Source organism: Dipodomys merriami, unplaced genomic scaffold (genome assembly GCF_024711535.1).
Source record: "Dipodomys merriami isolate MVZ:Mamm:240054 unplaced genomic scaffold, mDipMer1.0.p SCAF_187, whole genome shotgun sequence".
Lineage (NCBI taxonomy): Eukaryota > Metazoa > Chordata > Mammalia > Rodentia > Heteromyidae > Dipodomys > Dipodomys merriami.
In genome coordinates this window covers 305,903-450,081 of record NW_027203237.1, presented here as the reverse complement: position 1 = coordinate 450,081, position 144,179 = coordinate 305,903, and the positions used below count along the sequence as shown (strand labels likewise).

General features: G+C 42.8%; 1 pseudogene; it reads left to right on the top strand.

The window, feature by feature from the left end:
* The first annotated feature begins 113,966 nt into the window (after positions 1-113,966).
* LOC138830258 (insulin-like growth factor-binding protein 3 pseudogene) lies at positions 113,967-114,823 on the top strand (annotated as a pseudogene).
* Positions 114,824-144,179: the final 29,356 nt, after the last annotated feature.

The following is a 144,179-nucleotide window of genomic DNA, read 5'->3' as shown; positions in this document are numbered from 1 at the left end:
AGTTTGTTTCTGCTTTTTCTTGTTGTTGTTGTTGTCTGTTGTAGCATTTAAAGTCTGGACCTGAGTGCTGTCCCTGAGCTCTTCAGCTCTAGTCTTGTGCTCTACCACTTTAGCCACAACACCACTTCAGGTTTCCCTGAGGTTCATTGGAGTTCAGTGTCGCAAGGACTTTCCTGCCCAGACTAGCTTTGAATCATGATCTTCAGATCTCATCCTCCTGAGTAGCTAGGATTACAGGCATGAGCCACAAGCACCAAACTTCCACTTCAGGTTTCTTAGTGGTCAATTGGAGATAATAGTCTCATGGGACCTATTGTGTCTGAGATAGTTTGGAACCGAGATCCTCACATCTCATCTTCCTGAGATGGCAGGATGACAGACCTTAGCTATAGACACCTAGGCTGGGGCACTCTGCTGCAAGGGGGTCCTTGTATCCACGAGGTGGAGGGCTATCCATGAGCCCAGAGGTAAAGGTCAGTGCCTAGGCCCCAAGTTCAAGGTTCATGACTGAGAAAACCAAAACAAAACAATTGTCGGCATGAGACAACTCACTAGACTTCAATAATACATAATTTTGTCCATGCCATGGGGACACATCTGAGCCACAATATTCTTTTTTAATCAAACTTCTTTTTTTCTTTATTATGAAAATACCCTACAGAGGGGTTACAATTACATCGGCAAAGTATTGAACACATTTTTTAGTAAACATTGTTGCCTCCTCCTTTGTTTCCCCTTCCTATCCCTTCCCCCTCACTCCTCCCCCCCAACCAAAGTTGTAAAGTTCGTTTTTAGATGTAATGAATTGTACATCTCATTGTGGCAATGTGTCCACATGTTTCCCTATTTAAACGATTTGCTTTTTCCCTTCCCCTCCACAAATTATACCAACATCAAATACAGTGAAAATAGGGGTTATACTGTGGGGGAGAGACCTACAAAGCAACAAATAAATCATCTTACAAATATGTTAGAAACAACTGCATGAAAGAAAAAATATTTGAATCCTTATGGTGTTGTTCATTTCGCCTAAGAGCAACATATATAACATTTTCTGCTTGTCTCAGGCATATACTAGTTATTGCAAAGAAGTAAAAGCATGGGACCTATGTTTCTTTGAGCCTGTCTTACTTCACTTAATATAATTTTTTCCAAGTCTTTCCATTTCCTAACAAATATGGCAATGTCATTTTTTTCTTTTGGAGGCATAGATTTCCATATTATATATATATATATATATATATATATATATATATATATATATATATATATGTCACATTTTTTGTCTGCAAAATCATCTCAGTTGTGGAGCTCTTACAAGGACCAGATGAATGAATGCACCCTGTGAAGGACACAGCACGTGAAACTCTTCGCATGACTCAGCACACAGCACCCAATGCAGGATTCAGCACAGTGCACCCTGTAAAGGACTCAGCACACTGCACCCTGTAAAGGACTCAGCACAGATCACCTTATGAAGGGCTCAGCACATAGCTCTATTCCACAAATTGTCATTAGAATTAGGGTGGTTTCATCTGTATCACTCTTCTTTGAGGAACATTTCAAAAACCACAAAAGATCACATCTAATGGTTTAGAGGGGTGTATTTTTTAGGGGGGTTACCCATGGGGCTTGAACTCAAAGCATGTGGATACTGTTCTAATACCATTTGCTCAGGGCTAGAGCTCTGCCACTAGGAGCCACATTTTAAAGAGTCTCACAGACTTCCTGCCAGGGCTGGGTTTTAAAGCCCCTAAACAACTAGGATGATGGGGTTAAGCCAGCCATCAGCGTCTGGTTCCCTGCAGCTGGGTTGCAGTGGTTTACATATGGCTAAGTCAGGTTAGGTGGCAGCTGTCAGCGCCAGACTCCTAGCTTGCTCTGTGATGATGTATTTGAAGTTCTGTCCTTATATCATTGCAGGTAGAATGTTCTACCTTGTTTTTGGTGGCAGTCCTGGGGCTTGAGTAAAGGCTTAGAAAATGTTCCTAAATATTGGTGCTCCAGGCTCACATTCAATTGATTGAAAAACAGCAGAACTTCTGGATTTTCTGTTTAAGTGGCACTGAGAAATCCAACCCAGGGCTTCTTGCTTGCTAGGCAAGCACTCACCCAACGAGCCCCAGGAGTGAACGAGGTATAAATAGATAGAGCTTCCTGTATATAAGTATTATATACACAAAAAGAGAGATGTCTGTATATTATTGAATTATAGATAATATTACTACCAAATATTAGGTTTTAAATTATGTCTCCATTTAATGATGTTTCCAGTTGAACAATTAATAAAGCATTAATTAATAATTACTCAATATCCTGTTATTATTTATCATATATGTACATACATCCATACATATAATTACATATTTTATAAATGAGACAAATTAAATTATGCAGCGTGTGTTACAACCAATTATTAGGTATTTAATTATGTCTCCATGTAATTTTTATTCTCTTAATGCTCAAAAAATATTAATTAAACTCAATGCAAGTCCTATAATTATTGCATCTAATTTTATGCCAGAATGATTCACTACTAATTCAATCTTTCTTCCACCTATGTCATTTCTTTCCTTTATGACATCCTATTTCATAGCATGTAGATTTGCATATAATTTATACATCCTACCTGTCACCGAGCACTTTCAAAGAAGAGGAAAACGTGTCACACTCGGCTTCTCACTCCATGATTACATTTTTGGCAGTGCTTGGATCTAAACTCAGGGCCTAGAAGGCTCAGTTCATGAATGGATGACTGCCAACACAGCAGCCTCTAGCCAATTCAGCTGCCAGGCAGTTCCCAGGCCCTGAGATCGAGCCCTGTATGTTGACTCCATATTGCACTTAGTGTAGTTATTCATTTTATTTTTGTTTTATTCATTTACTTACCATTTATTTTATTGACTGTTATTAAACATGAAACATTTACTACATTTATTACATAGGATATGGATTTGCCTATGTATGAAACTTCACACCTGACAACCAGGAATTTCACAGAAAAGGAAAACATGTGTCACCATAGGTTTCTTACTCCACCATTCAATTTTTGTGAGTGCTGGCATCTGAACTCATAGGCCCAATTCATGAATGGGTGAATGTCAGCACACCAGCCTGGGGCATATAGAGCTTACAAGAAGTTGCCAGCACTTGAGATCAAGCCCCAGGGTTTGACAAAATAAGAACAGATTGACATGCAGATGGTAGTACACAAATAAATATAGATCTTTAAAGAGTGCCAGATATGTCTATACATTCTTCAGTTATATATACTACATTCCTAACAATTGTTGGGTATTTATTATGCCTCCATGTAATTAATATTTTCATTTTCATCCTTAATGAAATATTAATTAAATCAACTACTGTCCTGAAACTATTGCATCCATGTAATTAATAGTATTCTTTTAATGTGTCAAAATATATCCATTAAATTCCATTGGCCTACTAAACTCACTCTGTTTAATTTTATAGTAGTATCATTCAGGAACAACTAATTCAACCTTGACATTCATAACCTTCAATCAGTATTCCTATGTATAGGAACCAGATTATTAGGATCTCCCTGCATTGGTAGGGGTCAGAACCGGGCTTCGAACACAGGGCCTATGTGCTGTGTTGGCCTATGGCTTCCTTGGTAGCCTGCCAGCCTACAGCAATGCCAGGTTAGTAACACTTTTCAGCCATGTCATTCAGACCCAGTATGGTTACCTTGCAAAGAAAACAAGTGTAAAACCTGCAGCCATCGGCAAGTTGCTGATTTTTTGTTGTTGTTTAGTTTTTTTTGTAAAAATAACGTACAGTCGGGTTAGAATTATATGGGCAAGATAATGAGTACATTTCTCATTAAACATTGTTGCCTCCTCTTATGTTTGCCTTTCCCATCCCTTTCCATATACTCCCTGCCCCCCCACCAATGTTGAAAAGTTCTTTTTTCTACATAATGACTTGTACATCTCATTGTTGCATTAGTTCCAGCTGTATCCCTATTTAAACGATTTGTTTTTTCCCTTCCCCTCCACAAATTATACCACCATCAAATACAGTGAAAGCACGGGTTATACCGTGGGGAAGGGACATACAAAGCAACATAGAAGTCATCTTATAAATATGTTAGAAACAATTGAATGAAATTTAAAAAAAACCTTTTGAAGAGTTACCTTGGGGTTCATTTCTCTAACATCAACTTATCTGACCTTTTCTGCTTGACTCAGACATATACTAGTTATTGCAAATAAGGGAAATCTTATCTGTGTCATTTTATTTATTTTTATTCTTGTCAGTCTTTGGGGCTTAGGAACCCAGGTTCGGCTGTGAGTCCAGTGGCTTCAACCCAGCCTGCAGTGATCAAAGCTGAGGCAGAGTTGCCATGATCTGAGTACAACCCCTGTGCTTGACAAAATAAAAATAAATAAATAAATAAATACATACATACATACATACATACATTAAAAATATTTAAAAAATTATGAGGCTCTGTGGTTTGGAATTGACGCCATTTTTTTTCTGCCAGGCCTGGGATTTGAACTCAGGGTCTGAGAAATCTGAAGCATCGTGGGGGAAAGGGAAGCTCACCATGCTGGAAGAAAAGAAAGTCAGGCCTGTTCCCAGGGCCTGAATTCAAGTCCTAGCACTTGAAAAAATATATTTGTATATAATTTAAATACATGATTTATATTTACAGGTTTAGTGCATATTGTGGTTCATGTAGTTATTGATTTTATTTTGTGTTTTACTTATTTCTTATTTATTTTAGTCAGTATGATTACACATATAATATTCTTTACATCCTATTACATAAACATAGATTTCCCTATGTATTATCCATCATTCCTGAGACCCAGGACTTTCGCCAATAAGGGAAACAAGTAGGACAATTATATTCTTCCACCAGGTTTAAGTTTTTGGCAGTTCTGTGATTTGAACTCTGGGCCTACAAGACCCACTTCATAAATGGATCATTGTTAGCACACCAGTCTGATGCAAGTGAAGTTGGCTGGCAAATTTGAGGACCTGAGATCAAGCCATAGGGGTGGTCAATATATAAACAGATAGATGTGTAGATTGCACTGTGTGTGTGTTTACATATGTATATGCATCTATAAATAAATGTATACCGAGACAGATAGGCATTTGTGTAGATTCTATTGAATAACTCTCTATATAATGTGATGTCTATATCTTATTTTTATATATTCTATTGCTACCAATTATTTGGTCTAAAATTATGCATCCATTAATTAATCATGGAAGAAGACTTAATAAAGTATTAATTCAATTAATCAATGACCTATATTTATTGTGTACAATCTTATACTAGATTGACTAGCTAATTAGTAATTGAATTAGCACATGTCAAACCTTCTATTAGTCTTCCTATATATAGGAATAGATAAGAATGAGTTTCCTTGCATCTTCTGCCATGTGTAGGTGGCAATCCCAGGATCAAATTCAGGGCCTAGGTGTCTGGGTTGGGCTTAGGCTTCACTGACAGCCCCCAGCCTTCGGTCATGCAAGGTCATGTACAATTTTCAAGCTGAGTCATTGAGACCCAGGATGGTCACAGTGCAAAGGAAACAAAGGTAAAATGGTTGTGTAAAACTTCCTGGTTTTTTCCTCCTCCATTTTTGTTGCTTTGATGGTTTTTTTCCAGTGCTAGGAGTTGAACTCGGGTACTAGGATCCCTGGATCATCTGTGGTTGTAAATACTGCACCCCAGCCTAGGGTAATCATGGTTTAAGACACAATAAAGTGCTTCCTTCAGGAAAAGGATCTCAGGAACAATGTCTAGGCTCACAGTTCAAGCCTCAGGATCTGCCACACAAAAAAAGAGCCATAAGTCTGTTTGTCTGTGTATGTATGCATGTATTTCTATCGGTGAACATCCAGAGTCGCTATGAAGAAAGACACCCAGCTAGGAAATTTGCTTTGAATAGAATGATTTCATAGCACAGAGAGTGTGTTCAAGACAGTGTGTGTTCCTGGGATCCCTTCACTGTTTCCAGTGTAGCCTGAGGGTTTCTGCACACCTCAGGCTATTGGAACAGGCAGAAAAAAAAATCCTCACTCCTATACATCTGTGTAACAAACAATTGGAGCAATTAGTGAGGATGAGTGTGGGAAGGCTCTGAAGAGCAGGAGAAAAAGGTCTCTTTGTACCCCTAGCTCTCTCTCTCCCCAGTGCTCTGTTTTGACAGGAAGCCTTCATTTGTGCCATCTCCCATGGCAGGCCAAGTTATCTGCACTCATCTTGTCTTTGTTATACTATGTTCCAGTGTTGAATAAAACTACTACAATTAATTCCAGAGTCCTTCTGGCAGACAACTAGGGAGCTGAACCTAATAAGATTCCTAATTGGCAAAGGTGCCTCCCTAGGTTTCCGGGAGCTTGTTAAATCTAAGTACTTGTGCAAAATCACAATGCTTCCTGTCATCTAGGACTGGTGAAGCTCATCATGTATTTGCTCTCTCTGAGTTGGGCCCTGGGTATGTAGATTTCAGGTTAAACACAGGGCCAGGGTGCTGACCTTGGGCTCAGAGGAGAAGCTCTTTGCTTTACCATTTGGTGTCACTGCTTCATTTCTTGTATCTTTGTGTGTGTGTGTGTGTGTGTGTGTGTGTGTGTGTGTGTGTGTGTGTGTGTGTGTGTGAATGTGTGTGTGCATGCGTGCATGTGCATACACCAGCCCTGGAGCTTTAATTCAGGACCTGAGCACTGTACCTTAGTTTCTCTTGTACATGGACAGCACTCTACCACTTGAACCACACAGCCAATTCAGGGTTTTTTTCTAGGGATGTGGTACTGAGGATTCAAACCCAGGGTTTCATACAAACACTCTACCCCTAAGACACATTCCCAGCACTCCACTTCAGGTTTCTTGATTTCTTTTCTTGTATTTAGAGGAGTTGAAGCCTGGGTCTGGGTGCTGTCTCTTGAGCTCTTCAGCTCAAATCTAGGACATTTGAGCTACAGCGCCCCTTCAGGCTTTCTGGTGTTTCTTTGGAGATAACCATCTCAAGGAATCTCCTGCCGAGGCTGGCTTTGGACCCTGATTCTCAGCTGTCAGGCTCCTGAATAGCTAGGATGAGAGGTGTGAGTCACTGGTGCCCAGCTTCCACTTTAAGTTTCTTAAGTAGTGAATAGGAGATAATAGTCTCATGGGACCTTTTGTTTCTGGGATAGTTTTGAACCCAAATCCTCAGCTTCCTGAGCAGGCAGGATGATAGACCTCAGCTAAAAACACCTAAGCCGTGATACTTTGCTGCAAGCGGGTCTTTGGCTCCGCGTGGTAGAGTGCTAGCCATGAGCCCAAGAGGAAAGTCAGCACCTAGGCTCTGGGTTGAAGATTCATGATGGAGAAAACTAAACCAAACCAATTGTTGACAGGAGACAAGTCACTAGATTTCAGTACATATATAAATTTGGCCTTGCCTTGGGGACATACCTGAGCCTCAACTTTCTCATCTGCACAATCATCTTACTTGGGGAGCTCTAACAATGAAAGAATACACCCCATGAAGGACTCAGCACACAGGACCCTGTGAAGGACTGAGCACCAGCACCCCAGGAAGAGCTCATCACATAGCTCTATCCCACAAGCTGTCATTAGAATTCGGGTGCTTTCATCAGTATCAACATTCTTTCAGAAAAACGTCACAAATCAAAAAAGTTCACATCTAATGGTTTAGAGGGGTGGCTAATGGGAGGTAGGGTCCTCAGCCTTGGGGATTGCATGCACAGGTTGAGGGTACTCTCCTAAGACCTTTTCCTCAAGGCTAGAACTCTACGACTTTCAGCGTCAGGTCAGAGTCTCGCAGACTTCCTGCCAGGGCTGAGTATTAAACCACCACTTTCAGAACTCATCCCTGAGCAGATAGCTGTGAGCTAGCAGCGTCTGGTTCCATGGAGTTGTTTTGCAGCTTATCACATGGATATATTTGCATATGGATTATACATCATACTGGGACACAGGACTTTTACAGAGAAGGAAAAAAATGTGTCAAAATTGGTTCTTACTGCACATATAAACTTTTGGCAATGTTGGGATTTGAACTCACAGCCCACAATGCATAATTTATGAATGGGTCAGTTGTAGAACAAAAGCCTTTGGCAAAATGAGCTGCCAGCCAGTTCTGAGGATATATATATATATATATATATATAATATAAATAAATAGATTGTTAGATATAGGCATAGATATAGATATAGAAAGATAGATATAGATAGATAGATAGATCGATTGATCAATATATAGATAGATAGATAGATGTTTAGTTTGGTATATATATGTGAGAGACAATGTGAGGATATTAAATTATATAAATTATGAATTATTAGTTATTAAATTAGGTCTCCATTTAATGCAATATCATGGTTAAATACTTACTAAAGTATCAATGTAAAATAAGTCAGTATTCTAATTAGGAGAACCAAACCAGGGTGTTAGAATAGAAGACATAATCCAATAATTTTTGTGTGGCATTCTATAAGAGAATCATGAACTAACTGTCAATTTATTTGTAACTTTTATAAATTCCATTAAGCATTACCATGGATAGGAATGATTTTCTTTTCTTTTTTTATTGTTAATAAAATTTTTATTGTGAAGATACCATACAGAGGGGTTACACTTACCAGAGCAAGGTAATGAATACATTACTTACCAAGCATTGTTGCCTCCTCCTTTGTTTCCCCATACCATCCCTGCCCTCCCATCTTCTCTCCCTGCCCAACCTTTCCCCAGCCAAAGTTGTAAAGTTCATCTTTCAGCATAACATCTTGTACATCTAATTATTTCAGTGGGTCAACCTCATCCCTAATTAAACAATTTGTTTTTTTCCTTCCCCTCCTCAAATTATACCAATATCAAATACAGTGAAAACAGGGGTTATACTGTGGGGGAGAGACATACAAAGCAACAAAGTTATCATCTTATGAATAAGTTAGAAAAAATAGCAAGAAAGAAAAACCACTTGAGTCATTATCTTGGAGTTCATTTTGCCTAACATCAACTTATCTGACCATTTCTGCTTGTCTCAGACATATACTAGTTATTGCAAATAAGGGTAACCATGGGACCTATGTTTCTTTGGGCCTGGCTTACTTCACTTCATATAATAGTTTCCATTTCCTAAAAAAAAAGGGGATATGTCATTCTTTTTGGTGTAGGCATAGAATTATATTGTGTAAATGTACCACATTTTTTGATCCATTCATCTACTGAGGGGCATCTAGGTTGGTTCCATATTCATAGTTGTGCTGATAGCTTTAGTATGGTCTTATTTTGGATCATTTGTATAAGTGCACAAAAGTGGGATTGCTAGGTCATATTGGAGCTCTATGTGGAGTGTTTAGAGGAACCTCCATACTACTTTAAAAGTGGTTGAACAAGTATACGCTCCCACTAACAATGCAGTAGGTACCCTTCTGTCCACATCCCCTACAGTATCTGTTGTTATTAGAGTTCTTGATTATAGCCATTCTAACTGGGGTGAGGTGGTATCTCAATGTTGTTTCGATTTGCATTTCTTTTATGGCTAGGGAAGTTGAGCATTTCTTTATATGTCTATTGGCCATCCTTCATTCCACTTTAGAGAAGTTCCTCTATAAGTCTTTATCCCACTTATTTATTGGGCAGTTATTTCTTTGAGGATTTGTTGTTGGGGGATTTAATTTTTTGAGTTCCAGGTATACTTTAGATGAGACCCTTGTTAATTGTATGGCTAGTAAAGATCTTCTCCCAATCCGTGGTCTTTCTATTGGTCCTTTTTTATTTTTTGTTTTTGTGAACACACTGTACAGAGGTGTTAAATTACATGGGCAGGTTAATGCATACATTTCTTATCCAGCATTGCAGCCTACTCCTTTGTTTACCCTTCATATCCCTTCCTTTCCTTTTATTATATCATATCACATAAGGTATATTTTATACATCAAACTGAGGTCAAGGACTTTCGCAGAGAAGGAAAACAATGTGTCAAAATTGGCTTCTTACTACAAAGAATAAATTTTTGGGGGCTGAGAAGGTGGCTCAGTGGTAGAGCGCTTGCCTTGCATGCCTGAGGCCCTGGGTTTGATTCCTCAGCACCACATAAGCAAAAAGAAAAAAGCCGGAAGTGGTGCTGTAACTCAAGTGGTAGAGCGCTAGTCCTGAGCTGAAGAGCTGAGGGACAGCGCCCAGACCCAGAGTTCAGGCCCCACGACCGGACCAAAAAAAAAAAAAAAGAATAAATTTTTGGCCATCCTGGGATTTCAACTCACAGACTACCATGCCCAATCCATAAATGGGGTCACAGTCTTAGCAGACCAGACTCTGGCAAACTGAGCTGCCAGGAAGTTCTGAGGACCTATAATCTGAGGACCTATGGGACTAGTGTGGCCTGATCATAGGTATGATGATATAGGTTGATAGATATGTAGATTGAGATATATATATATATGTATATGTATAAATATATATATACATATAGAGAGAGAAAGAGGGACTGTGAGGATATTAAATTATATATATATATATAATTACCAATTATTAGTTATTAAATTATGCTTCCATTTAATGAAGCATTAATTAAAAATTAGTCAATATCCTTAATCATATCATGATGCTAGAATCTAAGGTATAAATCCAATAATTATTTTTTTTGACATTCTAAAATAGAATCATGGAGCAACTGCACATTTAATTATTACTTTTATAACATTCCATTAGCATTCACATGAACAAGAATGAGTTTTTCAGGATCTCCCTCCATTTGTGGGTGGCAGACCTAGCATTCAAACTCCAAGCCTGAGTAGTTTAATTTGAATGCAAACCATTGGAATGACACCGTGAAGATTTCAGATTGTTATGATTAAAAAAAGAACAAGAAGAAAAGAAATCAAGGTGTCAATGGTACCTGCCTATAATCCTAGCTCCTTAGGAGGCTGAGATATAAAGAATGCCAATTTGAATTCAGTCAGGGCGGGAAAGTTCATAATACCCTTCTTTCTAAGAGGTCACATGAAAAAGAAAAACCATGAATGGGTCTCAGGCTCAAGGGCAGAGTGCTACACTTGAGCAAAAGGAGCTCATGGACAGAGCCTAGGCTCATAGTACAACCACAGACCTGCCAAAAAAAAGAGGAGGCAATAACTCCTTTTTTCTTTGTATGGATGATGAGCATTCAGCAGGTTGCCCATGCCCAGACACCCAAACTGGGCAAGCTGGGACCAGCCCTCAGAGAGTACTAAGTCTGAGCCAGCAACTTGAACAAAGCATCCTTCTCTGCCATTTAAAGAACTGAAGCCTTATGTTCTGGCCGAGGACACCTAGAAGCCAGAAACTGCCTCCAGGGAGACCACAGTTCTAGGCTATAGTTGTTGTCCAAGGTTTTGGCTTCTTATTCTCTATCCCTCTGTATGATATGAGCCTAGTCCTCCGGGGCCTGGTCGCTATCACTCATTTATCATTCATCATTGCCAAGTCACAGGCTGGTCCCAAATATTGGCAAAGATATGAAATAGTCAATGATTTCTACAATGAAAGAGGTAAGCTAATATACCTCACCCTCATAACTTCCATTAGAAGTGAGCCTTGGGTTGTGTATGTGGCTTAGTGGTAGAGTGCTTACATAGCACACATGCATGAAGCCTTGGGTTCTATTCTTCAGTACCACAGAAACAGAAAAAGCCAAAAGTGGCACTGGGGCTTAAATGGTAAAGTGCTAGCCTTGAGCAAAAGAAGCTCAGGAACATGCCCATACCCTGAGTTCAAGCCCCATGACTGGCAAAAAAAAAGAGTCAGCGTGGTGATATATATTGTTCTGGGACTCAGAGGAGGGCCGCGATTATAGGTAAGAGGTAGGGTAGAGGACAGGTGCTAGTAGCTCACCCCTATAATCTTAGCTACTTAGGAGGCTAAGACCTGAGGATGACAATTGTAAGCAGGAATGTCTATATGAGACATTTTTCTCCAATTAAACACCCAAAAAGCCAGAAGTAGAGCTGTGGTTCAAGTAGTAGAGCGCTAACCTTGAGCACAAAAGCTCAGGGATAGAATACCATCCAGGCCATGAATTCAAACCCCAGGAATGGCACACACATGCACACACACACACACACAGACATACAACCTCACAAACACACACACACACACACACACACACACACACACACACACACACACACACACACACACACACACACACACACACACACACATCAAGATAAAGCATTTGCCAGTCAGCCTGCACAAGTTTCATCTCTAGAAAATTAATACTAAAACAAAAAGAGGGAGATTGGAAGGAAAGACTTGCTTCACGAGGTGATATAACCAGTGCCAAAATTCCACAGGTGTTCTAAGATGTGAAAGAGGACAGAGAGCTTCAAGCAGAAAGTCCAGAATGGGCAACGGTCCTGAGGTGTGGTTTAGAGCACGTGGTGTGGGTGGAATGAAGGTTCTGGGGCTTCAAACAAGTCTGGCAGGACATTCAAGGCTGTGTCAAGGTTTGTACTTGAGTCACAGGTAGGGCACAGGTTGGGGTCACAGAATGAGATCCAGGGGAAAGATTAGCTTGTCTTTTCACCATGGACCCCAGCCATTTCCTGTGGCTGGAAGCCTATTTTTTCATAGCTCCTGACCCTCAGGACTCCTTTGCATGGAGGAGTCATGGCAAATGCAGGGAAGAACACTTACTTAAGAAAAGCTTCTAGGGGCTGGGAAGGTGGCTCAATGGTAGAGCACTTGCTTTGCATGCCTGAGGCTCTGGGTTCAATTCCTCAGAACCACATATGCAAAAAAGAAAAAAGCTGGAAGTGGCACTGTGGCTCAAGTGGTAGAGCGCTAGCCTTGAGCTGAAGAGCTGAGGGACAGTGCCCAGTCCCAGAGTTCAGGCCCCACGACTGGACCCCCTCCCCAAATAAAGAAAAGCTTCTAGCCTAATACCACCAGTGGCTCAACCCCTGTAATTCCTAGCTACTCAGGAGACTGAGATCAGAGGGAGGAAAGTCACTGAGATTCTTCTTGCCGAAGAACTACCAAAAGCCAGAAATGGCGCTGTGGCTCAAGTAATAGAGTGCCAGCATTGAGGGAAAAAGCTAAGAGACCAAAGTCCAGACCCCTCAATTCAAGCCCCAGTACTGGCACCAAAAAAAATAAAGAAATGCTTTCAGGAGCTCCTAGTCCACTGTAGTGAAACTCCAGATCAGCCCGGCACCAGTGGCTCACACCTGTCCTCCTAGCTCCTCAGGAGGCTGAGACCTGAGGATCGCGGTTCAAAGCCAGCCCAGTCCGGAAAGTCTGGGAGACTCTGATCTCCATGGAACCTCCAGAAAACTGGAAGTGGCGCTGTGGCTCAATTGGTAAGCTGAAGAGCTGGGGGACAGCACCCAGGCCCAGAGTTCAAGCACCATGACCAACACCGGGCCTGCTTGGACCTCACTCTGTGGCAGAGTACTTTCCAGTGGACTCCTGAGGGTTTCCTGATGTACTTGCTGGATTCTGAGGCCTCTGGGATGCTTATCTTTTCAAAGATCTCTGTCAAGCGGCTGACCAGCTTTGTGGCACTCAATTCCCCACTCAGGTGTGAACAAGGTTGATGTGAGCTGAACGCCTGGCTCAAGGGGCATACTCTCCACCCACTGGGGCCAGACAGGATGGTCCACCATATCTGGCCCCCAAGTTTCATGTTGCAGAGTAAGAATCCTTGAGGCATCCCAGGTATCTGAATCCCAGAGTCCAGTACAGATGCTAGGAATTGTCTCTGCTCACAGCTGGCAGGCTGGGGATGGCGAGGTCACAATCTCTGCTCCCCACGACATTCTTGACTGTGGTGGCCACCCTAGAGATAGCCGGAGGCTAATCAGTAACTGCTGAAGAAAGGCAGTCAGGGCACGACATTCATAGCAGGAGATCATCTGGCTAGGGAACTCTGCCTGTGCTGCTTTGAACATCATTGTTTGGCAGCAGAAATGGTCTGTCTAATTTGACCCATAATCCCAGGTGTTAGTGGAAATTGCCAACTTCAAGAAAAAACCTTGGAAAAGATGGCATTTAACTTGTCCCAATCAAAATTAAAGGGATCCAAAGTCAGTGGACCCTTTTCCTTCCAGAGAGCCTACAGCAGGTTACAGAAACTGGCATTCAGAGAGCCCTAGCTAACTGCCATGTCCTGATACTGAGCAGGCTCCAGCAGAGAGAACATACTTGCCTACCACTGCCCAGCTGGAAACGGCCCCGCCGGGACACAGATTGGAATCTGCAGGACTCCAGGGAGAACTGCACAACAGTGCACTGACCCTGAAGGGAATCCACGCAACAGTGGGGGCATGGAGCCCCCTGCCCAGATGCCCACAGACACCATCAATGCCCTGGGTAAGGTTCCCCTCTCATCCTTTGTCATAGTGAGCCATCTGCCATATCACACCGTTCACCACTTCCCAGACCCTCTTAGCTTCACAGCCCCTTTCCTCCTCCCCGCATCTCATTCCCTAATTATATTTGGCAGACACATTCCCAATACTTGAATTAGCTTCAACTGTTCACAAGAGAGCAGAGTGTCTGGGTGGAAGAGTGCAGCTGTGGTCACACTCATGAGCATTCTGGCTGAAGACAGAAGGACAGGTGTCCACTCTGGTCTGTGCTCCCACAGGCCTCTTAGTGGAGACCTACACAGGCCCAGCAGCTACAGTTGGCTACAGGAAAGGAGAAGAGGGAGGTGGAAGGAAGTGGAAAGGGAAGCTACTGAAACCTTCTCCAAATATGTAGTGAAATGATGAAGGAGAAAACAGAAATTGTGGCTGGGCTTGTACTGGGCATTCATGAAAAAAGAACAACAAATACACACATACACACAAATAAAATGCTTTGGCTCTTTTTAGAGATGGTGAGTTAAATATATTTTCATTGTTCTCATCTCCCTACTCTCCCAACACACAAACACACACACACACACACACACACACACACACACACACACACACACACACACACACACACACACACACACACACACACACACATCCAAACCGGTGACAGAAGACTCATCCATGAAGCACTTGCAATGTACCACCTGATCATTCTCCTTCTCCTGAGCACAGTAAGGCTGTACAAGGAGAAATATGATTCTCTCTCTCTCTCTCTCTCTCTCTCTCTCTCTCTCTCTCTCTCTCTCTCTCTCTCTCTCTCTCTCTCTCTCTCTCTCTCTCTCTCTCTCTCTCTCTCTTTCTCTTTCTCTCTTTCTCGCACACACAGACTCAGAGCATTGTCTCTCCCGAGTTAGTTGGTGCCTCATCAGGGAAATGTACAAGCTTGAGCATGGGGGTTCCCTGGTTAGAACCAGGGGATCCTACCAAGGGGAACATTTCTCTAATAACACAGAACCACCCTGCCTCTCCCTTTCTCCAGGGACAGACCCTTCCCATTGAGAACAACCAGCCTTGAGTCCCCATTCACTAAAACCCTATGCTAGGACTCTGGGTGAAGGAGTCCTGAGACAGGTGGCTCCTCAGATCCAGGAGAGAAAACAAAGAAGGGGGTCCCCTGATACCTCTAGAGGGGTGTCTGACCTGGGGTGGGGGCATGGTTGGGGAATTTGATGGGTTCCTAAAGGCTATATACATGAATGGACTCCCTACTTCCAGCCTAGATGCTTCTGGGTGACTTGGTGGATTCTTGAGGAGGACGAGGAGACCAGATGGACCAGGAGCACTAGCAGAGCTGGCAGAGCTGGAAAATGTAATTACCCTGGGAAAACTGTTAACAGCTGGGGTGGGGGGGACAGGACAGATGTATGTTTGTTGGAGGAACACACTTCCCAAATATTCATCTCCTATCTGACCCCCAGTGCCCTCAACTCCCTACTTGGCTCTTCTGGGACCTCCTCAGGTGAAAGTGTGACTGAGAACAGAGGTCAGACAAGGGCTCCCACAGCAATAAGGGGGCCTATCTTCTGCATCCAACACCCTCCACCCCCAGAAAAAAAGGAAAAGACCTGAGAGGTGCTGCTACCCACCTCTGACTAAAGCCATCAGGTTCCCACCAGGGAGAGGAAGGGTGCAGATATGCGGCTGTGTGGCTCCCATTGCTCTAGGCCAGGGGCTCTGTGGTGTCCCCTCCTCACCCATTTCTTCATCTCCCCTTGTCCTGGGGACACTGGCCACTAGGGATGGGGGTGGGATCCCAGTGTCGACACCCCCACCCCAGCAACTCAGTCTCATATGGCAGAGCCAGGGAAGACTGTGGGGCACGAGGGAGGTGCGGGTGGGACAGGAGAGGGGAGGCGGGAGGCACAGGTCTGGGTCCACTGGGGGGGGTGACAGGGAGTCACGAGGTACAAGTGTCACGGGGTGTGGGGCCCAAGTGGCAGCCACTTATGTGTGCTGCTGGAGAGAAGCTGTAGGCGGCGGCTCCTGGTGCTTGCAGGCCCTGGAGTCTGAGGACTTGGGGCCGGGATCAAGTCAGGGCCGCAAGCAGGTTAGGGCTGCACCATTTCTGCCAGGCAACTGAGGGAGGCACCAAGGATCCGAGCTGGCAGCACCATGTGTGAAATGTGCCCCTGCTGGGAGAGGGTGGGGCCTCTGAGGGTGCCTGGCAAGGCTGTGAGCTTCTTCTGCTCCTCCTCCTCAGCTGCTGCTGCTGCCTGTTCCTCAGCAGCCTCTGCCACCACCTCAGCGGCCTCCTCCCCAGGAGACACTGCTTCCACCACCACCCCCACCTCAGCAGCTGCTGTCTCCATTGCTGCACCTCAGCCACCACTGCCTTGCTCCCTCCGCTTTTTCCCTTTGAAAACAAATTATTCTTTGTGATAAGCATAATATGAGCCTCTTCCCTGGCCACCAATGGGACATTAGATGTCCCTTGAATTTGGGCCGCCTCCTGGCAGCCTCTGCCCTACCCTGACTGCAATCGCAGCACTGACTGGGCCCTGAACCTTTCAGGCCATGGAATCTTCCAGGCCATGGCAATTGCAGCCTCTCCTCAGCATAGCATTCCCCACCAACTCCAGTTCCTTCCCCAGGGGAAACTAATCTCCCCTCAGCCCAACCGCTGGAGGAGACTCTCCTCCATCCCCCTCCACTCCACAAACTAAGCTGGTGCATGGTGACCCTCGTGTGTGTGTGTGTGTATGTGTGTGTGTGTGTGTATGTGTGTGTGTGTTTGTGATTGTGTTTGTGTGTGTGTGATTGTTGGGTATAACTACCACTCAAGGACTCAGAAGATAGCACCCTTTGAAATGACTCAGTACACATCACACTTCGAAAAACATCACAAAGCACCCTGTGTAAAGGACTCAGCACAGAGTTAACTTTGAAGGATTCAGCAGATAGTACCCTGTGTAGAGTACTCAGCACACAGCACTTTTTGAAGTAGGGAGACCATAGCCCTTACTGTAAAGGACTCAGTGCATGACATGTTTTGAAAACTCAGCATGTAGCACTCTTTCCCAGGTACTCATTACATAACACCCTGGTTTAGGACTCCACACAGAGCACCCATTGGAAGGCTGAGTACGTAGCACACTGTGTAAAACACTCAGTGCACTGCACGCTTTGAAAAACTCAGCATAAAGCACAATTTTGAAGGACTCAGCACAATCACATTGTGGAAGGTCTCAGCACACAGCACCATTTGAAGGACAGTAAAGAGCACCATGTGTAAAGGACTCGGCACACAGCACTCGAAAAACTCATCTCATCCCTCTCTTCCCAAGAGTACAGCACATAGTAGCACCCTTTGGGATGAATTAGCACACCACACTTTTTGAAGGACTCAGCATACAGTACATTGTGTAATGAACTCTTCACACAGTACCCTTTGGAAAACCCAGAATAGTCCAACCTTCTTAGGGACTCAGCACATAGCACCCTTTGTGATGACTCAGCAAACAGCACCTTTTTGAGGACTCAACACAAAACCCCCATGTGGGAAGGACCCAGAAAACAGCACCCCGTGAAGGAATCAGCACATAGCTGTATGTCACAAGTTCAGCTGTCATTAGAATTACAGTGCTTTCTTCAGTATCATAATTCTTCAGAAACACTTCACAAATCCTACTAGTTCACATTTAGCTAACCTGTCTTTTATGGAGGAGGGTCAGCTGGGGGTCTTGAACTCAAAGCTTGGGGGCCCTGACTCTGAGCTCTTTGTTCAATGCTAAAGCTCTACAATTTTGAGACACAGCTCCAATTTTGTTTTTTTGGGGTTGTTTTTGACAGACCTTACAGTGATCAGAAAAGCCAAGTAGGGGTGTCCGTGGGCAAAGGCTCTTAGCTTGGCCTGGAGCTGACCTCTCCCTTCCTTGTGCCCCTCAGCCGGGCGTCTTGGAGCTCTCTTGGCCTAGGGTGGAAGAGACCTGCTCTGGCATCAGCATTCAAGGTGAGAAAAAATCAGCTTTGCCCTTGTCACTTTCCCAAATTGAACTGTAGAGGACGATGGCAGGGGGTTGGGGGGGGGGGGTAAGGGGGACGATGTCCCATGTCTGGCCACCAGGGGGCAGGAGTTTCCCACCATAGGGATTGTACTTGTGAGTTGTGTTGACTCTTGCTTCCCTGGGGCCCCCATCATGCTTCAAAGCCACCCTGGACAGGAAAGTCCTTGAGAGTCTTACCTACATTTAACCATAGAAAAGCGAGTGGGGCTGTGGCTCAAGTGGCAGAGCGCTAGGCTTGAGCAAGAAAACTCAGGGATATAGTGTAGGCCCTGAGTTCCCTCTCTCTGTCTCTCTCTGTCTCTCTCTGTCTCTCTCTGTCTCTGTCTCTGTCTCTGTCTCTCTCTCTCTCTCTCTCTCTCTCTCACACACACACACACACACACACACACACACACACACACACACCACATGCATGCAAAATCAAAGATTTCTACACAGCAATCTTTAGGTATTCTCTACCTTTTCCTCACTAAGCCTGGTGCTTGTTGGCCTAAGAGTTTGATGCATACACCACCACCTGGCATCTTTGATTTTAGGGAACAGAATGGATGAATGAATAGAAGGTCAGCCTTCCCCCATCTCAGCTCCTTGGTTGGGTCAAGGTCTATCCAGGCCCTTTGGGGCTCCTTTTACAGACTGGCCAAGAAGCCTTCAAATGGTATCACATGCTGGGCACTTGTAGCTCACTCCTGTCATCCAAGCTACTCAGGAAGCTGAGATCTGGAGCATTATGGTTCCAAGCCAGCATGGGCAGGAAAGTGTGTGAAACTCTTATCTTCGATAAACCATCAGAAACAACAAGTAGCCCTGTGGCTCAAGTGATGAGTGCCAGCCTCAAGAAAAAGAGCTCAGGGACAATGCTCACAGCCAACAACAATAAGGAGAGGTATTGCATGTTGGCTTTGGGATTAGCATGGGCCAAATGTAATTGGAATTTTCAAGTGCTCCAAGACACAGCAGTACCTCCTTTAGTCCCATGGTCCTCCATCTAGTCTCACCCCCTGGCCTTGGCTGGACGGGAGGGCTTCAAGGAGGATGATCCCAGAGCAATCACTCCGCTTCCTTCTGCCCTGCTCACCCTGCTGTTTCTGCTCTTTGTCATAGACCTCCTTCCTGGAATCCATCTCTGAGGTCATCATCGCCAACATAGTGGTGATTGGTGGTGGTTCAGGCTAACAAGCGCAGTCAGAGGTGGAAGTGGGTCTAGGACTAAGACCTTCCACCCTAAGTGTGGGCTGAGGCCAGGACTGACGTTTATTTCATCCTGAGCCTTGCAGGGATGGGGAGTCAGTGTAGACTCAACATTGAGTCAGGTAATATTGGAATCTGGAGAACCACTTGTGTGGGGAAGGATGTGGGGCTCAGGAGGGCACTGTTGTTTGTACTCCTCCCTTAGGACTCCCCTCTCCCTCTCTCATCCCTCAATGGTAGAAGAGAAACTTCAACTAAGGGTGTAGGAAGAGGGGGCAGAGGAATATTTCTGTGTGAACCAGACTTGGGCTTCATAGTCATCCTAGCCCCTACTTCTTATTTATCAGTGGAATGGCCATATGGGTTTGGGAGGACAGGGGATCATCCTAGCTCAGAATGTGTCTTAGTTGTAGAGTGATTGCCTAGCATGCCTGAAGCCCTGGGTTTGATTCCACACAGAAAAAGCTGGAAGGAGAAGTGGCGCTCAACTGGTAGAGCAACAGCCTTGATCAAAAAGAGCTCAGGGACAGTGGCCAGCCACTGAGTTCAAGCCCCAGGACTGGAAGAACAAATCTTTGTTGGAGGATTTTTTCCCTTTGAAAACAAATTATTCTTTGTGATAAGCATAATATGGACCTCTTCCCTGGCCATCAATGGGACATTAGCTGTCCCTTGAATTTGGGCCACCTCCTGGCAGCCTCTGCCCTACCCCACCCGCAGTTTACCCTTCCCATCACCTGGCAGATGGAGGCCTGAGAGAAGGCCAACTGGCAACCTACTTCAGTGGCTGCTGAGGCTTTTGAGAGCCATTATGTCACATGAGTCTACAGAAGAAAGGGAGGGAGGAATCCTTGCCCAAGCCCTCGAGTTGGAGGCTGCTCTGGGTGTGGGGCATTTGCCACAGATAGTGCTCCGTGGGGGAATCCTCTATGTGGTCGGGAACCTCGACATCTCCTTTGGCAGTTTCCAAGCTGTCTTGAAGTTGCAATTCTTCAAAACCTTTCTGCTCCATCTTCATTTTGCCCACTCCAAAGCCTGAGGTGTCTGAAGGGGTGGTGGTGGCAGGGGGCTCAGGCTGTGCAGGCATCTGGAGCATTCTGTCAGCACCTTCCCCTGTGAGGAGCAACAGCAGCTCTCGCAGCTCTCTCTTCTCCTCCATCTTCTGGGAGAGCCGGCACATATGCTTGGCTTTCTCCAAACACAGCTCATCCAGGACTAACATGTGCTCTTTACACACCATGAAGGACTCCTCTATGGTGCAAATGTGTGCTAACAGCTGGCTGCACCAATGGTGGAGTTAATCCGCTGGACTATGGAAATCCACCTCATCATGCAGGTCATGGACTCAACAGGTTTTCCTCTCGGATGCCCACGTGTCCCACTTCCAATCCTCATGCCTGCTGTGGAAACAGCTCATGGGGCGGGAGGCTTGTGGCTCCACCTCTATCTTGCACTGAGTTGCTGTGTTGGCAGGGCGCCTGCAGTGGGGCTGCCGCTCCTGCAGCAAGAGTTTCCCCCTGTGGATCTCAGCCTCTGAGAGTGCTCGCAGAGCCATGTCACTCTAGGTTTGGAGCATGTCTCCATCTTCTGTGATGGTCATGTTGGGAGAAGTCACCTCCTTAACTTTTGCTTCTCCAGGGCTCACAGCTTCCCCTCCCCAGGGAAAGCCAGGAAGCTCAGCTGGGCCTGCAGGCTCTCCTCCTGTGGTCTGGTCACTTCCAGGCACTTAAAAGTGTCCTGCCACTTTGGGGGCACACCTGGTCCCCCAGTTGGTTGGGTCCTGCACTTGCTTCAGTTGCTCCAGCAGCTGGATCTGCCTCTGCAGGGTCTATTGCAGGGACTCCTCAGAGTTCAGCCACTCATTGGAGGCAATGTGCTGCTCACAGTTGGCTCTGAGCTCCTGCAGCTGGGCCAGGGACTGCTCCTGCCACTCCTGCAACTCCCAAGCTGCTTGGCTTTCTCTCTCTCTTTCAGCCACCTCTTTACATTCGTCTATCTTCTCCTCTGAGTGGACTAGCTATTTCCACAGATGTTTCTTCACCTGCTGCTCTGAGTCCAGGATGCTGGTGAGCTCCTCCTTCTCACCGCTTACCCTGTGGAGAGCATCCCACAGCAGAGCCAGCTGTTCCTCTTGCTATGGGTTGCACACACATGTGCATCGTGTGGTCTCGAGGATCTCCTGACAATCCTTGCCCTTTTCCTCCAGTCTCTGTAGTTGCTCCTGCTGCTCCGCATTCTGGAGACAGAGCCTCTGGTTTTCCTTGACCTGGATGTGAAGTTGTTTCTCCAGGTTTTTCAACTCAATTTGCTTGTGGTAGGCCTGGGCCTGCAACTGCTGCTCAGCCTGAGATGGCTCTGCCAGCTTCATCCTCAGTTCCCCCAGTTCATTCTCTAGGTCCAGCACCTGCCTCATCCTTCACTCCTTCTCTTTTGTCCGTTGGTTCACCTGGTCGGTGAGCCAAGGAAGCTCCGCCTTCCATGCAGAACTGTCAATGCTCAGGTCCTCCATGAAGGTGTCTCTCTCCAGATTTGCTTAGTTCACCATCCAGCTCAGGTAGCCCAATAATCTCGTCAGTACCCACACCCCACCAGCACTTGTTGGAACTTGCAGATTCTGTATTTCCTGTTACTCTTCTGTGTCCAGAGCACTTCCAGCTTCTCGTGAAATTCTGTGTTCACTTGCTCCAGGTCATCGAAACTTCTGGTCTTTTCCTCAAGCTGAAGTGTAACATCTTTCAGCTGTTTGAAGAACATTTCTATCAACTTGGCAAAAACTCAACAGAGAAATCGCAGATCTAAACACCTGCATAGATGAAATAGATTTAATAGACATCTATCAAATATTTCACCCAGAAACATCAGAATACACGGTTTTCTCAGCAACACATGGAACATTTTCCAAAATAGATCACCTTTTAGGCCACAAAGCAAACTTGTCCAAATTCAGAAAGATTGAAGTCATTCCTTGCATTCTTTCAGACCACAATGGAATAAAATTAGAGCTCAACACCAAAAGCCATCAAAGAATGTCCTGTAACACATGGAGGTTGAACAACACACTGCTGAATCACGAGTGGGTCATGGAAGAGATTAGAAAGAAAATGCAAAAGTTCATGATATTCAACAAAATTGATCACACAAATTATCACCTCATCTGGGACACATCAAAGGCAGTACTCAGAGTCAAGTTTAGAGCTCTGCGTTCCTACATCAACAAATTGGAGAGATCTGAAATCAACAATTTAATGAGATATGTGAGCCTCATTGAAAAAGAGCAGCAAGAAAAACCGCAATCCAGTTGATGGAAAGAAATAACTAAAATTAAATCAGAATTAAATGAATTAGTATCCAAATAAACCATAGAAAGAATCAAAAAAACCGAGTTGGTTCTTAGAAAAAATTAACAAAATTAACAGACCCTTAGCAAATCTTATCAGTAAAAGAAGAGAACACACACAAATGAATAAACTCAGAGATGAGAATGGGTACATCAGCACAGAAACAACCAAGATTCAAAACATTATCAGGGAATACTTCTCAAAACTTTATGCTAATAAATTTGACAACTTAGCAGAAATGGACCTTTTCCTAGCAAATACTGACATGCCAAAACTAAACCAAGATGAGTCAAACCATTTTAACAGGCCCATAGGAAGCATTGAAATAGAAACAGAAATAAGACACCTCCCATCTAAGAAAAGCCCAGGAACAGATGGATTAACAGCAGAATTCTACAAGGCATTAAAAGCAGAGCTCACACCAATACTCCTCCAACTCTTCAATGAAATTGAAAGAGAAAGTTCACTACCGAACTCATTCTATGAAGCTATCATAACCCTCATCCAAAACCAGGCAGGGACTCATCAAAGAAAGAGAAGTATAGACTCATTTCATTCATGAAAAACTTCTCAACAAAATTTTGGCCAATCGACTTCAACAATTTATCCAAAAAATCATAAACCATGATCAAACAGGATTATTTCAGGGATGCAAAACTGGTTCAATATACGGAAATCAAATTCATTACATCATATAATTCATCACATCAACAGGAGCAGGGATAAGAACCACATGGTTATCTCAATAGATGCAGAAAAAGCATTTGACAAGATTCAACACCCCTTTATGATGAAAGTTCTGGAAAAATTAGGAATTCATGAAACATTCCTCAATACAATAAAGGCTGTATATGACAAACCTACAGCCAGCATTTTAATTAATTGTGAAAAACTAAGGCCATTTTCTCTTAACTCAGGAATGAGACAAGGTTGTCCACTCTCTCCACTTCTCTTCAATTAGTATTAGAATGCCTAGCTGCAGCAATAAGACAAGATGCAAACATAAAGAGGATCCAAATAGGGAAAGAAGAAGTAAAACGCTACCTCATTGCAGATGACATGATCTTGTATTTAAAGAATGCCACAGACCCCATTCCCAAATTACTCCAGCGGATTCAAAACTAACCCTCAAAAATCAATGGCTTTTCTGTATGCCAACAATGAGAAAAGTGTGGCTGAAATTAGGAAAGCAACTCCATTCATAATAGCCACTCAAAATTAAAGTACTTAGGAATTAACTTAAGCAAGAAGTGAAGGACCTCTATAATGAAAATTTTAAAAACCTGAAAAAGGAAATCAAAACAGAACTTCAAAATGGCAAAAATTCCCATGGTCCTGGATTGGGAAGATCAACATCGTGAAAATGGCAATACTTCCCAAGGCTATCTGCAAATTCAATGTGATACCTATCAATATTCCAACCTCATTCTTCAAGGAAATAGAAGATGCAATACAAAAATTCATATGGAATAATTAAAGACCCCAAATGGCAAAAACAATTCTCAACAGAAAGAACAGTGCTGGAGGCATACCAATGCCAAATTTCAAACTCTACTACGAAGCCATAGAAATCAAAACAGCTTGGTACTTGCACAAGAACAGAACTCAAGACCAATGGAATAGAATTGAAAACCCAGAAATGAATGCACAGACCTGTGGCCATCTAATCTTTGATAAGGGAGCTCAAAAAATATAGTGGAAGAAGATATCCTCTTCAGTAAATGGTGCCGGCAAAATTGGTTAACTACTTGTAGAAAACTAAAGCTAGATCCTTATATATCACCCTGCACCAGAATCAATTCCAAATGGATCAAAGACTTCAGAGTCAAAGCAGACACTCTGAAAACATTACAGGATAGAATAGGAGAAACCCTAGGTCTCCTTGGCACAGGGCGAAATTTTCTTAATAAAGACCCAGAAACACAACAAATCAAAGCAAGTTTGGACAAATGTGGTCGCATGAAATTGCAGATCTTCTGCATAGCAAAGGACATAGCAATCAAGATTAATAGGAAGCCCACTCATTGTGAGAAGATCTTCACTAGCCATACACCCGACAAGGGTCTCATATCTAAAATGTACCTGGAACTCAAAAACTTAAATCCCCCAAAAACAAATCTTGAAAAAACAACTGCCCAATAAATAAGTGGGCTAAAGACTTAAAGAGAAACTTCTCTGAAGAGGAAAGAAGGATGTCCAATAAACACATGAAGAAATGCTCAACCTCCCTTGACATAAAAGAAATGCAAATCAAAAAAACATTGAGATACCACCTTACCACAGTTAGAATGGCAGTAATCAAGAACTCTAATAACAACAGATGCTGGAGGGGATGTGGACAGAAGGGAATCTTACTGCATTGTTGTTGGGTTTGTGAACATGTTCAAGCACTTTGGAAAGTAGTATGTATTTTCCTCAAAAGACACATAGAACTCACCTATGACCCAGCAATCCCACTTTGGGGCATGTACCCAAATATTCAAAACAAGACCACACTAAAGCTACCAGCACAGCTACGTTTATTGCTGCATTATTTACCATAGCTATGATATGGAATCAGCCCAGATGCCCCTCAGTTGATGAATAGATCAATAAAATGTGTTACATATGCACAATGTAATTCTATGCCTCCATCAGACAGAATGACAGTGCCCCATTTGTTAGGAAATATATTAAGTGAAGTAAGTCAAGCCCAAAGAAGCATAGGTCCCATGGTTTCTCTTATCTGCAATAATAAGTATATATCTGAGTCAAGCAGAAAAGGTCAGATAAGTTGATGTTAGGGAAATGAACTCTAAGATATGTATTCAAATGTTTTTTTTTTCTTTCATGCTATTGTTTCTAACACATTTATAAGATTATTTCTTTGTTGCTTTGTATGTCCCTTCCCACGGTATAACCCCTGATTTCACTGTATTTGATATCCGTGTACTTTGTGGAGGGGAAAGAAAAAAGAAATCGTTCAAATACGGATATAGGTGGACCCACTGCAACAATGAGATGTACAAGTCCTTATGTTGAAAACATACTTAACAATGTTGGTGCAGGGGGAGGATTTGGTGGAGTGGCAGGGGGGACGATGGGAAAGTATGGGAAGGGGAAACAAAGGAGGAGGCTACAATGCTTGATAAGAAATGTACTCATTATTTTGCCGATGCAATTGTAACCCCTGTGCACAGTATTTTCACAATAAAAATATTATACAGCAAAAAATTAATAATATAGGACATTTACTCATTTTTCATTAATACTTTTTAGTGTTGAAACATGATACTTAATTAAATGGAAGCACTGTCATGGTCTTCACATGTTTAGAGTCTCTCCCAAGTATGAGCTTTGTCTTCTGTGTCTTCAGACACCTTCCTATAGAGAGTTCTTTAAATGATTTATACTCAGAAGAAAATTGAGGGATAAAATTGTGAGGGTGGGGCTAGAAATGTGGCTTAGTGGTAGAGAACTAGCTCAGCATGCATGAATGCCTGGATTTGAATCCTCAGTGCCACACACAAAGGAAAAGCCAGAAACTGTGGATTGGCTCAAGTGGTAGGGTGCCAGCCTTGAGAAAAAGATGTGGGGAAACCTGGTACATTTGTTAGAGTTACACCAGGGTTAGGCTTTTCTCGTCCTCTTCAAACAATGACTAATTAACCTTCATCTCTCAGGTGAAGGGAGCCTCAGGCTATCTTTAGGTTAACAATAGAGAACCAATTTATTGGGGGAGAAGGGATGAACAGAATACAAAAACCCTGCTTTCTGATCTTAGCAAGTGGGTTTTTGATTCTCTGTCAGATTTGAAGGCCCTTCTTCTACTCTGCCAGTCCATTCTCCTTCCTTCATTCTCCATATAATTAATTCAAATACTCAGTCCAAGGATAGGCAGGGCCCTTTCTCTACTATCTCCAAGCACCTGAGTTAGAACCTGTCTCTTCCCTCTTGGCTTTGGTGTCTTCAGCTGCCTGAGAAGTGCGACCGAGACAGTCTTCCTGCTCTTTGTTTGTGTGAAGGCGATGCTGGGTCCCGGCAAACTGCAGAAGACCTCATGACTGGGACTTGTTCCCTTCTCTCTCATGAATTCCAAGACCATATTCATCTATCTATCTATCTATCTATCTATCTATCTATCTATCTATCTATCTATCTATCTATCTATCTATCTATCTATCTATCTATCTATCTATCTATCTATCTATCTATCTATCTATCTATCTATCTATCTATCTATCTATCTATCCATCTCTCTACCTACATACCTACTTACCTACCTAGCTATCTCTTTGCCAGTTCTTGAGTTGATCTCAAGGCCTGGGCACTGTCTCTAGCACTGCGCTACTTGAGTCATAGCATGAATATTTGTGTTTTGTGTGTGAGAGGTACTGAGGAATCAAACCCAGGGCTTCGTGCATGCTAGGCAAGCACTCTCTCACTAATCCACATTCCCAGCCCCCTCATATTTTCCTTAGTGGAAGTTTTTACATAAGTATGCCACCATCTTACAACTCCAAGTTTAATTTTCTGAATATTTCAATGAAACCTAACCTTCTCTTACCCTACCTGATTTGTGACTGTACCGGCATTGGCCTCATAATGAAATATAAATAAAGGCTGCTGAGAGTTTAAGTGCATCATATAAGGACACAAGCCTGGAACCCTAGAAGAGAAAATCGATGGGCGTGAAATGAAGAGAATGATGTGGTATGTGCAACAAGCATATCTGAAAAATCAATCAGTAAATAAAAGCAGAAGCATTGCATGTGATCTGTTTGCCCTCAGGGAGGTAATATACACACATAAGTAGTTAGAGCACTGATACATAACATGACATTCTCTTTTTTAATTTTTATGGCCATCCCAGGGCCTAAAGTCAAGGCCTCATGTATTCCTCAGATGTTTTGCTCAAGGCTGAGGCTATACCACCGCCACAGCTCCACTTCCAGCCATCTGGTCATTAATTGGATATAAGTACCACCCAGGCTTGCCTGGTCTGGCCTGTATTTCCTGCTCGGCTGTCTCAAAGCTGAAGCTCTACTATCTGGGACACTGCTCCACTTTTAGTTTAGTGGAGATAAGAATCTCACAGACTTTTCTGCTTGGGATGGCTTTGGGTGGCGATCTCCTGAAGATATTTCAAGCACCTTTCCTTAGGGATTCGCCAAGGAGCCACTCTACACAAAACCTTAGTCTAAATCTCGGGAGGTACTAGAGAAAAACAGAAACATGAAGATGTTTCTAGTGTATTATAGATATTTAAGATTGGAGACACATAACACTCATAACTATTACATCATTTTATAGGCAAAAGGACCAATGAAGACAATAGGAGAATCACTGCAGCTTTTGGTCCTCTTATCCAGAGACAGTAAATTCACTGCAGCTCAAAGCTAAGTGACAGAGCTGGCATGAACTGTGGGCCTTAGCTCCCAAATCCTGACACTCATTTCTCACTTTTGGCTTCTAACCTGTTACCAGAGAGGAAGATGCGGATAGCGAATCCTTCTCAGAAAAACCAGCTATAAAGAACATTGGGTAGTTTACTTATAAATTCAAACCATTGGAATGACCCTGTGAAGAAGTCAGATTGTCCAGATTAAAAAATGAAGAAGAAAAGAAAGGCAGGTGCCACTTCTGCTGACTATAATCCCAGCTCCTCAGATGGATGAGATGTAGAGATTATCAGTTTGAATCCAGCCCAGGCAGGAAAGTCCTTGACATGCTTATTTCTAAGAAATCACAGAAAAAAAATCAGAAGTGGGACTGTGATTCAAGGGTAATGAGCTACCCTGGAGCAAAAGGAGCACAGGGACAACCCCTAGGCTCATAGTTCAACCCCAGGACATGCCCCACCAAAAGATCCTGTTCCTCCAAGTCTTTGTGTATGTATGGATGAATTCCTATAGGGGAATCTCCAGAGTAGCTGTTGTGAATGGCACCAAGCTAGGAAATTTGTTTTCAATACAATGATTTTATAGCACAGAGATGGCTTTCATGACAATGTATGTTCTGGGGCTCCCCTCACGGGGCCCAGTGTAGCTTGAGGGTTTCTCTGCACCCCAGGCCTGTTGGAAGAAGCCTCTCACATTGTCTAAACAGGCAGGCTAAAGGCCTCACTCCTGTACAGCTATGTAACAAACAATTCCATCCAGGCCAATTAGTGTTGATGAGTGTGGGCGGGCTCTGAAGGTAAGGAGAAAAAGGCCTCTTTGTACTCCAAGCTCTCTCTCACCCCAGTGCTCTGATTTGACAGGAAGCCTTCATCTGTGTCACCTCCCGTGGCAGGCCAAGTTCCCTGCACTTATTCTGTATTTGTGAGACTATGTTCTGGTGTTCATATACAATGCTAAATGTAATTCAGGAGTCCTTCAGGAACACAACTAGGGCACTGAACTTAAGGAAATGTTTCATTGCAGATGATGATGAGCCTATGATGCCTCTCCTAGGTTTCTTGAAGCTTGGGAAATCCAAGCACATGTCAGATATCAAAATACTTCCTGTCATATGGGGCTGGTGAAGCTCATCTGGTTTTGAAACCTTTGAAATCTCCTACTTGACATCTCTCGTGGTTGGCTAGGTTTGATTGTGAACACAGGGCTTGGGGGCTGACCATGAGATCAAAGCAGAAGTCTAGTGCTTTACCATTTTGTGTCACAGCCTCACTTCTGCTTTGTGTGTGTGTGTGTGTGTGTGTGTGTGTGTGTGTGTGTGTGTGTGTGTGTGTGTGTGTGTGTGTGTGTGTGAATACATTAGTCCTGGAGCTTGAACTCAGGACTTGAACACTGTACCTAGTTTCTCTTGTATAAGGATGGACCTTGCCCACTTGAGACACAGAGCCAGTTCAGGCTTTTTCCTGGTAATGTGGTACTGAGAAATCAAGCCCAGGTTTCATATATACAAAGCACTGTACCCCTAAGGCACATTCTCAGCCCTCTACTTCAGGTTTTTTAGTTTGTGTTTGTCTTTTTGTTGTTGTTGTTGTTGTTGGTTGTAGGAGTTGTATTCTGGGCCTGGGTGCTGTCCCTGAGTTCTTCAGCTAAAGTCTTGTGCCTTACCATTTGAGCCAGAGGCCACTTCAGGTTTTCTGGTGGTTCATTGGCACTAAATATCTCAAGGACTTTCTTGCCCAGGCTAGCTTTGAACCATGATCTTCAGATCTTATCCTCCTGAGTAGCTAGGATAACTGGTATGAGCCACAAGCACCCAGCTTCCACTTCAGTTTTCTTAGTGGTGAATTGGAGATATAATCTCATGGGACCTTTTTTGTTTGGAATAGTTTGGAACCCTGATCCTCAAATCTCAGCTTACTGAGAAGGCAGGATGATAGACCTCAGCTATCCACCCCTAGGCCATGGCACTCTGCTGCAAGGGGGTCCTAGGCTCCACGTGGTGGAGTGCTATCCATGAGCCCAAGAGGTAAGGGTCAGTGCTGAGGCTGCAATTTCAAGATTCATGTCTGAGAAAAAACAAAACGAAACATTTGTCTGCAGGAGAGAACTCACCCACTCTTTGGTAATACAAAATTTTGTCCCTGCTATGGGGACATATCTGAGCCTCAATATTCTTGTCTGCATAATCATCTCAATTGTAGAGCACTTACAAGGACCAGATTAAAGAATGCACCCCGTGAAGGACACAGTACATGACACTCTTTGAAGGATAAGCACACAGCAACACATGAAAGACTCAGCACACAGCACCCAATGCAGGACTCAGCACACTGTACCCTATGAAGGATTCAGGACATAGCTCTATTAAACAAGCTGTCATTAGAATTAGGGTGCTTTCATCAGTATCACCATTCTTTGAGGAACATTTCATAAACCATACAAGTTCAAATCTACTGGTGTAGTGGGGTAGTTTTTTGGGAGGATTACCAGTGGGGCTTGTACTCAATGCATGGGGATACTGTTCTAATACCATTTGCTCAAAGCTAGAGATCTACCACTTTGAGCCACATTTCCAGGAGTCTCAAAGACTTCCTGTCAGGGCTGGTTTTTAAAGCCCCCTAGCAGCCAGGATGACAGAGGTAAACCAGCAGCGTCTGTTTTCTTGGAGCTGGGTTGCAGCTGTTTACATCTGGCTAAGTCAGGTTAGGTGGCAGCTGTCAGCGCCAGACTCCTAGCTTGCTCTGTGGTGATGTATTTGAACTCCTGACCTTCTATACTTGCAGTTAGAACATTCTACCTTTTTTTTTGCAGCAGTCCTGGGCCTTTAGTAAGGGCTTAGACACTAACCCTAAGCATTTGTGCTCAAGGCTAGCACTCAATTGATTGAATGACAGCAGAACTTCTGGATTTTCTGTTTATGTGGAACTGAGGAATTGAACCCAGGGCTTCCTGCTTACTAGGAAAGCACTCAACTACCGAGCGCCAGGAGTGAACTAGGTATAAATAGATAGAGATTGCTGTATATAAATATTATGTACACAAAAACAGAGATATCCCTATATTATTAACTTATAGATATTACTGCCAATTACTAGATATTAAATTATGTCTCCACTTAATGATGTGTTCCAGTAGAACAATTAATAAAGCATTAATTATAATTACTCAGTATCCTGTTATTATCATATGTGTACATATATACATACATATATTTACATATTTTATAGAATAAGACAGATATCTATATATAATTAAATTATGCATCATGTGTTACTACCAAATAATAGGTATTTAATTAGGACTCCATGCAATTTTTATTCTCTTAATGCTTAATAAAATATTAATAAAACTTAATACACATCCTATGATTATTGCATCTAATTTTATTTACAAAGATACACGAATTCAACCTTTCATCATTTGTTGTAGTGACAATTATTCCACCTATGACATCCTATTACATAGCATATAGATTTGCACCCGAATTATACATCCTACCTGACACCGAGCACTTTCAAAGAGAAAGAAAACGTGTCATTCTCGGCTTCTCACTCCAAGATTACATTTTTGGCAGTGCTGGGATCTAAACTCAGGGCCTAGAATTTCATGAATGGTTGATTTTCAGTGCAGCAGCCTCTAGCCAATTCAGCTGCCAGGCAGTTCCCAGGCCCTGAGATCGAGCTCTATATGCTGACGCCATATTGTGCTTAGTGTAGTTATTCATTTAATTTTTTGTTTTATTCATCTATTTACCCTTTATTTTATTGACTGTTATTATACATGGAATATTTATTACATTTATTACAGAGGATACAGATTTGCCTATGTAAGATACTTCACACCTGACACCCAGGAGTTTCACAAGAAAGGAAAATGTGTCACCATGGGCTTCTTACTCCAAGATTCAATTTTTGTGAGCTCTGGCATCTGAACTCACAGCCTACAAGGCTCAATAAATAAATGGGTGATTGTCAGCACGCCAGCCTGGTGCACACTGAGCTGACAAGTAGTTCCCATCACCTAAGATCGAGCCCGAGGAGTTGACAAAACAAGAACAGATTGACATGAAGATGGTAGTACACAAATAAAGATAGATCTTTATAGAGTGCCAGAGATGTCTATACAATATTCAGTGATATATGCTACATTCCTACCAAATCTTAGGTATTTATTATGCCTCCATGTAATTAATATTGTTCTCATCCTTAATGAATTATTAATTAAATCAATCACTGTCCTGGAATTATTGTGTCCATTTAATTAATAGTATTGTTTTAATGTGCCAAAAATATTCATTAAAATCCATTGGCCTCCTAAAATCACTCTAATTTTATAGTGGTATCATTCAGGAACAACTAATTCAACCTTGACATTCACAACCTTCCAATGGTATTACTATGAATAGGAATGAGACCCTTAGGATCTCCCTCCATTGGTAGAGGTCAGGACCTGGCTTCAAACCCAGGGCCTATGTTCTTATTTTGGCCTGTGGCTTCCCTGGAAATCCGCAAGCCTTCAGAAATGCCAGGTTACCAACACTTTTCAGCCAGGTTATTCAAACCCAGAAAGGTCACCTTGCAAAGAAAGCAAATGTAAAACCTGCAGCTATCTACAAGTTGCTGGTTTTTTTTTTTTGTTTTTTTTTTTTGTTTTTTGTTTTTTTTTTTTTTTTTTTTTTGCCTGTGTCGTTTTATACTTTTTTCCTGTCAGCCTTTGGGGCCTAGGATGCAGGTTTGGCTGTGGGTCCAGTGGCTGCACCCTAGCCTAGAGTGATCGAAGCTGAGGCAGTTTTGCCACGACCTGAGTTCAAGCCCTGTCCTTGACAAAATAAAAACATACATACATACATACATACATACATACATACATACATACATACATACATACATACATACATATATTCATACATTAAAAATATTTTTATAATTTTGAGGCTCTTGGCTTGGAATTCATGCCATTTTTTTCTGTCAGAACTGGGATTTGAACTCAGGGTCTGGGTAAATCTGCAGCATAGTGGGGGAAAGGGAAGCTCACCATGCTGGAAGTCAAGAAAGTCACGCCTGTTTCCAGGGCCTGAGTTCAAGTCCTAGCATTCATATACATTTTAAATCTATGGTTTATATTTACATGCACATGTTTACTGCATATTACAGTTAGTGTAGTTATTCGTTTTATTTTGTGTTTTATTTATTTATTATGTATTTTAGTTAGTATAATTACACATATAATAACATTTTTACATCCTATTACAGAGGATATAGATTTGCCAATATATTATACATCATTCCTGAGACCCAGGATTTTCACCAATAAGGAAAATAAGTGAGACTGTTGGCTTCTTCCACCAGGATTAAGTTTTAGGCAGTTCTATGATTTGAACTCAGGGCCTAGAAGGCCCACTTCATTAATGGTCAATATTAGCCCACCAGTCTGATGCAAGTGAAGTTGTTGGGCTAATTTGAGGACCTGAGATCAAGCCCTAGGAGTGGCCAATATATAAACATATAGATGTGTAGATTGAAGTGTGTGTGTGTATTTACATATGTATATGCATCTATAAATGTATACAAAGACAGATAGGTATTTATGTAGATTATATTGTAAAACACTATATAAAGATTGATGTCTATATCTTATTTTTATATATTCTATTACTACAAATTATTTGGTCTAAAATTATGCCTCCATTAATTAATCACAATAGAAGACAATAAAGTATTAAATTAATCAATGGCCTGTATTTATTGCAGACAATCTTATACTAGAATGACTAGCTAATTGGTAATTCAATTAGGACATTTTAAACATTCTATTAGTGTTCCTTAACATAGGAATGAGTATCTTAGGATCTTCAGCAGTGAGTAAGTGCCAGTCCCAGGATCCAACTCAGGGCCTAGGTGTGTGGGTTGGGCTCAGGCTTCAATGACAGCCCACCAGCCTTCAGCTATGCAAGGTCACGTTCAATTTTCAATTTTCAAGCTGAGTCACTGAGACCCAGGATGATCAAGTGCAAAGGAAACAAAGGTAAAACGGTTGTGTAAAACTTCCTGGTTTTTTCCTTCTCTGTTTGTGTTGGTTTGATGGTTTTTTGCCAGTGCTGGGAGTTGAACTCGGGCCCTAGGATCCCTGGATCATCTGTGGGTGTAAAAGCTGCACCCTATCCTAGGGTAATCATGGTTTAAGACACAATAAAATGCTTCCTTGAGCAAACTCAGTTCAAGGAAAATGTCTAGGCTAACGTTCAAGCCTCAGGATCTGTCACACAAAAATAGAGCCAATAATTCCATGTGTCTGTGTATGCATGCATATATTTCTATTGGTGAACATCCAGTCTCTATGAAGAAAGGCACCCAGCTAGGAAATTTGCTTTGAATAGAATGATTTCATAGGCCAGAGAGTGCTTTCAAGACAGTGTATGTTCAGAGGCTCTCCTCACTGTTCCCAGTGAAGCCGAGGGTTACCCCAGGCTGCTGGAGGATATCTGCCTCATTGTTGGAACAGGCAGACAAAAAGCCTCACTCCTGTACTGCTGCGAAACAAACAATTCATCCAGGGGCAATTAATGAGGATGAATGTGGGTGGGCTCTGAAGTCCAGGAGAAAAGGGCCTCTTTGTAACTCAAGCTCTTTCTCTCCCAGTGCTCTCTTTTGACAGGAAACCTTCATTTGTTCCACCTCCCGTGGCAGGCCAAGTTCCCTGCACTTATCCTGTCTTTGTTAGACTATGTCCCTGTGTTGAAACAAATTGCTAAAATTAAATCAAGAGTCCTTCTGGCAGACAACTAGGGAGCTGAACCTAATGAAATGATTCATTATTGGCAATGGTGCATTCCTAGTTTTCCAGAAGCTTGCTAAATCTAAGTACATGTGTAATATCACAACATTTCTGGTCATCTAGGGCTGGTGAAGCTCATCAGGTTTTGAAAACTTTGACCTCTCCTAGTTGGGCCCTGGGTGGCTAGGTTTTGCGGTCGAACACAGGACCAGGGTGCTAATCATGAGCTCAGAGCAGAAGCACTTTGCTTAACCATTTGGAGTCACAGCTTCTCTTCTGTTATCTTCATGTGTGTGTGTGTGTGTTTGTGTGTGTGTGTGTGTGTGTGTGTGTGTGTGTGTGTGCCTACGCGCATACAGCAGTCCTGGAGATTGAACTCAGGACCTGAGCACTATACCTGAGTTTCTCCTGTACGAAGATAGCACTCTCCCACTTGAGTCACAGAGACACTTCAGGCTTTTTTTCTAGGGATGTGGTACTGAGGATTCAAACACAGGGTTTCATATATGCAAAGCACTCTACCCCTACGACACATTCTCAGCACTCCACTTCAGGTTTCTTGCTTTCTTTTCTTGTAAGTTGGAGGAGTTGAAATCTGGGCCTGGGTGCTGTCTCTGAGCACTTCAGCTCAAGTCTAGCACTCTACCCCTTGAGCTACAGCACCCCTTCAGGCTTTCTGGTGGTTCACTGTAGATAACCATCTCAAGGAATTTCCTGCTCAGGCTGGTTTGGACCCTGATCCTCAGCTCTCTGCCTCCTGAGCAGCTAGGATGACAGGAGTGAGTCTGTGGCACCTGGCTTCCATTTCAAATTGCTAAATGGTGAGTAGGAGATAATAGTCTCATGGGACCTTTTGTGTCCGGGATAGTTTGAACCCAAATTGTCAGATCTCAGCTTCCTGAGTAGGCAGGATGACAGACCACAGCTACAGATGCTTAGGGTCCTTGACTCCACGTGATAGGTCACTAGCCATGAACCCAACAAGGAAAGGTCAGTGCCCTGCGTTCAATATTTATGACCAAGAAAACTTAACCAAACCGATTGTCAGTAGGAGACAAGTCACTAGATTTCAGTACTTACATAATTTTGGCCCTGACATGGGGACATATCTGAGCCTCAACTTTCTCATTTGCACAATCATCTTACTTGTGGAGCTTTTACAAGGACCAGATGAAAGAATGCACCCCATGAAGGACTCAGCACACAACAGCTCAAGAAGGACTCATCACATAGCTGTATCCCACAAGCTGTCATTAGAATTAGGGTGTTTTCATCAGTATTACCATTTTTCCAGAAACACGTCACAAACTGCACAAAGTTCACATCTAATGGTTGAAAGGGGTGGGGTTGTTTTAGGGGGGAGTTAGCCATGGGGATTGCACTCAAAGTTTGGGGCTACTGTCCTAAGACCTTTAGCTCAAGGCTAGAGCTCTAAAACTTTGAGCCACAGCTCAGTTTCACAGACTTCCTGCCAGGACTGGGTTCTAAAGCCACCAGTGTCAGATCTCATCCCTGGACTATCTTGGATGATAGGGGTGAGTGGCCAGCAGCATCTGATTCCATGGAGCTGGGTTGCAGCAGTTTACCTCTGGCTAAGTCAGATTAGATAGCAGCTGTCAGCACCAGACTCCCAGCTTGCTCTGTGATGAGATATTTGCAGTCCTATCCTTATATCTTTGCGGTCAGACCATTCTTTTATTTTTTTTATTTTTGGTGCCAGTCTTGGGTCTTGTGTAAGGGTCTAGACACAGTCTCTAAGCTTTTATGCTCAAAGCTAGTGCTCACTGCTTGAGCGACAGCACAAATTCCGGATTTTTCTGTGCATGTGGTAGCGAGGAATTGAACCCAGGGCTTTGTATGCACTAGGGGAGCAGGCTACCACTGAGCCCCAGGAGTGACAAGTGTATAAACAGATAAATGTGTAGATTGGTAGATAGATAGATATATAGATAGATGTATATGTATAAACTAAGAGAGATGTCTATATTATGAAATTGCAAATACAATATTACTACTAATTATTGGCAACTAAATTATTCCTTCCTTTTTTAATTATCATGATTGAATACATAATAAAGTATTAATCGAAAATTATTCAATGTAGTATAATTGTGTAAAATTTTATAGTATGAAAACAATACAGTACTAATTTAATTGTTACTTTTATAACATTCCATTTGTATGGATATATCATCAGAATGGGTTTCTCAGAACCTCCCACCATTCATTAGTGGAAGTCCCGGGATTAGACCTCCAGGCCCAAGTTGCTGGTTTTGGCTAGGGCTTCCCTAATAGCCCCCCAAACATCAGCAATGCAAGGTCACGAGTAATGCAAAGGCACTTTCTGGGCCTTGTCATTTAGAACCAGGATGGTCACAATACAAAGGGGAAAAAAAGCAATATCAACTTGAACTTTATCCTTCACCTTGTTTTTTTCCTTTTTTCTTTTTTTTGCCGCCCCAATATTTGAACTTGGGTCCTAAAATCCCAGGGTTGATTGTGGGAGAGGTGCCAAGACCTAAGTTCAAGCCACGTGCTTTGCCGATAAATGAATAAATAATAAGAATAAAGCTCTGGCTTGGAATTTACACCAGTTTTCTAGCAGGCCTGGGATTTGAACTTGGGAACTGGTTAACTCTGTGACATTGTGGGTGAAGGGGAAGCTCACTGTCCTTGAAGACAAGAAATTAAGACCAGTTCCTAGAGCCTGAATTCAAGACTTAGCACTGAAAAAAATAATATTCGTATATGAGATCTATTTACATACATGAGTTTACTGCATATGATGTTTATTACTCTTATTTATGTAGTATTATTACACGTATTTCACTTCATTTATTACATCATATCACATAGATTATATTTGCATATGTATTATACATCGTACTGAGACCCAGGACATTCGCAGAGAAGGAAAAAAATGTGTCAAAATTGTCTTCTTACTCCACAAATGAACTTTTGGCCATGCTGGGATTTGAACTCAGTGCCTACAATGCCCAATCCATAAATGGGGTCACATTCTTAACACACCAGCCTCCAGGAAACTGAGCTGCCAGGAAATTCTGTGGACCTTTGATCAAGCCACAGTAGTGCCCAATATATACATTTATAGATATGTATATGTGTATGTGTCTCCCTCTCAGTATAAAGATATATATATATATATACATACATACATACATATATATATATGCATATATATATATAAAGAAAGAGAGAGAGGGAATGTGAGGATATTAAATTATATATATATATACATATTATTACCAATTATTAGTTATTACATTATGCCACTATTTAATGAAGTATCATGGTTGAATACTTAAAAAAGCAATCATTAAAAGTTTGTTAATATCCGTCCATTAGGGGAATCATACCATGGTGCTAAAATGGAAGATATAAATCCAATAATATTTGTGTGGCATTCTAAAATAGAATCATGAATCAACTGCAAATTTAATTATTACTTTTATAACATTCCATTAGTATTCACATGAATAGGAATGAGTTTGTCAGGATCTCCCTCCATTTGTGGTTGGCAGTCCTAGCATTCGAACTCCAAGCCTGTGTAGTTTACTATGAATGCAAACCATTGGAATGACTCCTTGAAGATTTCAGATTGTCACAACTAAAAAAAAAAAAAGAAGAAAAGAAATCCAGGTGTCAATGGCTCCTGCCTGGAATCCTAGCTCCTCAGGAGGCTGAGAATGTACAGAATGCCATTTTGAATTCAGCCAGGGCAGGAAAGTCGGTAACACTCTTATTTCTAACAGATCAATAGAAAAAAAAAACATGAGGGGGATTGTGGCTCCAGTTTCAGAGTGCTACCCTTGAGCAAAATGAGCTCAGAGACAGGGCCTAGGCTCATAGTACAAACAGGGAACTTCCCCCCTCCCCAAAAAGGAGACAATCACTCTATGTCTCTGTGTATGGATGGATGATGTATGGATGATGGGTATTCAGCAGGTTGCCCATGCTCAGCCCACCCAACTTGGGCAAGCTGGGACAAGCCCTCAGAGTTCCTAGGCTGTACGAGTCTTTGAAGGTTCTGTATCCATATTATCTATCCCTATGTACTATGTGAGCCTAGACCTCTAGGGCCTGGTGGCTCTCACTCATTCATCTTTCCTCACTGCAGAGTCACAAACTGGTCCAAAATCTTGGCAAAGATATGAAATAGTCAGCGATTTCTATGCCAATTATGGTAAGCCAATAAATCCTACCATCATAACTCCTGTTACAAGTCAGCCTTGGGCTGCAAATGTGGATTAGCAGTAAAGTGGTTACCTAGCATGCATGAAGCCCTGGGTTCGATTCCTCAGTAATACAGAAACAGAAAAAGCCAAAAGTGTCACTGTGGCTAGCCTTGAGCAAAAGAAGCTAAGGAACATGCCCAGACCTGTGTTCAAGCCCGATGACCAGCAAAAAAAAAAAAAAAAGTGAGCCTGGTGAGACATATTCTTCTGGGTCTCAGGAGGGCCATGGTGAAAGGTAAGAGGTAGAGGGCAGCTGCTGTTGGCTCACCCCTGTAATCTCAGCTCTTCAGGAGGCTGAGATCTGAGGATCACAATTACAAGCAAGAAAGTTTTTATGAGACACTTTTCTCCAATTAAACACCCAAAAACCAGAAGTACAGCTGTGGTTCAAGTAGTAGACTGCTGAACTTGAGCAGAAAAGCTAACAGATAGCATCCAGGCCATGAATTCAAACCCCAGAACTCACACACACACACACACACACACACACACACACACACACACACACACACACACACACACACACACACACACACACACACACCCCAAGATGGAGAATTTACCAGTAAACCTGCACAAGTTCTACCTCTAGAGAGAGAAAAGAAGGAAAGATTTGCTCCAGGAGGTGATATAACCAGTGCCAAAATTCCACAGGAGTTCTAAGTCTTGGAACAGGACCGAGAGCCTCAGGCAGAAGGTACAGAATGGGCAAAGGTCCTGAGGTGTGGTGTAGAGCAGGTGGTGTTGGTGGAATGAAGGTTGTGTGGCTTCAGATAAGTCTTGCAGGACATTCAAGGCTGAGTCAAGGTTTGTACTTGAGGGTGGAGTCCCAGAATGGGACCCAGGGGGAAGATTAGCTTTTCTTTTCACCATGGAGCCCATCCATTTCCTGTGGCTGGAAGCCTACTTTTAACAGCACCCTTAGGCCTCCTTTGCATTGAGGGAAAATGCTGGCATGAACACTTGCTTAAGAAAAGCTTCTGGGCTGAGAAGGTATCTCAGTGGTAGAGCACTTGCCTTGCATGCCTGAGGCTCTGTGTTCGATTCCTCAGCACCACATAAACAAAAAGAATAAAACCAGAAGAGGCGTTGTGGCTCAAGTGTTAGAGCTCTAGTCTTGAGCTGAAGAGCTGAGGGATAGTGCCCAGGCCCGGAGTTCAGGCCCATGACCGGACCCACCCTGACCCCCCCCCCAAAAAAAAAAGAAGAAAAGCTTCTAACCCAAAGCCATCAGTGGCTCAACCCCTTAAATCTTAGCTACTCAGGAGACTGGGATCAGAGACCGCATACCAAAGCCAGCTCAGGGAAGGAAAGTTAGTGAAAATCTTCTTGCCAGTGATCTACTAAAAGCCAGAAATGGTGCTGTGGCTCAAGTGGTAGAGTGCCAGGTTTGAGGGAAAAAGTTAAGTGACTGGAGACCAGACCCTGAGTTCAAGGCCAATAATTGCATTAAAAAAAAGCTTTCAGGAGCTCCTTGTCCACTGTGATGAATGGCCAGATGAGCTGGGTGTCGGTGGCTCATGCCTGTCCCCCTAGCTCCTCAGGAGGCTGAGATCTGAGGAGCATGAATCAAAGCCATCCCAGGCAGGAAAGTCCATGAGACTCTTATCTCCAAGGAAGCACAAGAAAACTGGAAGTGACGCTCTAGCTCAAGCAATAAGCTGAAGAGCTGAGGGGACTGCACCCAGGCCCAGAGTTCCAGTCCCATGACCAACTGCCCTGGCCTGCTTGGAACTCACTTTTTGGCTTTAGTCAGCCTACTTTCCTGTGGGCCCCCGAGTTTCTCCCAATGTCTAGGTGTCCTACAAGTTTTGAGAGCAGGCCATTTGGAGGCCTTTGCCTACAGAGTGGGCCACATTATCAGAAAAGTGTCTAGCCTTGGGGAACGGAGGTCATCTGCCAGGTCATCAGTGGCATCTGTCATGGGTGCAGTGTGGATCTGAGCAGTAAATCAACTTCTCAGACCACGGTTTGGGCCAAGGAGGGCCAGAAGCTGCAAGATGGCATTGCTGGTAACGCCTGCTCATGTGGTATCACAAGAGTGCAAATCTGTCAGGCACACCCCGAGAGGGTGTTGAGTTGGGCTCATGAAAGACTTGTGTGCTCACAAATCCGCAGGTAGCTGGCTGCTGCTTGTAGCAGTTGCTATCCCAGGAGTCCCAGGGCTCAGAGCCCTGCTTTCCGCACCAGTGCTCGGGGGCAGATGAAGGTCTGCAATCATTGACCTACTACAAAGGAGCATCCGTAGTGTCTTTTCCCTTGGCCCTGTGGCCCCGTGCATGGATGGAGCGGCAGGTTCCATCAAACTTACTGCCATGGCCATTCCCCTCAGCCCAAGAAGGACTTAGGGAGAAACCACTTGAACTGGTTTAAGAGTTTACTACTACTATGCCTCAGGACTGCCCCCAGTTCTGGCTGAGCTCATCATTACCACTTTATGTGTGTGCGTGCATCCTGGTATTAGGGCTTGAACTCAGGGCCCGGGCTCTGTCACTCAGATTTTTCGTTCAAGGCTAGCACTCTACCACTTGAGTAACAGCTTTTCTTTCATCTTTTGGGTGGTTATTGGGAGAGGAGAGTCTCACACACTTTTCTTGCTGGGCTGCCTCTGAATGGCAATCCTCAGATCTCAGCCTTCTGAGTAGCTAGGAATATGAGAGCATGACTTATTAGCACCTGGCCACACTGTCCTTCTTGGCTAAAGACAGAGTGCCTCTCTCTCAGTCTAGCACCCATGTACAGTTACCCCTCTTACCCCAACCTACTCCTCCAGGCTTCACAAGAATCATACCTTCCCCTGAAATAGGATCAGGTTTGAGCTTTTTGTTCTCCACACAGTCAGGGGCTGCAGGGAGTTGATGTGTACTGTAGTTCAAGTGGTAGAGCACCAACTTTGTACAAACCAGCCAAAGGATATCACCTAGGCTCTGAGTTCAAGCCGGTAACCTCACACATACACCCGCACACACACAAACTCGCACGCACACACACACACAACACACACACACACACACACACACACACACACACACACACACAAATATCCTTAGCAGGGCCCAATGGCTCATACCAGCAATTCTAGCTACTTCAGAATCTGAGCTCTTAGGATGACATCTTGAAGCCATCCCAGGCAATAAAATCCATGAGACTCTTCTCTCCACTAAACTACTAAAAAAGATGAAAGTTGGGCTGTGGTTCAAGTGGTAGAGTGTCAGCTTTGAGCAAAGGAAGCTCAGAGACCATGGCTAGGCCCTGAATTCCAGCTCTAAGAATTTTTAAGACACCCTTTGCCCCCACTCCACCCCTAATCAGGCCATAAATCCAGATTTTGGTCACCCTGGATCTCACTTCCATTCCTGCTGCTTTCACAGAACTGCCACAAGTGGCCAGTGTGTGCCCAGCACTGGATTAAGAAGTGAACGTACAACAAGGGGGGCATAGCCAGGTCAAGGCTAATGTCCCAGAACATTGAGGTATTGGCCATACTAGTCTCTAATCGCCCCAGTTTCCTGGACCTAGAATTTAAACTGTGAGCATCTGTATTCTGGGCATCCAGAATTGTCTAGAAGGACATGAGAGGCCAAGCTGGGGTGGGAAGATAGACTTTGCTGCTACAATGTACGTTGACATTTCCTAGACACCGATGGATACTTCCAAGCCACCTTGACCTCAAATCCCATGTAACCCCGGATCCTCCTTGTTTGGGCAGCCTTTTGTCAGCTATCAAGCTCGAGTTGGCCAGAGCCACCACAAACCCTCCTTCCCCCACTCCACTGCCAGCATGCAGGGAGGGATGTGAGCCAGAGGCTTAGCTGAGGAAAAGGACAGGATATCACATGACTAAGGTTCCTCCAGAGGCAGGGGACAACTTATGCCAGACTGCCCTGCTGACCCAGAATCCCCGGGAGGCGCCCAAAGATTTGGACAGGCCGGACTTGGGCCCTAAAGAAAAGTTGGAATCCAGGCCTCTGGCAATTTAGGAATCATTGTTGACCCTGATAAGGGGCTAAAGGGGAAGGTCAGTGTGGAGGAGGGGCAACATGCGAGGTCAGAAAGAGGCAGCTCAGGGAGGGGACAGAATAAGATGAGGGAAATATACACACACACACACACACACACACACACACACACACACACACATGCACACAGGTAGCCCAAGGCCTCAGCAGTCCCTGAGCACCCTGACCATCCCACCCTCAAGAAGATGGCACTACTATCCTCAGACCAACTGTAGACAAAACTCAGGGCCTCTCACAAGTCTGGAGTAGCTCATAACATATCTTGGCATTTCCTAAATGTACATACCACTATACAGAAATCTCAGCTACCTTATTTTTGGTTGTCAGTCATGGGGTTTGAACTCTGGGCCTGTGCACAGTCCCTCATCTCCTCAGCTAAAGGTGAGTGCTCTATCACTGGAGCCACAGTGCCACTTCTCGCTTTCTGGCAGTTCACTGGAGATAAAGTCTCACAGATTTTCCTGCCCAAGCTGGCTTTGAACCGCGATCCTCAGATCTCAGCCTCTACCATCCCACACCTGATACCATTCATCAAGTCCCTGCCTGCCACAGGCCACGACCTCTGGAGTTCTTGGTAAGGCACTGCCCACTATGCTGTGGCTTCACACTGGGACAAACCTGGGGAGTTCTTAGAAATGTCTGTACAGTGAGGCCAGCACCTGTTCTCCCAAACACAGCACCCCTACTACTTCACCATCTCTTACAAGCAAAGAAGGGGTGGTTTTCTTTCTTTCTTTCTTTCTTTCTTTCTTTCTTTCTTTCTTTCTTTCTTTCTTTCTTTCTTTCTTTCTTTCTTTCGTTCTTTCTTTCTTTCGTCCTTTCTTTCGTCCTTTCTTTCGTCCTTTCTTTCTTTCTTTCTTTCTTTCTTTCTTTCTTTCTTTCTTTCTTTCTTTCTTTCTTTCTTTCGTCCTTTCTTTCGTCCTTTCTTTCGTCCTTTCTTTCGTCCTTTCTTTCTTTCGTCCTTTCTTTCTTTCGTCCTTTCTTTCTTTCGTCCTTTCTTTCTTTCTTTCTTTCTTTCTCTCTTTCTTTCTCTCGTCCTTTCTCTCGTCCTTTCTCTCGTCCTTTCTCTCGTCCTTTCTTTCGTCCTTTCTTTCTTTCTTTCTTTCTTTCTTTCTTTCTTTCTTTCTTCCTTTCTTTCTTTCTTTCTTTCTTTCTTTCTTTCTTTCTTTCGTCCTTTCTTTCGTCCTTTCTTTTGTCCTTTCTTTCTTTCGTCCTTTCTTTCTCTTTCTTTTTTTCTTCCTTTCTTTCTTTCGTCCTTTCTTTCTTTCTTTCTTTCTTTCTTTCATCCTTTCTTTCTTTCTTTCTTCCTTTCTTTCTTTCTTTCTTTCTTTCTTTCTTTCTTTCTTTCTTTCTTTCTTTCTTCCTTTCTTTCTTTCTTCCTTTTGTCCTTTCTTCCTTTCGTCCTTTCTTCCTTTCGTCCTTTCTTTCTTTCTTTCTTTCTTTCTTTCTTTCTTTCTTTCTTTCGTCCTTTCTTTCTTTCATCCTTTCTTTCTTTCTTCCTTTCATCCTTTCTTTCTTTCTTCCTTTCGTCCTCTCGTCCTTTTTTTCGTCCTTTCTTTCTTTTGGGTTGAGAGGCTTGAAATCAGGGCTTGGGTACTGTCTCTGATGTCTATTATTCCTCAATGCCAGTGCTCTACCACTTGAGCCACAGCTCCACTTCCAGTTGGGTTGGAGATGAGGCTCTCGTGGTACTTTCCTGCCTGGGCTGGGAAATGGGATCCTCTGGATCTCAGCCTCTGGAGTGGCCAGGATGATAGGCGTGGGATGACAGGCATGAGCCACTGGCACACAGGTTATGGTGTCTCATTCTTCAGAATTTCCATTAGTCCTCCTCTAGACGCTACCACCTAGACACTCCTCTACCTCCCTCAGGGACAGCAAAGGGAGGCTGAGAATTTTGGTAGGGCCATAGGCTTTAAAGTAGCCCCTCCACATCACTAGCCCTCTCTAAGTTCCCATCTGCCTCCTCTGGATGGACTGGTCGTCCAAGGAAAATCAGACCCAGTAGGAGTTCTGGGGCCTGCCCAGTATCCCCCCACCCCACCCAACAGGTACCTGTGGATTTCTGGGGCCAACTACTCCATGTCCTGGTGGAAGACGTTGGGAGGGTTGCTGATAAATGGGTCCAGGGGTGCCCAGGGAAGGAGGGTGTCCAGCTCCCCGCTGCCAAAGAAGGAGACACAAAGCGTGGATGGATCTACTGAGTTTCAGGGCATAGCCATCCACATGTCACTAAGGTCCCTTGGAGAACTGTATCGGGACAGTCTCACACAAAGAAGTCTCTCACCTGCAGCCCTGACTAGAAATGAACATGCTCTGCTATGCTGTCCATCATCTGCAGCACCTTTGCTCTCTGTGTTTCCTGTCAGATCCTCCTTAAGCAGGACCCCCTTTCCAAGTGCTGCCTCCAAGAAGCCCGTTCTGACCACCTTGGCAGAGCTGGCACATCTTCGCTCTGCAGGCTGCCGGCTTTGTCACACTCTGCCTTCTGGCCAGTGTGGGTTGAGAGTGCACAAACGGGCAGGCCTGGCTTCCACTACTGGATTTCTGAAGGCCCTGATACACCACCCAGGGACTGGTGTTTTATCACACTCCGTGAGAGGGCACTCGAAGCCCAGGCAGTCTGTGGTCATAAGACAGGGCCATTTCTTTGTGTCGGCTTGAACTGGAGGATCTGGGAGCAGACTCTCTGAGTTTTATTGCTCAAGGCTGGTGCTCTACCTCTTGAGCTACAGCTACACTTCTGGCTTTTTGGTGGTTCCATGGAGAGTAGAGTCTCACGGGCTTTTTAGCTTATGGCTGGGTTCAAATAGTGATCCTCAGATCTCAGCCTCCAGTAGGACAGGGATGAGCCTGAGCCCCAGGTGACAGGCACCAAATGTTTTTTTTTGCTCCTATTTATCTCCAGTCAACTAGCAAGCCCAAGTTAAAATAATCAGTTACTGGGGATCAAAATCCTCTCCTACGTCAGTTAATCCAAAGAGATAAAGTGTCTTTGGAAAAGGCTAGTCTGAGTTGGCTAGGGGTATTTGTGTGTGTGTGTGTGTGTGTGTGTGTGTAAATGTCAGGGATACCTACCCTTATCTCTGTGGTGCCTCATCTTCCCAGCAGGGAATACATAAAGGATCCTGACCCCAAGGAAGGTGGATGGGCATGGGTACTTAAGGTCATATCCAGGGGAATAATCCGAATTCTGTCTTGCAACCGAAGCCTGGACAGATAATGGAGAGAAGGAGAGGTTTAGGAGACCATCAAGGGAAGCTGCTTACCTTTGGCTAGAAGTACCAGCCAGCTAGAAGACTGAATCCATCTTTCTTGGTAGTCAGATAAAATGTGGACACTGTTCATTTATTTTATTATGATTGTGTGATCCCTAGGGCTTGGATTCAGGGCCTGGGTGTTATCCCTGAACTTCATTTGTTCAAGGCTCAGGCCCTACCACTTGAGCTACACCACCACATCTGGCTTTTTTCTGTGTGGGCTTGGGGGAAAGAGGTGGTTTATGAGAGATAAGAATCTCACGAACTTTTCTGCCCGGGCTGGCTTTGAGTCACGGCCATCAGCCCTCAGACTACTGAAGAGCCAGGATGATGGGTGGGAGCCACAAGCTCCTGACCGCCACCATCCATTTATAATCCCTTAGGCCCAGGGCTGAGCCACCCCCACTGCACCTCCTTGTTGGGAGTAGGAAGCAGACATGAGGGGTTTGATACTTCAACAGCCTACCTATCTTTGAGCATTGTTCCAGGTCAGTCTGATGGCGGCTTCCTCCTTATCCACAGCAATGACTTGGCTCTGTCACAAGAACAAATGTCCCCCGGGAGGTGTCAGGTCTGGGGTCTTTCCTATGCACCCCACCCCCCTGACCGAAATGAGGGTCTTTCCTGCCCAAGCTGGCTTTGAGTTGAACCATGATTCTCAGATTTCCGCTCTTGAGTACTTAGGGTGATAGCCATGAGACACTGGCACCTGGCCAAAGATACTTTTCCAAGCCTGTCATACTATCCCCTCAGGAGACTGAGATCTGAGGACTGCAGTTGGATGCACCGTTCTCAGCAAAGTCCATGAGAATGATTATCTCTAATTAAACACCCCAAAAAATTGGAAGTGGAGCTGTGGCTCAAATGGCAGAGTGCTAGCTTTGAGCATAACATAAGGGATGGGACCCAGGCCCTAGTTATAAACTTTTTCTATCATAGACCTACCCAAGAAAGGGAAGCAGGTGGGCACACAGGAGCTCAAAGCTCACACATAATACTCAAGACTCACAGAATTGACCCCATCCTGCTCTGATTCTCTAGATTCTATGTCCTAGATTATGTCAGTCTTAGATGGGACTGACCATGGACCAAGTCAGGACATTCAAGTACAATCTCTTACTGAGGATCCCATGACCTCATCAAGGACTCAAGTTCCCTCGACACTGGGCAGTCAGTTGAGGTCTAGTTATCCAGCCACAAGATATGGGATTGAACGGATATCTTGGCCAAGGGATGCAGACTGGAGGGCTGTAGGACCTTCTCTCTCAGGAAGGAGAAAAGGTCTATCCATCCCAGGAATGTTCCTGAGTTGTGAGTATCCTCAATGAAACAACCTTGCTCAGAGCTCAGTGCCTCTGGTTTTCCCACCAGCCTCTACCCAGCCCTTCCCCAGCTTCAGTCGGCCCTCTCTGAATCCCAGATCTGCCATCTAGACTAAAAGTTGAGCCAGCAAAGGAACCCACCTCTATCTCTGAGAATGGCAGTCATGGGGCCCGACAGTCCCCTAGAGGAAGTCTTGGGGCAACACTGGTCTGATTCCCGCCCTCATTCTCTGGATGTCCTGTGCCAGTGGCAGGCTTACCTCTGTCTCTGGTCAAGGAATGAACACTGGGGGTGTCATCTTCAGATTGAGCCAGCAAAAATCCCAGTCCCCAAGGATGTACCACACAGGCATCCAGCAGTGGATGACAGCCATCTGGTCAATGGTGAAACCAAAGTGCCAGGACTTTTAACAACCATGTGGCTGGGTCGAAGTCTCTATCCCTGATGGTCTAAGTTGTTAGGTGAGGTCATGTCTCCAATGACCTGACACACCTGACCTGGGATCATCCTCCATCTTCATCTTCTTACTTATCCCTTGCCATCCCCCTCTTCACATTCCCTCAGGCTATACCTCCCTATCTATTGGACAATTTCTTCTTGTATGACTAGAAAATAAACTCGGTGGGCCAGGGGAGACTGAAATTTGGTGACACACCCTGAGCCCTAGGGTCTACCCAAGGCCATTTCCCTCTGCAGTCGGCGACCACACAGCTCCTGGATGTCATGAAGTTGCTAAGGCGTCAGTGGCTTGGTCCTACATACTGGCTTTAGGGTCTGAAACTGTCCCCACAGAGATTGTGAATGGTTGGCTTCCTTGATCCAGAGACTCCAAACCAAGGCTTGCATGTTCCGTTCTTCCTTCCTTTCCTCCTTTTTTTTCCTCCATAATTCCCTCCTCTTTTTCTTTCCTTTCTTTGTGTCACTCCTGGACCTTGAACTCAGAGCCTGGGTGCTGTCCCTGAGCCTTTGTACTCAAGGCCAACAGTCTACAGCTTGAGCCACTCATCCACTTCTGGAGTTTGCTTTTTGGTAGTTTGTTGGTGATAAGAGTTTTACAGGCTTTTCTTTCTTGGACTTAAGCTTCAGTCCTCCCATCTCAGCCTCCTAAGTAGCTAAGATGACAGGTGTGAAGCACCAGCATCCAGTTCAAACCAAGATTTCTTCATGTGCTCTGGAACCAGCACTGGAACCTTTCAGCGTCTATGACCGCCTGGACCTGGCACTCACTGTAACGGTTTGTTGGATAAATAAATGAGCATCTCTCTATGACAATATTACAGAAAACTCCCATCCAACTCAGGGAAGCATCCTGGGGGTGGAGGGGTTAGTGGGGGAGGTGTCAAAGCCTGAAGTAGCTCTTCCACAGTTCTCCCTCGTCCCTCATCCTGCCCTCCTGGTACCACTGCACTTAACTCTTTTGGCTCTGAGGATGTGAGCCACTATGTACACGCTGGATTTTGGGGCTCTGCGATGTCTCTCTTCTCAAAAATCTTTGTCCAGCGGCTAACCCACAGTTTGGCACTCAATTCCGCCCTCAGGTGTGAATGAGGCACGTGAGATGAAAGCCTGGCTCAAGGGGCCTCCTCTCCTCCTCCTGGGGCCAGACAGGATGGTCCACCACATCTGGCCCCCAATTTTCATGTTGCAGAGAAAGGATCCTTGAGGCATCCTGGTTCTCTGAATCTCCCAGATTCCAGTGCAGTGCTGGGAATAGTCTCTGCTCACAGCTGGCAGGCTGGGTATGGTGAGGTCACCATCTCTGCTCCCATCATGTCCTTGACTTTGGTGGTCACCCTAGAGAGAACCAGAGGAGAATCAGCAACTGCTGGAGGAAGGCAGTCAAAGCAGGATGTTCATGACAGGAGACGATCTGGCTTGGGAACTCTGCCTGTGCTGCTTTGAACATCATTGTTTGGCAGCTGAAATGGTCCATCTTATTTGACCCATAATCCCAGTCATTAGTAGTAATTGCCAGCTTAAATAAAAAATCCTGGAAAAGCTGGCATTTCAGTTGCCACAATCAAACTTAAAGGTTTCCAAAGTCAGTGTTCCACTTTTCCTTCCAGACAGCCTACAGCAGGTTACAGAAACTGGCATTCAGCCAGCCCTAGCTAACTGCCATGGCCTGACACCATGCACGGTTCAGCAGGAGGAAGACACTTGCCTACCACTGCCCAGGTGGAAATGGCCCAGGCAGGACACAGATGGGAGTCTGTAGGATTTCAGGGAGGACTGCCCACCTGTGCACTGACCTAGGAGGAAATCCATGCCACCAGTGGGGGCCTGGAGCCCCCTGCCCAGTTGCCCATGGACACCGCCAAAGCCCTGGGTAAGGTTCCCCTCTCAAACTTGTTTGTGGTGAACCATCTCCTATGTCACACCATTCGTCACCCACCAGACCTTCCTAGCTTCACATCTTCTGCCCTACTCCCCCCATATCATTCACTAATTATGTTTGGCAGACACATTTCCAACCCTTGAATTAGCTCCAACTCTACACACCAGAGCAGGGTGTCTGGCTGTATGAGTGTGGCTGTGGTCACTCTTGCCTCACCAGCCTGAAGACAGAAGGACAGGTGTCCACTCTGGTCTGCGATTCACACAGACCTCCAAGGGGAGATGCACGCAGGCCCAGCAGCTACTGTGAGCTACAGGAAAGGGGAAGAGAGAGGTGGAAAGAGATGGAAAGGAATATCTACTGAAATCTTCCCCAAGCGATTCATGTAACAGTGAAGGAGAAAATAAAAATTGTGGCTGGGATCATACTTGGCATTGATGACAAAAGAACAATACACATACACACAAATAAAATGCTTTTGCTCTTTTTAGACATGGTGAGTTAAATATGTTTCCATTGTTCTCATCTCCCTGCTCTCCCAACACACACACACACACACACACACACACACACACACACACACACACACACACACACACACACACACACACACACACACACACACACAATCCAGACCTGTGACAGAAGACTGGTCCATGCAGCACCAGCAATTTGCTAACTGATTGCTCACCTGAGCACAGTCATGCTGTACAAGGTGAAAGATGATCTCTCTCCCTCCCTCCCTCCCTCTCTCTCTCATACACACACACACACACACACACACACACACACACACACAGAACAGTGCCTCTCCTGAGTTTGTCAGTTCCTCATCTGGGACAAAGTACAAGCTGGGGCATCGGGTTCCCTTGTCAGAACCAGGGGATCCCACCAAAGGGGAGCACCACTCTAATAACAAAGAACCACCCTGCCTCTCCCTTTCTCCAGGGTCAGAATCTTCCTCTTTGGAACAACAAACTTTAACTCCACATAAATCAAAACCCTAGGCCAGGATGCTGGATAAAGGAGTCCTGAGACAGGTGGCTCCTTAGAGCCAGGACAGATAACAAGCAGGGGTTCATGGTGCCCCCAAAGGAGTGTCTGACCTGGGGTAGGGGTGCTTTGGGGCAAAAGGATGGTGTTCTAAATGGACTTCCTACTTCCAGCTTAGATGCTTCTGGGTGACTTGGCGCATTCTTGGGGAGAATGAGGAGACCAGATGGACCAGGAGTACCAGCAGGTTCTGGCAGAGCTGGCAAATGTGATCACCCTGTGAGAACTGATGGCAGCTGGGGTGGGGAGAATAGGTTGGGTGTGTGTGGGAGGAGGTGTGTTCCTCCCAGATATTCATCTATCTGACCCCCAGTATCCTCACCTCCTTAGTGGGCTCTTCTGGGACCCTCCTCAGGTGAAAGGGTGACCAAGCATATAGGACAAGTGCTCAAACAGCAAGGGGGTCTATCTTCTGCATCCAACACCCCCACCCCCTGAAAAAAGGAAAAGACCTGAGAAGGCAGGTTTGAAGATGCTGCTCCCCACCTCTGACTGAAGCCACCAGGTTCCCACCAAGGTGAGGAAGGGTGCAGATGGGTGGCTGTTTGGATCCATTACTCCAGGCCAGGAGCTCTCTGGGCCCCCTACATACCCAACCCTGCATCTCCCCGTTTCCTGGGACACTGGCCACTAGGGACATGAAAGGGATCGTTGGGTTGCCACCCATCCCCACTCCCCACCCCTGGGGTGCATATGTAGCAGAGCCAGGGTGTACTGTGGGATGCAGGGGAGGCACAGGTGGGACAGGAGAAGGGAGGTGGGAGGCACGGGTCTGGGTCCGCAGAATGGAGGATGCTCTGAGGGGGGGTCAAGGGGTTCTCTGGGCAATGGGGTCCCAGGATGTGGGGCCACGGTAGGCAGTGGCTCCAGGTGTGGCAGGCCCGGAATCTAAGGACCAGGGACCTGGACCGGGTCACTGAGACAAGCCTGCCAGGGGCGCGTTATCTCAGCTGGGCAACAGAGAGGCTCCCCGGGTCTAGACCGGCAGCGCCATTTTTGAAATATGGCACCTTGGGGGGGCCACGGAGGGAGGGGCGGGATCTGAGGGTGCATGGTAGGGCAAGTGTGGTTCTCTACTCCCCTTCAGCTGCAGACAACTCAGGTCCCACCTCATCCACAGCCAGACCTGTTTAGGCGTTGCCGCCATTACTCCTGCAACTGCTGCCGCCAAGGCTGCCTCTTCGGCTGCTTCTTCCTCAGTGGCCTCCTCCTCTGTGGCCACTGCCACCACCATGATAATTGGAAACTTGGACTTGGGACAGACTATGGCCACCCCCCCACCATGGGGCTGCTTGAGGTGATGTGTCTGCTGTGCTAGCTCTGCATGCTCTGCACTCCCAGTCAGGACCTTCACTTCAATTGAGGCCTCAGCCAGCCACTGAAGCCACTTCCTCTCATGTATGTACTTACTCCTCTCTGCTCTCTCTCTCTCTCTCTTTGCTTCCCCTCCTCTTGCGGCCCACTTCGACACCTCTGCGCATGCATGCCTGCCATTGAGAGACCCTGGCCACTGCTACCACCACAGTGAGCCCTCTGGGCCCTGTCTCCTCCTCCCCTTGGCCCCACCCCCTCCTCTACTCAGCCCTGCCCCCTGCTCCCCTCAGCCCCGACCCCCTTGCCTACAAGAGCAGCCTTGACTGGGCCCTAAGGCTTCCAGGCCATGGGAATTGCAGCCTCACCTCAGCTCAGCTCTCCCGGCCAACCCTAACACATGCCCATGGAATCAAATCTCCCCTCAGCCCCACCATTGGAGGAGACTCTCCTCTATTCATATCCACTCCACACATCAAGCAAGTACACAGTGACCCCTGTGTGTGTGTATGTAGGTGTGTGTATGTGTGTGTGTGTGTGTGTGTGTGTGTGTGTGTGTGTGTAAGAGAGAGAGAGAGAGAGAGAGAGAGAGAGAGAGAGAGAAAGAGAGAGAGAGAGAGAGAGATTGTTGAGGATAACTACCTCAGAAAAAAGCACCCTTTGGGATGACTCAGCACACAGAACACTTCAAAATTCAGCACAGGGGCTGGGAAGGTGGCACAGTGGTAGAGCGCTTGCCTTGCATGCCTGAGGCTCTGGGTTTGATTCCTCAGCACTACATAAGCAAAAAGAAAAAAGCCGGAAGTGGCGCTGTGGCTCAAGTGGTAGAGTGCTAGCCTTGAGCTGAAGAGCTGAGGGACAGCGCCCAGGCCCAGAGTTCAGGCCCCACAACCGAACCCCCCCCCCCAAAAAACAACAAAAAAAGCACAAAGCACCTTATATAAAGGACTCAGCACAGTGCGCCCTTTGAAGGACTTAGCATATAATAACCTTTGGGATAACTCAACATACTCCCTTTGAAGGAGGAAGTCCATAGCACGCAGTGTATAGGACTCAGTTCATGGCATACTTTGAAAAACTCAGCATGTAGCACTCTTTACCAGGACTCAGCACATAGCACCCTGTGTTAAGGCTCCATACACACCACTCTTTGAAAGGCTGAGTATGTAGCACTCTGTGTAAAACATTGAGTGCACAGTGCCCTTTACAAAACTCAGCACATAGCAGAGTTTTGAAGGACTCAGCACATACCACCCGGTGGAAGGGCTCAGCACACAGCACCATTTGAAGGACAGTACGGAGCACCCTATATAAAGGACTCGGCACACAGCACCCACAAAACTCACCTCATCCCACTCTTCTCAAGGTTGTAGCACATTGCACCTATTGGGATGACTCAGCATACAGCCCCCTTTGAAGGACTCAGCAAAAGTACTCTGTGTAAAGGACTCAGCCCACAGCACCCATTGAAAAATTCACCTGTCCCTCCCTTCTCAAGGGCTCAGCACATAGCACCATTTGGGATGAATTAGCACTCTGCACCTTTTGAAGGACTCAGCATAAAGTACATTGTGTAATGGACTCAGCACACAACACCCTTTGAAAAACCCAGCACAACCCACTCTTCTCAAGGACTGAGAACATAGCACCCTTTGGGATGACTCAGCACACAGCATGCTTTTTGAGGACTCAGCACAAAACCCCCACGCGGGAAGGACCCAGAAAACAGCACCCTGTGAAGGACTCAGCACATAGCTGTATGTCACAAGTTCAGCTGTCATTAGAATTAGGGTGCTTTCTTCTGTATCACCATTCTTCAGAAACACTTCACAAAAATCCTACTAGTTTACCTTTAGCTAACCTATGTTTTATGGGGGAGGGTCAGCTGGGGGTCTTGAACTCATAGCATGGGGGTCCTGTCCCTGAGCTCTTTGGTTCAATGTTAGAGCTCAACCACTTTGAGATATGGCTCCAATTTTGTTTATTTTGGGGGGGTTGTGCTTTGACAGGCCTTACAGTGATCAGGAAGGCCAAGTTGGGGTGTCCATGGCCTGGAGCTGACCTCTCCCTTCCTTGTTCTCCTGGAAGCCGGGCCTCCTGGAGCTCTCTTGGCCTAAGATGGAACAGATCAGCCCTGGAATCAGCATTCAGGGTGGACAAAAGTCAGTTTGGCCCTGGTCACTTCCCCCAATTGAACTCTAGATGACGATAGTCCCCCACGATGGCAGGGGTTCACATGTCCCGCATCTGGATACAAGGGGGCAGGAGTCAACAAACATAGGGTTTGTACCTGTGAGTTGAGTTTACTCTTGCTCTCCTGGGGCCCCCATCATGCTTCGATGCCACACTTGACAGGAATGTACTTGAGAGTCTTACTTATAATTAACCATCAAAAAGCAAGTGGGGCTGTGGCTCAAGTAGAAGAGCACTAGCCTTGAGCAAGAAAACTCAGGGATAGAACCTAGGCCCTCAGTTCACACACACACACACACACACACACACACACACACACACACACACACACATACACATACACACACACACACACACACACACACACACACACACACACACACACACACACACACACACACACACACACCACATGCGTGCAAAATCAGAGATTTCTACAGTGCAATCTTTGGGTATTCTTTACCTTTACCCCACTAAGCCTGGTGGCTGTTGACCTAGGTGTTTGATGCATCCAACACCACCTGGCATCTTTAATTTTGCTGAACAGAATGGCTACAAGGTCAGCCTTCCCCCATCCCAGCTCCTTGACTGGGTCAAGGTCTATCCAGGCCCTTTGGGGCTCTTTTTACACAATCGCCAAGATGCCTTCAAAACGCATCACATGCTGGGCAATGGTGGCACATGCTTGTCATCCTAGCTACTCTGTAAGCTGAGATCTAGAGGACCACGGTTCAAAGCCATCTTGGGCAGGAAAGTATGTGAGACTCGTATCCTTGATAAACCATCAGAAAACAAGAAGTGGCACTGTGATTCAAGTGGTGTAGTGCTAGCTATGAGAAAAAGAGCTCAGGGACAGTGGCCAGGCCCTGAGTTCAAGCCCCAGGACAGGAAGAACATATCTTTGTTGGAGGCTTGTTTTCCCTTTGAAAGCAATTCATTCTCTGTGATAAGCATAACATGGGCCTCTTCCCTGGCCACCAATGGTCCATTAGATGTCCCTTGAATACGGGCCACCTCCCGGTAGCCTCTGCCCTACCCGACCAGCAGTTTACCCTTCCCATCACCTGGCAGATGGAGGCCTGAGAGAAGGCCACCTGGCCACCTACTTGTGGTGGCTGATGAGGCTTTTGAGAGTCATTATGTCACATAGAGAGTCATCATCTGCATCATTCTACAGAAGAAAGGGAGGGAGTACTCGCCTGAGCCTGTGAGCTGTGGGTGATCTGCAAATGTGGCTTCTGTGGCAGGATGTGCTCCATGGGGGAGTACTCTATGGGGTAGGATACCCCGACCTGTCTTTTGGCAGTTTCCACACTGCTTTGAAGTGGCAATTCTTCAAAACCTTTCTGTTCTCCCTCATTTTGACCATCGCGGAGCCTGAGGTTTCTGAAACAGTGGTGGTGGCGGGGGACTGATTCAGCCTGTGCCAGCATCTGGTGCCTGCTGTCCATGCCTTCCCCTGAGAGGAACCACAGCGGCTCCCACAGCTCTCTCCTCTTCATCTTCTTCTGGGACAGCCAGCTCATATGCTCAGTTTTCTCCTGACACAGCTCATCCAGGACAAACATCTGATCTTTACACGCCACGAGGGAGTCCTCGATGGTGCGGATGTGTGCCAACAGCTGGCTGCATCGATGGTGGAGCTCATCCGCTGGACTCTGGAAGTCCACCTAAACAGGCAGGTCATGGACAAAGCAGAGTTTCTTCTTGGATGCCCACGTGTCCTGCTTCCCATCCCCACATATGCTTTGGTGCCAGCTTGCTGCCAGATGGACTGGGCACCCACAGTGGGCCTGCCACTCTTGGTGCAGGAGTTTCCCCCTGTGGATTTCAGCCATGGAGAACACCCTCAGATCCACGGCCCTCTCGGTTTGGGGGATGTCTCCCTCCTCTGCGATGGTCACGTCTGGAGGAGTTGCCTCCTCACCTTTTGCTTTTCCAGGACTCTCAACTTCCCCTTCCCTAGGGAAGCTCAGCTGGGCCTACATGCACTCCTCCTGTGGTCTGTTCACTTCCAGGCACTTGAGGGTATCCTGCCAATTTGGGGGCACCACCTCGTCCCGACAGTTGGTGGGGCCTGCACTTGCTTCAGCTGCTCCAGCAGCTGGGTCTGCCTCTCTAGGTGCTGCTGCAGGGCCTCCTTCTCAGAGCTCAGCTGCTCATTGGAGGTGATGTGCAACTCACAGGTGGTTCTGAGCTACTGCAGCTGGGCTAGGGACTGCTCCTGCTGCTCCTGCAGCTCCCAAGTTGCTTGGCTCTCTCTCTCAGCCACCTCTTTCCATTCCTCTATCTTCTCCTCCCTGTGATCCAGCTGTTCCCACAGATGTTTCTACACCTGCTGCTCTGAGTCCAAGATGCTGGCTACCTTCTCCTTCTCACTGCTCACCATGTGGAGAGTGTCCCGCAGCAGGGCCAGCTGTTCTTCCATCTGTCCGTTGCACACATACACATCATGGGATCTTGCAGATCTCGTGCTGTTTCTTGGCCTTCTCCAGTCTCCACGGTTGCTTCTGCTGCTCCATGTTCTGGAAATGGAGCCTTTGGTTTTCGTGGACCTGGATGTGAAATTGTTCCTCCAGGTTTTCAACTCCATCTGCGTGCAGTAGGCCTGGGCTTGCACCTGCTGCTTGGCCGGAGATGGTTCCGAAGGGGGCCATGTCTCTGCCAGCTTCCTTCTCAGTTCCCTCAGCTCCTTCTCTAGGTCAAACACCTGCCTTGCCCCTCGAGTCTTCTCCTTTGTCTGTTGGTTCAACCACTGGGTCAGCCGCCAGGGCTCCTCCTTCTGCACAGACCTCTCAATGCTCAGGTCTTCTGTGAAGGTGTCTTTCTCTAGATTCGCTGCAGTCACCATTCAGCTCAGGTTATCAAGTAGTCTCTTTAGTACCTCACGCCCCGCCAGCGCTTGTCGGAACTTGCAGATTCTGCTTGTCATGTTGCTCCACCATGTCCAGAGTGCTTTCAGCTTCTCCTGCAACTGAGTGTTCACTTGCTCCAAGTCATTGAAGCTTCTGATCTTTTCCTTGAGCTGAAGGGTCACATCATTCAGCTGGTCGAAGAACATTTTGGTCTCATTCTGTGAGCAATGACCACAGAAGCCGCCATCTCCAGCTCTCCCATGTGCTGCTCTGCGGTCTGCAGGCAGCTGGTCAGAGCTTCATGCTCCTGTTCTCTGTCATCGGTCACCTGCTGCACGCTGGCTGGTGAACATTGTAAATCACTTTCTGCCCAAACCAACCTCTGTATGGGTGCCTTGTGGATCTCTAACTCCCTTTTCATTGCTGCGTGCAGTTGGGCTATCTTCTCCTCTCTTACTCCCGTTCATCCTTCAGGTCTGTCTTTTCCTGATTCAGTGGTTGGATCTTGGCACAGAGCGCCTCTTTTCTTCTTTTGCTGGGATCCAGGGTGGGCACCACATGTCAGTACAACTCTGTAGATCCTTGTTGTTAGCAGGACCATTGGCAGTCTGGACCCTGGTGGCTGTGGCTGTGTCCAAAGCCCAGGGAGGCTCATGGTCAGCATCCCATTTGGCTGGACTCTTCTTTGAATCACACTCCCCATTGGCGTTTGTCTCGGGGATCTTTCACTTTTTCATGTTCTCAGTTTTCTTCAATGTTGCAGATCTGTTGGGAAGATTCTTATGCCAGTGTTCTTGAGGCAATTTCTTGCCTGCAGCTCTCTCATGGAGTCCTGTTGTTTCAGACATCTGAGCTCTGGGACAGGAAAGATAGGCTGGCCCCTATCCCAAGGTCTGGGAAATCCTCTATTCACCTACTCACTGTCTAGGACATCAATTTTCTACTCTACTCCAATGTGGCCTCGAGTATCTTGCTTACCACTCAGCCACCTCTACCTTCCTCAAGTGTTAGTAGTGGTTTCAACCACCTGTGGGAATCCAGATGTTACTGGGCAGCATGGAATGTGGGCGTGGCCACCATTCTTGTTTCCCATTGGTCAGAAATAACCATGAAAAAAATGAGGGTGTGGATGGAATCCTGTGAGGCAGGCAGAATGGGCAAAGTCAAGATAACAGCACCCCTTTGACATGAAACTCTGTCCAGTACAGTTGGGGACAAGAGGGTGACCTGCTTTAGCTGGATGGCTGCAAAGATTGGTGTGTATGTCTGTTTGTTGCCAGTCCCTGACCTTGAACTCAGTATCTGGGCACAGTCCTTGAGCTGCATTTGCTCAAGGCTGGCCCTCAACTAGTGAAGCCACATGGCTCTAATTCTGGCTTTGTTTGCACTGAAGTTGGACAGGGGTCTCAAGGACTTTCCTGCTTAGGGTGACTTTGACCACGAACCTCTTATCACAGCCTTGTAAGTATCAAGAAGGACTGCTGAGAGCCATTGATCCCTGCCTAATCATTGGTCTTGCTGATGTTCTTGGTCAGACTGGTGATTTCCTTATCCTTGGATTTAAGTGGTGAGAGCCGGAGCCCACATCCTGGTCCTGACAGCTCCAAATGACAGGTGATCCTAAAAAACTCATTTCTATCCATATGAATACCAATGGCATGTGATATATGTGATTGAATGGGCAGTTCTTGAATGATTCTAGGATAAAATTATATACAATTATATTATAGGACACTGATCAATTTTAATTAACACTTTATGAAGCATTTAAACAATCACATTCCTTAAATGGAGGCAGAATGAAATAACTAAGAATTAGACATCACATAGTATACAGCTGCCATTTTTCCTGTCAGGACTGGGATCGGAACTCATGGTCTGGGTAACTCTTTTGTACTGTGTGGAAAGGGAAGCTCACCTCCTTGAAGTGATGAAATTCAAGTCTGTTCCTTAGACCTGAAATTGATCCCCAGCACTAGAAATCATCCTATTCATGTACATTTTAAATGTTTGGTTTATATTCATATACATAGGTTGACTCCATATAGCGTTCAGTGTATTCATTTTTATTTTTTGTTTTATTCATGTATTGGCAATTTATTTTATTGACTATTATGGCACATAGAACATTGGTTCCATAGGATATAGGTCTGTATATATGTTCCACTTCATACCTGACTCCCAGGACTTTCACAAAAAAAGAAAATGTTTGTCATCATCAGCTTCTTACTCCATGATTCATTTTTTGGGAGTCCTGGCATCTGAACTCATGGCCTACAGGGCCCAATTCATAAATGGGTGAGTGTCAACATGCCATCCTGGGGCAAATTGAGCTGACAGGCAGTTCCAAGGACCTTAGATCGAGCCCCAGGGTTAGACATAATAAGAACAGAGTGACACCCAGTTGGTAGTATGCTAATAAATATGTCTTTATAGAGTGCCAGACATGTCTACACATTATTCAGTTATGTAGACTACCTTCCTACACATTCTTGTGTATTTATTATCCCTCCATTAATTAATGTTATTGTTTTCATCCTTAATAAATGATTAAGTAAATCAGTGTCCTGAAATTATTGTGTCTCTGTAAGAAATAGTATTCTTTTAATGTTTCATAGTAAATAAAATCAGTCTACTGAAATCACGATGTCTAATTTTATATGAGTAGTATTCAGGATCAGCTCATTCAACCGTGCCATTGATAACATTACATCATTATTACTATGGATGGGAAGGAGTCTCTTAGGATCTCCGCCATCTGGAAGTGGCATTACTGGGATTCAACTCTAGGCCTACCTTGCCATGTGAGACTATGGCTTCCCCAATAGACTGCCATCCTTCAGCAATGCAAGGTGAAGTACCCTTTGGAGTCATGTCATTCAGACCGAAATGGTCACAGTGCAAAGGAATAAAATGTAAAAATGCAATCCTGCCCCTATTTATTTTTTTGGGGGGGTCGGTTATAGGGCTTGAACTCTGGGCCTGGGTGCTGTGCCTTTGGTCTTCAGCTAAAGGCAAGCATTCTACCGCTTGAGTCACAGCGCCATTTCCAGTTTTCTTGGAGATAAGTGTATCACGGACTTTCCTGGTTTTGAACCGAGATACTCAGATCTCAGCCTCCTGAATAGCTAGGATTACAGGTGTGAGCCACCAGCGCCCAGTTCTGCCACTTTTTTTCTGTGCATATTTTTTCCCAGCACAAGGCCTGGAGGTCTAGGATCCCAGGATCGGCTGTGGCTCCAGTGGCTGCAGTGCAGCCTAGGGTGATAGAAGCTGAGGCAGAGTGCCATGACCTGAGTTCAAACCTTGCTTCGAAAAAAAAAATCCCTCCCCCCCACAAAAAATTTAGCTCCCTGGCTTGCAATTCTCGCCATTATTTCTACTTTGAATTTGAACTCAGGGTCTGGGAAACTCTGCAGCACTGTGGACGAAGAGGAAGCTCACCATGCTTAAAGACAAGAATGTCAGGCCTGGTCCCTAGGCCTGAATTCAATCCCCAGCCCTGGAAAACATACTGTTTATATACATTATAAAGATAGGATTTGTACTTACCTATAGATGTTCAGTCCATATTGTTGTTATTGATTGTATTTTTGTTTTATTCATTTATTTACCGTTTATTGACTGTGATGACACACATTCCATTTATTATATTGATGACATCCCATCACATAGTATCTAAATTTGTGGACATGTTCTACATTATGTTTAACACTCAGGACTCTCAGAGAAAAGGAAAACAGGTGTCACACTCTGCTTCTTACTCCATGATCCAATTTTTTGCAGTGCTGGGATCTGAACTCAGGGCCTAGCAGACCCAATTCATGAATGGGTGTGTCAAAACGGCAACCTCTAGGCAAGGAAGCTGCCAGTCAGTTCCCAGACCCTGAGATTGAGCAGCAGGGATGGCCAAAATAGCCATACATGGATAGGCAGGTGGTATATATCAATAAATATATATTTGTATAGAATTCCAGAGACATGTACCTAGGATTCAATGACATCAACTACATTCCTACTAACTCTTAGGTATTTATTATGCCTCCATTGAAGGAATAGTATTGATTTCACGCTTAATAAACCATTCATTAAGATCAATCATCATCCTAGGATCATTGCATCTAATTTTAGACTAGAACAATGTCCGCAAAAACTTCTCAATCACTCATGACTTTGCCCACATTCCATCGTTATTCCCATGCATAGCAACGAGTCTCGTGGGAAGTCCCCCTATTGGTAGTTATCAGGACCAGGATTCAAAATCAGGGCCTATGATGACATATGGGCCCGTGGCTTCCCTGATAATTTGCTAGCTGCGGCCAATGTAAAGTGAAGTACCCTTTGTAGCCATGTAATTTGGACCCATGTTGGTCACCATGCAAAGGAAGAAAATGTAAAAAATCCATCCTCTGGCTATTTTTCTGTGTGGGTGTTTTTTTACTCCTGCAAGGCTTCAAGGCCTAGGATCACAGGGTCAACTATGGGCCTATGGCAGCCCACCATCCTAAACCGATCGAAGCTGAGGCAGGGTTGCCATGAAGTGAGTTCAAATCCTTTGGTTAGCAAAAAAACAAAAAACAAAAACAAAAACAAAACCCACCTAAAAACTAATAAAGCACCCTAGTTCAGAATCTTGTTTATTGAGCATGATGACAGATATAACTGTGCTAGCATGGATGACAATCTATTCCCATGTCTATAGAGTTGCTTAAGCCATCTCCATCCTAGCTGAGACCCAGAACTTCCAGAGGACAGGAAACAGGTGGACGGATTGGATTCTCACACCTGCATTCCACATTTGGCTGTGTTGGGATTTGAACTCAGAGTCTAACAGGCCCAATTGGAGAAAGGGTCAAGTGAGGACACCATGATGTGAGCATCTAAGGAACTAGCCTGTTCCCAGGACCTGAGATTGAGCCCTGGGGGCAGGGCAGGTGGAGAGCACAATAGTCACATATTCATAAGCTGAAGATAGTATGCGTATTTGTTTAGAGTAGGAGAGATGGTGACCTGTGATGGAATCAAATCTACCGTGTGACTACTGATTCTTGGATCTTTCCCAATGCCTCCATTTTATGACTGTGATGATTATGGTCACGCTTCATCAATTCTTCATTAAAAATATTCGATACCCCAGGAATCTTGCCTATCATTAACTACTCACATCTTGCAGGAACTACTCATTCAAGGATGAGATTGATCACATTCCACTAGTCTTTCTAGGTCCGGAAACAAGTATCTGAGGATCTCACACCAATCCCTCAATGTAGGGGAGCTGATTGGGATTCGACCTCTGGGCCTTTTGGCCTGGATGGCCTGGGGCTTCCCCAAGAGATGCAGGCCTTCAGCCACTCCAGGTAACCTTCACTCTGTAGGTCGTCGGTTTCAGACCCAACATGGTCACCGTACAAAGGAAAATGAACATAAAAGCACCAGGTGGAACTTCCCACCGCTTTTTGTCCCCTCACAGCTTTCTTTTCTCCTGCAAGCCCTGGGGTCCTAGGATTCGAAGATGGGCTGTAGTTCCAGAGGCCACAGCATAGAATGATCGGAGCTGAGGCAGAGTTGCCACTACTTGAGTTCGAGCACCCGGTCTGGTTAAAATATATATACATATATATGAAGGAAGGAAGGAAGCACACTAGCACAGAATTTGCGCTATTTTACTGCCAGAACTGAGATTTGAACTCAGGTCTGGGTAACTCTGTTTGCACTGTTGGAGAAGGCGAAGCTAACCATCTTGGAAGACTACAAGGACAGGACTGGTCCCAGGGCCTGAATTGAAGCCCCAGAACTGCCAAAAATCATATGCCCAAATCTTTTACACATAGGGTCTCTATTTACATACATATGTGAATGCATCATGTTTCAGTGTAGTTTTTTTTTTTATTGTGTGTCTTAGCCAGGGATGCATTTTGTGTTTTATTGAGTATGATGACAGATATAACTGTGCTGACATGGATAACAACATATTCCCATGTCCATGGTGTTGTCTATGTCTTCTCCATTCTAGCTGAGACCAAAGACATTCACAGGACAGGAAAACAGGTCAACCTATGGGTTCTCACATCAGGATTCATGTTTTGGCAGTGTTGGGATTGGAACTGAGAGCCTAGCAGGCCCAATTGGTGAAAGAGTCAAGGTGAGGACACCAGCATGTGAGCAACTGAGGAGCTAGGCCATTCCCAGGACCTGACAATGAGCCCAAGGGAGGGCCAGAATAGGCTTAAATTCATACTTGAAACATAGGATCTGTATTGACATATATGTGTGGGCAGCATCTTGCATTTGGTGCATTTCTTCTCCTTAATTTGTGTCTAATTCATGATGGTATTGTGAATTTTACTGAGTACGGTGACAGATATAACTGTGATGACATGGATGATGACCTGTTCCCATGGTTATAGGGTTGCCTAAGGATTCATTCTCCATCCTACCTGAGACCCAGGACTTCCACATTAGAGGAAATCAGACACAATGACTGACTTCTGACATCAGGGTGAATCTTTTGTCAGGCCTGGGATTTGAACTCAGATCTGGGTAACCCTGTTGCACTGTGGTGGAAGGGAAACTCATCATCCCTGAAGACTAGAATGTCAAGCCTGGTCCAGGGCCTGATTTGAAGTCCCAGCAGTGGACAAAATAACAAGCTTACCTTTCTTAAACATAGGATCTCTATTTACATAGAGATGTTTTATGCATTTTGCTTTCAATATAGTTACTTTTTTAATTTTGAGTCTTATTCATGGATGTATTGTTTGTTTTATTGAGTATGGTGACAGGTATATCTGTGCTGCCGTGGATGACAACCTATTCCCATGGCTATAGAGTTGCCTATATAGCATTCTCCATCCTCGATGAGGCCCAGGAACTTCACAGGACAAGAAATCATGTGGATCCATTTTTTCTCACACCAGGATGAATCTTTTGGCTGTGCTGGGGTTTGAACTCAGAGCTTAGTAGGCAGAATTGGGGAATGGGTCAAGGTGAGCACACCAGCCTGTGAGCCACTAAGGTGCTAAGCCGTTCATAGGACCTGAGCTCGTGCCCAGCAGCAGGGGTCAATCTACCCATGAAATCATAATTTAAAGACAGGAGCTATATTTCCATATATGGGTGGGTGGAATGTTGCGTTCAGTGTACTCATTCTCTTGATTTTGTGTCTTATTCATGGATGCGATATGTATTTTACTGAGAGTGATAACAGTTATAACTATGCAAATATGGCTGGCAACCAATTCCCATGAGTATAGAGTTGCTTATATAGCATACTCCATTCTAGCTGAGACCCAGGACTTTCACAGCATAAGAAAACTGGTGCAACCATTGGCTTCTCATATCAGGATGAATCTTTTGGTAGTGCTGGGATTTGAACTCAAGGCCTAGCAGGCTCAAGTGGTGGATGAGTCATGGTGAGCACACCACCACGTGAGCCACTAAGCATCTAGGTCTTTCCTGGGACCTGAGATCAAGCCCCGGTGGGAGCTATACTAGTCATAAATTCAGAATTTAAACAAAGGATCTCTATTTCCATACATGGGTGGGCGGCATCTTGGGTTCAGTGTAGTTATTGTCTTTATCTGGTGTCTTACTCATTGATGTATTGTGTATTTTCTTGAGTATAGGATGACAGATATAACTATGGTGACCTGGATGAAAATCTATTCCCATGAGAATAGAGTTGCCTATGCATTTTCCATCCTAGCTGTGACCCAGAACTTGCACAGCACAGAAAAACAGGTGCAACGAATGGTTTCTCACATCTGGGTGAATTTTTGGAAGTGCTGTGACTCGAACTCGGGTCCTAGGAGGCCCAACTGCCCAATGGGTCCACATGAGCAAACAAGCCTGTTAGCCACGAAGGAGCTGGGCTGTTCTCAGGAGCTGAGATCAAGCCCTAGGGAGGCCACAAGAGTCCTCAATGCATCATTGAAACACGGGATGTATATTCACATCCGAGTGTGGACTACCTCATGCATTGAGCATAGATATCCTCTCTATTTTGTATGCTATTCATGGATGTATTATGTATGTTCTTGAGTATATATGACAGGTGTAACTGGGCTGACATGGATGACAACATTTTCCCATGGCCACAGGGTCGCCCATGCCTTCTCCATCCTAGCTGAATCCCAGGACTCACACAGGAAAGGAAAACAGGTGCGACATCTGGCTTCTGACATGATGAATATTTTGGTACTGCTGGGATCTGAACTCAGCACCTAGCAGGCCCAATAGGCGAATGGGTCCACATAAGCAAAACAACTTGTGAGCCACTAAGGACCTAAGCCATTCCCAGGACCTGAGATCAAGTCCCAGGGGTAAGGCAGGGGAAGCACAATAGTCAACAATTGATAAGCTGAAGGTAGTAAGCAAATAAGTACATATCTTTATAGAGTAGGAGAGATGGTGACCTGTGATGGAATCCAATCTATCTTGTGACTACCGATTCTTGGATCTTCTGCAATGCCTCCATTTAATGACTGGGATGATTATGGTCATGCTTCATCAACTCTTCACTAAAAATAACCGATACCCCATGAGTTTTGACTATCATTTCCTACGCGAATTCTCAGGAACTACTCATTCAAGGAAGAGATTGATCACATTTCATGGCTCTTCCTAGGTCTAGAATTGAGTATCTCAGGAACTCCTGCCATTCCCTCAATGTAGGATGGCTGACCAGGATTCGACCTCGGGGCCTCGGTTGCCCAGTTGTCCTGTGGCTTCCCCGACAGCCAGCAGGCCTTCAGCCACACCAGGTCACCTTCAATCTGCAGTCCACCCGGTTCGGTCTCACTATGGTCAACATTCAAATGAAAATAAAGCTAAAAGTACCAGGTGGAACTTCCCGCCGTTTTTTTCTCCTCCGGCTTTTTATTTTTTCCTACAAACCCTGGGATGCTAGGATCCGAGGATGGGCTGTGGGTCCAGAGGCTTCAACCTAGGATGATCAGACCTGAGGCAGAGTTGCCACAACTTGAGCTCAAGCCCTAGGACTGGCAAAAAATATTAAAAAATTGAAAAATTATTAATGAAGCACCCTAGCTCAGAAGTTGTGCCATTTTACTGCAAGAGCTCGGATGTGAAATCAGGTCTAGGTAACTCTGTTGCACTGTGAGGGAAGGAGAAACTCACTATCGTTGAAGACTACAAGGTCAGGCCTGGTCCCAGGGCCTGAAATGAAGCCCCAGCTCAGGCAAAAATAATATGCCCACCTATGTTACACATAGGATCTCTATTTACATACATGTGTGGAATGCATCATGTTTTCAGTGTAGCTGTTCTTTTTATGGTGTGTTTTAGGGATGCATTTTGTATTTTATTGCATATGATGACAGATATAACTGTGCTGACTTGGATGGCAACATTTTCCCATTTCTATAGAGTTTCCTACACCTTCTTCATCCTAGCTGAGACTCAGGACATTCTCGGGACAGTAAAAGAGGTGGATCAATGGGCTTCTAACATCAGGATTCATGTTTTGGCCGTGTTGGGATTTGAACTGAGAGCCTAGCAGGCCCAATTGGTAAAGGAGTAAAGGTGAGTACACCGGCCTGTGAGCAAATAAGGAGCTAAGTCATTCTCAGGACCTGAGGTTGTGCCCCAGTGAGGGCCAGGATAGGCAGAAATACATAATTGAAACATAGTATGTATATTGGCATAAATGTGTGGATAGCATCTTGCATTCGATGCAATCCTTCTCCTTATTTTGTGTCTAATAAATGGAGGAATTGTGTATTTTACTGAGTATGGTGACAGGTATAACTGCTGACATGGATGATGACATGTTCCCATTGTTATAGGGTTGCCTATGTATTCATTCTCCATCCTAGCTGAGACCCAGAACTTCCATAGGAGAGGAAAACAGGTATAAAGACTGGCTTCTGACATCAGGATGAATCTTTTGTCAGGCCTGGGATTTGAACTCAGATCTGGGTAACCGCGTTGCACTGTGCGGGAAGGGAAACTCATCATCCCTGAAGAGTAGAATGTCAGGCCTGGTCCAGGGCCTGATTTGAAGTCCCAGCAGTGGACAAAATAACAAGCTTACCTTTTTTAAACATAGGATCTCTATTTACATACAGGTATGGTATGCATCTTGCTTTCAATGTAGTTATTTTTTAAATTTTGAGTCATATTCATGGATGTATTGTGTATTTTATTGAGTATTGTAGCAGGTATATCTGTGTTGCCATGGATGGCAACCTATTCTAATGGCTACAGAGTTGCCTATATAGCATTCTCCATTCTTGATGAGGCCCAGGACTTTCACAGGACTAGAAAACAGCTGTAAGGATTGGTTTCGTACATCAGGATGAACCTTTTGACATTGCTGGGAGTTGAACTCTGGGCCTGACAGACCCAACTTTCTAATGGGTCCATATGAACACACCAGATTTTGAGCTACTAAGGATCTAGGTCCTACCCAGGATCTGAGATTATGCTCGGGGTGGGGTTTGTGCACCATATTCATCCATTCATAAGCTGAAGCTATTATGCTAATAAATACCTATTTGTATAGAGAAGATGTGGCAAGCTGTGTTGGAATCCTATCTACCATGTGACTACCAATTCTGGGATCTTTCCCAATGCTTCAATTTCCTGAATGTAGTTATTATTGTCACATTTCGTGAAGACTTAATTAAACATAATTGTTGTGCCAGAAGTCTTGCCTAGCATTTCCTATGTGAATCATGCATGAACTTCTCAACTCTTCCCTAGGCCTGAATTCAAGCACCAGCCCGAATACTGTAACATTTATAGACATTTTAAATATGTGATTCATATTTACATCCACATATTCAGTCTGTATGGTGTTTCTTGAAGTGATTCATTATATATTATTATTGATTGATTGAATTAACATTTATTTTATGGACTGTGAGTGCACCTATATCATTTATTACATTTATTCCAATCTATTCCGTAGCATGGAGCTTTGCACACATATTATGTACATGATATCTCATACCCAGCACTTGCACACAAATGGAAAACAGGTGTCTCACTTGGAATCTTACTCCAAGATGAAATTTTTGGCAGTGCTGGTACCTGAACTGAGGGCCTAGAAGTCCCAATTCATGAATGGGTGAGTGTAAGCATGGCATCCCCTAGTCCATTCAGGTGCCAAGTGGATCCCAGGACCTAGGATGGAGTCACAGGTTTGGCCAAAATAGCAGTACCTTTCTATTCAGACAATGGTATAAAGATAAATATATATTTAGATATTTTGATACTGCCAATGATGACTATGTGGAATGAAATGACATATACTACATTTGTACAGATTCTCAGGTCTTTAGTGAGCACTCCATTTAATGAATAGTATTCTTTTAATACATAATAAACTATGAATTAAAATCAATCAGTGTTCTGTAATTATTGGGTCTAAATTTATACTAGACTGATTGATGAACTACTCAGCCAAACATGACATTGATCACATTTCTCTGGCGTTCCTATGGACAAGCAATAGTTTCTTAGTCTCTTCAGCCCTTTGTAAGTAGCATGACTGGGATTGAAACTCAGGGTCTAGGTGTTCAGGTTGGCCAATGGCTTCGCTGACAGCACGTCAGCCTTCAGCAATGCCAGGTGACCTACAGGTTGCAGCAGTGTCATTTGTACCAAGGATGGTCACCATGAAATGAAGGAAAACCAAGAAACTGCCAACCGTAGGTGGTTCCTGGATTTTTTTGGTGCCGTTTTCATTTTGTTTTCCTGTCAGCCCCTGAAACCTCGTATCCCAGGATGGGCTGTGGGTCCAGAGGCTGCACCATCCAAATCTAGATTGATGTTACCTGAGGCAGAGTTGCCACAATATGAGTTCAAGCCCAGTGCTGGGCATAAATAAATAAATAAATAAATAAATAAATAAATAATTTTAAAAATATTAAAAATAGCCTGGCACCAGCTACGGTTCACGCCTGTAATCTTAGCTAATCAAGACGCTGAAATCTGAACATCACGGTTCAAAGCCAGCCAGGGCAGGAAAGTCTGTGAGACATTTATCTCTAATAAACCACTAGAAAAACAGAATTATAGCACTCACCTTGAGCTGAAGAGCACAAGGTCAGCTCCCAAGGCCAGAGTTCAAGTCCCATGATATATATATACATACATACATACATATATTCATGCATACAATACTAATGAAACTCCCTGGCTTGCAATTCATGCCCTTTTTTTCTGCCAGGCCTGGGAATTGAACTCATAGTCTGGGTAACTTTAATTCACAGGGGGGATGGGGAAACTCACCCTCTTGGAAAACAAGCAATTCAGGCCTGTTCCCTGGGCCTGAATTGATTCCCCAGCCCTGTTAATGTAATATTCATCCACATTTGAAGTAATGATTTATATCTACATAATTATGTTTATTGCAATTTGCTATGAGTGTATTTATTTTATTTTTTGTATTATTCATTCATTATTTTATTGACTATTATTACACTTATAACATGTATTAAATTGATTACATCTTAAGAGAACTATACAGATTTGCATATGTATTATATATCTTACTTCAGACCAAGGACATTCATTAAAATTCTATAGTAGATCATCCCATGCTTAGAAAAACAGAAAGAATACATCAATCAAATTAATTTATCCCCAGGCACCCCAGTGGCTCACATCTGTAATCCCAGCTACTCAGGAAGTGAGAACTGGAAGATGAAGTTTCAAAGCCAATCCAGGCAGCAAAGCCTGAGAGATGTAATCTCCAATTAACTGGCAAAAAGCCAGTCTACAGGTATTGCTGAAGTGGTAGAAAATCAGCTCTTTCTTGGTTAAGCCAAGAAAGAGCAAGCTGAGTTCAAGTGCGAGGAGAGGGGGGTAGATGGATAAAGGGAAGAGAAATCCTCTAAAAACAGAGAACAAAACAACAGTACACAAATCCCACCTAATTTATGGTACCAACAAACTGAAAAAAAATCAAACTTGTGCATTTGTATAATTTTACATGAGCACATATGTTCTTAGGTATAATTCAAAGCTATGTTTTTAATAATATGTGTATATATATATATATTTATAATGTATATATATATATATGTAAATAAACTAAGAAACCAGCCAATGAACAAATACTTCTGAATTAGTGCCTTAACTATGGCATTATAAATTATTTGTACAAAATGTATGTTCGAAGTTTCTTTCTTTAGAATCAATCTTAAAATGTTTGTTCATGGACCAGGCATCAGTGGCTCACACCTATAATCCTAGTTACTCAGGAGGCTGAGAGCTGAGGATGGCGGGTCAAGGCGAGACCCCGGGAGACTCTTACCTTCAATAAACCACTAGAAAACCGGAAGTGGAGGTGTGGCTCAAGCTGTAGAGTGCTCGCAAAGAGCTGAAGAGCGCAGGGATAATGCCCAATCTCAGAGTTCAAGCCCCACCACCGACAAAAAAAAAAAAAAAAAGGAAAGAAGTTTGTTCATACAAAATGCTAACATTCTGAGCTTTAGGAAACTTTTCTTCCAAGGTCTTATGCTCTTTAGGCAAATATTCCACTACTGAGCTACATCTTAGTACCAATGTTTTTGTTTTTCATTTTAGAATCCAGTTTATTCCCAAAATGCTTACAAGTACCTACTGCCCTCACAGAAGTGAGTGTTTATTCAGAAACTCAAACTTTGGTGATATGAGGACTCCCTTAGTTTATTTTGTGGTAGGCACTGAGGAAAACTCACAGTACACAATTGCAAACATTTTATAATTATAAAAATAACTCTAAATAGAAATATTATCAACTGCTGGGCACGGGTGGTTCACACCTATAATCCTAGCTACTCAGGAGGCTGAGATTTGAGGAAGGAGACTCAAGGCCAGCCAGGGAGGAAAGTCTGTGAGATTCTTATCTACAATAAACCTCTAGAAAACTGGAAGTGGTGATGTGGCTCAAGTGCTTGAGCATTTGCCTTGAGCTGAAGAGCACAGCGACAACACCCAAGTGAAGAGTTCAAGCCCCACGACCGACAAAAAATTTAAAAAAATAGAAAAAATAAGAAATAACATCAACTGTCCCAACCTCCTAGGGAGAAATGATATCCTCATTTTCATTCTCACTCTTCATGGCAGATGGTCAAAAACACCAATTTGCTATGCTGAAATGTAAAAGTTTACACCCCCTTTTTAAAAAAACTCTCATGTTATAAAATAAAAATGTTTCAAATAAAGGCAAAGTGAACTTTAAAAAAATATTAAAAATGCTAATGAAACTACTTGGCTTGAAATGTGCGATTTTTTATCTGCGAGGCCTGGGATTTGAACTTAGGGACTGGGTAACTATGTTGCACTGTGGGGGAAGGGGAAGCTCACTATGCTTAAAGACCAGATATTCAGGCCTGTTCCCTAGGCCTGCATTCATGCCCCAGTCATACTCCTTATATATATTTTAAAGATAGGATTGAACTTCCATATACATGTTCAGTCTATATCATGTTTGGTGTGGTTATTCATTGTATTTGTTGTTTTATTCATTTACTTACCAATTATTTTACCGACTGTGAGGACACCTATACATGTATGACACTGTGTACATACTATCACATTGCATCTAGATTTGTAGACTTGTTATAGAGAAAGGACATACAACCATCCAAGAAAAGTCCAAAAAATATGATCGATCTATTCAACATTTGGAAGACACCATCAGAAGGCCTAATCTGAGGATAATGGGTGTAGAGGAGCACCTAGAAACAGAAGTTAATGGTCTAGGAAATTTGTTTAAAAGGATCTTAGCAGAGAACTTCCCAAACATGCAAAAAGATAGGCCTATTCAGATCCAAGAAACTTTTAGAACTCCAGATAGACCAGACCAGAACATGACAACCCAGCATCACATTATAATCCTCACAGGATCAATTCAGACCAAGGAAAAGAACCTTAAAGCTGTCAAGGAGAAAAGATCAATCATCTATAAACGGAAACCAGTTAGAATCACCTCAGATTTCTCATCAGTGACAATCAAAGCAAGACGAGTCTGGAATGATGTATGCCATGCCGTAAAGACAAACAACAATCACCCAAGAAAACTGTACTCAGCTAAACTCTCCTTCATAAAGGAAGGTTAAATAAAAATCTTCCATAGCAAAGAAAAAAATGAAACAATATATCTCCACCAAACCAACCCTACAAAAGATTCTTAAAGATGTCCTACTCATAGAAAACCAACAAGACCACAAAAAAGGCCAAGAAACCACCACCAAACTGAGAATCCAAGAAACATAGAAAGAACCCAGTTGCCACAGCCCCCAAGAAGGTGGATAAAATGGCAGAAACTCCCAAATATTTCTCAGTTCTCTCTCTGAACATTAACGGACTTAACTCTCCAATTAAGAGACATAGACTGTCTAGTTGGATTAAAAAGCACGAACCTTCTATCTGCTGCCTTCAGGAGTCACATCTTGCCCATAAAAACAAACGCATTTTCAATGTGAAAGGTTGAAACAAAATCTACAAAGCAAATGGCCCCCAAAACAGGCACGATTTGCAATCCTAATATCAGATAAAATAGAATTCAATTTAAAATTAGTGAGAACAGATAAAGAAGGTTGCTACATACTAATTAATGTGTCTCTCCTTCAGAGGATATTACAATTCTAAATATGTATTCAACAAACAATAGAGCACCCAAATTTATCCAAGAAACGAAAATTTCCCTCAAATACCACATAGATCCAAAGACATTAATTGTTGGGGACGTTAACACATCACTGTCCCCACTAGATAGATCAACTTGGCAAAAACACAACGAAGATCCCACATATCTAAACAACTACATAGATCAACTAGATTTAACAGACATCTACTGAAGATTTCACCCAGAATCATCAGAATACATGTTTTTCTCAGCAGCATATGGAACATTTTCCAAAATAGACCACATTTTAGGCCACAAAGCAAACTTGTCCAAATTCAGATTCATTGAAGTTATACCTTCCATTCTCTCAGACCACAAGGGATTAAAAGTAGGACTCCACACCAAAAGCCACTAAAGAAAGTTCTGTAATACATGGTGGCTGAACAAGACACTGCTGAATCATGATTGCATCATGGAAGAGATTAGAAATGAAATTCAAATGTTCATGATATTCAACAAAAATGAGCACACAAATTACCAACTCCTCTGGGACACAGCAAAGGCAGTACTCAGAGGCAAGTTAATAGCTCTGAGTTCCTACATCAACATATTGGAGAGATCTGAAACCAACAATTTAATGAGACATCTGAGCCTCCTTGAAAAAGAGCAGCAGGATAAACCCCAACCCAATGGACAGAAAGAAATAATTAAAATTAAATCAGAATTAAATCAATTAGAATCAAAAAAGCCATAGAAAGAATCAACAAACCAAAGAGTTGGTTCTTCGAAAAAACTAACAAAATTGACAGACCCTTAGCAAATCTTATCAGAAAAAGAAAAGAACATGCCAAAATAAAGAAACTCAGAAATGAAAATGGAAACATCACCAGAGAAACAACCAAGATTCAGAACATTATAAGGAAATAATTCTCAAAAATTTATGCTAATAAGATTGAGAACTTGACAGAAATGGACCTTTTCATAGCAAATACTGACATGGCAAAAGTAAACCAAGATGAGTTAAATCACCTTAAGAGGCCCATATCAAGCATTGAAATATAAACAGTAATAAGGGATCTCTCTTCTAACAAAAGCCCAGGTCCAGATGGCTTCACAGCGGAATTCTACAAGGTCTTCAAAGCAGGACTCACACTAATACCCCTCCAACTCTTCAATAAAATTGAAAGAGAAAGTTCAATATGGAACTCATTCTATGAAGTCATCATAACCCTCATCCCAAAACCAGGCAGGATCTTATCAAAGAAAAAGGACCATAGACCCATTTCTTGGATAAACATTCATGGAAAGCTTCTCAACAAAATTTTGGCCAATCGACATCAACAATTCATGGAAAAAATCATACACCAAGATAAAACAGGATTATTTCAGGGATGCAAAACTGGTTCAATATACGGAAATCAATTGGTATAATTCATCACATCAACAGGAGCAGGGATAAGAACCACATGGTTACCTCAATAGATGCAGAAAAAGCATTCAACAAGATCCAACACCCCTTTATAATGAAGGTTCTTGAAAAATTAGGAATCCATGGAACATTCCTCAATACAATAAAGGCTATATATGACAAACCAACAACCAGCATTCTATTTAATGGTGAAAAACTAAAGCTATTTCCTCTTAACGCAGGAATGAGACAAGGACGTCCACTCTCTCCACTTCTCTTCAATCTATTATTTGAATGCCCAGCTACAAATAAGACTAGATGCAAACATAAAGGGGATCCAAATAGGGAAAAAAGAAGTAAAACTCTCCCTCTTTGCCGATGACATGATATTGTGTTTAAAGAATCCCGCAGACACCACTCCTAAATTAATCAAGCTGATTCAAAAATTTGGCAAATAGCAGGGTATAAAATTAACCCTCAAAAATCAATGGCTTTTCTGTATGCCAACAATGAAAAAAGTGAGGCTGAAATTAGGAAAGCAACTCCATTCGTAATAGCCCCACAAAAAATAAAATACCTAGGAATTAACTTAACCAAGGAAGTGAAGGATATCTATGCTGAAAGCTTTGAAAACCTGAAAAAGGAAGTCAAAACAGAACTTAGAAAGTGGCAAAAAATCCCATGCTCCTGGATTTGAAAGATCAACATAGTGAAAATGACCATAGTTCCGATTTGAAAGATCAACATCGTGAAAATGGCCATACTTCCGAAGGCTATCTCCAAATTCAATGTAATATCTATCAATATTCCAAACTCATTCTTCAAGAAATTAGAAGAGGCAATCCAAAAATACATATGGTACAGTAAAAGACCCCAAATAGCAAAAACAGTCCTCAACAGAAAGAACAGGGCTGGAGGAATAGCAATACCAAATTTCAAACTCTACTACAAAGCCATAGTATGCAAAACAGCATTCTACTGGCACAAGAACAGACCTCAGGACCAATGGAACTGAATTGAAAACCCAGAAATGAACACACAGACCTATAGCCAACTAATCTTCTATAACGGAGCTTAACATATAGAATGGAAGAAAGACAGCCTCTTCAGTATATGGTGCTGGCAAAATTGGTTAAGTACTTGTAGAGAATGAAAGCTAGATTCTTATATATCATTCTGAACCAGAATCAACTCCAAATTGATCAAAGACCTCAGAGTCAAAGCAGACACTCTGAAAACATTACAGGATGGAATAGGAGAAACCCTAGGTCTTCTTGGCACAGGGCGAAATTTTCTTAATTGAGACCTAGAAACACAACAAATCAAAGAAAGATTGAACAAATGGGATTGGACAGAATTGCAGAGCTTCTGCATGACCAAGTACATAGCTAGCAAGATCAATAGAAAGCCCACAGATTGGGAGAAGATCTTCACTAGCCATACAACCGACAAGGGTCTCATATCTAAAATATACATGGAACTTAAGGAATTAAATCGCCAATAACAAATCTCCAAAGAAACAACTGCCCAATAAATAAGTGGGCTAAAGACTTACAGAGAAACTTCTCTGAAGAGTTAAGAAGGATTGCCAATAGACACATAAGAAATGCTCAACCTCTCTAGCCATAAAAGTAATGCAAATCAAAACAGCATAGAGATACAACCTCACCCCAGTTAGAATGGCAATAATCAAGATCTGTAATAACAACAGATGCTTGAGGGGATGCGGAGAGAAGTGAACATTGGTGGCAGTATAAACTTGTTCAACCACTTTGGAAAGCAATATGGAGTTTCCTCAAAAGACTCCATATAGAGCTCCGCTATTTGCCAGCAATCCCGCTTTTGGGCATTTACCCAAATGATCACAAACAAGACCACACTAAAGCTACCAGCACAACTATGTTTATTATTGCAGCATTATTTACCATAAGTAAGATATGGAACCACCCCAAATGCCTCTCAGTAGATGAATGGATCAAGAAAATGTGGTATATATACACAATGGAATTATATGCCTCCATCAGAAATAATTACATCGCTCCATTTGTTAGGAAATGGAAAGGCTTGGAAAAATTATATTAAGTGTACTTGTTAGATTGGTAGTTAAATAAATAATACTATTGTTAATATTAATTTTAATGCAATTTCAGGGAACTCTCCTGTCTCTGACCTCCTAACACTTGTATTTTGGGATTTGTCTGTGGATATCTAGGAGTTAGCAGGACTCAAAATAAACCAAGATCTTGCCCATGTAGTTGTAACTCCTTTAGGTGGTATTCTCACAATTAAAAAAAAATAAAATAAGCCAAGAATATTTGAATTCTACTACTAAGGTTTAATTTTATATCTCTACTGATCTTTCTCTTAAGTGTGTTGGAGAAATCAAAGCTGAAATTAACTTGGACTTTTGTGGTGGATGTAAATGTCTTAACTACCATCTCTGGTAGTAGGTACCATTAAATTTCAATTAGCCATCACAGGCTCAAGCCTGTAATCCTAGGTACTCAGGAGGCTGAGATCTGAGGATCGTTATTTAAAGCCAGCTCAGATAGGAAAATCCATGGGACTCTTATTCCAATTGACTGCCAAAAAAAGCTAGAGGTGGAGATGTGTCTCAAGTGGTAGAGTGCTAGCCTTGAGGGACAAAGCCCAGGTTCTGAGTTCAAGCCTAGATACTGACCATCAATTAACAAATTCAGAGGTTCCACTGTGACTGCTATATTTTTTTAGAGACTGAAGTATTTTATTTCGCATAGTCTTTCAAACATCAGCATCTCTAATGGAGAATCATTCCAGATCCTTCTTTTCCACTTGAATAATTGTTATTCTCCAGGAGTAGAGTGGCCAAGAAGCTTGGAGATCAAGAGCTCAGACATTAAATTGGCTAAAAAGAGATCAAATTAAAATTTATTCTTTGGTTGCAAATACCGCATTTTTGGTATGTGTTTGCTAGCCCTGGCACTTGAACTGAGGGCCTGGGTGCTGTTCCTGAGCTTTTGTGTCCAAGACTATTGCTCTACCACTTGAACCACAACTCTACTTCGGGATTATTGGTGGTTAATTGGAGGAAAGAGTCTCACAGACATTCTGGACCTGGGTGGCTTCAAACTAGAATGCTGAGTAGCCAGGATTACAGGTATATGCCACCAGCATCTGGCCCAAATACCACTTATAACGTTAAAAGTCAAGGGTTAACATCTATCTCTGACAGATGTACAATGTTTTACTCCTCACTGAATGAATGTTCTTTGGAACAGTATTGTATCAAATGGAGTGGATTCAAGTTAGGTCTTGAACACCAACAATCTGTTTTAGTGGAAGTGGCCTTGTTTTTGTACACCCTATTTGGCCATAGGTGTGGATTGTAGAAAAAAAGAAAATTCAATAAAAACAAATTCAAATAGTCTGAGACACTTGCACAAGTTCTGGACATCACTTCCTCATGGGCTGCTTTTCTGCTGGCCCAATATTTGATCTGAAAAGAAACTTGGAATTACAAAAGTTAAAACCCAAAGTCTAGTAACCTCTAAAAGGCCTGTGTAACTCCTTGGTCCTCATGTCGGATACTGTGACTTAGTGGGAAAGGCAAAGGGCAGATTTCTAGCTATTGCAGACTTCTCCCTTAGTGAATAATAAGTTACCACCTCTGGTCCTGGTTCCAGCACAGACTTGGCTCAGGTCTGTGAACCCGAGTGTAGACGTTTGAATATCCATAGTGTGAATGGCAATTTGGCCTCCTACTAAGATAGCATTTTGAGGGACTTGGATAACTGTGGGCAAGTCTCTTTTTCAATAGCCTGTTCTTTGTGCACATTTGGTTTAGATGGAGGGATACATAACTAACTGGTCACAGTGGTCACCCCAGGGTAGAGCAAGAGAAACAGAGTAGAGTGACAGTGATCAAGCTCACGCCATCTGCCATTTTATGCTGCTTTAATTGACACGTTCTTCATGTATTTTAGTAATTCAAGAATAAAAATTAACATTACATATAGATTTTCAATTGCCTCTTTTTTTCTGACAAAAAGTAAAAGTAAAAATGAATTAAAATAGAAAGGCAGTATGATAAGAGCAGGGAAAAGGAATGGAGCAATGATCATGGGCAGCTCCTGAAGTCTAATCTGGAGGTTTTATTTACCAACATCGGGGAATAAAATGAAACTATGTAACAAGACAGGCCTGCCTGCTTTTGCTCAGCAACAAAGCAGCCCTGTCTGCTTTACTTAGCAACACAGGAGCCCTGCCTGTCTTCCCTCATTTATGCCAGAGTCAAAGGGGTCAATAGACCATGACTAAGAGAGGAAATTAGAGCTGTCATTGAAAGATCAAAAAGAACAAGCCCTGGATATGTCTGGAAACCTATAAAGCATCTGAAGCCTTAAAACTTATGCCTTTCAGAGACCAGTCTTTCACTGAATCTAAATATTCAGAGAGAAAGCCAAGATGTGCTATGAGGTCTGTAGATTCCCTTACTCAGAGAACACACAGACATCCCAATGACAGAATCATCCCTGCCAACAATAGAACTTCCTAGTAAGGCTCAGGAAATAAAAGACACATTAAACTTTTCTCACTGCCAGAAACCAGCACACACTCTGAGAGCACCAAGACAATACGGGACGGAGGGCTCAGCCCTATTGCAAACAATGGATGAAGCTCAGAGGCCCACACCTAATCTCATGATGTACTCAGACTTCCTAAAGGTCCAACAGCTTCCAGATGGTGTCTACAGCCCGTCAAAAAGATCTGTGATGCCTGGCTCTAAAGCCCTCCCTGTGTTTAGGGGACCCATGAGCTCAGCTTCTGCTCCTGAACCTGCCCATGTATTCTGTAAAGAGCCCAGAGAAACCCTTGGCATTTGTTGTGCCCCAGAATTCAGGACACAGTGAGGCTTCTGCAGCTCCCAGCCTTGCTCCAAGCATAGCCACCAACAAGGGAACACCCCCAGGATCCTCCACAGACATCTGATGTATAATAAAAAGAGTCTGTGCTTGGGCTGGCACAGTCACCAGTCAGCAGTCCAGGCAAAAGGGCATCTGCTAAGGACACCCCAAGTAGCTGTGGGGCTCTGACATCAAGCCAGAAGCAGGAAGGTGCACCCATGCAGGCTGCCTTTGAGAAGCTCCTCTTCCAAGTGCAGGCCTGCCTGGTGGCTTTGAAGCAGAATATGACACTGTAAAATTTCACAGCACATTAGAAGAACCCAACAAACAATGTCCCTGTGCTCAGAGACCTAACCAAGGCAGGAAATAAGATAGAGAGAGAGAAAGAGAGAGAGAGAGAGAGAGAGAGAGAGAGAGAGAGAGAGAGAGAGAGAGAGAGAGAGAGAGAGAGAGAGAGAGGAGAGAGAGAGAGGGAGAGAGAGAGAGAGAAAGAGAGAGAGGCTATCTGTGCTTAATGCCTATTTCAATATCCTTGGCGAGTAATGCATATTTTTATCAAGAAATAAAGAGGAAAACTTCAAACACTAACTCTGATGGAGTAGCTAGGATCAATCTAAACTTTCTACCATAAACAATCACAAAAGTGGAAACTATGTGAAATATATGTATATAAATGTATATATAATATATACATGTAGGCATATATATGTATATTCACATATACAGTGTGAATATATAATGTATAATATATATATATACAGAGAGAAAAATAGAAATACATAGTATTTGAAGGAAAAAAACCAATACCTTCCCAATTTTTATTGAATGCATGAACCCTTCCATGCAGAAATCTATCAGCTCAAAAAAGTCAATTAACATAATTACACAGGTCCACATTAAGACACATTCTAATTAAACAAAAACAGAAAACCTCCCATAGCCAAAAGACACAACTCATCACACAAGTAATCTTCAATTATATTAAGACAAATTTCTCATCAGAAACTAGATTCACTATTAGATAGCAAGTGCAACAAATTTAAAGTGTTAAAAGGACATATCTAAAACCCACCTTTCTAACAAACATACTTCCTCCAAATGGTAGAGATGAGCTAAGTACCTACCGATGGCTCTGGCCTATAATCCTGACTACTCAGGAAGGTGAATTGTGAGGGTGATGGCTCAAAGCCACCCTGGAACTTGTCCCCTCAGGAGGAAGTTGTAGGACACAGCTGTCCTTGAGAAGGACGGAGGCCTTTGTGCAGTGCTATTGCTGGAAAAAGACATTGGATAAGGTGGCCATAAATAATGGAGGCTATCGGGCTGGGAAGATGGCTCAGTGGTAGAATGCTTGCCTTGCATGCATGAGGCCCTGGGTTCGATTCCTCAGCACCACGTAAGAAAAAAGAAAAAAGCTGGAAATGGCGCTGTGGCTCCAGTAGTAGAGTGCTAGCCTTGAGCTAAAGAGCTGAGGGACAGCGCCCAGGCCCAGAGTTCAGGCCCCATGACCGGACCCAAAAAAAAAAAAGAATAATGGAAGCTATCAGCTAGTGTCACCAGAGAAGTAATTTATAAGATTCAGTAGTCCTCTAGAAAATCAGAGGATTTTGACCACTGTTCTAGTGGTTTCAGAAATGCCACGAGAATGACCAGAGCAACCTGAAGCCACATGGATTCCTTAGCAACAGTCTTTGAAGTCTAAGAGCTAGAATGTCAATGCTAGCAGGCTGTGATTGGTCCACTATTTCTCTGACCTCACTGGACCAGACGCTGATTGGTCCATTTCTTCTATGACATCACTATGCCTGGTTGTTATTGCTCCCTTGTGTGAGGTCATGAAGGATATATAGGAAGCCACTGTGCTCCAACCTATGTCAGTTAACAGAGCTTGGAGCTCTTGCTTGATGACCCGCTGGACTTAATCAAAGTTAAGTGATTTTTTTGGTAGTGGGAATGGGCTGTTATTTGGATTTTGGTATTTCTTTTTACTCTTTCTGGGTTTTCCTTTATTTTATTTATTTTACTTAGACTTGCTACCTGCCATTGTAGCAGAAGGATGGAAGTACAGAAAGAAGCAAACTCAAGCCCCTTAAAAGAGGAGATCCTCAAACAATACCAGAAGAAAGAACTCTTCGACACAGGTACCTATGGAAAAGTGAAGCTGGCCCATTCCCTCCTCACAGACAAGGATGTGGCATTTAAAACACTCTGGAAGTGAGAGTCCTCATCATTGGATAAAGAATGAGGTGGACATTTTTAAGAAGGTATGGCACAAACACATCATCAGTTTGTACCAGGTAATGGAGAAGGAAGAATATGTGTATCTCATCATGGAACTGGCCACTAGGGGATACCTTCTGGGGTGGATCTGAAAATTCTGCCGCCTATATGAGGATGAAGCCAGGGGGCTTGTCACACATGTAAGTGCTGTTCACTACTTACACCAAACAAAATCATACATGAAGACCGTAAGTCCAACAATATCCTTTTGGACAAAAAAGACAATATCAAGGTCAGTGGATTTGTTCTGAGCATCTGGTTCACCCTGGGCAGTTGCTAATGAATGTATGTGGTGCAGTGCTATTCTATCCCCCTGAAATGTTCTTGGAAGAAATAATGGCCTGGTGCAGGTGTCTCATGCCTGTAATCCTAGCTATTCAGAAGACCGATATCTGAGGATCATGGTTCAAAGCTGGCCCGAATGGCTCTACCCTCTGAGCAGACTCAAACTGATACCAAAGACTAATTTGAGTAGGAAATGGAATAGGATAGAGTTGGCTAGCAAAATAGCTACCATTCTTCTCAGAACAAGCTGCTGAATGTGGGCCCAGATGAATAGGTTTATAAAATGTGAGGTGTGCATAAATTATGACTCATCCACAAAAAGCTGCAATTAATATATTTCTGTCATGGATGGACACAAAATTATCTATTTATGTGAAATATATTGACTAAACAATTTCATAAGGGAAAAGGGGAAGATTAAAAGTTTCTGGGCCTGGGGTCCGGTGGCTCACACCTGTAATCCTAACTATTCAGGAGGCTGAGATCTGAGGATCACAGTTGATAGCCAGCCCGGGCAGGAAAGTATGTGAGAATATTATCTCCAATAAAACACTAGAAAACCGGAAGTGGCACTGTAGCTCAAGCGGTAGAGAACTCACCTTGAGATGAAGAGCAGAGAGACAGTGCCCAACCCAGAGTTCAAGCCCCATGATGGACCAAAAACAAATAAAACCAAACAAAAGTTTCTGGTGCAGGTCATTGTGTGGATTCCATCAGTATTGAAAAGAAAGTTCACAAGCAGAGATAATGGTTTAAAAGTAGTGTGGATATCATTGATGTCACTGAATTTGATACATAGCAAGCATGAGGCCCTGTGTTCAAACCCCTGCACTTCCAAAAAATGTTAAATCTTCCTTCTTTTACCTACCTTAATTGATAGGTGCTCTTCTACTGTTATGATTGTATTGCTCAGAGGTTCTCTGGTGGATGTTTATTCATGCTTTTACACATAATCCGTTATTTGGATATTGATGTTGAGTTTTAAAGTGTAATTTGTGTGTTAAAGTAAAGGCAAAGCCTGTATTTCTAACTCCAGAGGCTAAAGCAGGAAGATCCCTATTCAGTCAAGGTTGCATAGAGAGGTCCTTCCTAAATCCCCATGCTATTGCTGAAACTGGAGGGACAATTATTTGTAAGCAATTACAACTGAGAGATAAGTTTCTGATCATATTAGATCTTGGTCATGTCAGTTTGGATTTAATATTTACATGAATTAAAAAAAAATCCTTTCCCCTTACTCTCAGTATGTCATTTTGAAACTTTGTAGTATGTTCTCATTTGCTGCACTTAAAAAATAACTGTTTTCCTTGTTCATATTATACATGATTTTTTCTGTATTACAATTTATTATTTATTTTTGAAATTTTTATGTTTTTTTCTCCATCTAGGGACTGGCCACTGTCTCAGAGATTTTGCTCAGTTCTGCCAATTGAGCCATACCTCAACTTCCAGCTTCTTTCTTTTTGAAGAGTCTCATATGAACCCCAGCACTACTAAGGAGGCTGAAATCTGAGGATCTTGGTTTGAAGCCAGTATGAGCAGCAAAGTCTGAGGGTTTTGTTTATTATTTTGCCATTGGTTGTGGGCCTGAAAACCAGTCTTTGGCACTGTCCATCAGCATTCCAGCTTAAGGTTAGTGCTCTATCAATTCAGCTGCAGCAACATTTTTGCCTTTTCCTGCTTATGTGGTTCTGAGGAATCAAACCCAGGTCCTCATGCATGCAAAGCTAGCACCCTACCACTGAGCCAAATTCACAGATGAAGTATGAGATTCTTATCTCCAATTAATTACCAAAAAGCTGGGGGTTGTAGTACTCTAGACTTGAGTAAAACAAGGCAAGTTCAACCCTTAGTACTGGTAATTACATACACAAATCTCATGGACTTTCTTGCTCGTGCTGGCTTTGAACTGCAGCCTGGGTAGCTGGAATCTACATGCATGAGCAACCAGCCTCTGATATTTTAATATATTTTACTTAGCTCTTTATTGCCTTCAACCTTAATGCTTTTTAATTGTGGTCAGTGGACCTGATCTCTGGGCCTCATTGCTGTTTCTTACCTATTTTTAAGGAACGTGGAGTTGAACCCTCGGCCTGAGTGCTATCTTTGAGCTCTTCAGCTTAAGGCAAATGCTCTACCATTTCAGCCACAGCACCACTTCAGGTTTTCAGGTGGTGAACTGGAGATGTTCTCATTACAGTTCCTTCCCAGGTTGGTTTTGAACCATGATTTTCATATCTCAAACCCCTGAATATCTAGGATTACAGGCTAGAGTCTCAGCGCCCTTATGTTTATTAGGTTTTTGACTCAAGGATTATGTTTTACAACTCAACCATAGCTCCACTCCTAGCTTTTTGCTGGCTTATTGAACATAAGATTTTAATGTACATTTCTGGGGAGTCTGGCTTCAAACCATGATCCTCAGATTTCAGCTTCCTGAAGTGCTCCGATTATACACATGAACCACAAACTGATTGTTTATTTTAAAACGTTAATATGTTATTTTTTCCAATTTTTCTTTTTAAAATTTTCCTTGTTTGTTACTTTTGTTTATATGCTAGTCCTGGGGCTACAAATCAGGGCCTGGATACAAAACCATAGCTTTTACTTCAAGACTAGTGGTTTACCACATGAGCCAACATATAACTTGTTGCTATAAGTGTTTTGTCTTGGTGCTTGAAATAGGCCATGAGTGCTGTCCTAGAAAGTGATTGCCCAGGGGCTAGGAAGGTGGCTTAGTGGTAGAGTGCTTGCCATGCATGCATGACGCCCTGGGTTCAATTCTTCAGCACCACATAAGCAAAAAGAAAAAAGCTGGAAGGGGCGCTGAGGCTCAAGTGGTAGAGCGCTAGCCTTAAGCTGAAGAGCTGAGGGATAGTGCCCAGGCCCAGAGTTCAGGCCCCATAACCCGATCCAAAAAAAGAAAGAAAGAAAGAAAGAAAGAAAGAAAGAAAGAAAGAAAGAAAGAAAGGAAGGAAGGAAGGAAGGAAGGAAGGAAGAAAGAAAGAAAAAGAAAGAAAGAAAGAAAGAAAGAAAGAAAGAAAGAAAGAAAGAAAGAAAGAAAGAAAGAAAGAAAGAAAGAAAGAAAGAAAGAAAGAAAGAAAGAAAGGAAGGAAGGAAGGAAGGAAGGAAGGAAGGAAGGAAGGAAGGAAGGAAGAAAGAAAGAAAGAAAGAAAGAAAGAAAGAAAAAAGGAAGAAAGAAAGAAAGAAAGAAAGAAAAGAAAGAGAGAGAGAGAGAGAGAAAGAAAGACAGAGAGAAAAAGAAAGAAAGAAAGAAAGTGATTGCCCAGTTTGCCACTTGTGTCACAGCTCAACTCCAGTTTTTTTTTTTAAATCTTGGTAGCTAATAGGAGATGAGTCTTATGCAAAGCCCAGCATGAATCAGTTTTCTGAAATCTGAGGATAATGGTTCAACGCCAACCAAGGCAGGAAAGTCCATGAGAATCTTAGCTCCCATTAATCAATGAAAAGCTGGGAGTGGTGGAGCTCTATCCTTGAACAAAACAGCAGAAGTTCAAGCTATAGGACAGCACACTGATGCACACACAGAGAAAGGCTCATGGACTTTCTTGCATGGGCTAGCTTTGAACCATGATCCTCAGATTTCAGCCTGTCTTCATCTTCTCTTCTTTGAAAATTTTATTGGTCCTGTGGCTTGACCTCTAACTCTGGGGCCTATATCTAACCTTTTATACTCAGGGCTGATGCTTTTACAACCTCATCCACAGCTCAAGGTTTTGTGCTGTGTAGCTGAAGATGAGTTTCAAGCACATTCCTGCCAAGGCTGATTTGACATTGAAAACCTCAGAAGTCAGCCTCTTGTATAGTAAGGATTACACACATGACCAGCAACATTTGGGTCATTTAAAACATTTAATATGTGCTTGCTTCCATCTTCTTTTCTTATTTTCTTCATTTTTTCTTGTCCTAGGAGTAGAAATTGAAACTCAGATGCTGTCTCAGTGCATATATGGGACTAACCATAACAGTTGGCTTTTGAGGGGAAGTTAATTGGAAACAAGAGACTCATGTAGAGGTAGGCCAGATTCAGGAAGCTGAAAATTGAGGAAAGTCCTTAATACTCTTTTCTCCAATTAACCACTAAAAATCTGAAAGTAAGTAGGTCATTGAAGAAAAGGGTGCAAGTTCAAACACCAGGATTGGCACAGAGGAAAAGAGAGACAGAGAGAGATATAGAGAGAGAGAAAGGGAGAGAGAGAGAGAGAGAGAGAGAGAGAGAGAGAGAGAGAGAGAGAGAGAGAGAGAGAGAGAGAGAGAGAGAGAGAGAGAGAGAGAGAGAGAGAGAGATCTTATGAACTCGTATAACTGAGCTGAGCTTTAAACATTATCCTCAAATTTCAGCCTGAGTAGCAAGAATCACAGATATGAACCACCAATGATTGGTTCATTGAAACCTCTGATATTGCCTCTTTCTTCTCTTCTTCTACCCTTCTTTTCATTTGTTTCATTATTTTTGTGTTTGTTGGTCCTGGAGCTTGAACTCATGCAAGGCCTGGTCTGATACATGAGGCTGAAATCTGCCCATCATAGTTTGAAAGCAGCCTGAGCAAGAAAGTCCATGAAACTCTTACTTCCATTCAATCAAAAAAATCTTATCTCCAGTGTGGCTACCACACACAAAACAGTCTCCTGGAATGTCTTTTTTATTTTCCTTTTTTTATTGTGAAAATACTGTACAGAGGGGTTACAATTACATGAGAAAGATTATGAGTATATTTCTTATCAAGAATTGTAGCCTCCTCCTTTGTTTCCCCTTCCCATCCCTTCCCATCCTCCCCCTGCCCCCCACCCAATCCTCCCCGCTCCCCCTCCCCCCCACGCACCAAAGTTGTAAAGTTCGTTTTTGACATAACGACTTGTACATCTCATGGTTGTAATGCGTCCACCTATATCCCTGTTTAAACGATTTGTTTTCCCCTTCCCCTCCACAAATTATACCAACATCAAATACACAGTGAAAGCAGGGGTTATACTGTGGGGTAGGGACATATAAAGCAACAAAGAAATAATCTTATAAATGTGTTAGAACCAATCGCATGAAAGAAAAAAAAACTTTTGAATACATATCTTAGGGTTCATTTCCCTAACATCACCTTATCTGACCTTTTCTGCTTGACTCAGTACACAATTGAATTCTATGCCTCCATCAAAAAGAATGACATTGCCTCATTTGTTAGGAAATGGAAAGACTTGGAAAAAAATATATTCAGTGGTAAGCCAGGCCCAAAGAAACATAGGTCCCATGGTTTCCTGGAATTTCTTGACTGGGTTTGCCTTTACACTGGATCTTATATTTCAGCCTCCTGCATTTGTAGAATTACAGACATAAGCCAACAGTCCAAGGTTCTGTACTTCCAATCATTTAATTCTCTTACTGTGAACCTGAGGCTGGATCTCTGAGCCAAGGCACTTTCATAGGTTTTTCCTCAGGGCTGGTGCTTTCCAACTACAAAGACATCCTCATTTCTGGCTTTTCTTGCTGATTAGTTGGAGACTTAGGCAATTCCCTGCCTAGGTTAGCTACGAACAACAACCTTTAGATTTTAGCCTTCTGAATCACTAGGATTAAATACATTAACCAAAAATTCATGGATAATTTTGAAACTTTAATTGGATTTTCTCAAATCTTTTTTTCCCTAGCCTTGAGGCTTGAAATCAGGGCTTGGGCACTGTTCCTGAGCTTCTTTTACTGAAGGTGAGGACTCTATTACTTGAGCCACAGGGCCACTTCCAGCCTTTCCTATTTGTGTGGTACTGAGGAAACAGACCCAGGAAATCAAACATGCTAGGCAAGCACTCTATCACTAAACCATATTTCCTGCCATTCTTACACCTTTTTATTTGTATTTTTATTTCCTTGTGTATGCTAGTCCTGGGTCTACAAATCAGCCCCGGTGCTATCCCCGAGGTGTTTACTCAAGATTAGCAAATTAAGTCATGAGCCACCGCTCAACTTTGGCTATTTTTTGATGTTGCTTGGTTTTAAGTAGCTACTTAGTGTTGAGTATATGAATTCTCCTATCTGGGCTGGCTTGCAACTGTAAGCTTCAGATTTGAGACTCCTGAGTAGCTACCATCACAGGTGTGTGCCACCTATGCTTTGTTCATTTTAAACTCTGGAATTGGCTCTTTCTTCTCCCACCCTCCTCCACATTTATTTCATTCTTTGTATGTGTGTTGGCCCTGAAGTTAATATCAAGGTCTGGGTGCTGCTTCAGAAATTATTTTCTCATTTCTGCCATTGGAGCCACACCTCAATAGCCAGGTTTCATTTTTCTTCCATTTGGAGATGAGTCTCATGTAATGCCCAGCAAGAGTCAGGAGGCTGAAATCTGAGTATCATAGTTTGAAGCCAGCCTGAGAAGGAAAGTTCATGAGATTCTTTTCATCAACTACCAAGATGCTGGTAGTGGTAGACCTCCTACACAAATTCAAGTCCTAGGTTGGCACACACAGAAAAAAAGACCCATGGCCTTTCCTGTTTGGACTGGAATTTAAATACTATCCTCAAACTTCAGCCTCCTGAAAGCTAAAATTATAAGCATGAATCACCAGCGCCAGGCTTATTTTTAAATATCAAATGGTCATTTCTTCTCTTCTTTCAGTTTTGTTTTTGGTCGACTTTGAGCTGAATTATGCACCAGGAATCTGTTTCCCAGGTTTTCGCCAAATTTCAGTACTTTACAACTACTGTCACACCTTCATTTCCAGCTTTAGCTGGGTAGTTGAAGATAAGAATTTCAATCACTTTCCTACCCAGGCTGGCTTTGAGTTGTGATCCTCATATTTCAATTTCCTCAGTAGCTGGGAATACACAAATAAACCAACAACACATGGCTCATTTTGACATGTTAATTTTCTCTTTCTCTCATCTTTAATAATTTGTGCTCTTTTTTCTTTGTGTTTGTATGTTTTTGTGCTGGGACCTCAACACCAGGGCCTGTGTGCTGTACCAGAGTTTTCTGTTTAAGACTAGGAATATACTACATGAACCAGAGCACAGCTAGTGTCATATTTTCGGTGACAAATGAGACATAAGGGTCTCATGGATTCTCCTACCTGGGCTGGCCTTCAAAAAATGGTGATACTCAGATTTCATCCTCCTGAGTAGCTGATAGAACATCGGTGAGCTACCAATGCTTGATTTATTTAAACCTCTGTCATTGGATCTTCCTTCTGCACTTCTAGCCTCTCTTTCTTTAATCCTTCTGTGATTGTCCTGGGGCTTGAACTCAGGGCCTGGTTGCTGTCCCAGAAACGGATTGCCCAATTTTGCCACTTGAGCCATAACTCAATTCCCTGGCTTTTTGTTTTTTTCTTTTTGACAATTGGAGATAAGAGTCTGAGGAAAGTCTACCATGAATCAAGCCAGGCTGAGAAGGAAAGTCCATGAGACCATGACCTCCAATTAACCACTGAAAATCTTGGAGTGGTAGAGCTCTGTCCTTGAACAAACCAGCACACGTTCAAGAAGGCACACACAAGCTGTAAGATGGCACACAGATGCACACATACATAAGATGTCTCATGGATTTTCTTGCATGCATTAACTTTGAAATGTGGATCCTCAGAATTCAGTCTCTCATTTTCCGCTCTCCTTTGTATTGTTTGTTATTTGTAATTTTTAGTGGCCCTGCAGATTGAACTCTGGTTCTGGGGACTGTTTCTTAGCTTTTTAACTGAAGGCTGTTGCTTTACCACCTCAGCTCCAGCTTAGGGCTTTGTGCTAGGTAGCTGGGATAAGCATCTCAAGCACATTCCTACTCAGGCGGACTTGATACCACAATCCTCAGATGTCAGGCTCTTGTGTAGTTAGGATTATACTCAGGACCAACAACCCTTGTCTCATTTTAAAACTTTAATATATGCTTGCCACTTCCTTCTTTTGTTTACTTTTTATTTTTTGCATGTTTGTGCTGTTCCTGGGTCTACGAATTGGGGGTCTACGAATTTTGTCTAGAAATTTGTATCCAAGGATATCCTCTATTACATGAGAAACATCATAACTTTTTGGCACTTTTTTGGGGGGGTTGATTAATTAGAGACAAGAGTCATGGACTCTCCTGCCTAGGTTGGCCATGAACCATCATCCTCAAATTTCAGGCTCTTGAATAGCTAGTAAAACATGTATGAGCCACTGATGCTTTATTGATTTAAGCCTTTGTCACTTGCTCTTCATTGGTTACTTCTACTCTTCTTTATTTCTTCTGTGCATGTCCTGTGGCTTGAACTCAGGGTCTTCATGCAGTTTCAGAAAATATTTGCCCTGTTTGCCACTAAAGTAACAGCTCAACTTCCAGCTAAATAAGGTAGCTGAAATCTGAGGACCATGTTTCAAAGCCAGCCTGGGCAGGAAAGTCCATGACCCTCTTATCTCCAATTCACCACCCAAAAGCTGAGAGTGCTAGGGCATTAGGCAAAGGACACTACAGAAACACACACATCACACATAGTAACACACACACACACACACACACACACAAACATTCCCACATACACACACATAAGTCTCCTGGACTTTGCTTAAGATTTTTGTAGCCAGGGATCAACTAAAGCCATGATCAACAAACACCAGGATTATATTTAAATTTAAAATTGGCCTTTCTTCATTTCTCCTAAAATTTTTTAGCACTAAGAATTGAACTCTGGGTCAGCAGTTTTTTTAATTAGCTTTAGCACCAAATAGTGCTTTACATCTACAGTCATATCTGCACTTCCAGCTTTTGGCTGGGTAGTTGGGGTTAACAGTTTCATGTACTTTCCTTCCTAGCTTTGAACCTAGAATGGATAGGAATACACACATGAACCAAAAACCATGGCTCATTTTAAACCTTAGTTTTCTTTTTCCCATCATTTTTTAATTTGTGAGGGTATTTTTTTTGTTTGTTTTGCAGTGTATGTCTAGGACTTCAACTCAGGGCCTAGGTTTTGTCCCAAAGTTTATATTTGAGACTAGCACTCAACCGAATGTGCCAAAGTACAAATTGTATCTTATTTTTTGTGGGAAATTAGTTATATGAGTCTCATGGACCCTCCCGCCCTCCTGAGTACCTTGTACAACATGTGAGAGAAACCAATGTTTGATTCGTTTCAACCTCTGTCACTGACTCTTCCTTTGGTACTTCTATTCTCTTTTTATTTCTTCTGTGTTTGTCCCCCAGCTTGAACTTAGGGTCTGGGTGCTGTCCCAGAAATTTTCCCAGCTCTGCCAGTTGAACCACAGCTAAACTCCAGGATTTTTTTTTCTGCTTTGGTGTTTAATTAGAAATGAATATAATGTAGAGCCAGACCAGATTTACGAGGCTGAAATCTGAGAATCAAAGCTGGTGCCAGCCTGGGCAAGAAAGCACATGATATCTCCAATTATAACCACTAAAAAGCTGAGATTAGTAGAGCTTTGTGCAAAACAGTACAAGTTCAAGCAACAGGACTCACACACAGACATACTTACACACAGACAAGTCTTATTTACTTTCCTACTTGTTCTGGCCTTAAAATATTATCCACACATTTTAGTCTCTTGAGTAAACAGAATTACAATTATGAGCCACCAGTGTTGGGCTGATTGGCTCATTGCAGCCTCAGTTATTGGTTCTTCTTTCTCATCTAGTCTTCTTTGCATCTATTCATTTCATTTTTTTGTGAGTATGCTAGTGCTGGAGCCAGAACTCATGCAAGGCCTGGCCTGTTTCAGAAGGCTGAAATCTGACCATCATGGTTCAAAGCCAGGCTGAGCAGGAAAGTCTAAGATCCTTACCTCCAATTAACTGCCAAAAATCTGGGAGTACTACAGTTCTAGCGCCAGGATGGCCCACAAGTAACTGTCTTCTGGACTTTCCTGCTAGAATTGGCCTTTACAATGGATACCCATATTTCTGCCTCCTGGAGAATTACAGGCATGAGTCACCAGCCCCAGGTTCTCTTCTTATTTACATTTTTGTGATCCTGAGGCTGGATCTCTGAGCCAGGGCACTGTTTCATAGCTTTCTCACTCAGCCTGGTGCTTTACAACTCTATCACAGATTCACTACTGTTTTCTTGTTTATTTGTTTTGCTGGTGATTTGAAGATGAGAGACCATAGCCCTCAGATTTAATCTTAGTATTTAGGATTACACACAAAATGAAGGGGCACTGTAGCTCAAGTGGTAGAGCACTAGCCTTGAACTGAAGTTCTGAGGGACAGAGCTCAGGCCCAGAGTTCAAGCCCTACAACTGATCAAAAAAAGAGGATTACACACAAAACCCAAAAACTCATGACTCATTTTGAAAATTTAATTGCATTTTCTTATACATTTTTAAATTTCTTTTTATTTCCATATGTATGCTGGGCTTTGAGCTATAAATCAGAGCCTAGGAATTGTCCCAGTTCTTTTTTTTTTTTTTTTTTTTTTTTTTTTGTCTGTCATGGGCGCTGTCCCTCAGCTCTTCAGCTTGAGGCTAGAGCCGTACCACTTGTGCTACTGTGCCACTTCTGACTTTTCCTGCTCATGTGTTGTTTAGGAATTAATCCCAGAGCCTCATGCATGCAAGGCAAACACTCCCCCACTGTGTCACCTTCCCAGACCCGTCCCAGAACATTTTTAATACTAGCCCTCTAATATGCGAGCCACAGCACAATGTGAAGCTTTAAAAAAAAAATTGTAGTTAGCTAATTACAGTAGTTCATGGACTCCCCTGCCTTGGCTGGCCTTGAACACTGACCCTCAGATGGGAGACCCTTGAGTAAGTAAAGTAACAAGTGTAAGCTAACTCAATTTTGCTCATTTTAACCTCTGAAATAGGCTCAGCCTTTTCTTGTTCCACATTTCTTTTCATTTATTTATTTTATTCTTGTGTGTGCTGGTCCTGGAGCTTGATCTCAAGGTGTGGGTGCTGTCCCAGAAATCATTGTCTCATTTCTGCCATTGGAGCCACAGCACAACCCCAGGTGTATTTTTTTCTTCTTTTTGGTGGTTCATTGGAGATAAGTGTCTCATGCAAAGCACAGAATGTCTCAGGAAGCTGAGATCTGATTATCAGTTTGAAGTCAGCCTGCACAGAGAATTCCATGAGACTCTTTAACTCCAATTAGCTGGTAGTGATCCCACCAATTAGCTGAGAGTAATAGAACACCAGCCTTGAGTAAAGTAGAACAAATTCAACCCCCATGACTGGCACACACAGAAAAAATATCCCATGTACTTTCCTGCATGGGCTTGCCTTTAAATGTTATTTTCTGATGAGTTCTGGGAAGATGGCAGAGGAGAAGCTGTAGGACAAACAAGCTCTCGCATAGAAAGCAATTTTTGTGTTCCAATGGACAGTCCTAAGCCAGAGAATAACACCAAGTGTGTCAACACAGTACAGAGAGTTAGGCCAGAGAGGGAAAATCCAGGCATGGAGACAGATATGAGCACTTGCCAGTAGCCACGGATGTGGCGGCAGTGGCGGCAGCTGCCATACCTGCAACACAGAGAGTCCGGGACTTAGGTTCCAGACGCAGCAAGTGAACGGTTTCTACTTAACACCAGCAAGAACTGACAAGGAGCAGACATCTTCATCCTGAAGTTCGCAGACCAGAGATGACCCAGGACCCAAGGCTCTGGCATGAGTAGAAGCCTGACATCCTCCCTCCTTCGCAGGGAGCAATGAGGGAAGGCCAACCCCCCCCCATTACTGGAGATCTCCATCTTTGATACTGACAAAGGCACAGCTGAGCTGATAGCTGCAACTCAGGCCTTGGAAGAAAACAAGAGTCATTTAGCAGGTCACAGGAATCTAACCTGACCTACCAGGCTCAGCTCCTCCCTGGGAAAAGTCACCCAGCTTGGGCAGGCAGCCCCAGGAGTGGCTTTCTTCACTGGGTAAACAGAGCCAGAGGCTGCCACTCTCTAAAGCAGCTTTGACAATCAATTGAAATTCAGTAAAGATAAACACTGAGAATAGCACCAGGCTGAGCTCTGTGAGTTTCTCAGAAGCTAACTCCTCAGGGAAAAGCTGCTGTTTGCTGAAAGGCCTCAACTCTACCCAGAACCTAGCCTCATCACAGCATTTCCAAACTAGAGGAAACAGCCATCTCCTCTTTTTGTGAAACTCAAAGTAGATCTCTGTCCCATTGAACTAGCCTGGGAGGAGGATCACAAAATCCTTGGTAAAACAGAGCATTTTTCTGTGTGCTCAAACAAATTGACTTAAGATACCATCCAAGCCATAGGAAAATCAAACACCATAAGCAGACCAGATACTCCAACAAGAGACTGGTTATGGACACAAGGGAGATAAAGGATCGTCCCATAACCCTAAAAAAAATCAAAGATCTCTTTTTTTGTACTTTTTATAAATTTTTTTCTAAACATTTTTTTTAATTTTTAACTTTAAAAATTTTTGTTTTCTATTAACTTTTTTTTTCTTCCTCTTATACTTTTTATTTGGGGGTTATATGTGTGTGTATTTTTTACTTTTTTTCTTTTAAAACACATTTTTTGTTTATCTCTAGTGACCAATTGATCCTTTTTTTTCTTTCCTGCCCTTCTTTTCACATTTTCTTCTCTTTCCTTCTTTGCATGACTTAATTGCTGTTCGCAACCTCATATATACCCGTAGTTGATATTTTGACTTTAGCAACATTGTATACACACTTAATCCAGAAATTTATTACTCAATTTAAAACTGCTTAGACTTTACTTCCTTAATAGCAGTTCTACCTCTTAAGACTTGTATATTTTAAGCATTTTTATTTTTAAGTTTTCCACATATCCTTTCTATCCCTCCTGTTCTCTCTTTTTTTTTTAATATTATTTTATTTTATTTGAGAACATACTTTACAGAGGGGCTACAATTACATGGGCAGGATAATGCATACATTTCTTACCAAGCATTGCAGCCTCCTTCTTTGTTTACCCTTCACCTCCCTTCCCAGCCTCCCCCCTCCCCCCACCCAATTATACCCCCCTCCCCGCCCACACCGACATTGTAAAGCTGGTTTTGACATGACATTTTGTACTTCTCCTTGTTGCAACAGGTCCACCTGAATCCTTAAACGACTTGTTTGTCCCCATCTCCTCCACATGTTATACTGACATCAAATATAGTGAAAGCGGGTGTTACAATGTGGGGGAGGGACATACAAAGCAACAAAGAAATAATCTTATAAATGCGTTAGAAACACATGCATGAAAGAAACGAAAACATTAAAATACATATTTAAGGGTTCATATTCCTAACATAACATTATCTGACCTTTTCCGCTTGACTCATACCTATACTAGATATTTCAAATAAGGGAAACCATGGGACCTATGCTTCTTTGGGCCTGGCTTACTTCACTTAATATAATTTTTTCCAAATCTTTCCATTTCCTGACAAATGGGGAAATGTCATTCTTTCTGATGGAGGCATAGAATTCCATTGTGTATATATACCACATTTTCTTGATCCATTCATCTACTGAGGGGCATCTGGGTTGGTTCCATATCTTAGCTATGGTAAATAATGCTGCAATAAACATAGTTGTGCTGGTAGCTTTAGTGTGGTCTTGTTTGTAAACATTTGGGTAAATGCTCAAAAGTGGGATTGCTGGATCATAGGGGAGATGTATGTGAAGTCTTTTGAGGAACCTCCATACTGCTTTCCAAAGTGGTTGAACAAGTTTACATTCCCACCAACAATGAAGTAAGGTTCCCTTTTGTACACATCCCCTCCAGCATCTGTTGTTGTTAGAATTCTTGATTTTTGCTATTCTAACTGGAGTGAGGTGATATCTCAATGTTGTTTTGATTTGCATTTCTTTTATGGCTAGGGATGTTGAACATTTCTTCATGTGTCTATTGGCCATTCTTCTTTCTTCTTCAGAGAAGCTTCTCTTTAAGTCTTTCTCCCACTTATTTATTGGGCAGTTGTTTCTTTGAGGATTTGTTGTTGGGTGGTTTAATTTTTTGAGTTCCAAGTATATTTTAGATATGAGACGCTTGTCCGTTGTATGGCTAGTAAAGATCTTCTCCCAATCGGTGGGCTTTCTATTGATCTTGCTAGCTATGTCATTTGCCCTGCAGAAGCTCTGCAACCTTATGCAATCCCATTTGTCCAACCTTTCTCTGATTTGTTGTGCTTCCGGATCTCTATTCAGAAAATTTTGGCCTGAGCCAAGGAGACCTAAGGTTTCTCCTATTCCATCCTGTAATGTTTTCAGAGTGTCTGCTTTGAGTTCAAGGTCTTTGATCCATTTGGAGTTGATTCTGGTGCAGTGTGATATATAAGGATCTAGCTTTAGTTTTCTACATGTAGTTAACCAATTTTGCCAGCACCATTTACTGAAGAGGCTGTCTTTCTTCCATTCTATTGTTTTAGCTTCCTTATCGAAGATTAGGTGGCTATAGGTTTGTAGGTTCATTTCTGGGTTTTCAAGTCTATTCCATTGGTCCTGAGGTCTGTTCTTATGCCAATACCAAGCTGTTTTGATTACTATGGCTTTATAGTAGAGTTTGAAATTTGGTATTGATATTCCTCAAGCATTGTTCTTTCCGTTGAGGAGCGTTTTTGCTATTCGGGGTCTTTGATTTTTCCATATGAATTTTTGGATTGCCTCTTCTATTTCCTTGAAGAATGAGGTTGGAATTTTAATAGGTATCGCGTTGAATTTGTAGATAGCCTTGGGAAGTATTGCCATTTTCACGATGTTAATCTTGCCAATCCAGGAGCATGGGAGGTTTTGCCATTTTTTAAGTTCTGTGTTGATTTCCTTTTTCGAGATTTTAAAGTTGTCATCATAGAGGTACTTCACTTCTTTGGTTAAGTTAATTCCTAGGTATTTTATTTTTTGTGGGGCTATTACAAATGGAGTTGCTTTCCTAATTTCAGCCACACTTTTCTCATTGTTGGCATATAGAAAAGCCATTGATTTTTGGGGGTTAATTTTATAACCTGCTACTTTGCCAAAGTTTTGAATCAGCTTGAGTAATTTGGGAGTGGAGTCTATGGGATTCTTTAAATACAAGATCATGTCATCTGCAAAGAGGGACAGTTTTATTTCTTCTTTCCATATTTGGATCCCCTTTATGTCTGCATCTTGTCTTATTGCTGTAGCTAGGCATTCTAATACTAGATTGAAGAGAAGTGGAGAGAGTGGGCATGCTTGTCTTGTTCCTGAGTTAAGAGGAAATGGCTTTAGTTTTTCAACATTGAGTATAATGCTGGCTGTAGGTTTGTCATATACAGCCTTTATTGTATTGAGGAATGTTCCATGGATTCCTAATTTTTCCAGAACCTTCATCATAAAGGGGTGTTGAATCTTGTCAAATGCTTTTTCTGCATCTATTGAGATAACCATATGGTTCTTATTCTTGCTCCTGTTGATGTGATGAACAATATTAATTGATTTGCGTATATTGAACCAGCTTTGCATCCCTGAAATGAATCCTGTTTGATCATGGTGTATGATTTTTTGGATGAATTGTTGAAGTCGATTGGCCAAAATTTTGTTGAGAAGTTTTGCATCAATGTTCATCAAAGAAATGGGTCTATATTTCTCTTTCTTTGATGAGTCCTTGCCTGGTTTTGGGATGAGGCTTATTATGGCTTCATAGAATGTGTTCGGTAGTGAGCTTTCTCTTTCAATTTCATTGAAGAGTTGGAGGAGTATTGGTGTGAGCTCTGCTTTGAAGGCCTTGTAAAATTCCGCTGTAAAACCATCTGGTCCTGGACTTTTCTTAGCTGGGAGGACTCTTATTGCTGTTTCTATTTCAATGCTTGATATGGGCCTGTTAAGCTGGTTTAACTCATCTTGGTTTAGTTTTGGCATGTCAATATTTGCTAGGAAAAGGTCCATTTCTGTCAAGTTTTCAAACTTATTAGCATAAAGTTTTGAGAAGTATTCCCTTATAATGTTCTGAATCTTGGTTGTTTCTGTGGTGATGTTTACATTCTCATCTCTGAGTTTATTAATTTGGGTGTGTTCTCTCTTTTTTTTGATAAGGTTTGCTAAGGGTCTGTCAATTTTGTTAAGTTTTTCGAAGAACCATCTCTTTGTTTTGTTGATTCTTTCTATAGTTTTTTTGGATTCTAATTCATTAAATTCTGATTTAATTTTGATTATTTCTTTCCGTCTACTGGATTGGGGTTTATCTTGCTGCTCTTTTTCAAGGAGGTTTAGATGTGTCATTAAATTGTTAGTTTCAGATCTCTCCAATTTGTTGATGTAGGAGCTCAGAGCTATAAACTTGCCTCTGAGTACTGCCTTTGCTGTGTCCCAGAGAAGCTGGTAATTTGTGTGTTCATTTTTGTTGAATAGCATGAACATTTGAATTTCCTTTCTAATCTCTTCCATGACCCACTCATGATTCAGCAGTGTGTTGTTCAGCCTCCATGTGTTACCAGACTTTCTTTGGTGGCTTTTGGTGTTGAGTTCTAATTTTATTCCCTTGTGGTCAGAGAGAATGCAAGGTATAACTTCAATGTTTCTGAATTTAGACAAGTTTGCTTTGTGGCCTAAAATGTGGTCTATTTTAGAAAATGTTCCATGTGCTGCAGAGAAGAACGTGTATTCTGATGCTGCTGGGTGAAATGTTCGGTAAATGTCTGTTAAGTCTAGTTGATCTGTGCAGCTGTTTAGATCAGCGGTTTCTCTGTTGAGTTTTTGCCGAGTTGATCTATGTAGTGGTGAGAGTGTTGTGTTAAAATCCCCAACAATTAATGTCTTTGGATCTATATGGGATTTGAGGGAAAGTAGTGTTTTTTTGATAAATTTGGGTGCTCAATTGTTTGGCGAATAGATATTTAGAATTGTAATAATCTCCTGAAGGAGAGATCCTTTAATTAGTATGTAGCGACCTTCTTTATCTCTTCTCACGAATTTTAATTTGAAGTCTATTTTATGTGATATTAGGATTGCAACTCCCGCCTGTTTATGAGGGCCGTTTGCTTGGTAGATTTTGTTCCAGCCTTTAACATTGAAAATGTGTTTGTTTTTATGGGCAAGATGTGACTCCTGCAGGCAGCAGATAGAAGGGTCTTGTTTTTTAATCCAACTAGACAGTCTATGTCGCTTAATTGGAGAGTTCAGTCCGTTAACGTTAAGAGATAGGGCTTAGAGGTATTTGGGAGTTCCTGCCATGTTATCCTCCTTCTTGGGGCTGCGAAAACTGGGTTCTTCCTAAGGTTCTTGGATTCTCAGTTTGGGTGCAGTTTCTTGGCCTTTGTTGCGTTCTTGTTGGTTTTCTATGTGTAGGACATCTTTAAGAATCTTTTGTAGGGCTGGTTTGGTGGAGATGTATTGTTTCATTTTTTCTTTGCTATGGAAGGTTTTTATTTGGCCTTCAGTTATGAAGGAGAGTTTAGCTGGGTACAGTATTCTTGGTTGATAGTTGTTTGTTTTTAGGGCATGGCATACATCATTCCAGGCTCTTCTTGCTTTGATTGTCTCTGCTGAGAAATCTGAGGTAATTCTCATTGGTTTCCCTTTATAGGTGATTACCCTTTTCTCCTTGACAGCTTTAAGGATCTTTTCCTTGGTCTGGGTTGATCCTGTGTGGATTATAGTGTGACAGTGGGATGTCCTATTCTGGTCTGGTCTATTTGGGGTTCTAAAAGTTTCTTGCATCTGAATAGGCCTATCTTTTTGTATGTTTGGGAAGTTCTCTGCTAGGATCCTGTTAAACAAATTTCCTAGACCATTAACTTCTGTTTCTAGGTGTTCCTCTACACACATTATCCTTAGATTGTTCCTTCTGATGGTGTCTTCCAGGTGTTGGATAGACCTATCATATTTTTTGGACTTGTCTTGGATGCTTGTATGTTCTTTCTCTATAATATCTAGGCTGTCTTCAGTCCCTGATATTCGATCTTCTGCATGGTCTAACCTGCTGTCAAGACTCTCTACTTTGTTTTTTATCTCTTTTCCTTCTAATTGGTCAGCTTTGATGGCTTCAAGTTCTTTGTTGAAGCTCTGTTTTAGGTCTTGTATGAATTTCTTTACTTCCTTAATTTGGTGTTCAGTGTTTGTTCTCAAATCACTTAGTTGATTGGTTATGGTTTCTTTGGACTCCCATTCCTTCTGTTGGTTTCCATTCAGCATTCCCTTTGTGGTCTCCCTGACTTCCTTCAGCTCTTTGTTAATGGATTCCATGAATGCCTTTAGTGATCTCTGTGTATTCTCTACCTGGTCTCTCAATTCCTGAATTACACTTTGATTAGCTTCCTCCCATCTGTGGGATTCCTGCAGTTCTCTTTGAGTGTTCTCTGCCTGCTCACGCCATTCCTCCCTTTTTCTTTCAGTATTCTCAAGTTGTTCACGCAAATCCTGTATCAGTTTTTGAGTAGCTTCCTCACGCTTGTGATATTTCTGTATAAACTTCTGAGATGCCTCCTCTCTCTCCCTATCACGCTCATTCAGAGTCCTTTGTACATTGTCAAACTTCTCATTTATTATGTTTGCTATTAGTGTTTGTAGAGCCAAATAACGCAAAAACATAGGTCTATTCAGATACAAGAAGCTTTTAGAACACCAAATAGACTAGACCAGGATAGGACATGCCACCGTCACATTTTAATCCACACAGGATCAAGTCAGACCAAGGAAATGTTGCTTAAAGCTGTCAAGGAGAAAAGCTCAATCACCAATTAGAATCACCTCAAATTTCTCAGCAGAGACGATTAATTCCGGAGAGCCTGGAATGATGTATGCCATGCCCTAACGACAAACAACTATCCACCAAGAATACTGTACCCAGATAAACTCTTCTTCATAGCCAACTAGATCACAATAAATGCCAAGCAACCGCACCCAAAATGAGAATCTAAGAACCACAGGAAGAACCAAGTTGCTGCAGCCCCCAAGAAAGAGGAAAAAATGGCAGCAACTCCCAAATACCTCAGTCCAATCTCTCAACATTAACGGACTTAACTCTCCAATTAAAAGACATAGACAGTCTACTTGGATTAAAAAGCAACATCCTTCTATCTGCTCCTTTCAGGAGTCACACTTTCCCGTAAAAACAAACACATTTTCAATCTGAAAGGTAGAAAAAAATCTACCAAGCAAATGGCCCCCATAGCCAGGCAGGAGTTGCAATCATAATATCAGATAAAATAGAATTCAAATTAAAATTAGTGAGAAAAGATAAAGTCGCCACATAGTGTAATTAAGGGGTCTCTCCTTCAGGAGGATATTACAATTCTAAATATCTATTAGCCAAACAACGGAGCACCTAAATTACCCAAGAAACACTACTTTCCCTCAAATCCCACATATATCCAAAGACACAGGCCGAAATTTTCTTAATAGAAACCCAGAAACACAACAAATCTAAGAAGGGTTGGACAAATGGGATTGCATGAAGTTGCAGAGATTCTGCATGGCAAAGGACATAGCTAGCAAGATCAATAGAAACCCCACGGATTGGGAGAAAGTCTTCACTAGCCATACAACGGACAAGGGTCTCATATCTAAAATATACCTGCAACTCAAAAAATTAAACCCCCCAACAACAAACCTTCAAAGAAAAAACTGCCCAGTAAAAATGAGATAAAGACTTAAAGAGAAACTTCTCTCAAGAGGAAAGAAGGATGGCCAATAGACACATGAAGAAATGCTCAACCTCTCTAGCCATAAAAGAAATGCAAATCAAAACAGCATTGAGATATCACCTCACCCCAGTTAGAATGGCTAGAATCAAGAACTCTAATAACAACAGATGCTGGAGGGCATGTGGACAGATGGGAACCTTACTGCATTGTTGGTGGGAGTATAAACTTGTACAGACACTTTGGAAAGTAGTATGGAGTTTCCTAAGAAGGCTCCACATACAGCTGCCCTATGACCCAGCAATCCCACGTTGGGGCATTTAACCAAATGTTCACAAACAAAACTACAAGAAAGTTACCAGCACAACTATGTTTATTGCCGCCTTATTTACCATAGCTAAGATATGGAACCAACCCAGATGCCCCTCAGCAGATGAATGGATCAAGAAAATGTCATATATATACACAATGTAATTCAATGCCTCCGTCAGAAAGAATGACATTGTCCCATTTGTTAGGAAATGGAAAGACTTGGGAAAAATTGTATTAAATGAAGTAAGCCAGGCCCAAATAAACATAGTTCCCTTGGTTTCCCCTATTTGTAATAACTAGTATATGTCTGAGTCAAGCAGAAAAGGTCAGATAAGTTGATGGTAGGGAAATGAACCCTAAGATATTTATTCAAATGTTTTTTTTTTTCTTTCATGCAATTGTTTATAACAAATTTATAAGATTATTTCTTTGTTGCTTTGTATGTGCCTCCCCCACTATATACCCCCTGCTTTCACAGTATTTGATGTTGCTATTATTTGTGGAGGGGATGGGAAAAAAAACAAATGGTTTAAATAGGCATACAGGTGAACCCATTGCAAGGAGACGTACAAGTCATTATGTCAAAAATGAACTTTACAACTTTGGTAGGGGGAGGAGGGTTGGGTAGTGGGACGGAGGGAGGATGGGATGGGAAGGGGAAACAAAGGAGGAGGCTACAATGCTTTATGGGAAATGTACTCATTGTCTTGCCCATGTAATTGTAACACCTATGTACAGTATTTTCACAATAAAAAGGGGTCTATTTTTGAAAATGTTCCATGTAGTGGTGAGAATAAAGTGTATTCTGATGCTGCTGGGTGAAATATTCAGTAGTTGTCTGTTAGATATAGTTGATCTAGGCAGTTCTTTAGATCTGCTGTTTCTCTGTTGAGTTTTTGTCGAGTTGATCTACATAGTGTGGATAGTGGTCTGTTAAAGTCCCCAACAATTCTTGTCTTTGGATCAATTTGAGACTTTGGGGAAACTAGTGTTTGTTGGATAAATTTCGGTGATCCATTGTTTGGCGAATAGAATTTATTATTGCAATAACCTCCTGAAGGAAAGATCCCTTAATTCCTATGTAATGACCTTCTTTATCTATTCTCACGAATTTTAATTTGAAGTCTATTTTATCTGATATTATGACTGCAACTCCCGTCTGTTTATGGGGGCCATTTTCTTGGTACATTTTGTTCCAGAGTTTCACTTTCAAAGTGTGTTTGTTTTTATGGGCAAGGTGTGATTCCTGTAGGCAGCAGATAAAAGAATGTTTCTTTTTAATCCAACCAGACAGTCTATGTTGCTTAATTGGAGAGTTAAGACCGTTAATGTTGAGAGAAAGGACTGAGAAGTGTTTGGTAGTTTCTGCCATTTTATCCACCTTTTTGGGGGCTGTGGCAACTTGGTTCTTCCTTTGGTTTTTGGATTCTCAGTTTGGATGCCTTTCTTTGCCTTTATTGTGGTCTTGTTGGTTCTGTCTGTGTAGGACATCTTAAAGTATCTTTTGTAGAATCTGTTTGGTGGAGATACATTTTTTTATGTTTTTCTTTGCTATCGAAGGTTTTTATTTCACCTTCGGTTATGAAGGAGAATTTAGCTGTTTACGGTATTTACAGTATCACACTTTGTCTTTAGGTCATGGCATGCATAATTCCAGGCTCTTCTTGCTTTAATTTTCTCTGCTGAAAAAATGAAGTTATTCTAATTGGTTTCCCTTCATAGATGATTGATCTTTTCTCCTTGACAGCTTTAAGGATCTTTTCCTTGGTCTGAATTGATCTTATGCATATTATAATGTGACAGTGGGATGTCCTGCCCTCGTCTGGTCTATTTGGGGTTCTAAAAGTTTCTTGTATCTGAATAGGCCTATCTTTTTGCATGTTTGGGAATTTCTCTGCTAGGATCCTGTTAAACAAATTTCCTAGACCATTACCTTTTGACTCTAGGTGTTCCTCTACACCCATTATTCTCTGATTAGGCCTACTGATGGTGCCTTCCAGTTGCTGAATATATCTATCATATTTCTTTATTTGTCTTGGATAAGTGTACATTCTTTATAATATCTAGGCTGTCTTCATTAACTGAGATTCGATTTCTGCATGGTCTAACCTACTGTAAAGACTTTCTTCTTTGTTTTTTATTCACTTTCCTTCTAATTGTGTGGCTTTGATGACTTCGTATTCTTTGTTGGAGCTTTGTTTTAGATCTTGTATGAACTTCTTTACTTCCTTAATTTGGTGTTCAGTGCTTATTCTCAAATCACTTAGTTGTTTGGTTATGGTTTCCTTATACTCCCATTCCTTCTGTCGGGTTAGATTCAGCATTCCCTTTGTGGTCTCCCTGAATTCTTTCAGCTGTCTGTTTATGGATTCCATGAATGTCTCTATTAATTTTTGTTTATTCTCATCCCTCCCTTGCAATTCCTGTTTTACTCTTTGATTAGCTTCCTCATGTTCATGCAATTCCTGTAGTTCTCTTTGACTGTTCTCAGCCTGCTCACACAATTCCTTTAATTCTCTTTGAGTGTTCTCATCCTGTTCATGCAATTCTGTATCAATCTTTGAGTAGCTTCCTCATACTCATGAGATTACTGTATTGATCTTTGGTTTACCTCCTCTCTCTCCCTACCATGTTCACACTGAGTCCTTTGCAGGTTTTCTATCTGTTCATTCACCATGTTTCCCAGTAATATTTATAGAGCTTTTGGGGAACTCTCCTCTGGAATACACATTATCTGTTCTGTCACCTGGTTATCATGAGTGGAAGTTGAGATACCAGGACTTGCATTTTTCTTGTGTTTTTCTGGCTGGTTCTGCCCATTTGATATAAAAGTAATACCAATTTTCTGCTAGAATAATGTTTCAAGTCATGCATCCACCAAAGTCCTGCAGTTGCACAGGCAAAAAGATGCAGATATAATCTAGTTCAACAGATACAATCTATTCAACATCAAACAACTATGGATTAATGGGCTAACAACAGCAAGGACTAATTTGGCAAACCAGAAATTATTATATTTAGGGACAAATGTGAGGAAAAATAGGATTAGAAGAAGGTGGAGAGGTAAAAGGAGAGTGAATTTAACCAAGTTCTAATCTCAAAGAACGAAATGGATTGGACAGAATAGTAGGAGAGAGAAAAAACAGACAAGGAAAAATGGGAAAAACAAATATTTAAGTTTAATAAATGAATCTTAAAAATTAAGTTTAAGGTGATATTGAGAGAAGAAAAGGATACGAGTGATAGAAGGAGATATGAAATACTAAAAAATAAAAATTCTCAAAAATTATATAGGTTTAAAGAGATAATACTGCTATTACAGAATTTAAGGATAAGAAATTTTGAATTGAGTAATAAAATTCTTGATTAAGTGTGTATACAATGTGGGTAAGGTTTAATATTCGAGGATGAGCATATATCTGAGGATGAGCAGAACAGCAAATAAGTCACAGAAAAAGAAGGAAACAGAAGAAAAAATGAAAAGAATGAAAAAGAAAAAAAGGACCAAAAGGTCAGTAGAGATTTAAACAAAGCACACACACACACACACACACACACACACACACACACACACACACACACACACACACACACACACCCCTAAAATAAAAATTAGGAGGGGAGAAAAAAAGATTAATAAAAAACAATATTTTTTAAAAACTAAAAATTAAAAAAAGTACAAAAAAGAGTTCTTTTTTGGGGGGGAAAGTAGATGGGAAGATCCTGTATGTCCCTGTGTATATAACCAGTCTCTTGGTGGAGTCTCTAGTCTGCTTGTGGTGTTTGGTTTGCCTGTGGCTTGATTGGTTTCTTAAGTCAATTTATTTGAGCAGGCAGAAAAATGCTCTGCTTTACCCAGGATTTTGTGATCCTCCTCCCAGGCTAGTTCAATTAGAGGGAGATCTGCTTTGAGTTTCACAAAATAGGGAGATGGCTGTTTCCTCTAGTTTGAAGATGCTCTGATGATGCTAGGTTCTGGATAGAGTTGAGGCCTTTCAACAAATTGTAGCTTTTCCCTGAGGGGTAGCTCTGAGACACTCACAGAGCCCAGCCTGGAGCCATTCTCAGGGTTTCTGCTTACTGAATTTCACTTGATTGTCTAGGCTGCTGTAGAGAGGGGCAGCCTCTGGCTCTGTTTACCCAGTGAAGAAAGTCACTCCCCTCGGGGCAGAGCTTTTTCTGCCTGGGCTGGGTGACTTTTCCCAGGGAGGAGCTGAGCCTGGCAAGTCAGGTCAAGTGCCTGTGACCTCCTAAATGACTTTTTTTTTTTCCAAGGCTTGAGTTGGAGCTAGCTTTTCAGCTGGGCCTTTTCAATATCAAATATAGAGATCTCCGGGGGTGAGGGCGGGAGGGGTGGCCTTCCCTCCTCTGCTCCCTGAGAAGGAGTGAGTATGTCAGGATTCTACTCACGCTGGAGTCTTGGTTCCTTGGTTGTCTCTGGTCTGTGATCTGCAGGATGAAGATATTTGCTACTTGTCAGTTCTTTCTGGTTTTAAGTAGAATCCGGTCACCTGCTGTGTCTGGCACCATTGTCCCAGACTCTGTGTTGTTCGCTTGGCGGCTAGGCTGCTGCTGTTACCACCGCCACCGCAGCTGCAGCTAATGGCAAGAGCTCAGATCTGTCTCCTTGCCTAGATTTTCTCTCTCTGGCCAAAATCTCTGTACTGTGATGGCACACTTGGTAATTCTCTGGCCTAGGACTCTTCACTGGAACACTACAACTATTTTCTATGTGACAGCTTTTTTAGCCTCTAGCTTCTTCTCCTCCATCCTCCCCTAAAGTAATTTGTTGTTGCTTTTTAAAAAACTGGTGCCAGTGGCTCATGCCTGTAATCATAACAACTCAGGTGGCTGAGATCTGATAATCGAGGATTAATAACAGCCAGGGTAAGAAGGTCTGTGAGACTATTATCTCATTAACCAGTTACCAAGAACCTAAATGGGGCATTGGGGGCCAAACTAGTAGAGTGATAGCCTTGAGCACAAGAGAACAGGGGTTTCAACCAGGCCCTCAGTGCAAGCTTCACATATTAAAAAAAGTTAAAAAGAATTTGCCATCATTTGTAATCTCAGCATCCTCAACTAGTGGTTTATTTATAGCCAATTTGTATCTCAGTTTGCACGTATTTGGGTAGGGGAACTAAACTTATATAACAGTTAAAAGAAAAACAAATGAGCACAAGTGTACAGGTGGCTCACGCCTGTAATCCTACCTTCTCAGGAGGCTGAGAAATGAGGATGGTGTTTCAAAGCCAGCCCTGGGCAGAAAAGTTACCATGAGACTGCTATTTTCAATTAACCATTAAAAAACAAGAAATGGCACTATGGTTTAAACTTGTATGGTAGAGTGCTAACTTTGAGCAAAGAAGCTCTGGGACAGCACCCATGCCCAGTATTCAAGCCCCATGTCTAAAGGAAAAAATACAGAGTTCAGGGCTGGGAAGGTGGCTAAGTGGTAGAGTGCTTGCCTTGCATGTATGAGCCTTTGGGTTCGATTTCTCAGTACCACATAAGCAGAAAGTCCAGAAGTGGCACTTTGGTCCGAGTGGTATAGTGATATCCTTGAGGTGAAGAGCTAAGGGACAGTGCCCAGGCCCAGAGTTCAGTACCCATGATTGACAAAAGACAAACAAAAAAAGAGTTCAAATAATTAAATGATGTGTACAATAGAATATACACGAAAGATGAAAGATTAAATTAATAAATTAATAATTGAAATTATCAACATTGTTTCAATTTTTTAGGTGGTGAATGTAGCAGAAAAAGTGATAAGACATAATGATTCATTTCTAACAACTCTTCGATTTTTTAAACTCATTTACTACTTTTAAACAAAAGAAGTATGTAAGTATCAATTTACGGAAAAACAAATTTGTACATGTATTTTAGCCTGAATTCCACATTTTATAATTTGCCTTTTAGTAAACAATCAGTATCTTTTCATATAAAATACCTGTAATAACTTTAATTAATACTTCATATCTTTCCAATATTTGGTTAAATCAAAATTCCTCCCTTCCGTCTTTTCTTCATTCCATTCCTTCATATCCTTTCCTCCTTTCAATACTAGCAATTAAACTCAGGGCTTCATGTATTTTAGGTAGGTGCTCTACAAAGTGAGCTATACACCTGCTCTTTTCGCTTTAGTCACTTTTTTTTTTGTTGGTCATGTGGCTTGAACTCTGCGCCTGGACACTGTTCCTGCACTCTTCAGCTCAAGGCGAGTGCTCTACTGTTTGAGCCACAGTGCCACTTCTGGTTTTCTAGTGGTTTATTGAGATAGGAGTCTCACACACTTTCCTGCCTAAATTGGCTTTTAACTGGGATCTTCAGATCTCAGCCTCCTGAGCAGCTAAGATTACAGGCATGAGCCACCTGCGCTTAGCGCTGCTTTAGCCATTTTTATGACAGGGTTTTCTGTTTATGACCAGGCTAGCATGGATCACAATCCCTCGATGACAGGGAGGGTTGTGTGTAACAAGTCAGATACAGTGAGGAAACAACTTTCTCTGTCCATCACATGGAGAATTTTCGAGGACTGTATTAGAAATGTCTAGGAGTGGTTTGTGATGAGCATTCTGCTTCCAGGAGTCTCTTCCCACTTCCCAACATTCTAGTCCTGCCAGAAAGGTTCTATGGTAGAAGGCTCAGGATGGAGAAGGCAGACTCTCATTTTCCTTGTCACCAATCTGCCCACAGCATTGATTGTTCCATCTTAACTATTTGGATGGACTTCTACCCTGATGATTTTTATGAGCACAAGAAACTTGACATCCTGAAAACACTTACATAGTATGACAAACTCAACACGCCCTCTTCAAACTTGCTGTTCTGCTTCCATATTCTTCTGGACCAGCTGGAGCAACGAATGACCCATGAGACCAAGAAAAAGAGTAAGTAGTACTTGTTTAGATGCCTTAGAGCTTGTGAGTAGGGATGGAACCTAGATCTCAAGGGATGGGCCTGCTTGGCCAAGAGCCCTTTGTACTATCCAGCTTGACAAAATGTCCTTTTATGGATGTTCTATGCTGGGTAATGTCTGTGCCATTTTTAAAAGAACTTGGACATAACCACTCATTAGAAACACTCTACCTTCTCATCAGTGTTCAGTCCAAACTCAAGTTCTACAGCTTCCCCTATTACATCCTCATAGAAGTTTATTCACACTTTAACTTCTAGAGTCTACTCTAAGACTCTTGTACCTATTTCCATTCTTATGTTTGTGTCACTGTAGAGAACTTCCTGCTGAACTCCAGATAAAGAACCCATCAGAGATGTGTCCTATGGTGAGTGATGGAGATTGGAAGCTAACACTGGACTCCAGAAACCATGTGAACATAGAGGCTTTTTTCAATGTATAGAAAGGACCAAGTAGGTTTTGAGTCCTGTAGACATCCCACTAGTTCTGAACTCCACATGTGATGTATGTGAACCTGCACATACCACCAAGGAAGAAGATGATCCAGAATGTCTTCTATTGATGTTCACAATTCACATAGATCACATCCAAACCATTAAAAAAGTATTGGTCTTGGAGTGCAGGATAAATATGTGCTAATGGAAAATGACCCCAGTCTACGTTCAGAAAAACCAATAAGTTAGGTCCAAAGTTTAGATTCAGTTGAGGAAAGGGAATCTGTCCTCACAGAATATCCAGACCAATTTGTCCTGCTGCTGGGGATCCAATTTCCAATTGAGAAATAAGATCTGTCCTTCCCTAGATTCAGGAAGAAAATAGTGCCTTTAATAAGGAAGTAGATCCTTTTGAGGACTCTGAGGCAGAATTTGTGTCTGAAGGCAACTTAGAAGACAATCCATATTTAGAGATTGCTTTTCCCCCCTTCTTTATAAAATCTTTATATTTATTTTTGGTCCTGGTTGTTGTAAAATGATCAGTCTAGTTATTTTTCTAACGTTATTAAAATGTCAGTGTTTATGTTATGTTATACAATTCATGAATCTTAAATGTGTTTTTTTTTCAACCTACAATATAAAGCACCATGCACATGTGTTCTGTGTGTGGGAAAACACAGAGTGACAGGGGGGCTGAACAAGAGAGCCTACTGGACATAAAGGGAACGATTAACTGCACAGGGAGCTGCGAGGAAGCCAGGCCATGCCTTCATGGGGTGATAAGGTGGCTACAAAAGCTCTAGGACATACCAGATCCGATGACTTAGAAAGCTGTTCTGTCAATTGGGACAAACGCTACAATACTTATAGTGGTATGTGGGACTTTCTTCCAACAGTGAGTTCAAATCTGTATATATATTCACTGTGCTTTGGGAAATATTGAAGAAAAATTTAGCTCCATTAACATAAAAATTCTACTTAGGGCTGAATATATTTGACAAAATACATAGGAAATATCGACACTGGAAATTATAAGCCATCATCAATAGAAGAAAGAAGTCTTATATAGATGGACAAACACAAAATCAGGAAGCAATTAAATCAGTTATATGGAAATACATGTTATATTCATTACATTTTATATAGTATAATATGTGATATATAAGATCGAATATGATTTTTCATACTACAAGGGCTTTTAACATTTTTAATCTTAAGTATTTTTTTCACATAATATTAGTGTAAACATTATTGGGGAACGTGGTAATAAAACTTTGATTATAATTATATGAATATATATTTTTGTGTTTCTAGATATAACATTGATTATAAATAGATGAATAAATGTAAACATATATTTGTATATCTGCCTATGAGGTGAATATAATGAAACAGGCTACACAATGTATAAAAAGGCAGTTATGAGTTAGTATATGAGACTCAGGCCTGTAATCCTAGTTATGTGGGAAGCTGGGTTCTGAGTTTTAGTTTCTCTTACCCCCATGCCATTAGATTTTCAGAGGAGACCTGGTCCCTCGAGTGTAGCCAAGCAACACATATGTAGTAGGATCACACTCAGTGACCCCAGAGGAAAGTCAGTAGAAATCAGGACAAGCTTATTATGTTAGGACAGTCTACTCAGTTCCTGTGCCAAGATGGGCATCTGTAGAACATCAGATGGAAAGTTGGCATTCCCTCCCAAAATGTTTTTCACTATCCTGAATTAAACCTTATTTCCCTTCCCAACTTGCAAACAAATAGAATTATGCCAAGGGCTAAAGAGAGATGGACAAAGACTTACAAATACATAAAATTATATACTTTTTTGGGGGGGGGATTCCGGTTGTCAGCTTGAACTATGGGCCTGGGCGCTATCTCTCAGCTCTTCAGCTCAAGGCTAGTGCTCTACCACTTGAGCCACAGCGCCACTTCTGGCTTATTTTCTTTTTGCTTATGTGGTGCTGAGGAATCGAACCCAGGGCCTCATGCATGCAAGGCAAGCACTCTACCACTGAGCCACCTTCCCAGCCCCCAAATTATATACTTTGTTTCAGTAATTCAATGACAAATCATCAAAGGCATATCTTGAATTTTTCTTTTTTTTTTAATGGAAATGGGAATATACACTGAGTGCATCAGGGAGTAGGTGATAGTTTGGATGCTGAGTTGTGGAATACACTCCTGGGCATGGGTGTCACTTGCCTCTGAGAACTTGTGTGAGGATGCGTCTCCACACACAGCTTCACAAAACAATGCCCATAACTTGTATGATGTCATAGCCATCTTTCCATAGCAGCAAATAGGTGTCAGGCACTGATCCTTCTCTGAGGTGGACTAAGCAACACAGAAAGGCACAAAGAACTAGAGGGAATGACTGCTAGACACCAGACACCAGCTTCAAGAGCTGTCCTGACCAGAAGCTAGGATAAATTGAGCTGGAGAAGGCTGATCCCCAGACAAGGCTCCTGAGCACTAAGGACCAGGCACTATTATAGGTGTTGGAGAAACAATTGAATGTGCTTCTCTCCTCATAAATTTCATGCTCAAAAGAAAACCAGAAATCATAATGATAATTTCTATAAATCAGAGACATGACATTGGTAGTTTGGTGGCAACAACTTCAAAGTGGGTATGTGAGGACATATCCCTGAGGAGGAGATAGTTAATCTGACAGCCATCATCCGTGCAATTAACTAGAAGCAGATACTCCAGGCAGTAGGAACAGCAAGTACATCCCTCAGTGATGGGAAAGGACATAACTTGCTTCAGAAAAGGAAAACATCACTGATGTGCTTGCTTGTGAAGTAAGAAAAAAAGGCACAACAAAGAAAAAAAGTCAGACATGAAGATCGGAATAAATTATATATATAGATACTGGATGCTGCTGGTTACAAGAAAAAAAATCTGTTATTCTAAATCTGACATGACCCACTGGAACCAAAGTGCTCAAATAGTAGCTAGACACATCTGATTCACCTAGAGAATACTTTTAAAATGTGATTCTAGCCAGGCTCTGGTGGCTCACAACTGGAATGCAAGCTACTCGGGAGGCTGATATCTGAGGATCAGGTTTGAAGCAAGCCCAAAGAGGAAATTTGGAAAGACTAATCTCCAATTAACCACCAAAATTATGGACATGAAGCTGGGTTCAACTGCTAGAGCACTAGCCTTGAGAAAAAATTAAGGGACAAAACCCAGGCTTTAGGTCCAAATCCCTGGACTTCAGAAATCAAAGAAGTCAACAAATAAAATTTGGTGCTCAGTCGATCATCACTTAGCATTCTACTTCAATGTATTTGGTATGAGCCTAGGAAGTTACATCCTTAGCAAATGCTCTCCCCTCATATTCTGCTTCATTACCAGTATTCAAATCCCTGGTATTACCAAAGTCTCCTCCCAGTTAGCATAGCAGTCTACCACTGGGAATTAATAGATATATTTTTATTAATCATAATCTATCCAGACACATGAAATGAGTAATAGCCACATTCCATTATTCTGAATGTTTTTGCTCCCCCTTTGAGTTAATAAGCCTTACCATTAAAAACTATAGAATACTTATTAAATTAAATCAACAGTCATCATTCTCCCACCCAATCTTATAACCTAAGTTATGTGGGGTTTTTTTGTTTCTTTGATGTTGGTGCCCTGTATCTTGTATATACATTTCTCTAGCTTTGGGAGGTGAAGGGAAAAAAACCAAATGCTTAACTAGGGATACAGTTTGACCCATTTTAACAATGAGATCAAGACACTATGTTCAAAAACGAACTGTACAATTTAGGCAGGGAGTGTGAGGGGGGATGGAGAGGAGTAGTTGTGGAGGTGGAAGGGTAGGGATGGTAGGGAAAAAACAAAGGAGAAGGTAACAATGCTTGAGAGGAAATGAACTCATTACCTACCTTATGTAAATGTAACCCCTTTGTACATTATTTTTACAATAAAAACATATTAAAAAAGATGAAAAGAACCAGAAATAAAACTACATACTTACAATCATCTGATATTCGGCAAAAGAGCGAAAGATGTAATGTGAAAAAAAAAAACAAAAAACATAGCCTTGCCGGATGCCCTTGGCTCATGCCTTTAATCCTAGCTACTCAGAGGCTGAGATCTGAGGATGGTTGTTGAAAGCCAGCAGGGCCAGGGAAGTCAGTGAGACTCTTAGCTCCAATAAACCACAAGAAAATGGGAAGCGGAACTGTGGTTCAAGAACTAACCTGAAGATGAAATGCTGAGGGGTAGCTCCAAGGCCCAGAGTTCAAGCCCCACGACCGACACACACACACACACACTGACACACACATACACACACACACACACACACACACACACACACACACACACACCCCACACTTACACACGCATCATAGCTTCTTCAACTATTGGTGTTGGGAAAACTGGACATCCATAGGCCGAAAACTAGAAGTGGATCTCTGCTTCCACTAACATCAAGTCAAAATGGATTAACTACATTAAAATCAGCCAAACTACTATAAGACAGAATAAGGGTGACATTAGAACTTACAGGTACTGAGGTGCGAGCTGGGCAGCTGCACGCCTAGCAGTTGCACTCCAGATCCCACAATCTCGCACTGCGTGCCTCGACCTGATAACCGCTTACTCCAGTTGGCCCCTGCAAAGGCTCCATGCATTGGGCGCACCCCGCGCTCTGGGCAGCTCTGCTCACCGCACTGGCCCTGCTCCATGGGCCGCCGGTGACGAGGCCCCTTAGTGCGCTGAGAGCCCTGTGATGCGAACTCCCTGGCCCAGTGCATGCCTCCGCCTGCCACACCCACGTGTGCAGAGCTGGTGCGCGAGCCAGGCTGTGGCTGCTGCTTGACCTGAGCGCTGCGCGAGGGCCAGCTATGTCATGTCTACACCGAATGCTGCAACTTGGGGCTCAGCTGCCAGCTGCCACGGGCCGAGCCACGCCTCCTGCAGGCGCTGCTGGACGGCCAGGGGTTCTGCGCCAATGCCAGCGTCCCCTGGCCGCCTGAGCACCAACCTGCTGCCGGTGCCCTCTGCCTCAGGAAATGCTAGTGAGTCGGAGGAGGACCAAGGCACGGGGAGCATGGAGAGCCATGCCCTGCCCAGCACACATAGGGTGTCTGACTCCAAGTATCATTCCATTCATTCATATCTAGACACCATCAAGAAAGGTCACGTGAAGGACAGCCAGCGCTACAAAGTCGACTATGAGTCCCAGAGCACGGACACCCAGAACTTCTCCTCAGAGTCCAAACGGGAGACAGAATATGGTCCCTGCCTTAGAGAGATGGAAGATACCCTGAATCACCTGAAGTTCCTCAATGTGCTGAGTCCTAGGGGTGTGCACATCCCCAACTGCGACAAGAAAGGACTTTATAAGAAGAAGCATTGTCGCCCCTCCAAAGGCAGAAAGCGGGGCTTCTGCTGGTGCGTGGACAAGTATGGTCAGCCCCTCCAAGGCTGGGACAGCAAGGGCATGCACGACATGCACTGCTTCAGCATGCAGAGCCAGTAAACCCCACTGCATCAGTTAAATTGGAGCTCCAATACGCTTTACTTTGCACAAAACACTGCCACGGACAGAAAAACACCTGGCTACAGCTTCAACTTATATTTCTTTTTGTGATGAACTGGTTTTTTGTGCGTTTTTTTTTAAAGAAAACCAAAGTGTAGACAGATTTTTGAAATGTCTATTGTTCCTTTAAATGGTAAACTTGAGCATCTTTTCAGTTTTCAATAGTCAGAAAAGAAAATTAATTTCTCTGTTTCTTTCTGTAAAAATAACTGATACTCCTGCCCAAAGCAGCGGACTTGATCCCCTTCTAGAATCCTCTCCACATCTGCCCACTGGAACACCTGACCTTCTGCCTCCCTCACTTCAGTGGCTATTGTAGAAGACACCTCCTCGTTGCCCTCCACCCTGCTCAGGCCTCATGGAGAACAGGAAAGTCAGAAACTCCAGTCACCTGGCCATCTCTACCATACACGAGACCCCTGGCCATCCTGGTCCTATCTTTGATTCCAAGGCTTGGAACCCTGGACGACAAAGCTTCTTCATTTTCTGCAAGTGACCTGATCTGCTTGGAAAATACTAGAGAGATTGAGGTGGAATCTTAACTGACCAAGAAAGTTCTATAAAACTGACCAAAAAGTTCTAGCACATTCTGGAAAACTTGTAAATGCAGATCTTTCTGACCTCCCTCCATCAGGCAGCTTTTCAAGGATGGAGCCCAGTGGAAGGCCGAGGGTTGCCTTGGCTGTGGTCCAGCAAGGCATGGGGAAGGCTGGGAATGTACCCACACCTCACAGGCCTCACCAGTAATGGAGTAATCACTCTGGAGACAACAATAACAACAAAATGTTTTCTAAATTAACTCATAGTTTGGGGTTGAGGATACTAAGCTATTTAAAGGCAAAAGTTTATTTTCACCCCTCATCTTTATTCTTGACCTAACAAAACAATGGTGTTTAATGTTATCTAAAGAGGAAAGATGAACAGCTTGTTGAGAGAGCCTCATAGGGACACTGGGAACACATAGAGAATAACTTGTGTTCGTTGAACTTGGAGTCCAACTTATACTTTATAATTCACACATATATGCAGAGAGAGAGATATGTTCTCAATGGTTAACATTGTATACAGCATAGCCCCATTATAACAAGATCCATACTAGATAATCCTAGATAGTGTTATAGATACTAGAAGGTGTAACTATGGCCGTGACACGGAGAGGACACTCAGTCCAGGCTGGGCTTTTCTATCCCCAAGGCCAAACCCATGGCAGTGTTTGGGGTGTGGCGATTGTCCTGCCCTACACTGCTCTCCTTAAGAACAAAAACAGGTCTCAAGACAGTCTGCCTACCTATTACAAGCTTTCCTTTATTTTTTAAATTTTTTTTGGTGGGGAAAGTATTTTTGAAAAGTTTTGTCTTGCGATGTATTTATAAAAGCAAATAATGTTTTTACCATTAATACAATAATTTAAAAAAAGAACTTATAGGTACTGGCAGGAACTTCCTGAATAGAATCCCAGGGGCACAACAGATAGGAAAGAGATACAACAAATGGGACTACATCAAAGGAAAAAACCTACGCAGGCTAGGGAAATAGGCAGTAAACTAAAAAGACAGCCAACAAATGGGGAAAGATTTTTACCTGCAATACATCAGACAAAGGGCTAATTTTCAATGTATACATGGATCTCAGGAAACTACCCCTCCCAAAACTAATAAAGCAACCACCAAATGGGCAGAGGACCTAAGGAGAGACTTCTCAGAAGAAGAGGGAAAAATGGCAAAGAAACATATCAGAAAAGGTTCATCATCCCTGGCCATGAAGAAAATATAAATCACAGTAATCCTGAGATACCATCTTACCCAAATATCTTGAATTCAGGCAACAAATGTTGGTGGGGAAGTGGAGAAACTGGAAAATGGCAAGGACATTTGCACAACCATGTTCCTTGCTGCTCAATTCACAGTGACAAGAAATGTACACAACGCAGATGCCCCACAATAAATGAATGGAACCAATAATTATGCTATCTATATACAATGAAATTTTACAGAGCCATTAGAAAGGATTAAATAATGTCATTTGCAGGGAAATCGATGACACTAGAATAAATCATGTTAAGAAAGTTAAGCCAACATCAAATTGACAAATGGTACATGTTCCCCTGATATGTGGAAGAAAGGTTTAAAACACAATGGGATTTGACATACTGTGCAGGACTCTAGGCATCATATACAGTAAGAACAGAAGAGGAAGCCTTTGGAGAAAATAACCAATTTGTAATACCCAAGTACCATTTCTATATAATACTCTCTCTCTCTCTCTCTCTCTCTCTCTCTCTCTCTCTCTCTCTCTCTCTCTCTCTCTCTATATATATATATATATATATATATATATATATATATATATATATATATACTGAATTGAATTGCAATGATAAGGAAACAAAGGATCTTTTCTTAACTTGTCTTTTCATTTTCTGATGAGTCTGTATTCTTCACCTAATATACACGGAAGATGGGGGAAGGGCACAGAATTAGTGGGAACTGGGTGAAAAATTGCAGCAGCAGAGCCCTCTGGCTGTACTGGACATTGATGAAAGTGAACCATGCAAGTCGAGGGTCAAGATGGGAGGGAGGGTATGGAAGAGAATGGGGGAACAGATAAGATTATGTAAAAGGAAGGAAATGTACTAATTACCTGACATACAGAAAGGTAACCCTGCTCTATATCACAGCTAAAACAATTTTTTTAAAGAAGAGAGTTCCCAAATGAGAACATATGAGAATAGGAAAATACAGAGCAGATAATTCATTTTTATGTCCTTGGTACCTGACAGTTTCAATCAATAGCTATTGTCCTACCCACTGAGTCATAACTCTAAACCCAAATGTCCTTACAATATTCAAATTTTTCATTCATTTCTTCATATTTTCTATTTACTTTTTGTGGTGTGTTTGTGTTTGTGTGTGTGTGTGTGTGTGTGTGTGTGTGTGTGTGTGTGTGTGTGTGTATAAGAAATGAAGTTTGATCGCAGGATCTAGGTGCTATCCCTGAGTTTCTTTTTTGCTCAATAGTACACTCTACCACTTGAGCCAAAGCTTCACATCTGGTTTTCTTGAACAGTTTATGGGAGATAATAGATTCATAGAGACATTTTTGCACCTCTAGATTCAAATCATCATCTTCAGATCTTAACCTCTGCAGTAGGTAGTATTATAGGCATGAGTCAAGGCTTATGGCTTATGAATTGTTGTCCCTTTTTAAAAAAGCTGGTGCCAGTGGCTCATGCCTGTAATCGTAGCACCACAGGAGGCTGAGATCTGATAACTGAGGTTTAAAGACAACCTGGGTAAGAAAGTCTGTGAGACTATTATCTCATAAACTGGTTAGCAAGAAACCAGAAGGGGCACTGGCTCAAAATGGTAGAGTGATAGCCTTGAGCACAAAAGAACAGGGACTGCCGCCAGGCCCTGAGTTCAAGCCACACATATAAAAAATGTAAAAAAAAAATTGCAATCACTTGTAATCTCAACATCCTCAATTGTTGGTTCATTTAAAATTAATTTGCATCTCACTTTGTACGTACTTGAGAGGGAACTAAACATTTTTCAAAAAATGAGCAGCTGGGTTCAGTTGGCTCATGCCTGTAATCCTACCTTTTCAAGAGGCTGAGAAATGAATATGGTGGCTTAAAGACAGCCTGGACAGAGAAGTTCCCATGAGACTGCTATTTCCAATTATCCACTACAAAACAAGAAATGGCACTGTGGTTTAAACTGGTATGGTAGAGCAAAAGAATTCTGGGACAATACTCATGGCCTGTGTTCAAGTCCCATGTCTGAAGGAAAAATAGAAATCAAGGCTGGGAATTTGGCTCAGTGCTAGAGTGCTTGCCTTGCATGTTGAAACTTTGGGTTCAATTCCTCAATACCACATAAGCAGAAAAAGCCAGAAGTGACATTGTTGCTCAAGTGGTAGAGTGCTAGCCTTAAGGTAAAGAGCTAAGGGACAGTGCCCAGGCCAGAGTCCAAGATCCATGGTGGATAAAAAACAAACAAACAAAGATAGTTCAAACATTTAAATGATGTGCGCGATAGACTATACACTAAAGATGAAAGATTAAATTAATGAATTAATAATTAAAATGATCAACATTATTTCGATTTTGTAAGTGGTGAATATAGCAGAAAAAGTGATAAGAAATAATGATTCATTTCTAACCACTCATATTGTTTTAAACTCATTTACTACTTTAAAACTAAAGGGGCACATTAGTATCATTTTACAGAAAAACAAAAGTTGTACATGTATTTCAGCCTGAATTCCACATTTTATAATTTTCCTTTTAGTAAACAATCAGTATATTTTCATATAAAATACCTGTAATCCCTTTATTTAGTACTTATCATTCCAGTATTTGATTATATCATAATTCCTCCCTTACTTCTTTTCTTCATATCCTTTATTCCTTTCTATACTAGCAGTTAAATTAAGGGCTTCATGCACTTAAAGGTAGGTCCTCTAAAAGGTGAGGCACACGCCTGCTGTTTTTGCTTTAGACACTTTTGTTTTTGTTGGTCATGTGCCTTGAACTCTGGGCCTGGAGACTGTCCTTGCAATTTTCAGCTCAAGGCAAGTGCTCTACTGTTTGAGCCTCAGTGTCACTTCTGATTTTCTGGTGGTTTAATGGAAATAAGAGTCTCACAGACTTTCCTGCCAAGACTGGCTTTGAACTGTGATCTTCAGATCTCAGCCTCCTGAGTAGCTAAGATTACAGGCATGAGGCACCTGCACCCAGCTCTGATTTAGCCTTATTTTTTTTTGGGGGGGGGGCTGAACTCTGGGCCTGGCCACTGTCCCTCAGCTCTTCAGCTCAAGGCTAGCACTCTACCACTTGAGCCACAGTTACACTTCCAGCTTTTTTTTTATTCTGCTTATGTAGTGCTGAGGAATCGAACACAGGGCCTCATGCATGCAAGGCAAGAGCTCTAACACTGAACCACCTTCCCAGCCCTACTTTATCCATTTTTATGGCAGGGTTTTCTCTTTATGACCAGGCCAGCATGGTCCACAATCCTTCTTTTTACCTTTTCTGAGTAGATGAAATATAAAGCACAAAGCATTGGGTTCAGATATTGATTGAGATCCAAAATTTTGAATGTTTCCCTGGGCTAGGGTCAAATCATAATCCTCTCTGTATCAGTCAAGACCCAGCAGCTAGCATTTCAAGTATGAGCTCCCATGCATGGCTCAAATTTCTGACAACTAAAACATATGAACAAAGTTTTAATAATTTTAAATGTTGAATTTGAGGACAACGAGTGTTTTTAATTGCCTAGTTTCAAATTTCATCAAAAAACCCAAATATTAACTTTTGATTTCCTAGATTAAATAAGTAGATCAACTTTAAAAACCAACTATTTTAAGAAAAAAGGCTAGGGATGGAAAGTTTGCTCAGTGGTAGAGCACTTGGCTTACATGCCTGAGGTCCTGGGTTTGATTCTTCAGCACCACATAAGCAAAAATAAAAAAGCCAGAAGTGGCACTGTGGCTCAAGTGGTAGAGTGCTAGCCTTGAGCTGAAGAGCTGAGGGACAACACCCAGGCCCAGAGTTCAGGCCCCAGACTAGACCGCCCCCCAAAAAAAAAGGCTAAACAGTAATCATTCCTACCCCCCAATGTCGATGGCAAAACAGTCTATATGCACAGGAGTGAAAGCCAGGCTGTAGGCAATCACACCATCCATGCTCTTATATCTGATTTGCTTTGGAAACAGGATTATTCTTCCATTCTACTTTCTACAAAGATGCATGATTAGCAAGCATGATTTAGAATGAGAGTGGCCTCATACTTCATGTTCCAAGTAGGAGTCTTGCATTCTGTATATCACTCCCATAAATCTACATACTGGACTTGGCTGTATTGTTTCAATGTTGTCTTTTTGTAGTCTTCTATATTGTATTGAACCCTTATACTTAAACTCAGAACTTCTCTTTCTCCTATTATTGCTATTGTTTCCCTTATTGTTAGCACATGTAAACTTGGGAAATAATGAACAGCACGTACACTCACAAAAAGAATGTTCTGAGAATCTTCTTCCCATTTAAAATTCGCCTTAATTTACAGAGAACTTAAAAAGTTTGAACTCAATGTACTCATGTATAATGTATTTTTAAGCAATATAAATTTCATATTTTCTCTTTACTAAGTTGTCTCTGAAACACGTGTTACCTCAGGTCCAAAGGTGTCCTAGTGTTATTTCAGTGAAGCCAGAAAACATTCATTATACCTCAAGCAGCACCATCGATTGTTACTGGAAGTAACCGTTACTGGATATGAAAACTGAAACCAGGAGGGGAATGGAACATACAGGAATAACAAAGTTCAATTACCTTGTATTTCCTTTTTACTGTACAAGAAAAGTATCCCAAGGTTTGAAGGAAACTCTGTCCCTGGGTTTTCCGAGTGTGCTCTTTACTCATATAAATTTTTTCTCTAAACTTCTACTTCAGAATATTACAAAAGGAAATAATGTACCATTTGAAGGCCAGCATAGAACAAAAGGAAATAACATTGTTTTAAAAGTGTTCTCCTGCAAAGGAACAAAGACATGGAGGTTTTAAAGTGACTTATGGATGGATATTTCACCCCTGAGATGATTCTCTTGATGCAGGAGTCAGTTATCAATTCCTTGGGTCTGGTCCTGAGTTCTACAGAGCAAGAAGGATTCCAAAAAAGCAGGATGCATTGAGTATGATCAGCAAAAGGAGCCTCTTCTCTGACCAGTACTCCTTTAAGGAGGGTCCCAAAGAAATATCTGGGATTTTTGTTTGTTTGTTTAGTTTGTGATGGTTCTGGGGCTCGAACTCAGAGGCTGGATCCTTTCCCTGAACAGTTGTCTTTCCTGCCCACCTGCCCCCAAAGCTAGTACTCTACTGCTTGAGCCAAAACTCCACTTCTGGTTTTTTGGTGTTTAATTTGCGATAAGATTTTGACAGACTCTCCTGCCTGGTTTGGCTTTGAATTAAGATAGTAAGAAAGCTAAGTGGTATTAATTGTATAGTCTTCCCTTTTGAAACAAGAAATATTAGATGAAGTTTATTGTAAAGCTAATATTTGACAATTTTTAAAGGAAGAGAATATGTCTAGCAAAGAAGGCATAACTTAAATAACTCAGCAAAAGTAGGTGCACTGCATCATTTTGAAATTCTTTTTTCTGCTTGGGAAGATTATTGATCTTGTCCTTCCTTTTGGGGAAACTTAAGGTAATATTTGCACTTTTTGTTGGTTGTGGGGCTTGATCTCTGATCTTGGGCGCACTGTCTCAGGTCTTCAGCTCAAGTTGAGTGCTCTACCGCTTAAGCTACACCACCACTTCAGGCTTTCAGGTGGTTAATTGAAGATAAGTGTCTCATGAACATTCCTGACCAGGCTGGCTTAGAATCACAATATTTTGGTCTCAACCTCCTGACTAGCTAGGATTACAGGGGTGAACCACCCTAGGTCATATCTGCGTTTATGTGCACTGAATGACACTATGTAGTCAAATATTGGAAATTTGAATCAAATGATGGCATTGCAGCTTTTCAGAAAACTTGAGGTAACAATAAATATGTCCTCTTTTTCCATGTTGTTTCATTAATGACTCATGAGCTATGGGACCCTTAAATTAGCATTCTCTGCCATCTGTGTAGGTGTATTTAGTATCAGGAAATGTTCATAGTGAAATATAGAAAGACTGAAATTTTTAGAAAGCAAAGAAGGTGAGAAAAAACAACACAGAAGGAGACACATTTATTACACACAGATTACAAGTAGCCTAAGAGATTTAGAATGCTAAAGGTAATGAGGAATAAGTCTAGTTGATAACTATTTGTTCAATAACCAAAAGTGGTTTTCTAAAACAGTTTCTGGTATACCGTAGTTACTAACATTTATTACTTAACTCTGGAGTTCCTTCTCTTTTGTCACAAGTGTTAATTTGCCTCTGCCATTTTGGTGCCATAAATGACCAAAAATATTTCCAAATCTCACTTAGATTATCCTTCTCATTGTGATTAGCAGTGATCATTCAAAAACCTGGAATTTTTGAATATCCAGAATTAATCTTCACCGGACATCTAAGCACATTCAAGCCATTAATTTCTGTGACCTAATGAACAAAACTTTTTTTTTTCAACACAATATCCTAATAAAAGTAAAGTACATGAATTAGGGACTATTGTCAGGTGTCAGTATGGCAGGAACAATTATATATTCCAAGTATAGGTTCCTTATTTTGTATTTACTAACTAAATGTTTTTTGTGGTTTTTTTTGTTTTTTTGGGTTTTTTTTCCTTTTTTGCTAGTCAAGGGGCTTAAACTCAGTGCTTGGGAATAATTCCTGAATTTTATTTTTTGCTCAAGTCTATCACTCTACCACTTGAGGCACAGCACGACTTCCAATGTTTTTCTGTTTATGTGGTACTGAGGAAATGAACTCAGGGTTTCATGCATGCTAGGCAATCACCATATCATGAAGCCACATTCCCAGAGCCATAATGACTTTCTTAAGTTGTCATTATATTTTCATTCCATAACCATAATATTGGCCAGGTGCTGGAAAATGTAGAAAAGAATACAATAAAATAAATCCAGTAAGGCTAGATGGACAATGAATAATCCTCACAGTCTAGCAAGGGCACAGAAGGCTTATTTCATGGAGATGTATCAACACTCTGAGTGAGACCGCTCCTGACCCACAGCCCACCTCCAGAACCAGAATGAGTAGGCCATCTTGGGTTCCAGCCACCAGGGGACGTTGGGCCACTTCATATAGCACCCATTCAACTAGTTCCTGAGAGAGAGAATGAGAGAGAAAGAGAGAAAGAGAGAGAGAGAGAAAGAGAGAGAGAGAACCAGAATTACAGTTAAATCTGGTGCCAGAGGCTTAGAAATCTAATCCTAACTAAACAGGAAGCTGAGATATGAGGATCATGGTTCATAGACAGCACAGGCAGGAACAGCTGTGATAATCTTATTCCAAAGAACCACCAGAAAAGTGGAAGGGGCACTGTGGGTTCAAGTGATAGAGTGCTAGCCTTGAGCTGAGGAGCTCAGGAACTGTGGCTAATCCTAGAGATCAAGACCCACGACAGAAAAGAAGTGGAGTTCCCACCATAAGAAGTGGACTGAATATCACCCATTGTCCTAAGGAGCATGGTAGAGAAGTCAGGCCGAGCTTCCTGTGAACTTGAGGTCATAAGTAGGTCACCTGGCTTCTCTGTGCTTCAGTTTCCCCAGCTTCAAAACTGAACAAAGTGAAGGATCCTCTTCCTCATGGGGATAGGGTAATAATGAAAGAGAGCCAAGTTTCAGTTCATAATCCCACACCTGATGCACGATGAATAACAGGCCCCACCTGAGCCCTTTCTGGTATCTTCCTGTCATAAGCTCACAGAATTGCCAAAACCTTATGTGAAGGCCCCTCCCTCTCTGCCTAGCCATTCTCTAGTGATCTCTCTGTATAAATCCCTTGTCTCCTCACAACTATCCTGTGAGGAGAATGAAGTCCAATGGTTGAGGCCCTACCAAGAGCTTCACATGTGGTCAAGAATCCACTGCTGTGGATTCTTGGGATAATCCATCTAAACCAACGACTGAGCATGGTGCCACATGTCTACCATCCCAACTAGAGAGGAGCAGGCCTGGTAGAGCAAATCTTTCACAGGAGGAATGCAATCCAGCCCAGCCTGAGCAAATATTTAGTTTCTATCTCAGAAATGCTCAAGGCAGAAAGGTGGCTCATCAGAGCCGGGAGAGGAAACAAGCAGGGGAGTCATGGTGCCCCCAGAGGAGTGTTTGACCCGGATTGAGTTGGTGTTGGGGTAGCCACTCACCTGTGCTGCTGAGAGAAACTGTTGGCAGCTGCTCCAAGTGGGACAGCAGCGATGGCAGCATCATTGCGGACACATGGGCCCAGAGCAGATGACTAGGGGAAGGGACCAGGTTGGGATTTATACCTGTTGGCAGCACGCCATGCCTGAGGTTTGAAACGTGGCACCACATGAAGGGAGGGAAGGGGCCGGGTGGGGGTGGGAGAATCAATTTCTTACTATACTCCAAAGTCACCTAGAGTCTCTTCCTCACCACTTAGCCACCTCTACCTTTGTCAACTACTGTTAGTGGTGTAAACAAACAGAGGGAATCCCAGTGCTACCTGGCAGCATGGAATGTGGGCGTGGCCAGCATTCTTGTATCCCATTGGTCAGAAAGATACAAGAAAGAATGGGGGTGTGGCCAGAATCCTGTGAAGCAAGCAGAATTGCTGAGTGTCAACAGTCCATACTGGGGCAATTTGAGCTGACAGGTTGTTCCAAAGACTTGAGAACAAGCCCCAGGTTTTAACAAACTAAAAACAGATTAACATGCAGATGGCAGTATGCTAATAAATATATATCTAAATAGAATTCCAGAGATGTCTATACATTATTCAGTTATATAGACTATATTCCTTCCAAATCCTAAGTATTCATTATACATCCATGTAATTAATGTTATTGTTAAAATCCTTAAACTATTAAAGAAAGCACTCACTATCCTGAAATTATTGTGTTCCTGTAAATAATAATATTCTTTTAATGCTTCATAAATACTAAATAAAATCAACCAGACTTCTGAAATGATGCTTTTTAATTTTATAGGATCATCATGCACGATGAACTCATTCAACTGTGACATTGACAAAATTCCAATGTTGTTCCTTTGGATGGGAGCCAGTTTCTTAGTATCACCTGCCATTGGTTGGTGTCAGGACGGAGATTCGAAATGAGGGCCTATGTTGCCACGTGGATAAAGGTTCCCTGATAGTCTGTCAGCCTTCAGCAGTGCAAGGTGAAGTACCCTTTGCAACAGTGTCATTCAGACCCAGAAGTGTCACTGCAAAGGAAGAAAACATAAAAGGCCACATTTTTTCTGTGCATTGTTTTTCTTGTAAGACCTGGGGTTCTAGGATCACAGGAGTACCTGCGTGTCCAGTGGCTTCACCACATCCTAGTATGATCGAAGCTGAGGTGGACTTGCCATGACCTGAGTTTAAGCCTCATGCTGAGAAAAAAAATAGCTCCCTGGCTTGCAATTCACACAGTTTATTCTTACAGGCTTTGGATTTGAACTCAGGATCTGGGTAAATCTGCAGCAATGTGGATAAACGGGAAGGAAGGTCACCTTACATGAAGATAAAAATGTCAGGCTTGTTCACTAGTCCTGAATTCAAGACCCAGCCCTGGAAAAAATACTATTTATATGTATTGTAAAGATAGGATTTATACTTACCCATACATACATGTTTCGTGTGTTCCTTGCATCTTTTGTTTTATTCATTTATTTACCATTGATTTTACTATGATAAAACCCATTCTGTTTATTACATTGATGACAACCTATCACAGAACATCTAGATCTGTAGAAATGTTCTCCATCATGCCTGACTTCCAGGATACTCAGAGAAAAGGAAATTAAGTTTCACACTCTCCTTATTACTCCACGATCCACTTGTTGGTAGTGCTGGGATCTGAACTCTGGGGAGAGCAAAACCAATTGGCCAATCAGTCAAGGTGATCATACAAACCTGTGAGCAACTAAGGAGTGTGGCCAATCCCAGAATCTGACATTGATCCCCAGGGTGGTCTACCATAGTCAATAATTCATAATTTAAACATAGGATCTATATTGACATACATGTGTGGACAGCATCTTGTGTTAAGTGCAATTATTTTCCTTAGTTTGTCTCTAATTCATGGAGGTATTGTGCATTTTAATAAGTATGGTGACAGGTATAACTGTCCTGACATGGATGACAACCTGTTCCCATGGTTACAGGGTTGTCTATGCATTCTCCATCGTATTTGAGACCCAGGACTCTCACAGGAGTGGATAAAAGGCACAACAACTGGCTTCTGATATCAGGATGAATCTTTTGTCAGTGCTGGGATTTGAGCTCAGGTCTGGGTAACTCTGTTGCACTGTCGGGGAAGAGGAAGCTCACCATCTTTGAAGACTAGAATGTCAGGCCTTGTGCAGGGCCTGATTTGAAGCCCCAGCACTGAACAAAATAACAAGCCATCCTTTTTTAAAAGTAGGATTTCTCTTTACCTACAGGTGTGGTATGCATCTTGCATTTAATGTAGTTATTCATTCTATTTTGTGTATTATTCATGGAGGTATTGTGTATTTTATTGCATATGGTGACAGATATAACAGTGCTGACATGGATGACAACTTATTCCCATGGTAAGAGTTGCCAATATAGCATTCTCGATCCTCGATGAGACCCAGGGTATTCACAGGACAGGAAAACATGTGCCACCATAGCCTTCTCACATCAGAATGAATCTTTTGGTAGTGCTGAAATTTCAACTCAAAGCCTAACAGGCCCAATTGGTGAATGGGTCATGGTGAGCATACCAGGCTGTGAGCCACTAAGGAACTAGGCCATTCCTGGGACCTGAGATGGAACCCAGGGGGAGGCCAATATAGTCATAAATTCATAATTAAAGAGTGAATATATATTTCCAAACATGAGTGGGAGGCCTCTTGCTTTTGGAGTAGTCATTCTCTTTGTTTTGTGTCTTATTCGTTGATGTATTGTGTATTTCCTTGAGTATAGTATGACAGATACAACTGTGGTGAACTGGATGACAATCTATTCCCATGAGTATAGAGTCCCATATACATTCTCCTTCCTAGCTGAGACCCAGAACTTGCACAGTACAGGAAAACAGGTGCAACGACTGGCTTCTCACATCAGGGTGAATTTTTGGCAGTGCTGGGATTCGAACTTTGAGCCTAGGAGGCCCAACCGCCCAATGGGTCCACGTGATCACACCAGAATGTGAGCCACTAAAGAGCTGGGCCGTTTCCAGGAACTATGATCAAGCCCCAGGGAGGCCAAAATAGTCCTCAATGATCATTGAAACATGGGATGTATATTCACATCCGTGTGTGGACTTCATTGTGCATTGAGTGTAGTTATTCTCTTTATTTTGTATGCTATTCATGGGAGTGTTGTGTATTTTCTGGAGTATATGATGACAGGTATAACTGGGCTGACATGAATAACAACTTATTCCCATGGCCACAGGGTAGCCCGTGCATTCTCCATCCTCGCTGAGATACAGGACTTTCACAGGAAAGAAAATAAGTGCAACGAGTGACTTCTGACATCAAGATGAATCTTTTGGCAGGGCGGGGAATCTGAACTCGGGACCTAGCAGGACCAAGTGGCGAATGGGTCCACATGAGCACACCAGCCTTTGGGACCTGCGATTGAGCCCCTGCCCCTGAGGGGACAGTGGGGAGCACAACAGTCATCCATTCATAAGCTGAAGGTACTATGCAAATAAGTACACATTTGTATAGATTAGGAGAGTTGGTAACCTGTGGTAGAATCCAATCTGTGTGACTACCAATTCTTGGATATTTCCTGATGCCTCCATTTCATGACTGTGATGATTATTGTCATGCTTCATCAACTTCTTTACAAATAATCGATACCCCATGAGTCTTGCCTATAATTTCCTACTTGCATCATGCACGAAATACTCATTCAAGGATGAGATAGATCACATTCCATGACTCATCCCAGGTCCAGAAACGAGTATCTCAGGATCTCCAGGCATTCCCTCGGCATAGGGGGGCTGAATTCATGCCTCAGGCCTGGAAAAGATATTCGTTATATACTTTTCTTTTCTTTTTCTTTTGTTCTTTTTTTTTTTTTGGGGTCCACTCATAAGCCTGAACACTGGGTCAGGGTGTTGTCCCTCAGATATTCATCTCAAGGCTAGTGCTGTACCTCTTGAGCCACAGCGCCACTGCCAGCTTTTTTTTCTGCTTATGTGCTGCTGAGGAATCCAGCCCACGGCCTCATGCATGCAAGGCAAGGGCTCTACCACTGAGCCACCTTCCCAGCCATCCTTATATATATGTTAAAGATAGGATTTATACTTCCATACAGATGGTCAGTTCATATTGTTTTTGCTATGGTTATTTATTTTATTTATTGTGTCATTCATTTATTTAGAATTTATTTTATTGACTCTGATGACGCCTATACCATTTATTACATTGTTTACATCCTATCACACAACATCTAGATGTTAGATGTGTTCTCCATCATGCCTGGCAGTGCCAGGATCTGAGCTTTGTGCCTAGCAGGCCCAATTTATGATTGGGTGAGTTTGAACATGGCAGTCTCTAGCCAATGAAGATGTCAGGTGGTTCCCAGGCTCAGAGATTGACCCAATTTATGATTGGGTGAGTTTGAACATGGCAGCCTCTAGCCAATGAAGATGTCAGGTGGTTCCCAGGCTCAGAGATTGACCCCCAGGTTTGGCCAAAACAGCGATACATGGATAGACAGATGAAGGAATACAAATAAATAAATATATATATATATAGATAGATAGATAGATAAAGAGTTCTACAATCATCTCTCTATGATAGAATGACACCTACCTTGTTCCTACCAACTCTTAAGTATTTATTATACTGCCATTGAAGGAATATTATTCTTTTCATGCTTAATAAACTAATAATTAAGCTCATTCAGCATTCCAGGATTATTGCATCCAATTTTAGCTTAGACCGATGTTTAAACTACTCTTTCAATCAGTATTCCTATGCATAGGAATGAGTCTCTTGTGATCTCCAGCGATTGATGTCAAGACTGCGATTTGAACCCAGGGCCTATGTTGACAGGTTGGTCTATGGCTTCACTGATAGCTCACCAGCCACCAGAAATGGCAGGTCAGGTCCACATTGCAGCTTTGTCATTTGGACCCAGGATGGTCACTGTCCAAAGGAAAATATCGTAAAACCCCAGCTCTCTGCAGCTCACCAATTTTTGTGCTTTCCAAATTGTGTTTCTTCCTGAAAGCCCTCTGGGCCAAGGATCCAAGTATTGGCTATGGGTCCAGAGACTGCACCCCAGCCAAGGGAGATCCAAGCTGAAGTAGAATTTCCACGACCTGTGTTCAACCCCCTTGCTTGTCCAAAAAAACAATATATGTATGTATGTATGTATGTATGTATGTATGTATGTATGTATGTATGTATGTATGTATGTGTATATATATATATATATATATATATATATAATTTCACTACATTAAAAAGATAAAGCTCCCTGGTTTGGAATTTCTTCCAGTTTTTTTTTCTAGCCAGGGATTTGAACTCAGGGTCTTGGTAAATCTGTAGCAATGTGAGTGAAGAGTTGTCATTACTTGCGTTCAAACCCCATGCCAACCAAAAATGAAAAACTACGCCACTGACCTCGGCAAGCGGAGATAGTTGTGGAGATGGGAGGGAAGGATGGTAGGGGAAAAACACAGGAGGAGTAAAAAATGCTCAATAGGAATTATTCTCATTACCTTGCTCCTGGAAGTGTAACCCCTCTGTAGAATATTTTTACAAAAAAAAAAAACATACAAAAAAGAGAAACAATGTAGTTCTTAGAGAAGCACTTTGCAGGTAAGGGAAGGATGTTTGAATAGCTGTAAAAAACTCTACACTGCTTTTTTTAAATGTTCAGTATGGAACAGAATAAACATAACTGCTTCCATCAAAAAAATTAAGTCACTGTCTTGGAACTGGGGCCAGTATTTCTGCCATTGCTAGTTTTTGAACTCACCATCTAAGTAACTCTTTTGCACCATGGGTGAAGGCAAAGGTCATTGTCCTTGAGGAAAAGAAAATCAGGAAAATGTTCCCAGGGCCTGAATGAAGGCCCTGCAATGGGAAAAATATTTCTATACAAATGTAATAAATGGAAGCATTTGTCCCAGTCTTCACATGTTTAGAGTCTCTCCTACATGTGAGGTTTGAGTTCAAACCCAAGATGGGCAAAAAAAAAAAATGAGCCTGGTGAGACATATTCTTCTGGGACTCAGAGGAGGGCCAAGGTTATAGATAAGAAGTAGGTTAGAGGGCAGGTGCTGGTGGCTCACCCCTGTAATCTACTCAAGAGGAAGAGATCTGAAGATCCCAACTGTAGAAGGGAAGGAAAGATTTGCTCCAGGAAATGATATAGCCAGTGCCAACATTCCACAGTAGTTCTAATATGTGGGTACAAGACAGAGAGCCTCAGACAGAAGGTATAGCATGGGCAAAGGTCCTGAGGTGTGCTGTAGAGCAGGTGGTGTGAGTGGTATGAAGGTTCTATGGCTTCAGAAAAGTCTAGTAGGAAATTCAAGGCTGGGTCAATGTTGACTTGAATCACAGGGCAGAGGGTGGGGTTCCAGAATGGCGCCCAGGGGGAAGATTAACTTGGCTTTTCGCCAGGGACCCAAAGACATTTCCTGTGGTTGGAAACCTGTTTTTACAGCTCCTGACCCTTAGGCCTCCTTTGCATGGAAGAGTCAGGGCAAATGCAGGGAAGAACTCTTGCTTTAGAAAAGCTTCTAGCCCAGGGAAGGTGGCTCAGTGGTAGAGTGCTTGCCTTGCATGCATGAGGCCCTGGGTTCGATTCCTCAGCACCACATAAGCAAAAAGAAAAAAGCCGGAAGTGGCACTGTGGCTCAAATGGTAGAGTGCTAACCTTGAGCTGAAGAGCTGAGGGACAGCGCCCAGGCCCAGAGTTCAGGACCACGACTGGACCAAAAAAAAAAAAAAAAGAAAGAAAAGCTTCTAGCCCAATGCCACCAGTGGCTCAACCCCTGTAAATCCTAGCTATTCAGGAGACTAAGATAGAGATTGAGGGTCAAGCCTGCTCAGGAGAGGAAAGTTAATGATACTCTTCTTGCTGATTATCTACCAAAATCCAGAACAGGAGCTGTGGCTCAAATGCTAAAGTGGTAACCTTGAAGGAAAAAGTTTAGATACCAGAGCCCAGACCCTGAGTTCAAGCCCCAATACTAGCACAGGAAAATTAAAGAAAAGATTTCAGGAGCTCCTAGTCCACTGTGGTGTAAGGCCAGATCATCCAGGCAGAGGTGGCTCACGCCTGTCCTCCTAGCTTCTCAGGAGGCTGAGATGTGAGGATCATGTTTGAAAACGAGCCCAGGCAGGAATGTCTGGGAGACTCTGATGTCCAAGAAACCTACAGAAAATCGGAAGTTGCTCTGTGGCTCAAGTGGTAAGGTGAAGAGCTGGAGGACAGCGCCCAGTCCCAGAGTTCCAGCCCCATGACCAACACCTGGCCTGCTTAGACCTTACTATTTAGCTCTAGGCAGAGTTCTTTCTAGTGGGCCCCTGAGGGTCCCCTAATGTCTAGGTGTCCTATAAGTCTTGGTAGCAGCCTCTTTCTAGGCCATTGCCTACAGAGCAGGCCACACTACCAGAGAAGTATTGAGCCTTGAGGCATGAAGATCATCAGAATGGCATCTGTCATGGGTGCAATGTGCATCAGAGCAGTAAATTACTTTCTCAGACCACAGTTCTGGCCCAGGAGGGGCAGGAGCTACAAGATGTCACACCAGATAATGCCCAGTCATACGAGTATCACAAGAGTGCAAATTTGTTAGTCAGACCTTGGGCAGGTGTTGAGTTGGGTTCATGAAAGTATTGTAGGCTCAGGAATGCACAGCCAACTGACTGCTACTTGTAGCAGTCATTATCCCAGGAGTCTCAGGGCTCGCTCCCCTACTTTCCTCACCAGTGCTTTGGGAAGGGGGGCAGATGAAGGTCTGCAATCATGGGCCAACTACCAAGGAGCAATCCTATTGTACTTCCCTTAATCCTGTAGCTCCATGTTGACATCGAGAGGCAGGTTCCATGGAACTTACTGCCATGGCCCAAACCCCTCAGCCCAAGAAGGACTTAGGGAGAAACTACTTGATCTGCTTTGAGAGTTTACTGTAACTATGACTCAGGACTGCCCCCAATTGTAGCTCAGTTCATACAGGTCGAAATTAATGCCCCAAAACCTTGAGGTACTGGCCATACCAATCTCTCATCCCCCAGTTCCCTGGCCCAGGAATCTAAAGTATATGCATCTGTATTCTGGGAATCCAAAATTGTCTAGGAGGACCCGAGAGGCCCAGTTGGGGCCAGAAAATAGATTTGCCTACGATAAGGTATTTTGACCTTTCCTAGACATCGAACAATACATCCAAGCCACCTTAGCCTCACCTCTCTTGTAGCCCCAGATTATCCTTGTTTGGGAAGCCTTCAGTCAGCTATCAAGGTCGAGTTGGCCAGAGCCACTGGCAACCACCCTTCCACCACACCTCTACCAGCCTGCTGGGAGTGGGACATGCAGCCAGTAGCCTAGCTGAGAAAAAGACAGCACACAGTATGACTGACCCTGGCTCCAAGAGTCTGGAGAGCACATATACCAGCCAGCCCTGAGGAACCAGAATCCCCTGGATGAGGACAAAGATATGGACAGCCAGACTTGGGTCCCAAGGAAAAGCAGGAATATGCAGGTCTCTGGCAATTTACTACTCATTGAGGACCATGATAGGGGACTGAAGACAAGGTTACTATTGAGGAAGGGCACCATCCAAGGTCAGGAAGAGGCAGACAAGCACCCAGGAAGTGGGCAGAGAATGATGAGGGAAAAATACACACACACACACACACACACACACACACACACACACACACACACACACACACACACACACACACACACACATACATACACACACTGGTAGCCCAAGGTGTCAGCAGTCCCTGAGCAACTGAACATCCCAAACTCCAAGAAGATGGCACTACCACCCTCAGACCAAATGTTGACAAAACTCAGAGCCTCTCACACATCTGGAATGGCTCAAAAACAGCATGGCATTTCCTACTGTACACACCACTATGAAGAAAACTCAGCCACATATTTTGGTTGGCGGTCATGGGGTTTGAACTTTGGACCTGCATGCTATCCCTCAGGTCTTCAGCTGAAGGTGTGTGCTCTACCACTGGAGCCACAGCACCACTTCCAGTTTTCTGTTGCTTCCCTTGAGTTAAAGTCTATAAGACTTTCCTTCCCAAGCTGGCTTTGAATCGTGATCCTCAGATCTCAGCCTCATGAGTAGCTAGAATGAGAGTTGTGAGACACTGGCAGTGCCCGGTTTCAGCCACCTTCTTACAACCAGGGGAAACCCAACTTGTCAGGCCACAAAGCACATGCAACCCTTCACTTTCAGACTTTGACACCAATGTCCAAAGCTATTTTTCCTTAGTTGGGGAGAATATAATCGACACTACCCTCCAACCCTGCTCCCATTCTCTCACTCCCTGCCTACGATAGGCCACAACCTCTGGACTTCATGGTAAGACAACGCCCAGCCTGTTGTAACTTCACACTTGGCCAAAATGGGGAGTTCTTAGAAATGGCTGTACACTGATGCCAGAACCTGGTGCCCCAACCACAGCAACCCCACTCCTTCACCATCTCTGGCAAGCAAGGGGTGTCTTTCGTTCTTGTTTTTTTGGATGAGGGTATTGAACTCAGGGCTTGGGTACTCTCCCTGATGTTGAATTTTGCTCAAGGTCAGTGCACTACCACTTGAGCCATGGCACCACTTCTGGTTGGAGATTGGAGATGAGACTCTCATCGGACTTTCCTCCTTGTGCTGGGAAACAAGACCCTCTGGATCTCAGCCTCCCGAGTAGCCAGGATGACAGGCGTGAGCCATCAGCGCATGGCCTATGGTATCTTATTCTTTACAATTTCCAACTAGTCTTACACTAGACACTACACCCATAGACCCTCCTCTACCTCCCTCAGGGACAGCAAAGGGAGGCTCAGAATCTGGGGAGGGCCATGGCCAATAAAGGGCCCCCTTCACATCACTACTCCTTTCTAAACTCCCCTCCACTTTCTATGGATGGCTTGGTTGTCGGGCATATCAGCCCAACTAGGACTTCTTAGGCCTGCCCTGTATCGCCCCGCCACACCCAACTGGTAACTGAGAATTTCTGGGGCCAGCTGCTCCATGTCCCAGTGGAAGACGTTGGGAGGGTTGCTGATAACCGGGTCCAGGAGTGCCCAGGGCAGGAAGAGTGTCCAGATGCCCTCTGTCAAAGAAGGAGACACAAAGCATGGATGGATCTACTAAGTGCTACAGGGCACACCATCCACCTGTCACCCAGGTCCTTTGGAGTGAAGTTTTACCTTGACAGTGCTGGGCCTTGAACTCAGGGTACAGGCGCTGTGCCTGACCATCTTTTGCTTGATTTGAGCACTCTTCCACCTGTGCCTCAGTACCACTTCTGGATTTTTCTGCGTATGTGGGACCTAGGAATCGAACCCAGGATTTCCTGTGTGCTAGGTGAGCCCACTACTGCTAAGACACAATCCCAACATTGGATAGCAGTTCTTCTGTGCCCCCTTGGGCCTATCTTGGGACAGTCTTGCATATCTTTACCAAGTATCTAACCAGCAGCCTTGTCTGGAAAAGAACACGTTCTGCTATGTTGTCTTTTATCTATGGCATCTTATCTATCTGTGCTTCCTGTCACATCCTCCTTCTTAAGCAAGACCCCCTTTCAAGTGCTGCCTTTAAGAAGCTCACTCCAATCACCCTGGCAGAGGGGGATCTTCTTCGCTCTGCAGACTGCTGGCCTTGTCATGCTCTGCCTCCAACTTGTGTGTTTAAAAGCACACAAAGGAGAAGGCCTGGCTTTCACCACCCAATTTCTGAAGGCTCTGATACACTACCCAGGGACCAGTGCAGTATCACACCCTGTGAGAGGGCACTTGAGGCCCAGGCAGTCTGGGGGCAACAAATGGGGCCATTTCTTGTGTTATTTGAACGGAGGATCTGGGAGCTGTCTCTCTGAGTTTTCATGCTCAAGGCTACTACTCTACCACTTGAGCCAAGGCTCCACGTCTGGATTTTTGGTGGTTCCATGCAGAGAAGAGTCTTATCGGCTTTCCAGCTTATGACTGGCTTTGATCTTTGATCCTCAGATTCCTGCCTACCAAGGAACCAGGATGTCAAGTGTGAGCCTGAGCCAGACAGGTTCCAAAACCTTTCCTTTGGGCTTCTCTTTTTCTCATGTCAACTAGCAAGCTCTAGTTAAAATAGTCATTTATAGGGGATCAAGTTCCTCTCCTAGGTCAGTTAACCCAAGGAGATAAAGGCTAGTCAGAGTTGGCCTAGGTGAGTGAGTGTCTGTTTTTTTTTTTTTTTTTTTTTTTTTTTTTGTGTGTGTGTGTGTGTGTGTGTGTATGAGTTTCAGGGATACCTACCCCATCTCTCTGTTGCTTCTTTCACCCAGAGGTGAGTACATCCAGGATCCCCACCCCAAGAAAGTCGGGTAGGGGAGGGTACTTAAGGTCACATCAAGTGGGATGATCTGAATTCTATCCTGCAACTGAAGGCAGGAGAGATAATAGAGAGAAGGAGAGGTTTAAAGGAACATCAACGGAAGTCCCTTACCTTTGGCTACAAGTACCAGAGAGAAGAATGTATCCATCCTTTTTTGTAGTAAGATAACAAGTGCCCATGATTCATTTATTTTATTTTGTTTGTGTCCCAGGTTATGGACTCAGGGATTCGGTGTCATCCCTGAGCTTCTTTTACTTAAGGCTGAGGCTCTATAACTTGAGCCACAGCACCACAACTGGCATTTTTCGGGGGGGGGTAGTTTATGGGAGATAAGAATCTCACAGACTCTCCTGCCTAGCTAGGCTGTCTCTGAGTCACGACCATCAGAACTCAGCCTCCCAAATAGCCAGGATGACAGGCGAGAACCACTGGCACCTGACCGCCACCATCCATTTATAGTCTCCTAGGGCCAGTTCTGGGCTACCTGCACTGCATCCTTATTTTTGTGAGTGGGAAGCAGACATGCATGGGTTTGATACTTCAATAGCCTACCTACCTTTGAGCATTGTTCTGGCTCAGTCTGATGCTGGCTTCCTCCTTATCCATAGCAATGACTTTGCGCTGTCACAGAACAAATGTCCCCCAGGAGGTGTCGGATCTGGGGTCTTTCCTCTGCACACTGCCTCCACTCTCTGAAACAACACACTGCAGCAACATGAAGAAGACATAGAGTGAATTGAGTTTCTTATAATCAGGGTCTGGCCACATAGGTGGCAGTGAGGATCAGAGACTCAGGACAGGGCTGTGCAGTTGGACAATGCAATGCCTCCTTATCCACTTTCCTTTAACGGTCTTAGATGAGGGTAGTGGGAAAGGACTCACCAGACAGACTAACAATGAGTAACCATGACAGTCTTCTCTGGGCACAGAGGGGCTTACCTAAGAGAGCTAGTTCCACTGTCCAAGTGAGAATGATCCTGACACACAGCCTACCTCCAGAGAGAGAGACAATGACAGAGACAGAAAAAGAGAGATAGAGAGAGAGAGAGAATTACACTTAAGTCGGCTGCCAATGACACAGGCCTACAATGGTAACTACACATTGAGATATGAGGATCATGGTTCATAGCCAGCCCAGGCAGGAACGTCTTTGAGATGCTTATCTCCAAAGAACCACCAGAAAACCAGAAGTGGTGATATGGCTCAAGTGGTAGAGCCCTAAATTTCATCTGAGTAGCTTGTGGACATTGCCCAGGCCCAGAGGTCAAGCCTCACGACTGACAATAAGTGGACTTCCCACCCCAAGAAATGGACTGAATAGCACCCATTATCCTAGGGAGCATGGCAGAGAAGTCAGGCCAAGCTTCCTTTCACCTGGGGGTCATGAGTAGGTCACCCAGCTTTTCCATGCCACGTTTTCCACAGCTGCAAAGCTGAACAGTGAAGTATCCCCTTCCTCATGGGGATAGGGTAAGGATTAAAGAGAGCCATGTTTTGTTTCATAATCCCATACCTGTGGCATGATAAATAACAGGCCCCTTCTTAGTCCTTTTCAGGTATCTTCTTATTATATGCTCATAGAATTGCCATGAAACTTATCTGATGACCGTTCCCTCTATACCTGGACCTGCCCCAGGGTTCCCCTTGTTTTGATCCCTTGTTTCTTCACAACTGTCCTGTGAGGATACTGAGGACCAATAGTTCCAGGCCGAACCCCGAGCTTCAAAAAACTGTGGTCAAAAATCGGCTGCTGTGGACTAAGAGTTTGGGGCAGTCATCTAAACCGATGACTGAGCATGGTGATACATATCTACCATCCCAACTACAGAAGACCAGACATGGTGGCACATGCCTGTCACAGGAGGACCATGATCCAGCCAAGCCTGAGCATATATGAAGTCTCTATCTCAGAAATGCACAAGACAGAAAGGCTTGGCTCCCTTGGAAGATGACCGGACTGGAAAGCCTAAGCTCTTGAGTTCAAACACTAATATACCAAAAAGAATCTGAGACCCGGTGCCAGAGGCTCATGCCTATACTGCTACCTACTCTGGATGCTGAGATCTGAAGATCACAGGTCAAGATTTAAAGTAGGGTTGGCCTTGCCCATCAGACGATATGATGAGATGACCCAGAGTCTGAACCATGCCAAACAGGTCCATAATAACAGGGCTCACAACCTTAAGTGCTGATCATGCACTCTGTCCACATGGGGAGCCAACCCATAAGGACCCCACCCCAGGTCCTCCGATGCTCCCTCTGCCACCAACCAGGCCCAAGGGAGTAGAAAGTTCCAAGGTCACAAAGATCCCTTGCTCTTATAATTTAAAGGTACTGAGTCCCCTTCAAATGTCTCAGCCTTCCAGGCCCCCAGACTTCAGCCACAAAGTCCATGCACCCCCCCATAGACAGCGGTTAGAAGTTACCAAAGGGTAACTCCTTGTAACAACCAACTTCTACACACACACACACACACACACACACACACACACACACACACACACACACACACACACACAAACATGCACACACAGAGCCATCACGGGTGGCTCCTGTCTGTCATCCTAGTTATTCAGGAGGCTGAGATCTAAGGATCACTGTACAAATCCAGCCACACAGGAAAGTTTGTGAGGCTCCTGTCTACACTGAAACACCAAATAGTCACAGGTGGAGCTGTGGTTCAAGTGTCAGAGCTTTTACTTTGAGTAAGATATCTCAGGGACAGCACCTAGGACTTGAGTTCAAGGCCCAGTTCTTGTACCTCCAAACACACACAGAAACAGACACAGACAGTCAGACTGACAGACAGACAGACAGACAGACAGACAGACAGACAGACAGACAGACAGACAGACACACACACACACACACACACACACACACACACACACACACACAAACACACAGAGGATATTCCAAGGATTCAGCAGTCCCTAAGAACAGAAACATGAACTCTCTCAATCAGGATCAGATCCCACCCCTTAAAAGATAGCAGGACTGACATCAGACCCACTGTAGACAAAACGTTGAGCCTCACACATATCTGGAATGTATCATAGACCAGCATTGCATGTCCTATCATACACACTGTTAAGTGGAATACTTAGTCACCTCTTTATTTGTTGTTGGTCAAGGGGTTTGAACTCTGGGCCAAGGTGCTGTCCCTCAGCAATTCAGCTGAAGGTGAGCAATTTCCCACTGGACCCAAAGCAACACTTCCTGTTCTCTAGTGGTCTATCATCAATTCTCACAGACTCTTCTGCCCAAGCTGACTTGTAACCACGGTCCTCACATCTCAGCCTTCTGAGTAGCTAGGATGAGAGTTGTGAGCTACGGGTGGCTTCCGGCTTCAGCCACCTTCATATACAGAGAGGAAATCCATATCGTCAGGCCCCAAACTTTTTGCAACCCTTCACTTCAGATTTTGATACCCAGCATCCAAATCTATCCTTCAATGGAGAAAATAAAGACACAACAATCTCACACCTGCACCCCTTCGCCCACTCCCTGCCTGTCACAGGACATGTCCTCTTGAAGCTGTGGCTTTAAACTGGGGCAAACATGGGGAGTTCTTACAAATATCTGTACAGTGAGGCCAGCACTTAGTCTCCCAAACACAGCATCCTCCCCACAACCCCACACCTCCACCACCATTTGAAGGCAAAGATGTCTTACTTTCTTTTTTTTATGTTGTGGGACTTGAACTCTGGGCCTGGGTGCTGTCCCTGAGCTCTTCAGCTTAAGGCAAGCACTCAATTGCTTGAGCCACACCGAAGCTTCTGGTTTTCTAGCATTTCCTTTGGGTAAGAGTGTCAGGGTCTTTCCTGACCAGGCTGGCTTTGACCCATGATCCTCAGATCTTACCTCCTGAGTAGCTGGGATAAGAGCCATGAGCTACTGGCACCCAGGCAAACAAACTTTTCGATTCCTGTCATCCTCTCCCTTCAGGAGACTGAAATCTGAGGATGCAATTGGATGCCACTTTGCAGCAAAGCCCGTGAGAATTCTTTATCTCCAATTAAACACCCCAATAAGCTGGATTTGGGGTTGATGGTTGCCTTAAGATAGTGTTCTAGCACAAAACTGGTGCTATCTTCATCTCAAATGCCAGAATAAGCCGGAAAAACACAAGAAAAATGGCAAATTCGGGTATCTCAATTCCCAATCTTGATAATCAGGGGTCAGATCAGATAATGAACAATCCAGAGGAGAGTTCCCAAATAGCTCTACAAACACTGGTGGCAAACATGATAAATGAGAAGTTTGAAAACTTACAAATGACTCTGTATGAGCGTGATAGGGAGAGAGAGGAGGCATCCCAGAAGTTTATACAGGAATATCATAACCGTGAGGAAGCTACTCAAAAACTGATACACGATTTGCGTGAACAACTTGAGAATACTCAAAGAGAAAGGGAGGAATGGCGTGAGCAGGCTGAGAACACTCAAAGAGAACTGCAGGAATCCCACGAACGTGAGGAAGCTAAACAAAGAGTAATACAGGAATTGAGAGACCAGGTAGAGAACACACAAAGATCAGTAAAGGCATCCATAGAATCCATTAACAAGGAGCTGAAGGAAGTCAGGGAGACCACAAAGGGAAAGCTGAATGGAACCCAACAGAAGGAATGGGAGTCCAAAGAAACCATATCCAATCAACTAAGTGATTTGAGGACAAACACTGAACACCAAATTAAGGAAGTAAAGAGATTCATAAAAGACCTAAACCAGAGCTTCAACAAAGAACTTGAAGCCATCAAAGCTGACCAATTAGAAGGAAAAGAGATAAAAAACAAAGTAGAGAGCCTTGACAGCAGGTTAGACCATGCAGAAGATCGAATCTCAGGGATTGAAGACAGCCTAGATATTATAGAGAAAGAACATACAACCATCCAAGACAAGTCCAAGAAATATGATAGATCTATTCAACACCTGGAAGACACCATCAGAAGTCCTAACTTAAGGATAATGTGTGTAGAGGAGCACCTAGAAACAGAAGTTAATGGTCTAGGAAATTTGTTTAACAGGATCCTAGCAGAGAACTCCCCAAACATGCAAAAAGATAGGCCTATTCAGATACAAGAAGCCTTTAGAACCCCAAATAGACCAGATCAGAATAGGACATCCCACCATCACATTATAATCCACACAGGATCAACCCAGACCAACGAAAAGATCCTTAAAGCTGTCAGGGAGAAAAGGGGAATCACCTATAAAGGGAAACCAATTAGAATCACCTCAGAGTTCTCAGCAGAGACAATCAAAGCAAGAAGAGCCTGGAATGATGTATGCCATGCCCTAAAAACAAACAATTATCAACCCAGAATACTGTACCCAGCTAAACTCTCCTTCATAACTGAAGGCCAAATAAAAACCTTCCATAGCAAAGAAAAAATGAAACAATACATCTCCACCAAACCAGCCCTACAAAAGATTCTTAAAGATGTCCTACACATAGAAAGCCAACAAGAACACAATAAAGGCCAACAAACTGCACCCAAACTGATAATCCAAGAACCATAGGAAGAACCCAGTTTTCGCAGCCCCCAAGAAGGTAGATAACATGGCAGGAACTCCCAAATACCTCTAAGTCCTATCTCTTAACGTTAACGGACTTAACACTCCAATTAAGCGACATAGACTCTCTAGTTGGATTAAAAAACAAGACCCATCTATCTGCTGCCTGCAGGAGTCACATCTTGCCCGTAAAAACAAACACATTTTCAATGTTAAAGGCTGGAACAAAATCTACCAAGCAAACAGCCCTCATAAACAGGCGGGAGTTGCAATCCTAATATCACATAAAATAGACTTCAAATTAAAATTCGTGAGAAGAGATAAAGAAGGTCGCTACATACTAATTAAAGGATCTCTCCTTCAGGAGATTATTACAATTCTACATATCTATTCGCCAAACAATGGAGCACCCAAATTTATCAAAGAAACACTACTTTGCCACAAATCCCATATAGATCCAAAGACATTAATTGTAGGGATTTTAACACACCACTCTCCCCACTAGATAGATCAACTCGGCAAAAACTCAACAGAGAAAGTGCAGATCTAAACAGCTGCATAGATCAACTTGACTTAACAGACATTTACCGAACATTTCACCCAGCAGCATCAGAATACACATTCTTCTCAGCAGCACATGGAACATTTTCTAAAATAGACCACATTTTAGTCCACAAAGCAAACTTGTCTAAATTCAGAAACATTGAAGTTATACCTTGCATTCTCTCTGAGCACAAGGGAATAAAATGAGAATTCAACACCAAAAGCCACCAAAGAAAGTCCGGTATCACATGGAGGCTGAACAACACACTGCTGAATCATGAGTGGGTCATGGAAGAGATTAGAAAGGAAATTCAAATGTTCATGCTATTCAACAAAAATGAACACACAAATTACCAGCTCCTCTGGGACACAGCAAAGGCAGTACTGAGAGGCAAGTTTATAGCTCTGAGCTCCTACATCAACAAATTGGAGAGATCTGAAACTAGCAATTTAATGACACATCTAAACCTCCTTGAAAAAGAGCAGCAAGATAAACCCCAATCCAGTAGACGGAAAGAAATAATCAAAATTAAATCAGAATTAAATGAATTAGAATCCAAAAATGTATAGAAAGAATCAACAAAACAAAGAGTTGGTTCTTTGAAAAACTTAACAAAATTGACAGACCCTTAGCAAATCTTATCAGAAAAAGAAGAGAACACACCCAAATTAATAAACTCAGAGATGAGAATGGAAACATCACCACGGAAACAACCAAGATTCAGAACATTATAAGGGAATACTTCTCAAAATTTTATGCTAATAAGTTTGACAACTTGACAGAAATGGACCTTTTCCTAGCAAATATTGACATGCCAAAACTAAACCAAGATGAGTTAAACTATTTTAACAGGCCTATATCAAGCATTGAAATAGAAACAGCAATAAGAGACTTCCCAGCTAAGAGAAGTCCAGGACCAGATGGTTTTACAGCGGAATTTTACAAGGCCTTCAAAGCAGAGCTCACACCAATTCTCCTCCAAATGTTCAATGAAATTGAAAGAGAAAGCTCACTATCGAACACATTCTATGAAGCCATCATAAGCCTCATGCAAAAACCGGGCAGGGACTCATTAAAAAAAGAGAACTATAGACCCATTTCTTTGATGAACATTGATGCAAAACTTCTCAACAAAATTTTGGCCAATCGACTTCAACAATTCATCCAAAAAATCATACACCATGATCAAACAGGATTCATTTCAGGGATGCAAAGCTGGTTCAATATACGCAAATCAATTAATATTATTCATCACATCAACAGGAGCAAGAACAAGAACCACATGGTTATCTCAATAGACGCAGAAAAACATTCGACAAGATCCAACACCCCTTTATGATGAAGGTTCTGGAAAAATTAGGAATCCATGGAACCTTCCTCAATACAATAAAGGCTGTATATGACAAACCTACAGCCAGCATTATACTCAATGTTGAAAAATTAAAGCCATGTCCTTTTAACAAAGGAACAAGACAACGATGCCCACTCTCTCCACTTCTCTTCAATTTAGTATTAGAATGCCTAGCTACAGCAATACGACAAGATGCAGACGTAAAGGGGATCCAAATAGGGAAAGAAGAAATAAAACTCTCCCTCTTTGCAGATGACATGATCTTGAATTTAAAGAATCCCATAGACTCCACTCCCAAATTACTCAAGCTGATTCAAAACTTTGGCAAAGTAGCAGGGTATAAAATTAACCCCCCAAAATCAATGGCTTTTCTGTATGCCAACAATGAGATAAGTGTGGCTGAAATTAGGAAAGCAACTCCATTTGTAATAGCCCCACAAAAAATAAAATATTTAGGAATTAACTTAACCAAAGAAGTGAAGGACCTCTATGATGAAAACTTTAAAATCTTGAAAAAGGAAATCAACACAGAACTTAAAAAATTGCAAAACCTCCCATGCTCCTGGATTGGCAAGATTTACATCGTGAAAATGGCAATACTTCCCAAGGCTATCTACAAATTCAACGCAATACCTATCAAAATTCCAACCTCATTCTTCAAGGAAATAGAAGAGGCAATACAAAAATTCATATGG